Source organism: Sceloporus occidentalis, unplaced genomic scaffold (assembly GCF_023333645.1).
Source record: "Sceloporus occidentalis isolate IW3139 unplaced genomic scaffold, rSceOcc1.0.p SCAF_109, whole genome shotgun sequence".
NCBI lineage: Eukaryota > Metazoa > Chordata > Lepidosauria > Squamata > Phrynosomatidae > Sceloporus > Sceloporus occidentalis.
In genome coordinates this window covers 2,308,002-2,452,180 of record NW_028317089.1, presented here as the reverse complement: position 1 = coordinate 2,452,180, position 144,179 = coordinate 2,308,002, and the positions used below count along the sequence as shown (strand labels likewise).

The 144,179-nt window shown below is 43.0% G+C and overlaps 5 protein-coding genes across 6 annotated transcripts; 3 read left to right on the top strand and 2 right to left on the bottom strand.

Moving 5' to 3' along the window:
• Window positions 1–1,156: 1,156 nt before the first annotated feature.
• Window positions 1,157–9,420, top strand: LOC149283196 (zinc finger FYVE domain-containing protein 21-like). Of its 2 annotated transcripts, XM_089497850.1 has the most exons (8): window positions 1,157–1,282; window positions 5,987–6,037; window positions 6,129–6,297; window positions 6,514–6,589; window positions 6,975–7,066; window positions 7,652–7,699; window positions 9,077–9,222; window positions 9,385–9,420. In XM_089497850.1, the coding sequence occupies exons 1-8, from the start codon at window positions 1,157–1,159 to the stop codon at window positions 9,418–9,420; spliced, it is 744 nt and encodes a 247-aa protein (XP_089353976.1). The 2 variants fall into 2 exon arrangements, with proteins under 2 accessions (XP_089353976.1, XP_089353977.1); XM_089497851.1 differs by lacking the exon at window positions 7,652–7,699.
• Window positions 9,421–12,415: 2,995 nt separating this feature from the next.
• Window positions 12,416–34,638, bottom strand: LOC149283195 (apoptosis-stimulating of p53 protein 1-like). Its single transcript, XM_089497875.1, has 18 exons — window positions 34,519–34,638; window positions 32,445–32,592; window positions 30,354–30,473; window positions 29,686–29,747; window positions 23,085–23,186; window positions 21,744–21,918; window positions 20,873–21,069; window positions 19,955–20,119; window positions 19,529–19,709; window positions 18,695–18,859; window positions 16,245–16,411; window positions 15,638–16,133; window positions 14,483–15,219; window positions 13,698–13,841; window positions 13,348–13,481; window positions 13,093–13,259; window positions 12,547–12,746; window positions 12,416–12,457 (listed from the first exon to the last, which is right to left on the bottom strand). The coding sequence occupies exons 1-18, from the start codon at window positions 34,636–34,638 to the stop codon at window positions 12,416–12,418; spliced, it is 3,522 nt and encodes a 1,173-aa protein (XP_089354001.1).
• Window positions 34,639–58,995: 24,357 nt separating this feature from the next.
• Window positions 58,996–94,909, top strand: LOC149283193 (ATP-dependent RNA helicase TDRD9-like). Its single transcript, XM_089497874.1, has 35 exons — window positions 58,996–59,162; window positions 66,592–66,683; window positions 67,044–67,138; window positions 68,171–68,392; window positions 69,096–69,218; window positions 71,172–71,252; window positions 72,549–72,713; window positions 73,326–73,429; window positions 74,814–74,875; window positions 76,173–76,227; window positions 76,911–76,995; window positions 78,465–78,522; window positions 79,190–79,294; window positions 79,563–79,660; window positions 80,469–80,600; window positions 80,847–81,012; window positions 81,099–81,162; window positions 81,263–81,326; window positions 81,464–81,508; window positions 81,895–81,948; window positions 82,196–82,309; window positions 82,466–82,573; window positions 82,877–82,977; window positions 83,209–83,379; window positions 83,622–83,733; window positions 84,565–84,777; window positions 85,092–85,181; window positions 85,789–86,046; window positions 88,053–88,123; window positions 88,433–88,542; window positions 89,178–89,274; window positions 90,070–90,208; window positions 90,306–90,424; window positions 91,071–91,143; window positions 94,838–94,909. Exons 1-35 carry the CDS (start codon window positions 58,996–58,998, stop codon window positions 94,907–94,909), a joined length of 3,885 nt encoding a protein of 1,294 aa, XP_089354000.1.
• Window positions 62,036–63,339, bottom strand: LOC149283194 (protein RD3-like). Its single transcript, XM_089497848.1, has 2 exons — window positions 63,041–63,339; window positions 62,036–62,330 (listed from the first exon to the last, which is right to left on the bottom strand). The coding sequence occupies exons 1-2, from the start codon at window positions 63,337–63,339 to the stop codon at window positions 62,036–62,038; spliced, it is 594 nt and encodes a 197-aa protein (XP_089353974.1).
• Window positions 94,910–95,401: 492 nt separating the features above from the next.
• Window positions 95,402–124,938, top strand: LOC149283192 (60 kDa lysophospholipase-like). Its single transcript, XM_089497873.1, has 18 exons — window positions 95,402–95,687; window positions 100,467–100,596; window positions 102,287–102,398; window positions 103,526–103,651; window positions 104,358–104,441; window positions 106,209–106,335; window positions 108,518–108,630; window positions 109,142–109,327; window positions 110,345–110,458; window positions 111,082–111,201; window positions 111,472–111,567; window positions 111,680–111,843; window positions 113,237–113,323; window positions 117,092–117,191; window positions 117,466–117,522; window positions 118,472–118,493; window positions 123,243–123,343; window positions 124,663–124,938. Exons 1-18 carry the CDS (start codon window positions 95,402–95,404, stop codon window positions 124,936–124,938), a joined length of 2,301 nt encoding a protein of 766 aa, XP_089353999.1.
• Window positions 124,939–144,179: the final 19,241 nt, after the last annotated feature.

The window sequence follows — 144,179 nt, the reverse complement described above, 5'->3', positions numbered from 1 at the left end:
AGCACTGGGGTATTATATTACTGTATACAGGGCTGGGGGTGTTATATTACTGTATACAGCGCTGGGGGGGTTATATTACTGTATACAGCGCTGGGGGGTTATATTACTGTATGCAGTGCTGGGGGTTATATTACTGTATACAGCGCTGGGGGGGTTATATTACTGTATGCAGTGCTGGGGGTTATATTACTGTATACAGCGCTGGGGGGTTATATTACTGTATGCAGTGCTGGGGGTTATATTACTGTATACAGCACTGGGGGGGTTATATTACTGTATACAGCACTGGGGGTGTTATATTACTGTATACAGCACTGGGGGTGTTATATTACTGTATACAGCGCTGGGGGGTTATATTACTGTATGCAGTGCTGGGGGTTATATTACTGTATACAGCGCTGGGGGGTTATATTACTGTATGCAGTGCTGGGGGTTATATTACTATATACAGCGCTGGGGGTTATATTACTGTATACAGCACTGGGGGTGTTATATTACTGTATACAGCGCTGGGGGTTATATTACTGTATACAGCACTGGGGGTGTTATATTACTGTATACAGCGCTGGGGGTTATATTACTGTATACAGTGCTGGGGGTGTTATATTACTGTATACAGCACTGGGGGTGTTATATTACTGTATACAGCACTGGGGTGTTATATTACTATATACAGTGCTGGGGGGGCTTATAACTCTATACTCACTCCCAGTCCGGTAACAGACCCCGGTCTATCCGCTGTCACAGTGAGGAGCAGACCGGTTCCGACAAACCATACCGGCCTCTCATTAACAGAAAATCATATCGGCGGGTGTACGAGGCTCTGAGCGGCAGCCAATAGCAAGTGAGTTCCTTCCACTCTCTCTACCGCTATTGGCTGAAGGAATTGTCGATAAACATTACGACTTCTGCAAAGTTCCATGTTTATTGGACGCGACCAGTTCTACAGACAGTTTCTCGTAAGCGATTGGCTGGCTAATTTATCGCCTCGCGTGGATTGCTAGAATGGATCCCAGGTTGGGTGTAAACAAGCCCTGCTTTCCGTGGCCAGCAAGCACGCCGATTGGCTCGTGTTACCCGTCACTCATGTGCATGACTTGCGCTGTGATTGGTGGAAGCGTGGAGGCCGCGGCCCCGCTGGTCTGACGGGGTAAAGATGTCCACCGAGCTGGACGGGAAGAAGCTGGTGCGGTCCCCAAGCGGGCTCCGCATGCTCCCGGAGAACCGCGCCTTCAGCAGCCCCTTCTGTCTGGAGGAACCACACTGGGTGCCGGATAAAGAGGTGACGGCAGCTGCGGCCCCGCGTCCTGTCACAGGCCGGAGGCCTCGCTTAGCTGAGTTACCTTAAGCTGCGGGGGCTCCTGGGAAACGTACCGGTTATTCAGGGCTTTTTCTCTGTTTGCTCAGGAACCGGCAGCGGAGTGTGCGCTCATTACTTGGTGGTTAGCGCTAACAGGAGGCGGAGCGCAGTACAATGTGACCGACTTAGCAGGAAGGGGGAGGGTAAATAATACAGGCAGTGCTTGTATAGACAACATGATGAAGTTTAGTAAATAAACAACATGTTCTAATACAGCTAATAAATACAAATAATAAATAAAACTGATTAATAATAATAATAAATACAGCTGATAAATAATAATAATAATACAGCTGATAAATAATAATAATACAGCTGATAAATAATAATAAATACAGCTGATAAATAATGATAATAAATACAGCTGATAAATAATAATAATAAATACAGCTGATAAATAATAATAATAATAAATACAGCTGCCCCCATGGCTGTCACTGCTAGAGAGTGGAGCAAACAAGCTGCACACTTCAGCAGTAATAATAATAATAATAATACAAAGAATAATAATATTAAAAAAAACCCCAATAATAATAATAGAGATAATCCATTACTTGATATTCAGTAATAATAACAATAAAAGGACATCTGATACACCTTATACAATAATAATAATACAGCGAAGAACTTATGATATATAAAAATATATATACTAAAATATATTGTATACCATATATATTAATATATACTGAATGATATATACTGTATACTATATGTATTAATATATAATATGCTATATACTAATATAATACATACTAATATATATATACTGATTGATATATACTGTATACTATATGTATTAATATATAATACGCTATATACTAATATAATACATACTAATATATATACTGATTGATATATACTGTATACTATATGTATTAATATATAATACGCTATATACTAATATAATACATAATATATATACTGATTGATATATACTGTACTATATGTATTAATATGTAATATACTATAAAATACATACTAATATATTATATAGTGTTTACCATATATACTAACATATTATATACTGATTGATATATACTGTATACTATATGTATTAATATGTAATATACTATATACTAATATAATACATACTAATATATTATATACTGATTGATATATACTGTATACTATATGTATTAATATATAATACATACTAATATATAGTGTTTACCATATATACTAATATATACTGAATGATATATACTGTATACTATATGTATTAATATATAATATACTATATACTAATATAATATATACTAATATATAGTGTTTACCATATATACTAATATATTATATACTGATTGATATATACTGTATACCATATGTATTAATATATAATATACTAATATATTACATACTAATATATACTGATTGATATATACTGTATACTATATGTATTAGTATGTAATATACTATATACTAATATAATACATACTAATATATACTGTATACTATATGTATTAATATGTAATATACTATATACTAATATAATACATACTAATATATACTGTATACTATATGTATTAATATGTAATATACTATATACTAATATAATACATACTAATATATTGCCGTATATAGTGTTTACCATATATACTAATATATTTTATACTGATTGATATATTCTGTATACTATATGTATTAATATGTAATATACTATATACTAATATAATACATACTAATATATTATATACTGATTGATATATACTGTATACTATATGTATTACATAATATACTATATACTAAAATAATACTAATATATTATATACTGATTAATATATACTGTATACTATATGTATTAATATATAATATGCTATATATTCTAATATTATATTTCTGTGATTATTTCTGGGAGAGATTTGGATTGGTTTTATAACTAGTTTATGATTGGTCGGCTGTCGGTTTATAACGAGCTGATTGGTCGGCTGTCAGGTTTTATAACTAGTCTATGTTTGGTCGGCTGTCGGTTTATAATGAGCTGATTGGTCGGCTGTCAGGTTTTATAACTAGTCTATGATTGGTCGGCTGTCGGTTTTATAACTAGTTTATGATTGGTCGGCTGTCAGGTTTATAATGAGCTGATTGGTCGGCTGTCAGGTTTATAATGAGCTGATTGGTCGGCTGTCAGGTTTTATAACTAGTCTATGATTGGTCGGCTGTCAGGTTTATAATGAGATGATTGGTCGGCTGTCAGGTTTATAACTAGTTTATGATTGGTCGGCTGTCGGTTTTGTGAAGCTCATGAAATATAATAAATTGTTTCCGTTATTTAAAAACCCCGAGTCCTTACTACAGACTCACAGAACTAAACTCTGACCATCTGACTGTTATTATTGTTACTTTTATTATTGTCTGTTATTATTGTTACTTTTATTATTGTCTGTTATTGTTATTGTCTGTTATTATTGTTAGTGTTATTATTGTTCTGGAATTTCGGGTGCGTTTCTGTAGGAATGGGTGTTCGTAGGCTGGAAGGTTAATGGCATTTTTGTCTCTGTGATAAATGTTTCTATGATAGGCGGATACTTTATTACCGCAGCAGTGGGGCTCCTCTCCCGTGCGGTTCCGGTGTGATGCCGGAATGTCGTGTATCTCCTCGCGTTGATGTACAGAAGCTTCTGGAAGTTCTGAGCAAAGAGGATGTTATGTTCCGTTTTAAAAAAGCCTTTTCTGGCCTCTTATCCGTTCTTTCCGCCTCCTCGCTCCACATAAACACAACAGACACGGAGGCTGTAAGCGCTGACAATACACAGTCCGGGGTTCAGGGACGCCCCTTTCAGAGCGGGGGGGGGTTAACCCTTTAGTTATTCAGCAAAAAAATTCAACTCATGGAAGATGGAGCCGGCGGCTCAGGACGTATCTGCTGGAGCCGTGTCTTCTTATTGTGTCTTCCTGGCTGTAATTAAGCCGTGCTCATGGCCCTCGTCTGCCCCGCTCATGGCCCTCGTCTGCCCCGCTCATGGCCCTCGTCTGCCCCGCTCATGGCCCTCGTCTGCCCCGCTCATGGCCCTCGTCTGCCCCACTCATGGCCCTCGTCTGCCCCGCTCATGGCCCTCGTCTGCCCCGCTCATGGCCCTCGTCTGCCCTACTGGTCGTTCTGTTACTGTCAGTAAGAGGTGATAATGTTGGATGTTTTCCTTGGTGTAGCTCCCAACCTCCCCGGGATTCGCTCTCACATTCCTGGTAAACCGGAGCCGTTGCGAGGGAGAGGAAGGGGTTCAGCCATTTTATTTGGCTGCCGTTCCTCGCCCCCCCCCCCCCCCGATGCATAGACAGTTAATCGGCTCCCCTACTTATTACATCATCATGTTTATAAACACCGGCCTCTGGAAAGTGATGCGATATTACATCATATGTAATGTGGTGATGACGTTCTAATGTTATTAATGGTTGGCGGGGGGTAGGGGGTCAATTAACTTGCCGGTTTATATCGCTGGGTCTGCCAGATGTGGGTATTGACTGCTCGGTTTAATCACATTAGTCATTAATTCCCAGCACAGTGTACACTAACGGCCCCTCTAAGGGGTGGAATAAGGAGCAAGCGCCGAGAGGCCAAGGAAAGTATTCCGATTCCCCTCCGGTTTATTTGGACTCGCTGGCCTTTCTTCGGCAGTTTAGGAGCCATAGCGCCGTTTGCAACAGAGACGATTAACCCTTTCCTGTAGGAGATCAATGTCATCGGGTGTTATGATGTCACACAGAGGTTTCCGTTTGCTTGTCCTGAAGTTTGGGTTTGGCTGTCTATAGCGCTCAGACGATGTCACTGGTGTTATTCTGCATGCAGGGTATGGGGCAGGTTTTCCGCGTGGAGTGGTTTGGGCAGAGAAGTGTTAATCGGTACATTGTGCGGTGGCAGCCGGCTGTCTCTTTGGCCCTCTGGGAGCCGGCGTTCTCTGGCTGTCGTGCCAGGGGGGGGGGTTGGTGTTTGACATCACTTTTGCTGAGCTGGCGATTTCCCGCGGCCTTCGCTTTCTGCTTTATCTGCTGCTTCCAAACAACGTCATTAACCTGTTAATGCCCTGACCAGCTCTGCCCTGACCAGCGTTACCCGATGATAGATTCATAGCGCCACCATATTCAGCAGCGATGTACAACGGGGCTCAGTGTATCTGCGGGGGACGCACTTAGGTAGGCATACAGGTTCCGTGATGATTAGGCTGGCCGAGCATCATGGGAGTTGTAGTCCTCCAGTGGGCTGTGTGCTGCCAAGAATTGCCCTGTCCCTTGAGAGGTGTGTTAGCGATGGTTTTGTTACTGACGCTCTCTCTATCTCTGGTTTGGTTGCTGTCTCTCTCTATCTCTGGTTTGGTTGCTGACGCTCTCTCTATCTCTGGTTTGGTTGCTGACTCTCTCTCTCTCTATCTCTGGTTTGGTTGCTGACGCTCTCTCTATCTCTGGTTTGGTTGCTGACTCTCTCTCTCTCTATCTCTGGTTTGGTTGCTGACTCTCTCTCTCTCTATCTCTGGTTTGGTTGCTGACGCTCTCTCTATCTCTGGTTTGGTTGCTGACTCTCTCTCTCTCTATCTCTGGTTTGGTTGCTGACGCTCTCTCTATCTCTGGTTTGGTTGCTGACGCTCTCTCTTTCTCTGGTTTGGTTGCTGACTCTCTCTCTCGTGTTTTCAGTGCCCGCGGTGTATGAATTGTGACGCAAAGTTTGACTTCATCACCAGGAAGGTAAGACCCCCCCGTTTCCCGCCCTGTAGGCTCTCAGCACGGCGTTTAGAAGTGTTTAGCGCTGCTTAGGTGTTCATGCCCTTGTCCTCAGCACCACTGCCGGCGATGCGGGAAATGCTTTTGCGACAAGTGCTGCAGCAAGAAGGTGCCTCTGCCGCGCATGTGCTTCGTGGACCCAGTGCGGCAGTGCGGGGAGTGCTCGCTCGTTTCGCAGAAGGAGATGGAGTTCTACGACCGGCAGCTGAAGGTGCTGATGAACGGTACGTACCCCGGGCGTCCGCGCGAGTCCGTTATTGCTTAACGGGGCCGCGGTTCTGCGAAGGGTTAACATGACGTAACGTAATGAACGTGCAGGTGGGCACTGTCTGGGTTCTCACGGAACCCAGAACTGGGTCGAGGCTCGCTGTTGCCGCTGGCGGCCCCGGCGGTTTGGTTCTGTGCCGCTGCTAACCTCTCCTTTTCATGCTCTCTGCCAGGTGCCGCTTTCTCCATCACCCAGGGGTCTGCGGAGAAGTCAGAGGCCGTGGTCTGCCGACTTTCCAATAACCACAGGTATGGTTTGGCGTCTGTTTGCGGCTGGCTGTAGCGGCCGGGTCCCTGCAGGTCTCATCCCCACCGTGGATGCGGAGAATACCCCATGCAGCCTCTGCCCCCACGTTTGGACCCGCAAGGAAGCCGTCAGACCCGGTACCAGAGCGAGGGGAGGCGCCATTAACCAGATCGGGCCCTCCTGCCAAGTAGCACAGGCTTATTCCCGCAGCGGCCTGACCCTTCCCGCTTCCAATATAATTATTATTATGCGTTCATTTCTGTAGCGCCATCATATTCCGTACAAAAGGCAAAAGATCAGCCGGTTTATTAACCCTTGGCAGTCTGTGGGGTACGTGTGAGGTCTCCATCGGACCGGCTGGTTTATAATCGCTGTCTTCGTTCTCAGGTATCTGTTTCTGGACGGCGAAAGCCATTACGAAATCGAAGTCGCGCGGATTTCGACGGTTCAGATCCTGACGGAAGGATTTACCCCTGGAGGTAATAGGCTGATTAGAACAGGAAGACTGCCGAGTAACAATTATTTGGGTAACGTTTTAAAAATAGACGCGTTTCACGAATGTAAAGTGCCCTACGGGAATTAAAACGTCCGTTAGCGGGTTCAGGGGCAGCCGGCTTAGTGTCGCAGGCGGGGGTAAAAAGAAGCATTTATAAAGAGCAATTCCGTAATCAGTGTGTTTCTTTTGGTTTCCATGGCGATTGGTCCTCAGCACCCCGCACCCAGAACGGCTCTTTATAAAAGTGTATTGTTTCTCGGGATTTTGTAGGGTAAAAGCAATATTTTAAAGGATATTTTTTTGGATTACCTATATATACCATGGTCGCACGTGTCATGCTCAGAGCCATCTGCGTCATTCTTTTGGTTGCTATGGTGACTGCCTCATTTTTTTTGCCCCGGAATCTCTCTTTATTCATAGTCTGTCGCATTGCCATAGTTGTTAGTAAAGCCGTCATTTTACGAGCGTCGAGAGTAACCGTCTTTTCCGTGCTTTGAACCTGCGATTGTTCCGCGTTCTCAGATGTTTGTGAATGTTTCTTTTTCTCGCTTGCCGCTTTGATGTACAGACGTTCACACTTACACCAGCCTGCTGGAGAGCCAGTGCATTACTGAAGGTCAGCAGGGGTCACGCATGGGTCGCTCGCGTCAGCATGTTGTGTCAGTCTGTGGATTGATCGTTTTCACAACTAATCCAGACGGGGATTTTCTTCTCCTTTTACTTTCCTCCTTCGTTTAAATTATTTTAGCAGCGCCTTGATTATTCACCCATCATTCACTCGGTGCCCTTTAGACTTCACGTCGCCGATATGTACATGTTGCTTGTTTCTTTGCATGCCTTCTTCATCCCTTTTTAACCCCAAATTCAAGGTTTTGTAGACCGTTTATCCGCACAGCCTGACGCGCATGAATACAGAGTAGATGCAGTTACGATGCTATTAGTAGGATGTGTTTGCTCGTAGGTCAGGTAAGAGATCACAGCCTGCCTTCCATTGGCTAGTTGGGAGTGATGAGACTCGTAGTCTGCAAAGTCTTTCGTGCAAAATAACAAAGCCTCACTTTAACCCCTTCAGGCCCTATGGACGTACCGGTACGTCCTGCCCTTCTTGCAGCTCTCTCCCATCGTCCGCATCCTGCTGCGTGATCTGGTGTAACGGCGCTCAATGTGAGCACTGGTTACTCTGGAATAATGAAGAATGCCCAAACGGATGTTCAGGCTTTCTCTGCTGGATGTGCCAGTCAATATTAACTGTAAAAAGATTCCCAGAAGGTCTATCCAGACCTTATCCAAAGTGAAAAGAGGGAAGAAAACGTGTTGCTCTCTCTTCAAAAAAAGGAAATATAGTTAATATTTTTTAAAAAATCAAATAAAAAAAAAAATAAGACTTCGGTGATGTCACCATGACATCAAAAAGGGCACCATCTATTTCCAAAAGAGAGCCCAGATGTGTTTAAGGACCCCAAAATGATTTCCAGTAAACAAAAATAAACAAGGGCCCAAACACTTTTTGACTCATGGGATGTTGAACACTTATTAACCCCTTTGTGACAGTTTTACTAAAACGCATTGCACTTATTCTGCATCCGCGACGCCCTTATGTTTGAGATCACCCCCCCCCCCTCCGCACATGATGGTCAGCGTGTGTAGACGACATTTTAAGTTAAGTTCGTGGGAGTTTCAGGGAAAGGAGGAAGGACTTTTATCTTTGGTGAAAGAACTACTGCAGGGGAAATTATAATTATCGAATAGTGACACAAAAGGTTTCTCTGTTCTCTTGAGCGATACATCCTGCGGTTCTGCTGCCATGCCGTATAGATACCTCGCTGGACTCTAAATGATTCCCTATAAGCTGTGGGGGGGGGGGGGGGCTGATGGTGGAAAGCATGATTAATGTCTGTGTGTTACTATTTCTGATTCGGGGATGAAATGTATATTTGGGGTCTCCTGGCTCATAGCCCTCCTTCCCGATCAGCAGACATCTGTTTCCACGCAGGCGGGAACAGTCGGGCCGTCGGCATGCTGCTGCAGTACAAGAGCCCGGCTTCCGACGATCTGACGCAGATGAAGTTTACCACGAGCGACGACGCCAACAGCAACAAAAAGATGATAGCGGCGGCGTGGCTGGCAGCGATGCACAAGGTAACCGGGGGCGTAACTCGGTTAATAGGGAGGAGACGTCACCAAAAAGGAGGTCATGGGGCATAAACTGTGGTCGTTCCGATCGAAACGTTTAATGTCTTAATTGCCTTTGCTACAAAGTGACGCTTGAGGTTAACGTTTAAACACTCGGTGCTTCGACAGGCAGCGAAACTCCTGTACGAGTCCCGGGACCAGTGACCGAAGCCGCGTGCCGGCGGGGAGAGGCGATCGCTGCAAAGTTTTATTTGTAACTGTCCTCGGACCGCGTCTGATTCCTCCTTCCATCCGGTATCTCGAGCCACCGCTGGATTTTTTTTTTATTTTTTTTTTTATAGCCATAATTATCCTCCCGACTTGTGCAATACGTATACCGTCTAATAACGCTTTATTATTACGCTCAAGCAAAGCCACGCCGGCCCCGGTACGGTGGCTCAGATAGCACAGAATACCACAAGTTCACTTATTCCTTTTGAAGAGTTTGTATAGTAGAATCTCAGGTTCATTTTGGGGGAAATAAATTGCTAAAGCACTACGTTAAATGTTAAGCTTCTTGTTTGGGGGTGGTAGAGGGGTCAGCAATACGTTAACCCTTCGCAGGCCACAAGTAGAAATGTAATGTGACGGATTGGGTCGTCGGACCGGCAGCAGTTTAAAGAGCTAATAATGGTTGACGGGAAAGTTTTGTATAGTTAGGCAATAGGGCACATGAACCCTTTCTGTGCCAGAGGGGTGAGAAACACATTGCTAAGCTCAGTCACTTTATATAACTTTAATATATTCTTTGAGAGATTTTACGTATTGGTTCCGTAGGGAGCGCTGCTTTATTAATCTATATTATCTGGAGATTTTGTACAGTCTAATGTTTACCTAATAAAAAGACGAAGTCCTTACCTACTCTTTATCCATTCCTGTTCATATTCAATCGTCTCTCTTTCAGATTGTCAGCCGGGCGATCTGGACTTTTACAGCAGAAAACTAAACTCCTATTCCATTCTTTTCTTAGTGAATAGACCCGAAAGGCTGTCACCGGGCGTCTCACCCAACACGTGAGTCCAACATGTCCGCTTCCCGATATCACTGTGCGGTAGACAGGGGCCGGCCCTGCATAATGCATAGTGAAATCTTGGCTTTAAATGGCCAACCCTCCTGCCAGCCATTGGGTTTGGCTAATGAACCCCTTTGTGACTACCTGAAATGGGGGGGGGGGGGGGTTTGATTAGCCACTTAATGGGATTAAAACAGAGACAGGACCTGGACTCTCTAATATGCGAGATAAACCTGTGAACGGCCAAAGACAATACATCCATAGTTTAACATCTTAACACCGTATGATTGGCTCCGTCCAAGAACCAATTCTGGGGACCAGTCACCAATTTAATTGGTTGCTATGGTGACTGCTCCACATGGGGGATTAAGGGGTTAACATTGGCAATAACTCAACCAAAGTACAGGTTTCATCCCACTGGTCCAAATTAGATTTTTTTTTAACCTAAAAATACTAAGAAAAAGACCAATGCCGTTTTTAAACATGCTTCAGCAGGATTTTAATTCAATGTACAGTTTTTGTTCTGAACTCTATTTGCTAGACGATCCAGAAATGACTTCAGTAGTAGCAAATCATTTTAAACAAATACCCTTATACTTTCCACCATCACCACGATATATATACACACGTAATGCAGACATCTTTAGAGCATATTTAGCACAGCGGGAGTGAAAATGTATATATAAAATGACACGAACGCCGTGAAAGCGCAGCGCCTTCCACCTTCACAAGTCTACAAGTTTCATGAAATCAAAAGAAAAATACTTGTGGTATTAAAGCCTGAACAGCGACGTCCAGGGCCGATTCACCTTCACGATACAGTGTGTGACTTATTGCATCCCCCTCCATCCGCACACAGCAATCATCCTTTTCGTTCATTCAGTCGCATCGCCATATTTGCCACCATTCAGCCGCATCGCCATATTTGCCACCATTCAGCCGCATCGCCATATCCCCCACCATTCAGCCGCCACCTACAGAAACCTTCACAGCATCAGCCATTTGTCTTCAACTATTTTCTACGGATCTGCCAGCTATTCATTCGCTTTGTAGATGTTTCATGAGCTAAAGAAGCAAAGTGACGAGACATCATAAAGCGGGATATTTGAACCCCGCACACAGGTCTGTTTATTATATATTAACTGCTTTAACGAAGGTGCCGGTGACCGTATATAATAAACGCATATCCCTTCACAGTGACTGCTGCCTCCCCGCTTCACAGTTATAGCCCCACGTCATCTATTTGAACCATACAGAGGCTTGAGCTATGCTCAGCTTCTTAAACCGAGTGACATTTAACCCCTTGTGTGGTAACAAGGCAGGCTCCATTCTCGTACGAAAACTTTTTAAAATGTAAACTTACTGTTTGGAAAAAAAAAAAACACTTTTTCAGCTTTTGGAATATAGCGCGGGTACGTTAAACAATACCAAAAATACGCAGCGATACAAAAGAAAGCTCAAGCGGGTTGGACTGCGCGAAAAACAGTCCATTTCTCCAAATCCTCCATTCCAACAATCCCTTCCTATATTTACACGTGCTTCGTCCAAACTCCGGCAGAATAAGCTGCATTTACTAAACGTCTACTCACACCCGGCCATTCACGCTCACATACCGGTCCCTCCGACATACAAATCCCTCAAACCGCGACCCTTCGCTGTGAGAGAAGCGGGAACCCTTTTTCCAACCGCGCAGAGCATCTCAAAAGCGAAAAGAAATGAAAATCGGTTCCCTGCCTAATGGGTGTGATTGTTGGGTACCCACTCCTACTACTCACAGGCATTATGACAAGCAGGCAGAGGAATATTTGTGCCAAGCGTCCCTATTTACATGGGGGGGGGTCTCCAGTGGTACCGGGGGATTAACCCTAAACAGAATATGGGGGGGGGGCAGGGGGACGCAAGAGTCCAATTGCCTTCCGTGAAACGCGGCGCACGGAGTAGCCTTTGAGAAGAATTCGACTCGCACAGTGGAACCGCCGCAGGTTCGCCGACGATCGGGACAGACGGAGGGGAGAGACTTCAGTGATAAAGCTTTGAAATGCAGTCCTTTAAGCACCTTCAGTATCCTGATGAAATGTCTTCAGCGAGCGCGGGTCGGACGCGTACTTCCCGGCGTGACCCCCCGGGACACACGGCCCGCCGCATGTTTCAGGCAAGAGTCCTCTGCCGGGGCTTTATCCGCGGATACAGCTGAAAGGGAATATTAAAGAGTAGATTTAGTATACAGAGTAGGTGCGCCGGGGGGGGGAGGGACTCGGGAAGAAGATGAAAAGTCCTACCCCTAGTAGGTTTTTTGGAACGTAGCCTTCTTTGTCGTTGAGTCGCGCCCACCACCAGTCCGTTTCCGCGTCGTCCTTGCGTCTGAGAACGGCGACGGCATCCCCCTCGCGGAACGTCAGCTCGTCGCCGTTCTGGGCCTCGTAGTCCCACAAGCCGTACACCAGACCTTTGTTCATGACTCCGAGCTTCTCCTGAACGCCTGTCGGTGAGAATGGTTTATTACAGACAGCTTAGGAATGATGTCCCCGATTTAAAGGGACCCTCCAGCCGTCACGCACTTTGAAGCCGTGAGGTCCCCTTACATTTTAGGATTGTTTTGCCCCCAATTATCCTTTTCCCCACCAACCAAGCTAAATGCCGCGCAGGAGACGTGTTTTGGCTCAGACGGGGGTCTGTGTGTATATGTGGAAAGGGCCACCATAGATGCCAATGGAAGCACTTTCCTGCAACCGACGGACTGCTTCAAGCAGCCAATCGGTGGCAAGAATAGTCCACGGAGGAGGAGGAGGGCAGCCACGTGTGTAGCGCGTTATTTCATTGGTTACCGTATAAGAACTGCGAGCACTGGATGTATCCCTCTTCCATCTCCTCGCACTTGTCGGCTGCCGTTTCGATGTCGCTTATGGTTGTGGCGAAAATGGCCGCCCCGCACTCCACCAGCATCTTGCAGAGGTGCACGCTGTTACAAGACGCCGCGCAGTGTAAAGGGGTCCTGATAAAGAAAAGGGACAGGTCTTACGCGTTATTTACGACAACCTGGAACGTCGCCTCCGCTAGAATCACTGAAAGACGGCGCTTACCACCCGTCGCTGTCGGCTGCGTTGACGTTGACCCCAAAGTCGAGCAGGAACTTGACGATATGGTGGTGCCCGGCGCACACTGCGTTATGTAGAGGAGTGATCCCCTCATCGTTAGGTTTACTGGGGTCTTCAACCTGGTAGATACAACGTAACGGAAAATAAACATTTCCCATCCCATAGAGTGCCTCCGGGAGACACGGCTCCGGTAACGTCAGCTAACGGGCATCTTCCCCACGTTGGCCAAATATTCTTTTACCTCGTATGTTATATTTTTGGGGATATTACGTATATATTTATAACGCGCGTTCAGTAACTCCATAGGATCCCACCTGCCCCCCCCGGGGTCGTACCTCATATATGATTCTCTGGACCAGGTCGAACTCCCCTTCTAACGAGGCATCGAGCAGCAGAGCCAGCGGGTTGAACTTCACTCTCAGCCCGTGTCCGGTCCGCTCGGAATTCGGCTTCTTCAGGATCGTTCGTTTAACCTGTTGCTGGGACAGGGAATTTAAAATGTTAACGTTACCGGCACTGATGGACACAACGGAGTTAAAATGACATTATTAATATGAAATTCGGGCAAAGGCTATACAGCCACGTTAATTGGTTTTATCGAGTTAATCAAATACAAACATTTTGGGTCAAATCTCTGTAGATAAATTCGGTTACTGGCAGCTCTTTATACAGCCTAGTCCCCAAAATTACATTTATACAAATTAGCTCAATAGCAGCCAATCACATGTAAGCTACAAAAACATGAGTGTTCCCATAGCATGCATGTGATTGGCTGCTGCGACTCCATTTCATTTCAATGGAAGTTCTACTGAGCATGTGCAAGAAGTGTACTAAGGTATGCTCCCTGCTTTCAGTAGAGGCAGCCGGGGAGGACTTAAATGACAAAGAACTACAATAACTAAAGGATGTCTGGACTGTAAAACGTATCCCAATATATACCAAACATAAAAATAGGGCCGTTATAAGCAAGTCCCCCTATATTTCCCCAACGATATGCTTATCACTGAACCCAGCTGCCTGGTGAATGTGTCGGGGGCGCACGCGACCTCCATAACCCGGCAAAAACACCATTTGGAGCCGACAGCCATAAACATGTATCCCGACAGACGTCTCTACTCACAGGGGCGGGTGCCGGGGGCGCCGGGGTTTCCTCTTTCACAGGAGACGCGGCTTCCAGTACCGGGCTTGGGGTCTTGGGGTCGTTCGGAGGGATAACCGCTGGATTGTTGTTGTTGTTGTCTTCGGTGGTTTCCGATATCTGGCTCATGGTTTCACCGATCAGTTCTTCAGTGATAGGAGAGCAGAGTTTGTTATCGTTATCATCGGGTGGGATCAGGGGTTCGGGGACGGGGGGCACAACCGCCGGCTGAACCGCCTCTTCCACATTGCCGTTGGTGTTTCCGTTGCTAACGTCAGCCATAATCCCAACAAAGTCTTGGGAGCCGCCCTGCTGGTAGAACGGCGCAGTCTCTATTCCTCCGGCCAGCGTGTTGAAGCGCTGGTAGAGCAGCTTCTGGATGTTCGGCCCGCTTGGACCTTCCGGCTCGGTTATGGAGCTTCGTTTCTTTAAAGGTCTCGGAGCGTTGGCCAGTTTCCTCCTCAGAGCCTCCAGGTCGGCGTCGCTCTGATATCTCATCGGCGAGTGGACTATCGGCGTCAGCTTGGTGGGACTCAAAGGACGTGGGATGTTTTCCACGCCGCCGCTGTTTTCACCGGACGGCGGCGCCGACTCCCCTTCATGCTCTTTATCGGCGGCGTCGCCCTGAAGGGGTGAGGCGTTGGGTGGCCCTGATCCGTGCAAGAAAGGTACCGGCGAGGAATTAGACGATCCGGGCTGCACCACGGGCTTCCCGTACACTGGGGGAAAGAACACGCGGGGTATTTAGAAAAGCACCCCAAAAAAATGTAAAGTTGGGTAAAACTTTCCCTGCGTTATAAAGAAATGGCAAAAATCAGCGCTTTCCTCCCTGTAGGACTCCCGGGGCAAAACATTGTGTCGCTATTATGTCACACGCATCATGACGCGTTCATCATGACATAAGCAGCGTCAAGGGAAGTAAGAGCCGCCGGCACAATATTTTAGGGCAAAAATCTTTTTTTTTTTATGAAAAGACCAAGAGGTTTGTTAACGTAACAAAGCAGCTTCCCGTTAATTGCGCATTCGGAAGCATTTTTAACAAAACCGTTTAATAAAATAATAAAGCAAAGGTTCAGCTCACAGCTCTATGACCTCATAATGACCCGGCACGCACGGCGGGGGGGGTGGGGGTCTCACCTGCTTTCACAGACTTGTTCAGGGTGTTATAGACCGCTTGCTGGTAGCTCTTTGGAGGCGCCGATTGCTGAAGGTACATGGAGTAAATGGAGCTCGAATTCACCGTCTGCGGACCTTTCCTGGGGGACTGCGGCCTCGCGCCCTTCTCCGCTAGGAACGGTCTAATGGCCACGGTGAGCGGAGGGTCGGGCCTGCTGTCCGTCCCAGGGAAGAGGGGCGAGGACGAGGGTTGGTACGTGGGGCTGGGGGGCACGGAGATTCTTTGCTGGATCTGCTGAGAGGAGCCGGGGGGATGGACGTTGCTCGGCGTAGGAAGCGGCAGCGGCCTCGTACGTGCCGTCTGGCCCGGACCAGGTCTCGGCAAGCTTCCATCCTTCCTCCTCTCCAGAGAGTTGGTGGCACCGAGGGGCAGCGGGGGCTGGTACACACCATAGCCGTGGGGCAACGTTTTACTTAACCCTGCGGCCGCTGGTGGGAGCTTCCCGGTATCCGCTGCCTATGAACGAATATTGAAAATGAATAAAACGCTTAATATCGATAACATGCCTGAAAATCAGCCGAAAACCTGAAGCAACCCAAGGGACGTTAAAAAAAAAAAAAATCTCACCAGTTTATCAGGGGGTCCGGGGGCAGAAGGCACAGGCTGAGTGGAAATGGCTCCAGCTTTAAACGGTGGGTCCGCGGCGGGCTCCTTCCGGTCCGACGGGCTCAGATAAGGCGGCTTCGCCCCAGATCCGGCACCTTGCTTCAGTGTCGGCCAGCTGGCATCGTTAGCTTGAAATGAAGAAAGGGGGGTTTAAATATTCAACAACATAATGATGAGGGGGGGGGGGTTAAAAAAAAATATATATCAATCAAGAAAAGGAACAGTGACGGTTTCATGATAATGACTGTTATTTATTACCCAGCCTGATTATTTTCACTGAATTATCCTCAAACCCGAACCAATATTTTATATGCATGAAAACCAGAAAAAATATACTTCTTTAGAACAAAAATAAAAAGAAAAGGATTTACTCCCCTTAAGCATAAAAGAAAAGCGTTGGGAAAGAGGAACGTTAACAGAGACCGAGAGATTCATGATTTCCGAGGGCTTTTTAAATAAATGTTTTCAATTTAAAATTTTAAAAAAATCAGCGAAACAGAACACACAATAAAACAAAACAATTCAATGAGATTATTTTCAATAATAATAATAATTCAATCATTTAAAGAGCCCTAGGATCACAGGCTTTAGTATCAAACTAGAGTGTAAGCTCTTTGGAGCAGGGCCAAACCTTTTGGGGGTGTCTCTAGCACGGCAGCTGCTGTGGACTGCATATCCCATCATGCTCGGTGCCTGCTATCTTTGTTATACGTCACTTACAGCAGCCATCCAGCTGCCAAAGAACATTAACCGAGCAACGCAGCAGAGAAAATAAACTCTGATGCTATGGCAACAAAGCCTCTCAGCCTATAAGTAAAAACCAATCTGTGATTTAAACACAATTAAGGCTGGAAGATGTAAGAAATGTCCGAGTTCTATATAGTAGAACCTCAGGATTTGTTCTTTATGTCTAATATAATGATGAATATGACAGTCGGTACACGAGGTCGGCGGGCGACCAAAAACCGTTAATAGTTACGCGGGTCCGATAAAACATTCCGGATTCAGAGCGGCCGGGTCTAATTCTTTAATCTGTGACGGCCCAAAAAAAAAAAAAAATACCGCAAGGAGAAAAAGTTCATTAATCTGCCAAATAAAACGACTTGACGTGGGGATTGATTTCGAGGCATTTTAATGAGAAATAATAATTGCTTCAGTTAAACGGCAGATAATTAGAACACGTTCTAGAACTATTCTCTGCCGAGCGAGGCACGCGGGTCATAGTTTGGGTTTTTGGGATGCGGAAGGGACCGAACTTTGTTTCTGCTTTGAATAAGTTTATCTCCCGCTACAGGAAGCGGGGGCTCCTAAACAATATGGCTGCCCCTAGGCTGTCCAACTCATTGCGGGGTAATTAATGCCTCTAAGCCGGCATCCAGAGCCGCTGACGTGGGCTCCGGCGCAAGAGGTCATCATCAAGGAGTAGGGCTCCTCAACCATCATTTGGTTCCTTTAATATGTCATTATACGGTCCTACGGATGAACAGACCAGAGGGGGTCTCCTATTGTAGAGCTGTAATTGGACATGCGCAACAAAACCAGCAACGCTTAGGTGCTTCTTCTTAGGTGGATCCCGTATATGTAACCAGGGACTGGATAATACTGGAGATGTTGCCGCGTGTAGAATTATATAGCCTCGTCTATTATCACAGATCAAGATCTGCCAGAAGCGACCGACTTGTAAAACCCAAAGGTCTTCATCTTGGAATTCGAAGATAAGGCTAGTACAGGGGCGTCCAACCTGCGGCCCTCCAGCTGCGGCAGGACTACATCTCCCATCCTCCTCAGCCAGTCCCTTAGCTGAAAGAGCATTATGGGAAATGTAGTCCTGCAGCAGCTGGAGGGCCGCAGGTTGGACGCCCCTGGGCTGGTATAGAAAAGTGAAAATATGGTTGAAATTTATGGCCCATCTGCCAACAGTCTTTGCTTTTACCGACCACCGGCTTCGACCAAAACATCCGTAATAATAAACGGTTCACGAGGGAAACAATTAACGGGGCGAGCGGAATCCTTTCCAAACATTTTACTCTTAGATAGAAAACAACCCCCCCAAAATTCAATATCAGCTCTTAGTGGAAACGCTAACATTGATTGTATTTGAAGAGGTTTTTTTGCTGGATGTAGACGATTTGCTCTAGGAGTATATGAGACGGAACAACATTTTTTTAGTCTCACGGTAAAAATAGATACTTTCTGTTTTAACGCGTGAAAAGTACCCCGAAACACAACTTTCACCCCCCCCACCCCCGCCCCGGACCTCCAACTCTTTACCGAAGCCACGGAGCGAGTAACAAAGCGTCTGCGGGCGGCCCGATGTGAAACTTTCCTACAGAAGCTCTCCAGAGTTGGGTCAGAACTTTTACTACTTTATTTTCTAGGCAGGACTAATAGTTTCTCCTAAACAGACTCACGGTGCGGGGCGTCAGAGCCAGCAGGTGCCGGATGGATGAGACCGCGATGAGAAGGCCGCAGAGAAGGAGAAGAAGCGGGAGACGACAGCATAGGATCCGCTATGACGTCTAAATGGGAAATCTTCCAGGCGCCTGGAGATTTTTTCGCGCACCCACTGTCTGCCTCTACCGGAGGAGGAGGACAACATGGCGGAGCGGAAAACACCCAGAGATCGGGGAAGAGAAACAAATAAAAGGGGGAAGAACACAAAGAGGATCAAACGGACCGAGAGACACGGAGGAGCAGAAACAAAACGACAAGCATGATGATGAGAGAGAATAGTAAACGTAAGTAAACATGCTAAGGGAGGGAGCACGGATAGAAACATCATGGAGGAACATAAAACATGATGGTGGATGATGGCCGACACACTTTACACATTACAAGGGCCTCCTTTTTTGAAGCACAATGCGTTGGCTGTCAGGCCTCTACTCGTATAACCCAGTTTGGGCTACCATGACGCAGCATTTACAGGCGTGTTACCCCAGGTGTGGGCAACTACACGGCCCTCCGGGTTCACTTCCCAAAAGTGATGGAGGACGATAGGAGTTGTGGTAGGAAAACAGCGGAGGACCTGTCATCACACGAGGACGAGGTATCGGAGATCTTGGAGAGCTTCTTCAGCTTAATAAATACATACTACATCCCCAATGCCCCCCCAAAAAACACTAAGAATTGCCCAAGGAGATGAAAATACCGGCTGAACCAAATTATAGAAAAATACATTCAAATGTGGCTGTTTTAGGTGATTTGGTGCTCACTGTTTGATCCTATTTTATAAAAACTGAGCCTACCGGATTTGGAACGAGCGTGCGTCCCGCTGGCGGCCAGAGACAGGGACTGCGGCTTCACCGGATCGGCCGGTAGGGTATAATTTGCAGAGCTTGGAACCTGTATGTACGGCCCCACCGCCGCTACCCTTCCAGACGCAGATAACGTAGACTGAGGAGACGGCGTCCCGTTGATGCGATTTAACTGTAAAAGAAAGATAAACGTGACAGCGAATCGTCTTAACCGGAACTGGAGGGACGAACGCCAGCCCGTGGGACAATGATGAGTGGCCCACCAACACCAGAGGACCTCTGTTGGTCAAGGTCTATACGAAGAGGGGGCACAAGGTGGGACATCCAACGTCCCAGAGACGCGGGCAGCAGGAGGGGTAAATGATTGCACGTAAAATAAAAACTCAGGAGGCTTGGCCCCTTTCTTGATAATCTTACGGGAATGTTTTCTTTTTGACGTGCCTCAACTTTTTTCTTGTAGAGACGTTCGCGGAGCTCGTTGATCCGCTTGTCCATTATGGCGACCTCCGTGTTGCGCTTGTTCAGCAGGTCCTTCTGCTGCTGGAGCTTCGTGTTCTGCTCTTGGTTGAGACGATTTCGGATCTAAATAAACCGTAGTAAATATCGAGCGTCACTCATTTACCAAGGACAAGGTAGCTTCCGCACCGCATGGGGGCAACACTGGTAAACAACCAGGGCAAGACAACCTGAACCAACCAACAATAACCAGGATAATATAATTATTATTATTAATAATAACGCAGATCCTGGGGGCAGGGAGGTTAATACCGCGGCTCCCAAGGTTGGATCTGTTTCATCCGTTATGAATTCCTTTGCATTACGGCTCTCCGCTCTGTTGTATATAATAAACTACCCTGAAGGCGTCTCCGGTTCTCGCTGGAAGTTTAGCCTTGAAAATAGAGACTCTACGAGTTACGTTAAACATCCCGCTCTGGGGAGGCGAAAAGCTAGCTTGGGGTCATAAGAGTGCAAAACCCTGCAAACGCCACGGCTTCAGGCCACTGGCCACGGGCCACGGAACACCCAGCAGCCGGCTCTGAAAGGGTCCCAAAATGGTGAAATACGTTAAAGACGTGCGGAGCCCGATGCGAAACGGAATAATGAGTGGATTTTCATTCCCCTAAAGCTACTAAAGTATAAAAAAAAAAACTATAATTTCACTAATAACCCAGAGAATTGCAAACAAACGAACCCCTTAAGGGGGATAACTCAACGTTTCTTTATTTTAATTGCCTGCCAGCAGCTTCTGTAAAATGCCGGGGGCGGTCAGCCGTTTAGCGAGGGGAGCCCTTCCGGAGACACAACCCCCCCCCCCCCCGCTCAGCAGGCTCTCACCTGTAGCTCCTGATACAGCTTTTTGAGCTCGAGCGCTGCCGGTCCGGTCATCTGCCCGTTGTAAGCCTGGAACCCGTTCAGCTTTCCCTTGCGGAGCTCTTCCAGCTGCTGCGTGAGCTGCTCCACCTTTAGCACGGCCGCCTGCAACTCCTGCTGCTTCTCGTGAAACATGTCGGTGATGTGCTCTATCTCAGTGGCTGGTGAATAAAACAAACAGATAACGGCTTCCTTAATAAACAGCTTTCACGGCATTTACGCTCAAAACGGTTTCATAGAGAGAGCTCTCCTGCCGTCGCTGAACTACAACTCCCGTGCCCCTCGGCAAGCCCAAAGCCAGCCGCAGGCGTACTCCCTACCTCCGCTTACATCCTAACACTTCCGGAATATTTCACGACGTTCGGGAATTTCACACGTTCCCGAAGACGCGTCGAGATTTAAAAAAGAAAAAAAAAAAAAATATTTGGAGAAAAAACAAAAACAATAGAAAACTCCCCCCAAAAAAAGGAAAAACCGTGTTCTCAAAAAAAAATAATATATATTATATTTAAAAATAATATAAAATAATAATATTTTATACATAAGAAAGTGCAGTAAAGACGAATAGAACTGAAGGAAAATAAGAACTCTGTACATAGTTTTTTTGATGCCCTTTAACTCTATTGGCTGCGACAGACGAGGATTCCTATTGGTGAAACCACCAAGGACCAGGATATATAAATATATATTAGATATATTATTAGTCGCATAAACATGTTTTTGTTAACAGCGTTTTGTGTGTTTCTTTAACACATTAAGAATAAGCGTCTCTAGCAAGGATCCGATCACGGAGGAAGACCCTCACGTGGCGCATGTTCTGGTTTCTGGAACCTACACAGGTTGCCGTTGATGACTTTGCTGTAGTCCACCTGTCCTCTCATGGCACGGATCTTCTTCAGCTTGCTCTCCTGCGTCTCCACTCGCTCCTTAAGCTTCTGAAGCTTTTCGCTCTCGGAGATCGTCTGCTGCTGGCGGCGTTCCTGCTGCTTCAGATAACGCAGCCGCTGCTCCTGCCAACCCAAGGAGAAGGCGGAAAAAAGGAGAAGAGAAGAGGAGAAAAAAAGGAGAAGAGGAGAAAAAAGAAGAAGAGGAGAAGAGGAGAAAAAAGGAGAAGAGGAGAAAAAAGGAGAAGAGGAGAAAAAAGAAGAAGAGGAGAAGAGGAGAAAAAAGGAGAAGAGGAGAAAAAAGGAGAAGAGGAGAAAAAAAGGAGAAGAGGAGAAGAGGAAAAAAAATTAGGAAGAGGAGAAAAAAGAGAAGAGGAGAAAAAAGGAGAAGAGAAGAGGAAAAAAGATTAGGAAGAGGAAGGCCATTTCCATGATTACCCCCACTGTGGGGGGGGGGGGGGTTAGGACACACGGAAGATAACAATAGCTCTGTAAACACGGATCCCCGCACATCTGTGCCGCTTATTTCCTTACAGACAGACGCCCTCTTCCTGAGACAAAACGTCTCCCTGATGTCTAATTCTAAGCCTCCAAAAGTAAACGACGAGAGGCAGATGGAGGCTGTCGGGGAGACAATGAAGAGAAGCGGCTCCAAAACAGGCGGCAAAGAAACTCTTATTCCTGATAAAAGCACCGCAGACCAGGGGGCTCCGTGTCACTTTATTCATACAAGAAATTATAATCCTACGAGGAGACGAGTCCAAAGCCGCCGGCTCGAGGTCCGGAACAAACAAGCTCTGAATAAATGATATTTTCCGGCTCTTATGGAGCTTTCGCTAAACTCTACAGACATTTAAAAGGTTCCCGGTATAATAATACTAATAATGCACAATAATAATAACACAAAAAAAAAAAAATGCTAAAGAAAAATACATAATAAAATTACTAATAAATTATAACTAAAAATACATAATAAAATAATACTAAATACTACTACTAATGCAGAATAAAAATGCTAATACTACTAATACACAATAATAATACTATAAATAAAAATGCTAAAGAAAAAAAAAAATGCTAATACATAATAAAATAAATACTAATAATAATACTAATAAATCATACTAACTTATAAAATAAATACTAATACACAATAATAATATTAATACTAATAAAAAAAATTGCTACATAAAAATACATAATAACGATAATACTAACAATAAATAAAAATGCTAAATAACGATAATAAATAATAATAAGATATGCAGAACGTCTCCGTCTCGTTATTTTACCTTTGCCACCAACATCTGCTGCTGGTTCTCGATCTGCTGCTGCTGCCGGCCGGCCATGTCCTGGAGCTCTGTGAGCGTCAGCTCCACGCGAGGGTTCCCGACCTACACGGAACAGACACACGGAACACGTAAGCAACGAGGAGCTGACCCGGGAACCACAAAGCCGCAGCACAGCGTCCCAGACACCAAGTAAACAGCGCTCTCCGTACAGACATAAATAACACGGGTATCCACGCCAAAACAGAACATCGTACGGAACCGCGTCTCCTCCCTATTGGATCCAGAGCACCGTTTACCGGGCGAGGGCCAGATTAAAGCGTTCAGCACCAGACCCCCCCATCTCCAGAAACAGATTCTGGACGGAGTCCAAACACGCGCTTCTGGGACGGAGCATTGTTTACAGGATAGAAAACACTTAAGACAAAATGATCTTAATGCGTAAAGCTTGGAGGAAAGAGGATACGACCCGTTATACTGCGCCGCACACTATGACGGCGCCATATAGATCAAACAATGAATGAATCTAAGACAAGGCCAACGAGTCTTTACAGCGTGGCTATGGATGATTAAATGTAAAATACATTGAAGGAATACACGGTAACAGGCCACCGGCGCACGGAGAGTTAAACAAAGAGATATTTATTAAAACATTAAATTATCGTATAACAAATCGATAAACAACGAGGATTTCCTTACTGTGCCAAATCCGCCAGTCGTGGCGCGAAACGCGCTTCCAAAGGCGACCAAGGACAGAAAACATGTTGGATTCCACATGACGTAGACTACAACTCCCATCATGCAGCCAAATACACACACGAGCCAAACACTGCCTATCCTGAAACATCGCGTTTTCTACAGCAGGCGGGTCGACGGCATCTTGTATTAAGGCTGCCGTGGACTACAATGCCCATCATGCAGCCAAATACACGCGAGTCAGCTGCTGAAGAACATTTATTAACAAAAACGTACCAATCCTGAAAGTCAATGAGCGGCCGAAGCGCCAGGAGATCCTTTTAACCCCTCAGGTGCTGCAGACGGGGGCGCTCGGATCCGCCCCGGGGAGCAAGAGGTTAAGATATAATAAGAGCCAAGCGGGGTAATAACCTGTAACTTGACGCAGAGCGCGCCAAACCCCGGCTAGAGAGAAACCCGGCAACGAGCGACTGCCGACGCCACGCACACCCGGCACACGGCAAACATTCATTTGTCTGGCGGAACGAGCCTCGGCTCCCAGAAATAAATATCCCGGTATAAACCCTTTCATTGCCAGAGGGCTGTGTGATCTCATGGCTCACGGTCCGCGGAGTCGCCGGCGGGGGGCGCTGTTCTCATACAGGGGGGGATCATCGGTGCTGGATTGTGGCAATCGGGGGACCGGAAGCTCTACTGGGTTTGGGGGGCTGTGCCAGTGTTCTGCCGTCAGCAGAGACTCCCCGGAGAGAAGACGCGCTAAAAAGAGCAGGAGATGGGGCTGACTGAGCAACATGGGAGTTTAACTAACATTTTGATTCAAACCAACAACTAATTGGAAAATCACACAGGGGGGTGGGGGGGATGAATTGGGAAGCCACAGAATCTGGAGACCCACAATGTGCTGCCAACACGAGAGCTCATGGGGAGAATGGGGGTCTCACGTGCCCGGGGGGGGGGGGGGGGCAGCAGTCAGGATTATACGCCTTTACAAACCATTGAAACAATGCCGTTTACAGAAAGCCGCGGATCGTTCGATCAACACGAGAGATAAAATCATCACCAATCCGCTCGCTGCGGACAGAAACTGCCGGAGCTCCGATTATTTATCTTTAAGCAAGAAAAACAAAATAATCTACATATAGAGAAAAAGTGACATCTCGGCAATCTACACGCACAGCACAAAAATTATATATATATATATATACACACACATTATACACATACATACATACACACACATTATACACATACATACATTATACACATACATACATTATACATACACACACATTATACACATACATACATATATGCACATTATACACATACATACATTATACACATACATACATTATACATACACACACATTATACACATACATACATTATACACATACATACATTATACATACACACACATACACATACATACATATATGCACATTATACACATACATACATTATACACATACATACATTATACATACACACACATTATACACATACATACATATATGCACATTATACACATACATACATATATGCACATTATACACATACATACATTATACACATACATACATTATACATACACACACATTATACACATACATACATACACACACATTATACACATACATACATATATGCACATTATACACATACATACATTATACACATACATACATTATACATACACACACATTATACACATACATACATATATGCACATTATACACATACATACATATATGCACATTATACACATACATACATTATACACATACATACATTATACATACACACACATTATACACATACATACATATATGCACATTATACACATACATACATTATACACATACATACATTATACATACATATATGCACATTATACACACGGCTGGTCCACGGTTTGGGGTCACAGGACTGTTTTTCATGGAAAATTAGAAAATTTATGTCTGTAACATAATCTCAAAAGGGTTTTCTGACGATCAATCGGCCTTTTAAACTTAAACTTGGATCAGCGAACACAACGTGCCGTTGGAACCCAGGAGTGATGGGAGTGATAAAGGGCCGTTGGAACCCAGGAGTGATGGGAGTGATAAAGGGCCATTGGAACACAGGAGTGATGGGAGTGATAAAGGGCCGTTGGAACCCAGGAGTGATGGGAGTGATAAAGGGCCATTGGAACACAGGAGTGATGGGAGTGATAACGGGCTGTTAGAACCCAGGAGTGATGGGAGTGATAAAGGGACATTGGAACACAGGAGTGATGGGAGTGATAAAGGGACATTGGGACACGGGAGTGATGGGAGTGATAAAGGGACATTGGGACACGGGAGTGATAAAGGGACATTGGGACCTGGGAGTGATGGGAGTGTCACATGACAAAAATTATTAAACCAAGGCAAAATATGACATGAGTAAATCAAATCATTTTGGGGGGAACGGTTTGGGCCGTTAGTAGAATTGAGGTCTCTGAAGCTGAATATCGCTACAAAAAGGTTCACTTCTACAGGAGGTGGAACGGCACCTTTAATCGGCACGTCTGCCGCCCGAGAAGCTGCCCACAGGGTTTGTCTTTGGCCGTTTATGTCCAAATACTTTATTTAACCTTAAAACAAAAACACGCCGAGAAGTGTAATTTGGCGAGTGCGGCCGCGAAGGTCTGGAGATTGCTGTGCAGACGGGAAATTGTAGGATGTCGGAGAGTTTTGCTGAACGTGCGGATTTACCGCGGCGAACAAAACCGTCAACAAGTTAACAAAACAACAACACGGAGAGGAGAAGAGCTTAAAAACTAGAGGGGCGGAGACTTGGATGGAACGTAAGGGGGCTTTACTTTACTGAGAGGGTGGTAGATACGTGGAACAGCCTCCCAGCAGAAGTGGCAGAGGTTTATTCACTGAGGGAATTTAAACATGCTCCTCACCCTGGAAATCCACAATAAAAAAACCAAACTCTCTTTTAATCCCTATTTATATATATTATTATTATATATATATACACACAAAGGAATACTTTATCAACAGCGGCCCCGGCGACCGCACACCCGACAAAAAAAAAATAAAAAATAGTGATCATTAATAAATGTCTTTAGTACCTCAGCGCCGCTCTCCCAGGTGACCGCGCATGCACACACTCTCACCCGGCTGCCGTCACACGCGAACTCCTCAACCGTTTCCAAGCGCGTTACCTCCATATCCATACGCTATGTATACCCGACCGACAAATCACATCGCGCTCGGCCGAGGGACTATTATCTCCGCAGCTCCAACTCTCAGCCGACGAGGGAACTAAAGTTCTGTTTTCCGGGACGCGGTTCTGTCGGATGCCGTATTTGAATGCCGCCTGTCCCCAGATCCGCAGCCAGCGAATGGAAAAGGCTAGTGGATTTTGCCAGGGGGCAAATAACTAATCATAGCCAGATCGGCCCGGCTGTCAACTACCATCAGCGTGATGCCTCGAGACTCCCACATTCACAGAGGAACCATAGAGACAGATAATCGACGGCACATCGGCCCCCATCCGGCCCCCGTCTAGTCTGCCCGTTTCTCCTGCTGTAAAGACTCAGACCTTAATCAGTCGTTGGTCTCGTCTTAGATTCAGGAGCCGTATGTCTACCCCGTGCATGTTTAAAATCCTCTCACTGTATTATCCTCTACCACTTCTGCTGGGAGGCTGTTCCACTTATCTACCACTCTCAGTAAACGGAATGGCACCCCAGGAGTTAATAACTCTACAGGGGGTCTGACACGGTGAAACGGGGTACCTCGTTAACCCACCGAAGGTACTATCTGCAATCCCCCCCGGCATCCGCTGAAAGGGTTCCGGCCCCAGGGGCCACCGTTCCCAAGAACATCCAAAAATAAAAGATTGATCACTTGTCTGTAAATAAACAGAAACTCTTCAGTAACCGATAGACGCGGCCCCCGTTTCCACGACCTTGGTGTGTCCTTCAGGACTCGGCTACAATCTAGAATGAAAGGACGGAGCCGAGGCGGAATAAATCCTGTAACGCAAACGATTGGGTCGGAGGAAAGACAGTTTATTGTCTGCCAGGCTGTGGCAGGTGACGGCAGGTCCTGAGTGGGATTACGGCGAGTGGAAGCGGAGGGCTCAGCTGCGATGGAGCCTCATCGGTTATAATACCTCCTCCTAGATTCCATGCGTCGGACGACACAAGGACGTCCCGCGCAGCTACGTTCTCAGCTACTTTTACTATTTCTTAACATTACAAAGAATTACGTTTATTTCAAAGGAGGAGAAATCTTAGAAGAAGAGGTCATAAACTAAGTTATATGTAAGTGGAAGAACCACCCAGCAGAAGTGGTAGAGGCTTATACAGTGAGGGATTTAAACATGCATAGGATACGCCGTTTGGCCCTTTATCACTCCCATCACTCCTGTGTTCCAATGACCCTTTATCACTCTCATCGCTCCTGTGTTCCAATGGCCCTTTATCACTCCCATCGCTCCTGTGTTCCAATGGCCCTTTATCACTCCCATCACTCCTGTGTTCCAATGGGCCTTTATCACTCCCATCACTCCTGTGTTCCAATGGGCCTTTATCACTCCCATCACTCCTGGGTTCCAATGGCCCTTTATCACTCCCATCATTCCTATGTTCCAATGGCCCTTTATCACTCCCATCACTCCTGTGTTCCAGTGGCCCTTTATCACTCCCATCACTCCTGTGTTCCAATGGCCCTTTATCACTCCCATCACTCCTATGTTCCAATGGCCCTTTATCACTCCCCTCACTCCTGGGTTCTGATGGCCCTTTATCACTCCCATCACTCCTATGTTCCAATGGCCCTTTATCACTCCCCTCACTCCTGGGTTCTGATGGCCCTTTATCACTCCCATCACTCCTGTGTTCCAATGGCACATTGTGTTTGCTGATCCAAGTTTAAGTTCAAAGGCTAATATTATGTAATTATGTTACAGGGAGACATTTCTTGTGACCCCCAAAACCGTTGAAGGGTAACGTGCGTCTTTTCTGAGAAATTCTGAAGGAATTACATGCAATAAACACGCTCCGACACGCAGCTATTTTCTTTGGATAATCAGTTGCTTCGCTTCACTACGTTGGTATCAAACGGGCCATTAATTAAAAAAAATCCTGCCGACGCAAAAAAAAAAAAATAATAATAATAATAATAATTTGAGAAAACATTCCAAGCTTGTGATGAGAAGCACTCCCTGCGCTCCATCGGCGGGCGATACATTCCTGGCCGGGGGAGCGACGGATTCTCATGAAGCCGCCGCACCTTTTAACTTCAAAGATGAACTGTTCATAAACGTCTGCACTTGTGCACGTTCTTCGCTGGCTCGGGCAGGGCTGTCCATATCATTCCTCGAGGGCCGAAAAGAAAGCGATCCCGGCTGTCCTTCTAAAATAACCATCTACACAGAAGGGTGTCTTATGCCTCCGTATCACGCTAGTTACACCGCATTACTATTTATTGATTTATATAGCTCCATCATATTCCGCGGCGCTGCACAACGTGGTAAACGGGAGATTAAGTAGTTGATAATCTGATTAACAGAAACAAGAGGCAAGAAGGGCCCGGCTCAAAGAGCTTACGATCTAGAGCGGGTCACATCCACTCATGGCACGCATATAGTTTAACACGTATGTGATAAGAATATTTTGCAGGTAGATTCAGAAAACCCCCCAAAAATACCCATCAAAAAGAAAAAAGAAAAACACACACAATAAAAAAATGACTATTATCTGATGCTTTTGAAAAATGCAAAAAATGAAAAAAAAACTCATAAAAATAATCAGAAATGAATATTTCCCTTACAAGCAGGATATTCCTCTGCGCACCGAAACCTAATTATTAAATTAATGTTATTTCTAAAAAGCCATAAAAGGTTTTGTTTTTTTAAAACATACCCCGTTTTCCAGCCGTTTTTCCCCAGGGACCCCATTTCTTTGGTTTGCGGTTTGCCGGGTTCCTGGAAGGATAAAACAATAGATTTTCAGAAAAACATTTTCATTTTTAATTCATTTTATTTCTGTCACAGCTGAACGGGGGAACGAAAATCACCGATTGGTAGCATTAAAATGATTTAAGTTTAAGATGAACCAATCAGCAACGATCAGCAACTTAATGCAGCAGAGATAACGAAGAGGAACCGTCTCCATCACAGCACTTAGCAGAACGGAACCCGTTATAAAGGTTAAATAGGAGCCGGGATCGGTGGCAGCCTGTGGCAAAGCCAGCATCACCTAATCTAAAAGGGGAGGAATAATCACACGGGTTTTGAGAACAGGAGGTTACGATGACCCCTCGTACCTCGTATACGTAAGGTGGCCTTCTAGTATGAATACATATATATAATTTTCATCTATATGCGCATCATCACTATTATAAGAAAATAAGCCTCAAAATACCCCAAAAGAGTGCCGGGGCAGTCTAAAAAAACCGACAGATTCCACAGCTTTCCGGGCCAATGGGGCATTATGGCAGATTGTAGCCCCCTAGGTGAGAAACGTGAATATGGACCCTCCGTCACTATGTAACCGGCGAATTCCCACGCGGCCTCGCAGAGGTCACTCACCCGGCTCCGCGCTCTCGGCCGGGAACTCCTCGTGACGGAGGAAGAACTTCACCTCTTCTCTGCGCGGACCCCACTTCTGCAGGTGCTCAAACATCAGTTGATCCAAGGGCAGCGGGCGCTCTGAACGGACAAGAAACCAACGGCCAGGATTAGAACGGGACACGCGTTTCACCGAGACAGCGCTAAACACAAGAGACTCCAGCGGAAAATAATCATCTTAATGTTACAACGTTCTGATCCCATTCATGAGAAATAAAAATCTCTTTGTGTTAGAATTTCCATACGGGACAGAATGGGGGAGGGGGAGTGCACCCGACACCCAACGCATTTATCCACCACCTTCTCAGAAAACTAAACTCCCTTCCCTTCCGTCCGACCCTCTAGTGTTAGATCACGGCTTCTTGTTCTAACGTGTCTCCTCCTTTATAACAAACATCCCCTCCTGTACTTTGTTAAATCCCTTTAAATAATTTTTAAAAAGTTACATTTCCCCCCCCCCCAAGAGTTTCCCCGCACAACGAAGAGATTACACAGAAAACTAGACAATGAATAGAAGCCATGGAATGTTTCCACGTTTACAGCAACACTAAGTCACTAACAAGCCAAACGTGACCTTGAAAGAACGCTTCGTGATACCAGAGGAGCGGAGACGCGTTACATGCGCGGCTTCATTAAACCAGCTCGGCATGCTGGCAACTTAAAAAAATATATATATACATAAAAAAAAAAATCTAGGGAAAAATACACATATACATATTAAAAAATCTAGGGAAAAATATATAACAAATAAATCTAGGAGAAAAAATATAAAAAATATAGGGGGGGAAAAAATGTATTAAAAAATATAGGGGGGGAAATATATAATAAAAAATATAGGGAAAAAGATGTTTCTAAATATATTCAGCTGTGTGATGTTAGTTGACTGGAAAGAAAATGTCATTAATGACCTTGCGGACAGCTGCCTCGCGCAGATGTTACCAGCTGTCAGGACGAGCTCAGTGACAGAGCCGCAAACATTATTTATTAAAGAAAAAATCCCCCACGAGGATAAATCATCTGGATTCAAAAGGGGCTGAAAAAAATAGTATTATATATTTTTTTTTTATTTTTTTTTATTATTTATTTATTTTTTATTTTATTTTTATTTTTAAATGATTTATTTTTTGGTGTGTAAAGGATGCTGTCAGGAAGCAGACTAACATTCTCATAATCCATGAGTGCGTTAATTCATCCCGGCATCCGACATCTGGAAGCAGACGCCTTGAGCTTCAACAAACTTTATAAAAAAAAAAAAAAATTAAAATAAAAAAAAAATTAAAAAAACAAAACAATAAATGCCTCCAGAGAGGGTTTGGAATCTGCATTCTGCATAAAGCGTCCCCTCGTTCCAGAGCCAACAGAGCAAGGAATTCGATTCAGTTACATTATTATGCTATTTAAAACAGAAAATAAATCACCGAACTAGAAATAATGCACCCTCGCCCAAAAAATATGTTACATTTTATCTAATGGTTTAAAAATAAATACAATGTGACTAGTTCTGTTGTGTGGGGGGTTTTGTTTTTTTTCCGGGTTGTTTAGCGGCTTATCAACATTTTAATTTACCTTCTCAATTTGCCAAATACATGGAGTATATAACCAACACTTTGAACAAAAAAATAAAATAAATACAAAAGATATTATTCATATAATAAAAAATACAAAACAAAAATTATAATTTATTATACATTTAATAAAAAACAGTAAAATACAAAACTATTATTCATATAATAAATTCTTAAAATTATAATTATTCATTTAACGCAAAAAAATATATAATTTATTATACCTTTAATAAAAAAAATAGAGTGTTATTCATATAATAAATTCTTAACAATTCAAATATAATTATTAATGAAAAAATATGCAAATAACTATTTTTTTTTTTTAACAGAGGCATCATATTCCGTAAAAAAAGACGACGCCAGATGCATGCTGGATTTTATGTTATAAGCAAAAGAAAATGTTATCTGCGCAAGAATTAATGCAATTTTTTTTTTTCTGAAACTTAAAAACTCTAAAGCATTAACCTTTGGTGTGCCGAGTCCTTACCGTTCCCACGCCAAACTTCGGCGAGGTGACACGCTCCTTCGCCCGGCTCTTTGCAAAATTCCACCACGTCCCTGCATGTCGTCTCCGGGCTGATCGGGACCTCCGTCAGGATCTGCTCGTTGTTACTCAGGAACACGGTTAATATAGTCTGCCAAAAAAAAGCGACACCAAAAAAAAAAAGTATTATTAAAATTCCATTTTATTAGCATTAATATCCAAAATGTTTTGGTTTTAGGAATCCCGGGTTAAGCGCATCGAAACACACGCAAGCATCACTTTTAAAAGGCTTCTTTCTGCTGCTATGGCAACAAAACAAATAAACCTATCAACATGACTGTTGGTTGGTATTCAGCATTTCCCTTAGAAACTGTGCTTAATGATGTCATATCGTCATAATGATTCCTCATCAGGCTTTGGACATTTAAACATAGAATCTGCCGGCAGATCAGCCCCATTTGGCCCCTTCTAGTCTGCCTGTTTTTCCTGCCTTCTCATCCTAAAGCGGTTTATAAAAAAGGTGGAACAGCCCCTTTACTAAGGACGGTAGAGCAATAAGCTATAAGACGTCTAATAAACACATTATATCACGTGTGAATATATCACGCGTCCGTTTGGACGGTTCGTTCTTGATGAAAGTGGAAACGCAAGCCGTAACGGTGCGAGTCCGCCGGCGCGGGGATAATTCGGGATGGAGAAGTAGGTCACCGGCGATGCCTTTTCATGCGTCGGGAATCCGCACGTAGCTCTAACATGCCGTTCGGCACTCAGTAACTCTTTCAGCGCCAGAGGCGGATGAGCGCAGTCCCGCAGGGGTTAAGAAAATCCGTACGGAATTCACAAGCCGGGGAGAAGTCTTCCTAATCAGAAAGTGTTTTACCGGCAGCCGGGAAGGAGATAAGGAGGAGAGAGACCCCCATGGAACAGATACTTTGTCTCCTTTCAACTCAATGACACATTTCAAGCTTCGGAAGTAGATACATTGAATCTGCCGGCAGATCGGCCCTATCCGGCCCACCTTCCAGTCGCCCGTTTCTCCTGCTGTAAAGACTCAGACCTTAATCAGTCGTTGGTCTCGTCTCAGATTCAGGAGCCGTATGTCCAACCCATACATATTTAATACCCTCACTGTATTACCCCCTAGCACTTCTGCTGGGAGGCTGTTCCACTTATCTACCACTCAGTAAAGTAAAACTTCCTTACATTCCATCTAAGCCTCTGTTCTCTGGCCTCTAAAATGTTTTTCTCCTTTGAAACAAACCCCCCTTCTGTTCTTTGTCAAATCCTTTTATGTATTTAAATGTTTCCGGTACACGCGTTCTCTCCTCCGAGCCGTATGTACCGAGACCCCCGTTTCCGGACACGCCCAACAGTCATCACCCCCGGGATGAATAAACTAAACGAGTCCCTAACAGTCTCCGCGCCGTTAAAGAGATCAGCCGTTCCAGAAAAGGTAAAGCATCCCGGCGTGTCCGGGGTATAGGATTCCTAAACAATACTAGCACACCCCAACTGGGAGGTTACTCCAAGCATCCACTACTTCAGAAAAACAACTCCAGCCACGATACATCACACAGAGCAAAAAGATAGAAAACAAAAAAAAAATAAAAAAATATTGTATAAGATATATATTTGTGTATTTTATTCCCCCCCCCCCCCCCAACATTCGAAAATACGAAAATAGAACCGGGACATATTTCAGAAACTCTCCGGTTCGTTCTTCCTTTCAAAAGATAATTTTTTTAAATTGAAATAAATCAGAAAATGTGCTGAAAAATCCAAAAAGCTGCAACCCAAAAAACCCACAAACTTGAGATTATTGCTTCTGTATTTTCTTCGTCCCGACAAACTGCCGATAAGTCGATTTATTTATTCCCGCAGAAAAACGATAAATGATTAAACAAATTCATAAAATAATAAAAATACATTTAAAAAAAAAATTAATAAAAAAATACATTAAAAAAATACATTTAAAAATGTTTTTAAAAAAAATGTAAAAAAAAATAAAATAAAAAGCAGGGACGTTGTCATTGGCCATCGTAGAACGCAGCGGTTCTCTTAGCCTGTAGCTCCCTACCTTCTTCCGAGTCGTCTTCTCCTTCTTCCGGTTAAAGGGCTTTGATCCGACTCCCGGCAGGGGTTTGTCTTTGGGTTTATTGAGAAGACTTTTCAGGATCATTGAGAAAAAATTCTTCATGTAGCCGAATAAATTGGGAAGTTCATGGCAGGGAATCGGGGAGGAAAAAAAAATAAAATCGTAGCTTCGGAAAAGGGACCCTCAGAGTGGAGGAGGCATGAAGGCCGCTGGGCAGGCTGACTGCTGGCGTGTGGAGAAGGGGCCGAGCGGTGATAAGAAGCAGCAGGGACGTTAAACAGGCCCGGGACGTGACAGCTACTAGATACTGAGCATCACCGCTCGCCTAATTAGGCAAAGAAGAACGAGGAGGAAAAAATACTGCCAGACCTGCTCCCTGATTCGCTACTGAAGCCATCTAACACAGAACCCGCCAGCAGATCGGCCCCATTCGGCCCCCGTCTAATCTGCCCTGCCGGAAAAACTCAGACCTTAATCAGTCGTTGGTCTCGTCTTAGATTCAGGAGCCGTATGCCTGCCCCATACATGATTAATACCCTCACTGTATTACCCTCTACCACCTCTGCTGGGAGGCTGTTCCACTTAGCGCCTTTCAATAAATTGAGCATTAGAAACATCAGAAATAGTACTAACAATTTCTACAAGTGACTCAGTAACGGGGCATTTTTACGTAAATAGTTTTCTCGAGGACGCGTTCAGCTTTATTCTTAAAACTCACACAAGCCTTTAATTAAATTAAATTAACTAAAACTCCACGTAGTTTGTAAAATTCATGGAGCGATTTGCTGTTGACAGACAGAGGGGGGAGATAACAATGGGGAGGAATAACCTTGGAGCTCATGAAAACAGGAAGTCTTATAATGGAGCGAATATGGTAAATCCCATTGGTGTAAGGAGATCCTGACAGATCCCCCCCCCGCAGGCGGCAGCTCTGTAGGGCGGAGGAGGGGATCGTACGGTGGGAGAAGCGTATAGCGGCGGATAAGCCCAACTCTCCAGGCAGCGCGGGACAAATAACGAACGCAAAAAACAAACGCGTTAACGTGAGAAGAAAACGGGAAAAGTCTGCAAACGGGAGATACTGCGTGCAAATGTAAAGATCAAACGGTCCTGTCCCAGGATAAAAAATTCACGGCTACCGGACTGTATCCCTGAGGACAGGGAAATTAAAAAATATATATATATCTAATACATCTATATAATCTATCTACAGTATGTAATATCTATTATATCTCTCTAATATCTATAATATCTATCTACAGTATCTAATATCTATTATATCTATCTACAGTATCTAATATATCTATTATATCTATCTACATTATCTAATATCTATTATATCTATCAACAGTATCTAATATATCTATCTATTAATACCCATCATGTATCTATCTACAGTATCTAATATATCTATTCTATCTACAGTATCTAATATCTATCTATTTCTATTATATCTATCTACATTATCTATCTAATATCTATTCTATCTAATATCTATGATATCTATCTACAGTATCTAATATCTATTCTATCTATCTAATATCTATGATATCTATCTACAGTATCTAATATCTATTATATCGATCTACAGTATCTAATATCTATTATATCTATCTACAGTATCTAATATATCTATTATATCTATCTACACTATCTAATATCTATCTATTATATCTATCTACATTATCTAATATCTATTATATCTATCAACAGTATCTAATATATCTATCTATTAATACCCATCATGTATCTATCTACAGTATCTAATATATCTATTCTATCTACAGTATCTAATATCTATCTATTTCTATTATATCTATCTACATTATCTATCTAATATCTATTCTATCTAATATCTATGATATCTATCTACAGTATCTAATATCTATTCTATCTATCTAATATCTATGATATCTATCTACAGTATCTAATATCTATTATATCGATCTACAGTATCTAATATCTATTATATCTATCTACAGTATCTAATATATCTATTATATCTATCTACACTATCTAATATCTATCTATTATATCTATCTACATTATCTAATATCTATTATATCTATCAACAGTATCTAATATATCTATCTATTAATACCCATCATGTATCTATCTACAGTATCTAATATATCTATTCTATCTACAGTATCTAATATCTATCTATTTCTATTATATCTATCTACATTATCTATCTAATATCTATTCTATCTAATATCTATGATATCTATCTACAGTATCTAATATCTATTATATCTATCTAATATCTATTATATCTATCTAATATCTATAATATCTATCTACAGTATCTAATATCTATAATATCTATCTACAGTATCTAATATCTATTCTATCTATCTAATATCTATGATATCTATCTACAGTATCTAATATCTATTATATCGATCTACAGTATCTAATATCTATTATATCTATCTACAGTATCTAATATCTATTATATCTATCTAATATCTATTATATCTATCTAATATCTATAATATCTATCTACAGTATCTAATATCTATAATATCTATCTACAGTATCTAATATCTATTATATCTATCTAATATCTATTATATCTATCTACAGTATCTAATATCTATTATATCTATCTAATATCTATAATATCGATCTACAGTATCTAATATCTATTATATCTATCTACAGTATCTAATATCTATTATATCTATCTAATATCTATTATATCTATCTAATATCTATTATATCTATCTACAGTATCTAATATCTATTATATCTATCTAATATCTATAATATCTATCTACAGTATCTAATATCTATAATATCGATCTACAGTATCTAATATCTATTATATCTATCTACAGTATCTAATATCTATTATATCTATCTAATATCTATAATATCTATCTACAGTATCTAATATCTATTATATCTATAATATCGATCTACAGTATCTAATATCTATTATATCTATCTACAGTATCTAATATCTATTATATCTATCTAATATCTATTATATCTATCTAATATCTATAATATCTATCTACAGTATCTAATATCTATAATATCTATCTACAGTATCTAATATCTATTATATCTATCTAATATCTATTATATCTATCTAATATCTATTATATCTATCTACAGTATCTAATATCTATTATATCTATCTAATATCTATAATATCTATCTACAGTATCTAATATCTATTATATCGATCTACAGTATCTAATATCTATTATATCTATCTACAGTATCTAATATCTATTATATCTATCTAATATCTATTATATCTATCTAATATCTATTATATCTATCTACAGTATCTAATATCTATTATATCTATCTAATATCTATTATATCTATCTACAGTATCTAATATCTATTATATCTATCTAATATCTATTATATCTATCTAATATCTATAATATCTATCTACAGTATCTAATATCTATAATATCGATCTACAGTATCTAATATCTATTATATCTATCTACAGTATCTAATATCTATTATATCTATCTAATATCTATTATATCTATCTAATATCTAATATCTATCTACAGTATCTAATATCTATTATATCTATAATATCGATCTACAGTATCTAATATCTATTATATCTATCTAATATCTATTATATCTATCTACAGTATCTAATAGGTATTAGAGAGATATAATAGATATCATGTATCTATCTACAGTATCTTATATATATATATATATATATACACACACACACACACACACACACACACACACAATGGTGAGAAAAATATTTAGAATAGAAACATAGTTAGCCCAAGACAAAAAGATTTGAAAACAATACTATTCTTTAGAAAAACACAGCAATACAGCGATTTCACTAACGAGCAAAGATTAATATTCGGTGGTCTTGGTATAAATTATACAGCGTCTCATGCGGGTGGGAGCGGTGATGCTGCCCGTTGTCCTCGCACTCCCCCCCCCCCGAGCCGAGTGTCCGATACAATGACTGCATTCGACAATAATGTGATGAGGCAGCTTTAGGAAGGAAGGGGGGGTGAGCCGAAAACAATACTCAGCCTGCGCGAAAAGTCTATATTATAGAGCGAGAGAACCCACCGCCCCCCCACCCCTGTGTAACCCAACAAACCTCATTCCAAACGCAGAGAATTAAATATATATATATATATATATATATATATATATATATAAATAATGTATGAGATCTAACAGAATATAGGAATTAAATCCTATATATTATATAAACTAAATACAGGAATTAAATCCTATATATTATATAAACTAAATACAGGAATTAAATCCTATATATTATATAAACTAAATACAGGAATTAAATCCTATATATTATATAAACTAAATACAGGATTTAAATCCTATATATTATATAAACTAAATACAGGAATTAAATCCTATATATTATATAAACTAAATACAGGAATTAAATCCTATATATTATATAAACTAAATACAGGAATTAAATCCTATATATTATATAAACTAAATACAGGAATTAAATCCTATATATTATATAAACTAAATACAGGATTTAAATCCTATATATTATATAAACTAAATACAGGAATTAAATCCTATATATTATATAAACTAAATACAGGAATTAAATCCTATATATTATATAAACTAAATACAGGAATTAAATCCTATATATTATATAAACTAAATACAGGAATGAAATTTCACATATATTAAATATTAACTAAAACTCCAGAAAGACCCTTTTCGTGATCATCACCCGGAAAGCCATTATTATTAGTTAGGGACGTGCTCAATGTTTGTCTGGAGCAACCTGGGACTTTGTGTTCTACCTTCTTATCACGCTGCCCTGTGGTAAACAATAGAACGGCTCAGTCTTAATCACCCAGTTGGATGCTCTGACTAATGAAAGTCTATGGAAAATGAAGCCGTAGCTTTTTATCCACGTGTTTTGTTTCCAATACAATCTAGAAGGTGTTTATGATCAACAGCAGAAGGATGTGAAAGGCATGCGAAGTGCGGAACAGATAAGGAGGAGCAGCACAGACTGTCCGATCCCGACGCGTAAAAATAATCCAGACGAGTGGAACCGCGCCGGTGACACGCCAGCGACACGTCTGTGAGCTCGCAATGTTTGTCTGCAGCAGCCCGAGGCAAACGCAGCCGTCTGTGTTCTGCCTTCTTATCATCCTGTCTGTGGTAAACAATAGAACGGCTCGGTCTTAATCACCCAGATGGATGCTCTGACTAATGAAAGTCTATGGAGGAACGGACTTCATTAGCATAAAGCATCAGCTCAGTGTGGTGTTTGAGCTGGGAAAGTCACCCAAAATATCACATGACTGAAAACAATGGTGCCTCCAGGTCTGCAGACAAAGGGAGTTTATTGGGGCAAAATGAGATAAAAACAGGTTTTTGTCACCGACCAACATTGTCGTATAGGGCGCTGGGGAGGGGCTATTGTTGTATAGGGCGCTGGGGAGGGGCTATTGCTGTATAGGGCGCTGGGGAGGGGCTATTGCCGTATAGGGCGCTGGGGAGGGGCTATTGTTGTATAGGGCGCTGGGGAGGGGCTATTGCTGTATAGGGCGCTGGGGAGGGGCTATTGTTGTATAGGGCGCTGGGGAGGGGCTATTGCTGTATAGGGCGCTGGGGAGGGGCTATTGCCGTATAGGGCGCTGGGGAGGGGCTATTGTTGTATAGGGCGCTGGGGAGGGGCTATTGCTGTATAGGGCGCTGGGGAGGGGCTATTGCTGTATAGGGCGCTGGGGAGGGGCTATTGCCGTATAGGGCGCTGGGGAGGGGCTATTGCCGTATAGGGCGCTGGGGAGGGGCTATTGCCGCATAGGGCACTGGGGAGGGGCTATTGCCGCATAGGGCGCTGGGGAGGGGCTATTGCCGTATAGGGCGCTGGAGAGGGGCTATTGCCGTATAGGGTGCTGGGGAGGGGCTATTGCTGTATACGGCGCTGGGGAGGGGCTATTGCTGTATAGGGAGCTGGGGAGGGGCTATTGCTGTATAGGGCGCTGGGGAGGGGCTATTGCTGTATACGGCGCTGGGGAGGGGCTATTGCTGTATACGGCGCTGGGGAGGGGCTATTGCTGTATACGGCGCTGGGGAGGGGCTATTGCTGTATACGGCGCTGGGGAGGGGCTATTGCTGTATACGGCGCTGGGGAGGGGCTATTGCTGTATACGGTATCATATTCCGCAGAGCAGTACAAAGAGTAAACAAGACATAAGTAGTGCATCGTATAACAATTTGAACTTATAGAAACAGGACTTGTTTATTCATCCCGGCATCAGCCAGGCAGCCCTGCCGGCCATCTGCGCAGGCACAGGCGGCACGTACGAATCCGTCCCCAAACTAGTCCTTCCCCAGAAGCCGGGATAAGAAGTGAACCCATGCGGTACCCCGGGGCAAGGCAGCGCATCTCAGAAAGAGAAGGTGACGGGGAGTCCTGCAGAGCGTTTCACACGGGAGCGCTCGGCGGGGACGCTCTGCTCTTGTCTGGGGTAATAGCGAGTAAAACGCGTTCCGCCAGTGCGATCGCCCAGCGACTGCGCATGATCTCTAATCAACATCCCAGGCAGGATCCTTAATCCTAAACATTTAGAATCTGGGGCATTAAGAGCAGATATGCCACCGGCAAAAAAATTATTTCATAACACGAGTACAATTACCCCAAAAAAGGGGGGATACCGGGGGGGGTAAAGATGTCACTTTTGTGACAGCATTTCACGTGGAATGTATACTTGTCCTGCCTCTACCACTTAAGCTGAGAGACAGTTCTGCTTATCTACTACCCTCTCAGTAAAGTACATTGCAACTAAGCATCAGGTGAATATAACCTGACACAAAGAGAAGACAAAGCAAAGAGGAGACAAAGGAGGCTTTCATCATTTCAATCCCAAGAAAAACATGTATGAGGAGCAGGATCTCCAGCGGACGCGCGGCTCCTAATTAAGCCGTGATAAATGTTACGTTCCAGTACAGACTTGTGCCAGAGGGGATGTATTAAAGTGTCAGGACTGGTAATCATAGTAGTTGGTAATGGAGTGAAGCACTTTCATCATGTCGGTGTTTGACTCCCGGTTCATAGGACTGGGCGAGACGCCTATGGGCACCTTCTCCAGCTTCCTTCCTGCCCCGTACGGGGAAACGGCTCACGCGCCGCCAGGACTGCGGGTTATAACGTCCTGCAGAAATTCAATCCCATCAGCCCTGAGGAATCGAGGGAGAAAACCTTACACTATTGCCCTCTCTGAACGCCGTCACAATGTCCGCATTACGTACAGAACATAAAATAATACCGGCCATAAAACAATGGGCTACATTCTTCTACTTCTGACGGTTCCCATTTACATTCATGATCTTCACAGCGCTGAGCGGCCGAAGAGAGCGTCTTCCTCACGTTAATCCCGCTTCACACACTAACCCTTTCTGAAAACATTTCCAAGAAAGAACATAGGGAACAAAACCAAAGACCACCCCGGCGCCCAACCGGAGACCACCCCGGCGCCCAACCGGAGACCACCCCGGCGCCCAACCGGAGACCACCCCGGCTCCCAACCGGAGACCACCCCGGCGCCCAACCGGAGACCATCCCGGCGCCCAACCGGAGACCACCCCGGCGCCCAAGCGGAGACCACCCCGGCGCCCAAGCGGAGACCATCCCGGCGCCCAACCGGAGACCACCCCGGTGCCATCCTTCTGTTCAGTGGAAAGGCTATTCTGAACGCTGTATTTAGAACGTGGACAATATAAATTCTTTTTATAGCTTATTCAACAGCGTACAACACCCGGCAATCTTATCTCACGCTCGTCAACTTGTTTAACGAGACGAAAACGGCACAGAGATGTTTTTTTTGCTTGCCAGAGACTCGTGCCGATAGATGCCCTTCACGGGTATCCGAACGGGAACATCCGACGGAGCCTTCTTGAGATAGACCTGGGGAGATCCTGATACAAGATCCGGTATCAAGAGCGAGTCCACAACACAAATTCAGAATTCTCTGATCGCTTTCAAGCTTCTACAGGCTGTCCCAATTCAGGAGCTCAGTCCTGATAAATCCAAGTATACCCCGACTCGCTCGATGGCACCCAGGAAGAAGATGACACATCCACAGGACGGGGCAGGTCGTACCCTAAAAATTATTGGGGTATCACATATTTGTGCTCTTCAAGAGGGACCTAGACAGATGCCAACGTTTCCCCATCGGGTATCGAGACCCCGGAGAAGAGGGATGCTGAAGTTCTACGAAACAATTAGGAGGTACCAGGAAAAAAAATCAGCGATCAGAGGAATGAAGAACAATAACAAAGCCTACACAGCACCGAGTACACTCAGCCAAACCGGCTTCTACCTTAAATATAGACTAATTGTGTAAACGTGGCGGAACGGGGTGGGAATCCCAGAAGCGGAAGAGAATTACTGACAATCTGAGAAGAATAACGGCCGCCTTTGTTTCGTTAATCGTTAATGAGCAGGAATTATTAACGGGATGCAGATCGGGCACCGTCTACGAGATGGCACGGGGAGGGGGGGGGTGCGCCATATATACCAGACGTAAATATTGCACCCCCAGCATCCAGAGACACGCGGCAGGCGAGGGACTTGTCATAAGCCCCGGGAGTCTGAGGTTTAACAGACGGCGACGTACGAAAGAGCTGTTTATATACAAAGAAATATTACCGACTGTTTCGCTCCAACAAATTCTTGCCATCTCGACATTTTTTTTTTTATACCACCCCGGTCGCTTTGTAAATAAAGAGGATCTCGTGTATTCCTCTATAGATCTGGATAACCAAAGGTGGTACTCAGCAGTCATGTATTTGAGGGCTGGGGCGTCCCTTTAACGGGGTGGAAAAATCAAGCAGATGTAGCATTTGGGAAAGCGACCGATCTGATTAAAAGTCCTCGGAGTTATACGGTGGGTACGGGGTCTCTGCTGCCCCTCCAACGTCGCAGCTTCCTTCGTTGTTTGCCAAATAGACCGCAATCAAAATCTTGACCTGATTTCCGCTGACGCTACGACCACGAGGCCACGGACACGAGCAGAAAGGAAGACGCGAGATGGAAGAGCGGGGGCCACCGATCCCTGCCGCCTCCGATCCCTGCCGCCACCGATCCCCTCGCCCCAGCCCGACGGCTCCAAACAATAAGTAACGCACGCCTGACACATCCATCTTTTCCTATATAACAGACGGAAAAATCTGAAACTCTGTTCGGTCTGCGCCTGCTCGCTGATCACAGCCCCCCCAAGCGCAGGCTCGGCAAACACAACAGCATACAAAAAGCTTCCATACCGATGATTCCGGTTTTCTGTTTTGGGGGGTTTTCTAAAGGCGACTCGTTCTCAGTAACTACAAACAACCATTTTCCTGTAATCCGAATCCAGCCGAGCCGCAATCCCGACAGCATGATGTAAAAGGCATGACTGCGGATCTTACAGGTTTGGCAGCGGCCGCCCGTACAAATAAAGCTAGTTTTGTTTTGATAAAAAGACAGCGGGGAAGACGGCGTCACACAACGGGGTCACCGCGTCGAGGGCCAGCTGCTGCCCTTCAGGGCTTTCCAATGAGATTTCCATAATCTTCATTCCGCCGTCATTATCCCGGACGTCCGACACACGCAGATTATTACACTCCTCCCGATCCGCTATATCCCGGGTAGCGATGTACAGACACATGGAGAAAAAAAACATTTAAAGCCACCGCAGACAAGACAGGGTTAAAATGGGACATTTTCAATTACAAAGAGCCCTAGGTGACCTCATTTTCTGTACACTGCGTACATAGCCGGACCGCACGTCCATCACGTGTACGCTAGTCTCATATACCGACGGCCACAAACGGACCCTAAAGGGACAGGGTAATGCCCCCGACACCCCTACTATAAAACAATGTATATTAAAGAAGCCCTGACCCTCTGCGGGTCGTTTCATCTGCATTAGAACAAAACGAGAAAAAAAAAAAAGAATTAAAGCCGACATGAAGAAGCAACCCTGCTGCAGCAGCTGCCCTCCTTTTCCATGGCGTGGCTATTCTTGATACTGATTGGCTACATGAAGAAGTCTATTGGTGGCAAGAAAGTGCTTCCACAACAACCACACATGCGCCGGGGGCTGAACAGACCCCTGCCCGACGGCGTGCTTGGAGATGTGGACGGTGAGGAGAGGGACAAATGCGTATGGGGGGGGGGGTGCTGCTGCAGTAGGGGAAGACAAACAAGTCAACAGCAATCAACAGGTTAATGTCCCGATACAAGTCCCGCAGAGTCAGAGGACCGAGGACAGGCAACGGTTAACCCAAAGGGTCAAAGCAATCCGAATACAGCCACAGCCGCGGAGCTCCCCATTGGCTTCCGGCGATGCAGATGCAGTGATGTCATCAACAAATATTACATGAAGAAAAGAAAAAAAAAAAACCTCAAGACTCCATGGTACTTGGTTACCATAGAAACAGAAAAATTGAAGGGATATACCTCAAAAACAGTTCTAAGATTTTTCTAGAAGAAAATAACAAAAAAATAGCAGGACAGATATAAAAATAAGAAACCATCTAGGGCGTATATATATATATATATACACACATATATTTATATTTAGCAGTCGTCACGGAAACCATGAACAATCCGGCCCAGCACGGGCATTCTGGATACAAAAAACTTTTGACGTAAATGTATTAATCATAAGTGTACAAAATAAAAAAAGAGTACTAAACTTTTATATGTATGTAAAACAATCAGGGAATGTAATCCCGCCAATGAGTAAACGGCATGACGGCCCGGCGACGTCCCCCTCGGCCAATCCCCGCCGGTGACCGATGTGTGAAGCGGCCATGGGCGGAATCCATGCGGGTTTTATGACTGTTTGTGGAGTTTAAGCAGAGCACAGGAGCAGCCGGTTACCATTACTAAACGTATTTTATTATTTGGATTAAACAGCCAATGGGAGACGAGCAGGATACCAGCTCCAGCTCTGATTGGACGAGGCACAGTAAATCCGTAACCATCTTTTTATACTTAAAAGCAACACGTCAAGCCTGTAATATCACATACGGCCGAACATATGCTAAACACGTGGGGTTAGGCGCAGACTGGCTGTAGCCAGGGGTGGTAACGCCTCCCAGCAGAAGTGGTAGAGGGTAATACAGTGAGGGGATTAAACATGCATGGGATAAGCATACGGCTCCTGAATATAAGACGAGACCAACGACGGATTAAGGTTTGAGTCTTATCTGCCATCAGAAAACGGGAAAGACTTAATGTTGCTCTCCTTGCCACAGACAACACTTCCTGTTAATAAAAAGGAGATGGAAAATGTGTTTTTGGGACATCCAAAAAGCATTGTTAGCGCGATCGCCTATAGATGAGCTGCTTTAGGTGTCCTGCGGATTATGGTTAGAGCTGGCATTTAAAGATACAGTCCCAACATTACGATGGTAAATTCCACCATACACATTGGGGGGGGGGGTTATGTTATCACCATAGCAACCAGCAAAATCTTTCCACGGGCTGGATCTAGCGATAAGCTCACTTTTCCAGCCGAGTCGCCCCTTACCGATTACCCCCTATGGATGCTACATATAAAAAGTGCTTCTGATGCAAGGCTTAAAGCGTGATCTTGTCACCATAGCAACCAATTAATGCTCTTTTTGAATGGGCCATTGATCACAATAAGACCCCTTTCCAAAGTCTCCATCGGGATCTTTTTTTTTTAACCCAATCCACGCCTGTTACCGAGCGGTAAATCCCTAAGTGCACGGCAACGTACTACTAAACTTTACCGGGAGACCCCCGAGACCTCCCCAGATGCCAAGGTCATTGTGCTGTAACAGTAGAATGCCAGCCCCGCATGTAGCGTACGTGGCCAGCGGCACATTCGGAGCACTGCAGTGTGGCACAACACGGGCTGCAGTGCCGTTACGGTGCCAGCGGGAGAGAAGTACACCGGCATCGCAAAATCTTTCAGAAATCTCGCACAGAGACAGCGGGGCGAAAAAAAGTCACCGTCTGCATCACAGCAGAGACGATGCGCTCCTTATCCCCCTCCAGCGTGCAAACAGTTAAGTACTTCTGTACTGCATTAAAAAAAGGAAAGCCCTGCTTGAAAACGTGTGGATTTCTCATTCTGACAGCTCGGCCTAAGCAAAGATATCCAGAACCCGGGGAGAAAAAACAACCATCATCATCATCTCGAAGAACCAGCGCCTGCTTGCAAAGGGTTAAAAGGAATCCAGAGAATGACAGGAAAAGCTTCATTCATCCCTCATGCCACGGCCTCGGCAGGAACAGCCCCGAGCGAGGGGGACCGGCAGCCGCCACCGCACAGCCCTGCCTGCCGGACACCCCTCCTGGGGGTGAGCCGCACCACAAGCAGCCCACCCTGAGAGCAGGGGCCCCTGGATGCAAACACGGCACCTGCAAGCAGTCCCTGCACGGCAATGCCACCTATATACATGGCCTATAGGCATAGGCTCTGCCCCTTATATATATATATATATATATATATATATATACACACACATACACATATACATAAATACACTATAATACTGAAACCATATGCATACAGAAGTACATTTTAATTTATATACATCAGATAAGATCCATATATATATATATATATGTATATATATATACACACACACATACATTAGATATACATATATATCCATCCCTGTCAGTGCTGTCACACAGTAATGAGCACAGGGTGCGCTCCAGTCCGTGTCTTACCGGCATCATGTCTGCGGTGGGCCCGGTCCCGGTGACAGCTGAGAGAGCCCGGTGTGTAGGCTGCTGCTGTTGTCCCCCCGCCCCTCTCCTCTCCTGACAGACCTGCGCTTAGCTCTGGGAATGAGAGCGCGAAATGGCTGCGGGTCCGCAGGGCAGGCCTCTCCAGCTTCCTCTCTCCCTCCTCCTCCTCCTCCTGCTGCTGCTGCTGCTGCTCCTCCCGCCCTTCCTTCCTTCCTGAGGCCGGCGGATAGGTGCACAGGCGCCGTAACAGGTTGGGAGCGGACAGGGATGCGGGAGAATGGGAGGCGGGGCCCAGGGATGACATAAGGGGCGGAGACTGAGAGAATAACACAGGCCTGGAGTCCGGGAGGCGTGGCGTCTGCCAGGTGCTAGTCACCGCCCCTCCGGCTGTCCGCGGCACACGCAACACCTTCCGCAGGCTGTCAATCTCGGCGCCGTCACACCAGTGGAATGCCAGGAACGCGGGCTGAGTGGGCGTGGTCCAGACAAGCCCCGCTCACAACAGTCCCTTTAAATGGCTCAGGTGGATATTTGGTGCAGACATGTGCCGGACGTGAGACCGGAGCCGGTGACTCACCGGTGACAGTCGGGACTGCAATGTGTGCCCGCTGTCACCGTGCAGGAAGCATGAGTGTGACAATGTGAACTTAACCCCTGTGTAGCCGGAAAGCACCTGCTATACAAACAGCTAGTACACAAATACTGTGCCTATGTTTGAGCTATCAGTGTATTTATTATGCAAATGTCATTATACTGAAGTTATTCCTCCTCATCATTCCAGACTAAGCCCTTTCCAGAAATAATCCTCCCACTGACTTTTTATATTTTACGTCGGGAACGCTTACTTGTGGTGTCACACAAACACAAGGCTGTTGCCATATAAGCGGAAAAATGGTGTTGTGAAAGGAGGAGCCCCGCAGAAGGGTGTCACGCGTACCAAACGTAGCAAACTGGGACCTTTCCCTGGGTATTTGGGCAACAAGCGCACATGTGCCCCCTAACTAAATGCCCCAAATATTAACCCTTTAATAGCCCACCGTGAAGAGTCCATGTAGCAACTTGCCAAATGTGTTACCCAAATTACTCTAATACCCATCCTAATGGAATACTGTGGTTACTTAAAGATACACTTAATTGAGTCACCTGAATTCAAGCAGGGATATCAACCATAACACACTGGGAGCAAAAGCACCAACTGGGAATCTTATAAGTAATCACGGTGGGTAGAATAGGAAAAGAAGTCGGCTCCGGACTGTGTGACTCCGGATTGGGGCAACAATCAGGAGTCACGAATGAAGCATGATATCCGAGGGGGCCCCTTTAGACAAACGGTGGCCCTAAACAGCTGCTGAAGGCATTTTAAGCTGATGATGGGGGATTCCTGCCGCTGAAGGGCTGGCTGAGTGTCTTTAGAGTTGTAACTATTATAATATTATCAGCTTTATGAACATCCCAGTGACCTCCTTACACAGAGCTTGAATCGTGGTGTGTCGATGCACGCATTTCTGGAGGCTGATTGGACTTAATAAGGATGTAAATTTGTTATTGCGTAATAGTCGTAGCAATTAGTAATCATTTACTATGCATTCTTCTGATGGATTAATAGGAAACAAATTCTATTTTTAGCTTTAATATTTAGAAGCTCTTCCTCGGTGCCAGACAGTAAATCTGCGCACGTTAAACACATTCTGGTCACCGTATATTTCATATTTATTCGTTTAACGAAGATCTGATATGAAACTATAATTAATTTATTTATTTATTTTTTACTAACCGGGGATGGATTCTTGGTTTGCCGTCAAAAGAACTCGGGTTTCTCCGGGTCTCCGGGTAAAGAGGGGTTTCTCTGGGTAAAGAGGGGTTTCTCTGGGTAAAGAGGGGTTTCTCTGGGTAAAGAGGGGTTTCTCTGGGTCGCCGGGAAAAGAGGGTTTTTTTCCGGGTAAAGAGGGGTTTCTCCGGGTCGCCGGGTATAGAGGGGTTTCTCTGGGTCGCCGAGTAAAGAGGGGTTTCTCTGGGTAAAGAGGGGTTTCTCCGGGTAAAGAGGGGTTTCTCCGGGTCGCTGGGTATAGAGGGGTTTCTCTGGGTCGCCGAGTAAAGAGGGGTTTCTCTGGGTAAAGAGGGGTTTCTCCGGGTAAAGAGGGGTTTCTCCGGGTAAAGAGGGGTTTCTCCGGGTCGCTGGGTATAGAGGGGTTTCTCTGGGTCGCTGAGTAAAGAGGGTTTTTTTCCAGGTAAAGAGGGGTTTCTCCGGGTAAAGAGGGGTTTCTCCGGGTCACCGGGTAAAGAGGGGTTTCTCCGGGTCTCTGTGTAAAGAGGGGTTTCTCCGGGTCGCCGGGTAAAGAGAGGTTTCTCCGGGTCGCCGGGTATAGAGGGGTTTCTCTGGGTAAAGAGGGGTTTCTCTGGGTAAAGAGGGGTTAATCCGGGTAAAGAGGGGTTTCTCTGGGTAAAGAGGGGTTTCTCTGGGTGAAGAGGGGTTTCCCTGGGTCGCCGGGTAAAGAGAGGTTTCTCCGGGTCGCCGGGTATAGAGGGGTTTTTCTGGGTAAAGAGGGGTTAATCTGGATAAAGAGAGGTTTCTCTGGGTAAAGAGGGGTTTCTCTGGGTAAAGAGGGGTTAATCCGGGTAAAGAGAGGTTTCTCTGGGTAAAGAGGGGTTTCTCTGGGTAAAGAGGGGTTAATCCGGGTAAAGAGGGGTTTCTCTGGGTAAAGAGGGGTTTCTCTGGGTAAAGAGGGGTTAATCCGGGTAAAGAGAGGTTTCTCTGGGTAAAGAGGGGTTTCTCTGGGTAAAGAGGGGTTAATCCGGGTAAAGAGAGGTTTCTCCGGGTAAAGAGGGGTTAATCCGGGTAAAGAGGGGTTTCTCTGGGTGAAGAGGGGTTTCTCCGGGTCGTCGGGTAAAGAGGGGTTTTGCTGGGTTGCTAAGGGAAACTCCGGGTTGCGGGATGAGCAGGTATAGTCATTATAATGTTACGTTCCTCCCATTTCTTTCTACACGTATGTATTGTATGTAAATATATATATTTGTCTTTGCACCATCATTGTAGCCACGCCAAGAATGAGAAAGAAGAAAGGCGCTCCGGATTATCTTTATTTTGGGAGAGTCAATCCGTATTTATAAATATCGGTGGGAAGAATCTGTGCCTTTCTTCTTTCTTTACATAATGCAGGCGGGCAGCGGGTGACGCCAGACAGAGCGCCAGGAGATTATTCGCTGAGACCCAGCTGATTCAGAGATAGACACCCCGTCCTCCTCGCCATCAAGAGCCCCGTCACTGACCTCTGACCTCTCCACATCACTCTCGCTACAATCAAATCATCGTTACCCAAGCAGTCCCTCTCTTTCCGTCTCACCCCCCCCCGAACCTCCTAATCAGGCCCGGAATTACTTGCCATCTGACACACCGGCGGCCCGTACTCACCAGATCTGCCGTGTGGCCCCCCGCTGGACATGCCCGGCCGCACAATATGCCAGCATAAAAACCTAACGTACGGCGGCGCATATCCATATCCATATAGCGCTGCACAATCCCCCCCTATCGTTATAGCGCTGCACAATCCCCCCTATCATTATAGCGCTTCACAATCCCCCTATCGTTATAGCGCTGCACAACCCCCCCTATCGTTATAGCGCTGCACAACCCCCCCTATCGTTATAGCGCTGCACAATCCCCCCCTATCGTTATAGCGCTGCACAACCCCCCCTATCGTTATAGCGCTGCACAATCCCCCCCTATCGTTATAGCGCTGCACAACCCCCCCTATCGTTATAGCGCTGCACAATCCCCCCCTATCGTTATAGCGCTGCACAATCCCCCCCTATCGTTATAGCGCTGCACAATCCCCCCCTATCGTTATAGCGCTGCACAATCCCCCCCTATCAACCATACTGAGCATCATTTGGGGTGATGTCTCTTACCGTGGACCCCAATCTTACCACAAACCCAAGTTAGCCCAACTTTAGGTTCTTTTACCCCTGTTCCAGTTTTGGACACGGTGCAGAAAGAGCAAAAAACTCCTACTGTGACGCGCTCTTTGCCCTTTAAAGCCCCCCCATGTCTCACGATTTACCTGAATAGAATTTAACAGCGGGAGCAGCGAGCCCCCCCCCTCGCGGGATGTGGGTAGGAGTTCCCGTTAAATGGGAAGTGGGCGGGGAGTGGGGTGTGCCAAGACCACTGAAATTGGCAGAAACGCCCACTGACATTAGTGGGCGGTCCCGGCCACATCCCGCAAGGGTAGACCCCCGAGTAGCTGGAGCCCACAGGTTAGTGGATATAACACGAGCCTCGCCCTCCTGGCATTGAGGGGTTAACACGGCCACTTCCCCCATAATGCGCTCTTCATTAGTTTCTAATGGCCTCCCGCCGTCAGCCGACGGTCTGCAGTATCCGCCACTTGCCGCCGGCCACTATATTTAGCCCGGCAGGCCGATCCGCACAAGGACTGCGAGCGTCGCCTCTGCTTAGAAGAGCAATTAGTGAGGAATGTTAAACGATTCTAAAATAACGTCTTAGTCACGTCTTTACCCCAAAATCCAGGCGTCGGCCGTGTCATCCCACGACTCACGGGTCACAGGGCCGCAAAACACCAACAACAGCCCAATTAATACGACGATTCATTATTTTACACAAATTTTAAGTATTGTTTTTATTACGTCGGTCGATGATGTTTTTGGCTAAATATAAATAAATAAAAAAATGATCATTTTAATTTTCTTTTCTTTTTATTATTCATCTTCAAAAGTAGTAAAAATTTAATAAAATAATATATATAGATAGATAATAATGGTATTTTTTTTTTTTCTCTGCAAAGAATGCTAAAAAATAAACGCTGTCCCCAATATTATTAGGACTTTATTTTATTTTCTATTTTTTTTTTTACTTTGCAATATTTACATAAAATACTTAAGATACAAGATTTAATAATAAGATGTAAAGCGGCGCTCTATCCGTGCTGATTAACCCTTCGTAGCTTCACAGGGCCACATGCGGTCAGCCTATTGCTTTTTGCTTGACTGCGATGACAGGTATTTTGGTTGCGTTTTTTATTTTTTTTTACGAAGGGGCAATTAACACCCGACATCCCGTGGATCGATGGCTCATAGACACGGGTGACGACGGCTGTAAAGCTGCGTCATTCCCCAGAATCCTCCAGCGCTGCGTCATTCCCCAGAATCCTCCAGCGCTGCATCATGCGGTTTCTAAGCGGGCTGTGAACGGGCCGGGGACACGTAACGCTGATTGATTTATATCGGTGTCACCGTCACAGTCCTGGACGTCGCCTACGGGGTTCTTCCTTCAACAAAAGAACTGGACGAGCCTGCGATTTCAACACACGGGAAGAACCAGAATAACGGGGCTCGGTGCGAGTGACGGATTCTTACGGTGCGGATATGGCATATCTGCGTCACGTGTAATAGTTCTACCCACAAAGTATACTGGTGCAGAGTACTTTACAGGGTAAGATAAACAATGAACTTTCTTGGCACACTTGGGCCCCTTAGTACAGATTGAGCATCGTTTAAATCTTTGGGATGCGGTGGGACGGGAGATTCGCATCATGGATGCGCAGTCGACAAATCCGCAGCGACCGCGTGATGCCATCGTGTCCATATGGACCAAAATCTCTGAGGAATGCTTCCAGCACCTTGTAGAAAATCTGCCACGAAGAATGAAGACAGCTCTGAAGGCAAAAGGGGGTCCACAGCGGTACTAGAAGGATGTACCTAATAAAGTAGTCAGTATGTAGCATGTGCGTATGTACATATATGTATATAAAAACTTAAGTAACCCAACTTTTCCCATATAGATTTGCTAAAATATACGTGACCGGCGCTAGCTATATATATATATATATATATATATATATATATATATATATATATATATATATATAAGCATTTAACGTACACAGGAGTGGTGAGCGACCGGTTGCTTTACTTGCATACAATGCTTCCCCCTAGAGGCCGTATTTAGCACTGCATGTGCTCTTGTGAATGTATATTTCAATTGCTTGGATAACGCACACCTGTATAGACACTGAAATACAAAAAATATATCGGCAGAAACAACTCAGACGGAATGCAGACTTGGGAATGCGTGAGTTTAACACCATTTATCATGGCTCTAGAGATGCATCTCACTCAGTTGGGATCCCCAGACTTGCCCCCCCCTGCTCCAGACTCGCTGGTGTCTAGCGGGGGCAGCCGGTGGACATCTGCACAATGCGCATAGACAATCTCTGCTGCTGCCCGGCCTTTCCGCCGGGGCTTCTATGACAGAGAGCCAGAAGGTCATGTGACGCAGATGTCCACCAGCTGTCAGAGAGGAGGATCTAGGACCCCTGCAGCGCTGTGGGGGATCTGGATCTTAGTCTCATAATCAGACCTCTATTTGAGGTCAGATTATAATACGACCTTGAATATAAGACGAGGGGTATTTTTCAGAGCAACTGGTTCCTTTATCAGATCCAGTAGCAAAACCCAACAGTACCTGATTTTGTCTCATAGGACAGGTGTTCCCTGTAATGGAACGATCTCAAACTTAACATTATTAACTTATTTCGGTGAAGGGTTTGGCAATTCAACAGTTCTAGGAACGATGTTTCAAATGCTGCATTTAGTTGCAAAAATAATAAGTTCAGATGGATGCGTTGACCTTTAAAACTAACTTTTGCTTCTCATAGAGCAGCTGCATTAGACTGAATTGGGGCCAAAAAAAGTACTCAAAGTACACCTGAGATTCAGTGAAAGGGTAACTGTTGAGGCATCTAGGCTTGTATCGCCTAGTAAGAGAGGCTGCCTAAGATCTTAAGGACACTTTAAGGAAATTATATGGAACTAAAGGGTAATTGTGCAGAACTTAAACTCACCACCATCCATCCCTCACAGTCTAGGGGACAAGCCATACGATACTCAGACCGATCAACTCGTAGGTGCTTAAAATATAAGTGTTATGCCTTTAGATGTTTCTGTATATCATCTTGTTAGGTCCTGTCTACACCTTGTACAGCGCTGTGGAATCTGATGGCTCTATATAAAATAATATCAGCAACATATAAGATACCCCCACATAGGTGCAGCATCTTCAAAGATGAGCTGGAAGAACATGAAGATAAAGCTTTGCGCACAATGTGAAAATTTGTCTTTATTAAACATCTTTGTCTGTTACAATGAATAATGGTGAATCTTAACACGTTTCAGGATTGATGTATTAGCTCTACGCAGGGAAAGATGGTCCGTGAACTAGTAGATAAAGTAGAAGCCTTTTAGTGACCATGACCAGAGGGCTCTGAGACAAAAAAATAAATAAAAAATATTAGAGATTTAGAAATAGTAGCGTTAAATCATTTTCAGAAGTTGCCCCTGGACAGCGGTTACCCTTCCCCTGTATGTTTGGGGGCATTACATCCATCCAAAAGGCTTTCGAGTCGCGGGTACTAGCTACTGAAACAGCAGGGGATCAGGATCAGGCGAAACAAACGATAGCGTCTACTTGAGAGGTTGTGACACAATCCATAATAACCCCTACAACAATAGGACTATAACTAAAAGTATATAGAGAGCGCCCCTTTAAGTTCTAAAATCATCACATATGCTGATGTCATGTGGACTGTTTTCCCCACATGTGGTACAGGGGGACACTTAAGGACAGTCATTGGAAAAATACTATAAGTTGCTATGATATGTAAATATAAAGATACTTACTGTCTTTCACTGCTTTCTTGCCTGTAAATAAGGCAGAAACAAACGATTAATATTTCTTTGTTCCACAAAATTCATGCAAAGCTAAAGTTTAGTTAAATACGTCCTGAGAAATAAGAAAAAAAACTAAAACAAGTAAACCCATATAAGTCGCACCCTAAATCTTATCCAAGGCTGTGCCCTACCCAGACAAGCCAGTGAAGGGGTATCGGTTACGCTTACGACCCCCCCCCCAAAAAAGAGATTCTTTGGGTGGGATTAACGTGAATGACCCGCAATGGCTTTTCTATGTACAGATGGATAGCTACGCGTTGCAGTCCTGTTGCCAGTAGACGTATGCTTTCACGTCTCAGTCTAAGCGTATTTTAAGTAAGGTTAATTGTCTTTTCTATTCCCCCAAAAAACGGAAGCAGCCCAAACCCTACAAATATTAACATTTAAATATACGGTGATGAATGCGTCGTTACGGACACAAAAGCATGCAATTCGAACCGGCCGATAACATTCTTACCTCCATAAGATAGCTTGTAATAGAGGTAACTCATGATACCAACGCCAACCCACATCTCTTGGTAAGCTTTACTGTAGTACGGCCTCATCAACGTCCACCATGCTGTAAACGCCTTTCCTGCCATCTGGAAGAGAAATTGTGTTTTTATGATCCAAAAATGTATGTATTCAAAAAGGACATAAAATGAATGGGAAACAAACTTTGCATATAAACTCAAAAGTCAGCATATTTAACAAGACACTAAAATCTGAGTATATTTGACAGTAAGATAATGCTTGAAAAAAATAATAGATGACATAAGTCTAGGAAAAAAAAATAATATATATATATATATCTCAATATTTTCCTCTAACAAAGAGGCACTTGAGTTTGAACTTAACTTCAGTCATTGGGCATTAGATTGTGACCTTGGGGGAGAGAAAAATGACATTTAAACTAAACCTAATTCTGTGAAAAAAAATAAATAAAGTAAAATAACTCAGGAATACATAAAACAAAAAAATACATTAAATGATATCAAAAAATATCAAATCATTGTGATACATTTTAGACATCAATCATACCCGAGAACTTTCTAAACCCTTTAATAGCCCAGCGTGCAGATTCCGCACAGGGACCGGGTTAACCAAACGGCTCTAATACCGTTCCTCATGAAAATTCTGACTCATTATTTTAAGATACATCTAAGAACGTTACCCGCATTCAAGCAGGGATGTCAACCATAAAATACTGGTAGCCAAAGCACCAATTGGGGGGGATTGATGCAGGTTAAGAATGCGACACCTTCAGACTGTGTGACCCTGAGATTTTGCCCCCATCACCCTGAGAATAGAGCAAAGACTCAGAGACAACACATGAAGCATTTAGTACCTAGAATAAGAGACGCGAGGACATATTGGGCATACAATAATCACAAGTCACTGCAGCCAAATATACACACTATATATATATATATATATATATATATATATATATATATTACATACATATTACACACATGTATGTATGTATGTATGTATGTATAGACATATACATGATGGTGTATGGGATCACCCAGGCGATATTAGGTTTAGTTGTAATTATTTATTTAAAGCAAAGCGCTGCAAATACATAAGGAAAGGCCTGCGATCTTTATGCCCTTCCACTTACCCTTTTTCATCACACACCCGCCGTTAAGCAGTTCGTTACTTATTGCTACGATAATCAGCTTATTTGCTGTTAACCAGCCGGCCCCGGACACCTGTCACCTACCTTCTAATCAGATCCCAGCGACTTCGGTCCGCAGCACAGGAAGGTCACCGGTACTGAGCCTTACACAGGAAGCTGCCGGAAGGATCAGCGAGAACGCGGACAGAGCGTCTCACTGCAAATAACTGAGCCGAACCGCACCGCAGCGCCACCTGCCGCTGGAAGCCAGGGGGAACATGTAACGGAATCCACTCACTTCTGCATCTCTTTTACTTATTATGTCTATTTCATTGTGAAATTGCCCCAAAACGCAAATATTCACCAAATAACAGAAAATATTAAACATCAAAAAAGGGTTTTTAGGGCTTTTTAATGCAGAAGTTTGTTTTCAGAAATAGCGTTATTCTATATTTAAAAACAATGCATTGTAAAGATCAGGTTTAAAGGTCCCGGAGGAACGGACTAAATGGTTTATTAGTACGACGCGTTTAGATCCGCTGCCCGATTCCCTTCTTATGGGATAAAAACCTGGCCCAGATTTTCATTGAAACATCTAGAAGTCTATGGCATTAGTACCGACCGCCCTGTTTTGTTCTGTGCAGTCCTGGCAATAGGTAATATATGTTGACACAAATACTACACGCAGCGTTCTTATTTGGTAACTGTCACTGGAGAAGGCCATGGAGCATGGATAAAAGCTACACGGTATGGCGGGGCTACCTGAAGACCACGATAGCCCTAGAGTAATAAACACGGGTGTAAAAGGTCATGTATTTTAGGCAACATCATAAATTTGGATGAATTTGAAAACTACATTCATGTCATATTATTACACATAATCATGGAGGAGGGGCCAGATTTGATCTCATTGGAGGGTGCTTAAGCCCCACCCACAACACATTTTCCCGGGTTCTGCCCACTTTTGGTCTCATCTCACTTCAAAAATCTTCTTGTAATTTAAACAAATGTAAGAATTTTAATTTAATGTCATTTTATTGCATGATCTGTATATTAGATTTTAGTTGTGGGGATTTAACCCCTTCCACTGATCACCGTACCCACTGAGAAGGGAAGAAACCTTCAGACCCAAAAACTGACCTACAGCCTGATCCTAATCTCCCCGCCTGGTGATCCAGAGGAAGGCGAAAAAACCTGGGGGGACAAAACAGTGGATTCCAGGAAAAGAATTCCTTCCTGACCCCTTTGAATAGGCGATCGGCTACTTTTCCCAGGATCGGGGAGGGATCACAGAGATGTGCCGCCTGAGAGCGAGACGGACCGATCCCCCAAACCCCCGACTAACGACGGCGATCGTCTAAATAACTCAAGATGCTTTATCTACCTCTGAGCTCACATGATGTAATGTGGGTGTGGCTAACAAGCCATCTAGGCGCGGCTTTAACATGTCTTACTTAGGGAATAACAGTATGAATGTGCTATTGTTTTAACCCATTGTTGTCCAGTTAATTGCCCATACGTTGGATCGGGCTCTCCATAGATCTGTGTGGCCCCAGGAGGGTATTGTCTGACAGTTATGTGACACACCGTCAGTTTTCCCCGTACTATTTGTGTAATATGTTCATGAGTATTTCTTCCCAAACCTTAATACTATACTTACATGTTTAGATTATTATAAACATTAATATTGTTGTTAGCCTACACAAGACCGGACACCTGGGTTTAGAGCCCGGATGCCAGCCGCGCCGGTGATTACCCAATTTGTTGAGGGCATTGGGTGTTTAGACTGGGCAGAGACCCCGTCCTGTATCTGTGACCCCGCGAATCTGCCCTTTCACCCCTGGGGCAAAACCCTAGGGATTGGAGATCAAATCTTTATATTTTCCTAATATGACAACTTTATTACATTAAAGCTTCTGCATACTACAACACCCATCAGGCCCAGCTAGCCACAGCTTAAATGAATAGTGACAACACCCATCAGGCCCAGCTAGCCACAGCTTAAATGAATAGTACATTTTAATGCACCTCGTTATTGTACTGGTGGGAGGCCTGTAACCCGGGCTATATTAATACCCCTCCCGGGTCAGAATGCATTAACCATGAAACTGCCATTCACAGCACTACACATTTCCACATAATACCCGCACCCTCCGCGCTGACATCACCCAGAACATTTATCATTATTAATATTTTTCGTATTATTAATAAAGCGGCTAAATCTGCTCTTAGGCCGCAAAAGCTCTTATCACGTGACGCGAATTCCCGCCAGCACAGATTTCCTTGGTTACCCGGATTCTCCTACCTAGCAACAGGTCTCGTGACAGGCGCAGAGATTGCCGCGGCGGCTCCGAGCGGGACGGCCGACACGATGCTGCGCAAGCTGACGGTAGAGCAGATTAACGACTGGTTTACTATCGGTAAAACTGTGTCGGATGTGAAGCTTATGGGCTCGTGGTTCGGGCATGCCGACAGCGTGTCTCCGGGGGACCACCTACCGACCGACAGCAGTGAGGGCCCGTCTGCACCGGCCCAGGGGTAAGTGGATCAAACTGAAACCGTGCTGCCTGGTTATATATATATATATCTCCTTACAAAATTATATAACTTTATTAAACAAATTAAAGGTAAATAGCAGACCATTGCCAGCAAATGACGTTTCCTAACATTTCTGCATACATTACAAAAATCCCACATTGGACCAATATATTATATAATATCATAAAGGCGGGGGGGGGGCGGTATATGTGACTTCAGTACCAGAGCACTCTGATGTCCCTTGTTTTTAGGATGTTTGCTGGGCATGAGGGGATCGCAGGGCTCTACAGACCTAAAAGCCCCAATAATGTGTATAGAAACAGCAGGAAATGGGTTTAAAATGTAAATAAAATGCACTATTCTAATTCTGGTCAAACAGCACCCAAGTGTCTCTCTTCAGAAGGGACAGTCCCTCCTTGGGCCCCCTATCCCTCTGTCCTCCCCTGGTCAGTGGTGGTAGTCACCCTTGTACAAAATTGGGGAGGCAGATCGGCCTCTCGGATGATCAAGCCCCCCCCAGTCTCCCGCTGTACAAGGGAGATCAGATCTCCCCGATTGGCTTATTTATGCCGAGGAGGCTTCATTAAAAGCCCTTAAGACGCGGCAGGCTGGGATATGAATTCATATCCGACAGGTGGTGCGGACGGCTGTCTGCGCTGCCCAGTATCGGGTCAAGGTCGGCCCCAAAAGGTAAATCCGTAACTGCCTCTGATGCCTCCTCATTCCTCCCCTGATGCCCCCCTTTTCTAGGAGCTCAGAATGTTGGCTGGGTATGAGGGTATCACAGGGTTCTGCAGCCCTAAAAGCCCCAATTCTTAATAGAGCTCCACCCCTTGCATACCTCTAGCCACACCCCCACATCTCTAGCCACACCTACATCTAACCACGCCCCTTTACAGACAAGTGTCCCCCCCTGTCCTTTGGTGACCCAGTGGTTCCATTAACTGGTCGCGTATAGAAAAAGTACAGCATACAGTGTGGGTTTCTGCTCCCCATCATCTGTAAATAATGAGAATAAAAGGAAAGGGGTCCTATTTGAGTCGTCATTTTACTACTAACAAGGCTACTTCAGCCAACAGACCTGCAGAAAAACCAAGTATTACGCAAAGTGTGGAGTATTTTATTAACCGCGCATTCAATTCAATTTTAAAAGGAAAATATATTTTCTAAAACTACATTGCTGGCATCGGTAACACGTTCAGCGGAAACAAAACCACGATCTACACGGTCTATTGCAGGATCTACTCCGGGAACTGTAAAGATGTAATCACCGGCTACTAACGCTCTGAAAACTATAGACTATATTTCAGAATGCAGATTATTCCCCCCCATGACATGCAGCCACCCTTCCTACTGGCAGCTGACTTTGTTATGAAGGGGACACTCCAGCCATCATGTGCACTTTAAAGCATATGATAGCTGTGTGATCCCTTTACATTTTTTTGGGTATCCCCCTTGCGAATGTTTGGCGTTTTTGCACGATACCCCTGCCCATATACATTATTATTGTTATTTATTATATTTTTGAGTACTTTAAAATGCACTGCTGTTTGGTAAACTGTCCCTTTAACTGCATTTTATGTTCTTCCTGTCGGCCGATAACTCCTTGATTTCCTTGGGCTGCTGATTCCTACAGCGGTTGGCAGCCGGGGGCTCTCCAGCTACTACAACCAGCAGCTTCATGATGTTCTGACCCTGTTCCTTACCATAGCGGAGGCTTCACTTATAGCTATATACCTGTTCCCCAGATTTTATTTTACTAAAACTTAAGCCTGTTCTACAGTCACCTGTAAAGGGCCATTGGAACCCAGGAGTGATGGGAGTGATAAAGGGCCATTGGAACCCAGAAGTGATGGGAGTGATAAAGGGCCATTGGAACCCAGGAGTGATGGGAGTGATAAAGGGCCATTGGGACACAGGAGTGATGGGAGTGATAAAGGGCCATTGGAACCCAGGAGTGATGGGAGTGATAAAGGGCCATTGGAACCCAGGAGTGATGGGAGTGATAAAGGGCCATTGGAACCCAGGAGTGATGGGAGTGATAAAGGGCCATTGGGACACAGGAGTGATGGGAGTGATAAAGGGCCATTGGAACCCAGGAGTGATGGGAGTGATAAAGGGCCATTGGAACCCAGGAGTGATGGGAGTGATAAAGGGCCATTGGAACCCAGGAGTGATGGGAGTGATAATTAGCCATTGGAACACAGGAGTGATGGGAGTGCTAATTAGCCATTGGAACCCAGGAGTGATAAAGGGCCATTGGAACCCAGGAGTGATGGGAGTGATAAAGGGCCATTGGAACCCAGGAGTGATGGGAGTGATAATTAGCCATTGGAACACAGGAGTGATGGGAGTGCTAATTAGCCATTGGAACCCAGGAGTGATAAAGGGCCATTGGAACCCAGGAGTGATGGGAGTTGATAAAGGGCCTCTGTACGCCTATGAAGAGGTTCTGTTAAAAAATCAGCCGTTTTCCAGCTACAATAATCATTAACAACATTAACCCCGTCTGCGCTGGATTTCTGATCAATTTCATGGGATCTAAGTGGACGGAATTTGCTGTTCTTTCAAAAACATGGAAATTTCTAAGTGACCCCCAAACTTTTGAATGGTAATGTATATACTTTGTTTAGATAACACATACAAAAATTATATATATATATCTATCGATACAAATAGTTATTCACTTTCTTATGCAAAAATAGCTACGCTGGCTAAAAAGAATATTGCTCTTTTTTTTTTTTTTTTTTTTTTGTACATATGGACAATGCATAGAATCCTTCTTTTTATTCCTCGTGGCGTTTGCTTGTTGAAGAAAGCCCGTGTCGTCTCGTTGAAGCATTAGGACGACCCCAGCGTCTTTCTTTGATGGTTTATGTGGACGGATAGTAGTAAGGAAGGTTCCATATTCTGTTTGAGAACGTCGGGAATAGACTTTGGGTATGCCTGTCCACGTAGCTGGAGACGGTCGGGATCTCCTCTCTGTGCGATCCCAGGTTCTCCCCGGGCAGCGCGAAGTCCGCCGAGTCGTTGGTGTTCCACATGTCCATGAGCTTCACCTGCTGATTCTCTTTCTCCAAGGAGCTCAGGAAGTCCTTTAAAACCTGCTTGAATATGTATACGATTTCCCAAGGAAGGACGTCGTTTTCTGCCAGAACCTCCCGAAATCTGCAAAGCACAAAAAGATAAAATATTTATTATTTTAAATCAAAGAATCTGTTATTACCTTTTTAAGTTTTTACCTTCGCTAGATATTTCTGCGTCGCTTTCCATACCGTTTTTTATTTTTATTATATATATATATATATATATATATAAATTTTTTTTTTTTTTTCTTCCCAAGTTGGTTTTTAAACTTTGCAGCAGGGATCACGGAATATGTGGGAAGCGGAGGGATTCGTCACTAAGCTAAAGTTGTGCAGCTGAATACCTAACGTTGACCGGTCCAGAATTAAAGAAATGAAAACGCTCTTTAATTATTAAAGTACAGAAGGGGAGTTTATTTCAAAGCAAGAAAAATGTTAGATCAAGAGACAATAAACTAAAACTAGAGGGTCAGAGGCTAAGATGGAATGAAAGGAAGTTTTTACTCTACTGAGTGGGTGGTGGATACGAGGAACAGCCTCCCAGCAGAAGTGGTAGAGGGTAATACAGTGAGAGGATTTAAACATGCATGGGGTAGGCATACGGCTCCTGAATCTAAGACGAGACCAACGACTGATTAAGGTTTAAGTCTTTACAGCAGACTAGATGGGGGGCCGGATGGGGGCCGATCTGCCGGCAGGTTTTATGTTGATTCTAGGTGTTTTGGTGCATAGCGTTTAAGTTTATAAAAGTTTTAGGTGTGCTCTTTAAGCGGGACCTGGCTAAACGCGTACCTGCTAAGCACGGTCCCCGCGTGAGCCGGCTGGATCCGAGCGCACAGGACTTCCAGCTGCCGCTGTTCGGTGACCGGGATGCTCGGCTTCAGGCCGTGCTCGTTCCGTAGCCAGTTGTAGTCCGCGCCTGTCTTCTGGACCTTCTGCTCGCTTTCGATCTCGTGTAGCAGTCGCTCGCGCTCCCCCATGTGCCACTGCAATTCCCCCAGCAGAGTCTTGGTGACGGCGTCCGATCCGGAGCCCTGCGCCGCCTTGTCGGACTCGTTCCTCGGCCATCTCATCCACCCAAAGAACGGCATCGTCGGCTTAGCGACCGGACGGAAACGGGACTGCCCGCTTCGCTTTTATAAACGCGAACGATCCGAAGTCGCTCCCAATCAACGCCGGTGCTTTTTAATGTCTGCATGTAGAAAATTTATGTTAGAAAAACAGCGGTTTTAATAAACATTAAAAAGGAGCGACGTCAGTATTTTGATTTCAAATACATTTCAGGCAATTTAAGAAGAAAAAAAAAATAGACAAACATTACCTGTTACCCTTCGCTGCTTATATCAGAAGAATTCCTAAAATGTTAATGGGACGGCCGACAGTATGCATTTGAGCTCGTCGGTTCGCTCTGTCGGCATTAAGAACGTCGTGTTTTATGTCCGTAGAGAAAGAGATCGCTCCGCGCGCCCCCGTCGCTGGCGTCTGTAAATATTGTCCGTGTCCGTGTAGCGACTGAGTGGATGTATCTGCTGATGATGGGCTTGCATCCAAAGTTAAAGAGGTCACGAGTCACGTGGCTCTGCCGTGCCAATCCCGGGGTCACTTCACAGACCTATTTCAGTCTCTCTTACCCGACTTTAACTCAACAATACACCGCCGGTCAAAAGTTTGGGGTCACCTCACCGTTTTCATGGAAAACGAGGATATTTCTGGCTGTAACGTAATCGCAAAAGGGTTTCCTAACGATCAAATAGCCTTTTAAACTTGGATCAACGAAGACAACGTGCCATTGGAACACAGGAGTGATGGGAGTGATAAGGGGCCATTGGAACACAGGAGTGATGGGAGTGATAAAGGGCCATTGGAACACAGGAGTGATGGGAGTGATAAAGGACCATTGGAACCCAGGAGTGATGGGAGTGATAAAGGGCCTCTGTACGCCTATGAACAGATTCCAGCTGCAATAGTAATTTACAACATTAACCCCGTCTGTGCTGGATTTCTGATCCATTTCATGTTATTTAAATGGCCAATTTGCTTTTCTTTAAAAAAAAACAAAAAAAAACCGAGGACGCTTCTAAGTGACCCCAAACTTTTGAACGGCGGTGTATATCAAACCAATACTAAAATAAAGGTGCGGGTTTTAAATATATGGGGAAAATGTAAGATCTACATACATGCGTGCAATCTGTGAACAGAATGTTAACTGTTTCAGTGCATTGTTGTTGTTGTTTGTTTATTTCTTTTATTTCTTTTGCCCGCCGCCAAGGGCAGAAACGTCCAGCCAAAAATAAAGCGAGCCAAGACCGCAGTTTAAACCAAGCAACGGGCATTAAAACGAAGATTCAAGACAGGAGAGGCTTACCGTTACCGAGTCATCGCCGTGCCGATCTAACGATCCGACAATTGCTGCTTTTGTCCCGCTTCGGATTCTATGTAGAACGCGGCTCTGTTCTATTCATAAGACGGTATTGTGTGCGCTAAAGGTCGCCAAAGCCGCCCCCCCTGCTTTCCTCTTCCGTTTCAGTTATCTAGTCGCTTTTTATTAGTTTGAACCCCGGGCGCGAGTAGACAGCTCTCTCCTTTACTTTCTCGCCGAGATTAGTGGGTTTTTTTGTTGTAAGCGTTGGCGCTTATTTTATATTTATGTATTTTGCCTTCTCCAGGCGCCCGGGCTGCTTGGCTAGCAGAAGCCCTCGCTAATGTGCCCTCGATGCCGCGGCTCGGAACCAACGAGGGTCTCGGCCGTTATTAAAGCAGATATTATACGCTGGAAACATTCAGATGTCAGGATTAATAACGCTCAGCTGGGAGGTTTTCACATCGCATTGTATACGGCGCCACGATAATCCGGAGGAGCCGGCCACGTAACGACGCGACTGTCTACACGGATTTCAAGGCAGATCGGACTCGTGGCTTCTCCCCGCCGATACTTAAATATGTCACTGCGAGCCGAGCCCTAATTAAAGTTACGGCGATTAATAATCGTTCTAAGAAGCAGCTACGGTAAAAATCTACGGGGTAGGCATATGGCTCCCGAACGACACCAACAAGGGGCTGAGGTCTGAGTCTTTAGAGCAGGAAAAACGTGCTGAATGGGGCCGATCGGCCGGCAGATATGGTTGTTTTTTTTTTTTTGTTTGATGCAATATAGTGAATCCGATTTGTCATCGGACGCCTTAATGTGTTGAAAACCCGAGTAACTGCTCGATTCGAACGCTTTTCCGTGTTCCATCGTGGTAAAACCGTATGAAATAAGGAGGTTCGCAACCCCTCCGAGCGACGTAGATGCTGAGGCTGTCCGGTCTTAATCTCTATAATTGTCTGTACGTTGCCCATCGGCATAACCCCCCGACGTCTTGTGCTCTCCCTAATAAGAATAATATTAATAAGGAATAATAATGATGATAAACGACGAAGGGGATAAAAAGAGTTCAGAATTCTTTGCGCATGGTCTCAAGTGACCCAGGTTGGGCGAGTTCACATCCCTTATGGTATTATCAATTACACTCCAGCTATATGTACTTTGATGTATATGACAGCTGGTTGCCCCTTTTTACATTTAAAAGGGACAACCAGCCCCCCCAGCTCCTTGGCTTGCAAGCTATCGCCGCGCATGCACACTATACTCGCTGCCAGCCAGCGCTGGCTCGCATGAGATTCCCGGGGGGGGGGGTGTCTAATGAGACCTTCCGCATGCATGTGTAGAAAGCGCCCTCATCGTTTTCGATCGGAGTGCTTTCCTGCCAAAACGCGGACAGCGGCCGAGGCGGTGCCCTACAGCTCTGGAGCTGCAGCTTCTGGTAACGGGAATCTACATACAGGTAAAAAAGAACGCAAAATTCTCTGTATAGGAGATTGAATCGTCCAATCCTGTCGCTGCGAATGAATGTGCCCCGTTCCCACGATACATTGCGCTGTCCTGAATTGGCGTCTCGTGCCACGCTTTGGGTCAGTGTTCATCTGGTGCCATAGCAGCTTTTTTTTTTGTGTCAATAAATGCAAATGAATGAGAAGGCCGGCGGTTATTAACTGACAGTTTGACATTCACAGAACAGGCGATTTAATTCTATTAGTAACAACGTGGGCTTTTGATGAAGAAGCGGGACATCTTAACTCACGGCGTGCGATGATCGGTGCGAGCAGCCAATTTAAGCGTCTTTTCAATTATTTTCCGCATTTTATTTCTTTATGCGTTTCTTTTTCTAAATATATATATATATATATATATATATATATATATATATATATATATATATATATATATATATATAATATATTTTTATTTTTTTTTAACTTGCGCATTGGGTTACCCAGCAAAATGTCTCGTTTCTTCTTCCTAGAAGGCAGCCCGAAAATGCGTACGTCAAGGAGTTTAGGGCGATGGAGGAAAAAGAACTCAGCCTGTACAGGGGAATGGTTGCGAAGCCGCCAGGTACGCGTCGAATCCGGCTCGTTTTATAACTTGTACCGTTTGGATGGAAATCTTCTCCCGTCGTAGATGGCTGTGTCTCCGTTAAACAGAAGATGTCGTTTCCTGACTCCTCAGTTAAAGAAGAATGCATATTAAAAGTACTTTTTATGTGCAGTCTTCAAAAACAACAAAAAAGGGAGAATAATAATAATAAAGTACTTATGTGAGGTAGAAGCTGCAGCTCTGCAGTGGTCTGATGATTCTTCCCACTGATTGGCTGCTTGACGCAGCCAGTCGCTGTCCGGGAAAAAGTGCTTCCATTTGAGATCAGTTACATTATTACGATATCACGTATAGCTTTTGCTTTTATTTTCTTATCAGGATTCATTCTCAAACTTTCCGAAATGGACAAACTGCTGGAGCCGATATCCGAGCGGAGCTACCCGGACTTACCGATCTCAAAGAGCAGGGAAGAGGTAAGTCTGTCGCCCGCCTGAATGCTGCGCGCGCCCTGCGGGTAATCAGAGGTGATCGGACGTTTAATGAACCGATGAACCCCTTCTGTTCGGCACGGGGAATATTTGAGAATCAATTATCGAAACACTCGACTGAAACTAATTTATTACTCTGACGGTCCCATCAAGAAGCATACTAGAAATATAAAAAGTATGAAAAGGATGTCTTGTATCCAGCGCACTCCAAAATAAGATCCAACTTAAACTTGGATCAGCGAACACAGCGTGCCATTGGAACACAGGAGTGATGGGAGTGATAAAGGGCCATTGGAACACAGGAGTGATGGGAGTGATAAAGGGCCATTGGAACACAGGAGTGATGGGAGTGATAAAGGGCCATTGGAACCCAGGAGTGATGGGAGTGATAAAGGGCCGTTGGAACCCAGGAGTGGTGGGAGTGATAAAGGGCCATTGGAACACAGGAGTGATGGGAGTGATAAAGGGCCATTGGAACACAGGAGTGATGGGAGTGATAAAGGGCCATTGGAACACAGGAGTGATGGGAGTGATAAAGGGCCATTGGAACACAGGAGTGATGGGAGTGATAAAGGGCCATTGGAACACAGGAGTGATGGGAGTGATAAAGGGCCATTGGAACACAGGACCCTGCTGACTCTTTAATGCCTTTGATGCCACTATGGCTGAGGGTGCTCAGAGTTTTCTCTACTTACCAGACACTTCTCAGTTTGATGCCTGTCAGCAGGGTCAGTGCTGCCGGACGTTCCTTGTAATACTTATATTTCTGGCCAGAATCAAACCTTTGCCCCGCTTGGGGATCTCGTAATAAAAAAACCCCTATAAATATTCTTTGTTTTTAGGGGCAGGAGCTCATAATAGCAATCTTTAGCCTAAAAAGATCACGTATATTGGCGATAGACTTGCAACACCCTTCTGCAATTTAACGATGACTGTTTTATATGCGTCTTTTTTTTTTTATTTGCAAATGATGTAATATTGGCTTTAATAACTTTTATGTTTGTTTTCCTTTCGCAGTTAATAACCTTGATTGAGAACAATTCAGTCACGATTATTCACGGGGCAACCGGCAGTGGCAAAAGTACCCAGCTGCCGCAGTTCATCTTGGATTGCCACATGCAGAAGTCGTCGTTCTGTAACATTGTCGTAACCCAGCCTCGGAAGATAGCGGCTCGTAGCATCGCGACTTGGATAAGCAGCGAGCGGAAGTGCGCGCTCGGTGGCTTGGTGGGGTATCAGGTATAGCGTTTAGTTGCTGGTTTTATAAATTGCGCTCGCAACTGGTGTCCAAGACCTAAATCCGACGGTAAGACATCTAATCCACAGGGATAAGCTTTAAGCTCGTTAAAGGGGAAGATATTAATCGTCGCACCTCATATCGCAACATATTATGTGTTTTGCCCGTTTCTCCTAAATGATCTAAAATGGCCTTCGCAGTGGTGTTTCACCCTAAGATATTTGTGATCCCAGCGTTAAACCATTCTCCTCGGGTGGATAACACCACGCAAATAGAGTGGCGGAGAGATCATGGGAATTAAAAGTACCGTCGGCTCGTAATGCTCTTGCTTTGTGTTTGTTTGGGTTTGGGAGACACTCGGCTTCTGGTTTTATCTCCATTTGGACCGTTTTTTTTTTGTTTTTTTTTGTTTTTTTTTTTAAACACGATGGTTTTGTTCCATAGACTTTTTTTTTTAATAGTATTCGTTATTGACCGCCCTGATGATTCCTTGGTAAGTCCTCAGTTTCCATGCGGCCCGGAGAATAAAGAATTTGACGATCCGTTTACTATTCATAGAGATCATACCCTATAGACACCTGATATTTCTGTTTTCTCCATGCCTGCTAATATATATATATATATATATATATATATATATATATATATATATATATATATATATATATATATATATATTTATTTTTTTTATTATTCCCTCTAAAGGTGGGATTGGAAAAAAAGACAACTATGGACACCCGATTGACTTACATGACTACGGGGGTCTTGCTGCAGAAGATAGTCGAAGCAAAAAGCTTGACTGAGTTCACCCACATTTTTATAGACGAAGTAAGTGACGTCTCACACCACAAACATTTTAAAAGTCCCTCTTTTTTTTTTATTTGCGGCAAACCCATTGAAACAGCAGCCCGGAAATCAACCTTCGGCATGATTTGATACGCCATAAAAGTGAAAATCCCCCAACCCACGATAAATTGGTTGCTATAGAGATGACCGATAACATAAGGGGGGGGTTTATTGCTTCTAAAGAGGATAAACTGGAGATCAGATTTTAACCGCATGTAATTCTTGTAAATTGCACATGTCCCAAAAACCTGCTACATACAATCATCATATAAATGTTGTTTTTGGGGCGAAATTCAAAGCTTTCTTGCATAGACTGATTGATTTATTTATATATATATATATATATATATAATATATTTGAGATCAGCAGCATCGGTAGAGCGTTCTGCTAATTGCACCATGTGTCCCGTGCGTTCTTTGTACTGTTCCTTCTATATTTCTAGGCTCCGTGGTGGCCACGAGTTTGTAGACACATCTGGTAAATATTTTTAAAGAAACAAAAACTGTCCGCGCTTCTCACCCTAATAAAGTTGGCAACAAATATATAAACATAATATAAATGAGAGGTTTTGGTTATATGAATTGGCCAAAGCATAATTAAGCTCACCCGCCACTCTCAATAGGGTGAGAACCTACTCTCACCTCCTACATAGTGGGCACACAAAGCAGTTTATACGGCTACCAAAACCTTATTAATGTGTTGGGGGAGGTGCAATTAAACCTCCTCCCTATTAACCCTTGACAGCAAGCTGCAACCAGACTGATGAGGAGCCAACAACCTCAAATATGTGCAAACAGGGAAAAGAAAAAATGTCGGTGCGCTAAGCTAGTCTCAGGCTCAAATAATACAAATGTATAATACGAGGCCTACCAAACAGTGTGAGCATGCTGCAAATACAGTGTGTTGGCTGTACAATGTATACAAAAAACAAAAACTGTCTGCGCTTCTCACCCTAATAAAGTTGGCAACAAATATATAAACATAATATAAATGAGAGGTGTATATATTTGTTGCAGCATGCTTACACCTGTCTGGTAGGCCTCGTATTATACATTTGTATTATTTGAGCCTGTGACTAGCTTAGCGCACCGACATTTTTTCTTTTCCCTGTTTGCAAATATTTTTAAAGCACAGAAGCCGTTCCGCTCTTCCCTTTATCTTTTACGCTCTCCTCCCTCTTCCTTCCGGCGCTTCTTCGGATTGTTCTTGCTGAAATGTCACTAATGGCTGACCTTTTTTGTTGTACGGGGGAACAGGTCTTTTTCCAGTGTTCGGTTCCCCTCCGAGAACAAACTGACGTTCCCGATTTGTCTGAAGCTCCAGGTCTATACGTAGAACGCAAACTTTGGATTGTCTCGGACGTCGGCTTAATCCATCGCATATGGGATTCTAGGACTGAAATGTTCCATCCTGTTTGCTTGGATGAAAATGATAAATCTTGAGTATTATTTGTGCTGATAAAAAAAATAAAAAAGTCTAGAAACTCCAAGAAATTTTCCAAAAAAAAAGGTGTGGAAAGTGTTTTCCCGCCATCCTGTTTACCACAGCATTAAATGCGCTCGTAGGCTCCAATTTGGAAACGGTGCGATTGGCTCTTAATGCTTGATATTGAGTAAAAAGGTACAATTACTAGTCAATTACTTCATTCACTTACAGCTGCTTCATTTGTTGCGCCGTTCAGCGAACCAGGCTCTTTTTGCATGGGAGCCTGCGTGTAAGCCAATGTCCGACGAGGCTCTCGGTATACGAGCGCTGGGATGTGCACCGGTGTGGCTCTAGCAAGCCAAAAATGTTCATTTTTCATTAAAACACAAAACGTAAGAGTTTTCTAAAGCTGTTTGTAAGTCGTCGTAATGGCTTCCGTTTACTGTAGCAGAGATATAAATACTGATACCGACGTAACATTTGTTAATTCTCCCCTTGTTTATTTTCAGGTTCACGAACGTACGGAAGAGATGGACTTCCTATTGCTGATCGTCCGTAAACTTCTACGTACCAACTCCCGATCCGTCAAGGTCAGTGAATGCGGCGATCCACGAATCCACTACTTTTTTAAATATCGGAAACGCCAAATTGCGGTGAATTTTTGCAATATCTTTTCGCTCTGTTTTCAGTACAAAGATGTCCAAAGATCTTTTTATTTCAGAACATGACATGAAGGACTCTAGTAATACATAAAGAAAAGGTTGTTAAATCCCGCTATCCCTACTTTTTTTTTAATTTTTTTATTTTATTTCTAATGTATTTTGGGGGCAATTTGAAGGTTTTACCAATTTTTCAAGCGTGTTTAGCTGCACCTTTTTTTTTTTTTTTTTCTTTTTCCCCGTAGAAAACAAAAATCCACTAAACTCCTGCGTATTTCCCATAAAACGTTTATTTCGCTTTTATTTTTATTTTGTAGTAGCAGGAAGTCCTAAGGAATGGCAGCAACTGGGTTAACATTATTCCCGAAGTCTTTGTGAATCCAACTTTTCCTCCCCGAGGCCAGCTGGCATTCATCTGTGACCGGCGTAATGTGTTTTGATTAAGATTTTTCTCATGTTCGGTTGCATTAATTTCCAAAGAGTGCTGCAGGCTAATGGAAGCATAAATGCGTTTGCATTGAATCCGAGCCCTGCTATAACAATATTTAATCCCCGGAGATCGCGCATTACTTTCTCTTTTATGGAAGGCGAGTTAAAAATAACTAAAACCTGTAAGGACTCTATTTCTACATACCAAAAATACTCATTATTTTTACATATGCCCGATGCAGTTTTTTTCGGGGGGTAATTGGCTTTATTGGGACTCCCGTCATACCTTTTTTTTATATGCCTTGTGGGTAAGAGGATAATTGTGTAATATTTGTCGTAAATAATAACTTTATCGCCTATTTCTGTTTCGCTTGAGTTCTCGCCTACGATCCTCTTGCCACCTGGAAGCGTCTCTGGAGATCAGGACGTGGCACCTGTAGCGTCCTACGCGCCAAAGCTTGCAAAATAATTGTGTAAATATATACGTCCCAAATAGCATCATCCACGTGCAAGCCACGTATTGCGTCACGGGGGGGGGGGTGTTTGCGGAGCTCACCGATGACATCACCAGCGCGGGTGACGCCGGAAGCAGTTCGAGAAACATCGGTTTAGTTCTTAAGCTTGCGGTATTTAAAAAAAAATGTAACGTTTTTTAAAACCCCAAAAAACAAGTAAAGCTGCCGCAGGCCTTTTATCAGCTAGACCCCAAAACTGTCTTCCAAGCTCTTTAACGCCCTAATGTGTGGTTTTTTTTTTTTTTTTTGTTTTTTTTTTTTTTCTCTATTTGTTGATTTCCAGGTAGTTCTGATGTCGGCCACTATAAACTGTAAAGAGTTTGCGGAGTACTTCGCGACCACGGTGTGTAACAGACTCATGCCAGCCTATGTGTTTGAGGTTGAAGGCAAACCACACGACATTGAAGTATTTTATCTCGACGACTTGAAGGAACTACCCCAGCACATGGTGAGTTCTGTTTAAAGCTTCCCGTGGAAGCTATCGCCTTAGTGAAGTAGAGATCGTTCAATTCAAGTAGATTTGTCATTTACCCCAAACATCATAATTCCTTCCTTGCTGCTAAAAAACAAAAAAAAGAAGCGGCTTCCAAAGGTTTTTTATTTTTATTTTTATTTTTTATTTTTTATGGCTAATTGAACAGAGATTTGTCAGCCCGCCAAATATTTGTACGCAATTAGTTCTTGTTTTTAACCCCATACCCTCCAGAATTAAGATTCCTTGCTTACCAAGCCCTTAACCAAGTTCTTATTCTGTCCTCTACTTATTCCAACTGTAAACAGTCACTTAAACCAAACTGTTCATAGAAGCTGACAATCTATCCCCGTAATACCTGTGGTCTCCCATCAGTCCTCCCCGTCTTTGAGATCTTCCATGGCAGTCACTTCTCCGTATTGCCCTCGTTCCTCCTCACCCTCCCCATAGGCCGTGAGGGCCGGCCGTGCTCTTAACGCATCTTAAAGGTTGTAGTATTGTGGAACCCGCTGGCGCTCTATACGTAACACCTAATAATATTGTAAAATTATGCAAAATAATAATAACCGGCTGCGTTCCTCTTTCTAGACATCAGCTCGGTGTTCCGAAGAAACCGTCATAAGTAAAGAAATGTACGAAGTTGCAACATATCTGATCCAGCTGTTTGACGACATGGAGAAGACGGAACAAAAGTACGATTTTGTTTGTGCTTTATTGCTTAAAAGTAGGGCTGCAAAATCTACAATAATCGATAATGAAAATCGTTGCCAATAAATTTCATTATCGGTTACTTGAATCGATTTTATCGAATATAAGATGAGGGGTTTTTCAGAGCAAATAAGATCCAGTTCCTCCGCAGCGCTGCAGGGGACCTGCATCCTCCTCTCTGGCAGCCGGTGAACCTCCGCTTCTGCCCTCCACTTCCGCTGGGGCTTCTGTGATGGAGCACCGGTGTCACATGACCTTCTGGCGCTCAGTCGTAGAAGCTCCAGCGAAAGTGCCAGCCTACAGCAGAGGTTTATCTATGCACATCGCGCAGACCACCACTGGCTGCCCCCACTAGACACCAGGGAGTCTGGAGCACCGGGGGTAAGTCTTGGGGGACCAGAGTGGCATATCAGGGGGTATAAGGCAGGTTGGGGGTAAAAGGCAGGTTGGGAAACAAAAACAAGAAATGCATTTTTTTTTATTATTCTGTTTTTAATATCCAGTTTGTTCATTAAATTATTTGAAATAAACAAAAAATTTACATTGTTTTTAATCCGATGAAAAAATAATCGTTAGTTGCAGCCCTACTTAAAAGGGTTTTAAATATAGTGCCGCGTGCTTGACGTTTATGTATCGGTGTATATAGGTCGTGTACTAGTATCTAGATAATCCCTACCTTCCGATTGGCTGCTATTTGGCTGTGCATTAAACCAGTAAATCATTTTGGGGAGAATATGGGATAAATGCAGGCTATCAGGGGCGCCTGGCGCTGGGTATTTCCCTTTCGTTAAACTTCCGGATGTTCATATTAAGCCGCGCTGGGCTGGGGGGGGGGGCGCGCTGGGCTGGGGGCCGCAGGTCGCAGTACAGCAGCTGTGTGTTAAATCAGAGCCGGTCTGCGGAGACCACTGAGCCCGACCTCCGCTGTTACATAACCGCCACGTGTCCGTGTCTGCCGGCCAAACTGGCGAGGCTTCCGCGTCCTCTTCTGTGGGTCAAGAAAACAGAATAATAATAAAAAAATAAAATAAAAAAAAGCCATTGTGTTCTTGCAGATTTACACCAATTGTGTTTGTCCGTTTTAAGACAAGTCAAAGAAAGAGAAGCGTGATTAATGTTTGCTGGAATAGATAATGCGATTGGACATCTTGTTAGTCTACAGCCCGGACCTAATCGTTGTTGGCGTTGCGCATGTTCGATCGGCGTGTGCATTATAATCACTTCTGGCACGCAGCAGTTACACAGTAGATAGCGATTTTTTTTTTTTTTTTTTCTTGCATCTGTAAAAAGGCAAATCACAGCCTTTCTAGCACGAAGCGATGGTTTTTTTTATTCTACGTGTTTAATATGAACTACTTTCCTCTATAGGCAAAAGAAAACGCATTCCATGTCCTTCACTCAGCCAAACAGTGTCTTGGTATTTTTGCCAGGTAATGAAGTTTTCACCATTTGAAAAATTACATTTTAATAAATAAGTCTCTTTACACCGATTGTTTATATATTCTGTGTGTGTGTGTATATGTGCATATGTGTGTTATATATATATATATATATATATATATATATATATATATAATGTGTATATGTATTTGTGTGTGTGTGTGTGTGTGTATGTATGTATATATATGTGTGTGTGTATATATATATGTATATATGTGTGTATATATATATATATATATGTGTGTGTGTGTGTATGTATATATATATATATATATATATATATCTGTGTGTGCATGTGATAACTGCAGGGCCCCTTTAAATGTTAATTTTGTCTTTTTTGCATGGGGGTATTATTCTGCCCGTATGTATTTGCCCCTTCTATCGCACCCCCCCCCCAGCTATGTTTGTGAGGATGAGATGTACTGGCGTATGTTGCTGGCGCCAGGGCTGTTCAGAGACCCCTGTGTGCATGTGCAGGAAGCCCCCCCCCCCCTATTGATTTCAATGGGAGATCAGCCAATATCTGACTGCAGAGGGGGAGGGCAGCTCCTGCAGCAGGGCTGCATCTTCTCAGGTAAGTGATTTGTGGGGGGGGGTTTGTTCGGAGGCATGTTAAAGTACTCACATTGGGTTAGGGTTACTCACAGAGTACTTTAATATGTATTCTTCCTTCGATGGGGTGTCGGGGACATTAAGCTGTCCCTTTAACAGTGTCATTAAATGACTAACGTTTTCTCACCGCTCCCAAGTGCCGTTTCGCCTCGTTGATCCGGTCAGAAAGCCCGGGAGAAAGAGGAAGGTTTTTTGGCTGCATCTGCTGCGCGTGTTTCTGGGTGCGTTGAATCGTACCCTAATTGAGCGTTATTCAGGACACCGAGCGGGCTTTAAGGATAGAAACAAAGTAGTTGAGTGTAACGAGTTGGCGGATCGGGGGGGGATTGAAGATATAGGGCATTTTTCAGCGACAAATTTATTCCTGGCCCCAAGAAGAATAAAATGTCCTTCCCGTCATTCATTTCATTTATCAGAGAGTCTTGGCCTGAGGTTCATCCCTGTCACAATCCATTTGTAGCAGAGAATGTACATATTTTTCATTCGCGTAACACAGTTAGTGGGATTTTGGGGTTTATTTACTAAAAACGGGAGTTGGCAGGAGCATCAGCCCTCTCTTCACCATGTGAGCCGCCCGGGGGTAGTTTAAAACCGAGGATTTCCACTTTAACGTACCTTTTTAAGGCTAATTAATGAATTGAGGTTATATAAATATATATTTGCGTATCTTTTCAGGTTTGTTTGAAATAAACTACATGCACGAGATTTTTACAAATATGGTCCAGAAAAGGTACGTTTCTTTATCTGGTTTAAAGCCGGCAGATTATCGTACAGAACAATTGAAGTTTTGAACAATTTATCGTTTTTTTAGGGTAAAACATATTGACTCCTTCGGTGCCGAGTGACATCGTGTAGTGATGTCAGTGTTGTAGAAAGCACTTAATCTTTGTTCTTATTGGCCAACGCTTTTTATTCTTCACTCCATATGTTATATGCACCTTAGCGCATATGAGAGCTGCGGGGTCCTTTTAATGTTTTGTGGTGTCTGTTTTGCAAATGCATGCGAGGGTACTGCAGAACCCCCCCTATATGCATTTGCCCCCCCCCAGTTGCATGCAATGCGCTCAATCACCGGAAGCTGCAGGCAGGCGGTCTATTCCTCCCCACGTGCGCATTCCGGGCAAGCGTTCCTATTGATTTCACCAGGAGTGCTTTCCTGCTACTGATTGGCTGCTTCATCCATCACCTGACCATGGAGGAGGAGGGCAGGGCTGCAGCATATATATACATTAGGTAATTGATCCCCCCCCCCTTCTTTAGAGGGGCTGTCAAGGACGTTTCTTGTATTTAAATACTTTTTAGGTGTGTTTTTATTCATTTTTTTTACTTCTCAGCATTCAGTAGATATGGATTGAGAGGGAGAATCGGAAAATGAATCCATCAATGGATTTTCTTTATGTTTTTGTTTTTTAGGTTGCATGTTTTTCCTCTGCACTCGAGCATCACTCTGGATGAGCAGAATGCGGTGTTCATGAGTCCGGTTTTAGGCTATAGAAAGGTACATACAGGTTGTTGCCGTATATTGATCGGAAGTCCGCAAATAAACAGGTTCTATAAATGAAGGCGAGAGGGAACGTTTAGCCTGAAAGATTTGATCGTTTATTCTGCTCGGCCAGCTCGTGGAGCGAGGAAAGCTTGCTGCGGTCGGGCCCTCACTTGGTAACATGAAGTCATGAGATAAAACGTTTAAACCTCCTGCTTCCTTTACTCGTATCATTATATGCCGTAATACGTACACACCCGGCAGATGCAACTGACCCGTCTCGCCGTTATACTACTATCCAAAAGTTTGGTGTCACTTCGAAATTTCCCTGTTTTTTTGGGGGGGGGGGGGTTGAAAGAAAAGCAAATTTTGGCCATTAAAATAACATGAAATGGATCAGAAATCCAGCGCAAACGGGGTTAATGTAGTAAATGAATATTGTAGCTGGAAACTGCTGTTTTTTGTTTTTTTTTATGTAATATCTTCATAGGCGTACAGATGCCCTTTATCACTCCCATCACTCCTGGGTTCCAGTGGCCCTTTATCACTCCCATCACTCCTGGGTTCCAATGGCCCTTTATCACTCCCATCACTCCTGGGTTCCAATGCCCCTTTATCACTCCTGGGTTCCAATGGCCCTTTATCACTCCCATCACTACTGTGCTCCAATGGCCCTTTATCACTCCTGTGCTCCAATGGCCCTTTATCACTCCTGTGCTCCAATGGCCCTTTATCACTCCCATCACTCCTGTGCTCCAATGGCCCTTTATCACTCCCATCGCTCTTGGATTCCAATGGCCCTTTATCACTCCCATCACTCCTGTGCTCCAATGGCCCTTTATCACTCCCATCACTCCTGTGCTCCAATGGCCCTTTATCACTCCCATCGCTCTTGGATTCCAATGGCCCTTTATCACTCCCATCACTCCTGTGCTCCAATGGCCCTTTATCACTCCTGTGCTCCAATGGCCCTTTATCACTCCTGTGCTCCAATGGCCCTTTATCACTCCCATCACTCCTGTGCTCCAATGGCCCTTTATCACTCCCATCACTCCTGTGCTCCAATGGCCCTTTATCACTCCCATCGCTCTTGGATTCCAATGGCACGTTGTGTTTGCTGATCCAAGTTTAAAAGGCCAACTGATGGTTAGAAAACCCTTTTGCAAATTATGTTACAGCCGGAAATGTTTGTTTTCCATGGAAACAGCTCTGCGACCCCAAACTTTTGAAGGGTATGGCATGTCTAGATTATTAGAATAAGGTGTGTGGCGGGATGAGGGCCGTATTAAATGTTCTTTTAGATGTGACATTTGCGTTTAAGGTCCACTAGCAGACATTTAAATTGGAAATGAAATCACGTCATCCGTAGGAGGCAGAGGCTCTATAAAGTTTTACTAACCTTGGAAATAATGAAACGTCTTTAATTCCCATGTTTTTTTTTCTTGACGCTTCCTCCCCCTGAATAATTCTTTGTTTCCGTACAGATCATTCTGTCGACAAACATTGCTGAGAGTTCCATAACCGTTCCGGATGTGAAATATGGTAGAATTCTTTTATTTTTAGTTGTGGTTTTGATTTGCAATTTTATTTTTTTGGGGGGGGGGGGTGGAATAATTGGAAATAATTCATAATTATCTCGTTCTTTGCGTTTTGCTCAGTATACCATGTAGAGGGAGGTTTGGGGTAAATGTGTGTGTTTTCGGTATTGCTTACACGTTTTTAGTTTCGTTTTCATTCCCAGACAGCGAATTTCGTTTCCCGTCCCTTTTAGTTCGGACGAAATTCCGAAGGCCTTTTTACCGTTTGGAAATGAAGTTCGTTTTTTTTTTTTTTTTTTTATCCTTTTTCCCCCTAAACAGCTCAAAATCCCCTCCTAGCCGTCCGTTTCTATTCTCGGACAGGCACGACATTTCGCGGTAGGCACGTCTGTCCGTTAAAATCCCCGCTGCAGTGGGTGTTATAGGTTGCTTATTCTTAAGTAATAATAATATATATATTTTTATTTGATTTTTAAGGATTGCTTTTACGATAAGATATTTTTTTTGTATTTTCCAGTTTTCCTCCTCGTTTGCTGTAAAAGTCGTCCAATGTTCTGGGATTCTGTTAAACGTATCCCCGGTTTACAAAGCCATACAAATACGGACGAAGCGCTATACGGCGGCGTTCTAATGCGTTATACACCGACCCGTCTTTGCGTTTTTATTTCTAGTCATTGACTTCTGCTTGACGAAAACCCTCGTTTGCGATGAAGAGACGAACTACCAGAGTTTAAGGCTCAGCTGGGCTTCGAAGACCAATTGCGATCAGAGAAAAGGTACCGACTGATCTAAACTCCCGGCGTTTTGGGGCCGGCTCGCAATAAAAAGCGGCCCGCGTCTTCCCGTTTTTTTAGATCTTTCTATACGTTTTTCGGAAAAAATATTTTCGTTCTTTGCAATGTGTACGTTAAGCACATCTTAAGTCGTCTGGGCCCCGATTTTTGTTGGGAAAACTTTTCTTTTTAAGATAAATATATACAGATTTCCAACAATGGAATCCAGTTTATGTACATTGATGTAAAAGCGTATTTTCTATTCATGTAGGACGCGCCGGCCGGGTTTCCAAAGGCTATTGTTACCGACTGGTACTGAGAGACTTCTGGAAGCACGTTATCCCGGAAAACGTTATTCCCGAAATGCTGGTAAATATAAACTGCAAAAAGACGGCCGAATTTCATCCCAATCTGAGAGGGCAGGGAACGAAATCCGCTGCACGAGGACGAAAGGACCAAAAACAAAACCTGAGATCTGTCTGAATTGTTTTTGGTCCGTTTAGTCTTAATTCTTGAAATATTGAGAAAGAAAATGTGATGCGTTATCTGTTATCTGTGTGTAGATCTGACAGTGTACTTTATGGGGGTTTCCCTCTTTAAAGAGAATAAATTTAGGTGATAAATAGCCTGATGATTTGCTAGCCCAATTGACTTTATTATTATTATTATTTTTTTCCTGCACTTCTGTCGTTTTGTGTTGCTGGTTCGATTCATCAGAACCTTATACAATGATTGTTTGGGGTCCCGTTAATTGCATTGCGTTTGGGGGTCCCGTTAATTGCATTGCGTTTGGGGGTCCCGTTAATTGCATTGCGTTTGGGGGTCCCGTTAATTGCATTGCGTTTGGGGTCCCGTTAATTGCATTGCGTTTGGGGGCCCGTTAATGTTGGGGCATATAAGGAGCCAGGCACTGAAGTTCCATTATATAGATCTTATGGGTCGGGCTGCTTTGAAGGACCCGGCCACTCGCCTGACCCGATTTTTTTATTTTTTTGTACATAACGTCTATTTTGTACGTCTTTCTCTCTCTCTGCACCGGAACATCTAGATTGATGCAGCCCGAGGTTTTTACGTACGTTAATGTTAGCGACGTTAGGACGCCTCGAGATGAATGCTGACGCGTCTCCCGCCTGTTACGTCGGTTACTTACCCTCTTCTGTTTTCTCTGACCCTTCAGCGAAGCCCCTTGGGAAGTACGATTTTGAAGGTGAAGCTCCTTGACATGGGAGAGCCGAGAGCGCTGCTCGCCACAGCCCTATCCCCTCCTAGCATTTCCGACATCGAGCGCACAATACTTTTGCTTAAGGAGGTAACGGGTTCCGGGTTCCGGGTGGGTGCGGACCGCCGCGTTCAGACGGCGTCGCGTATCCGCTTTATTTTCTGCGGCTACTATGTATGTGAATTGGATTCACATGTAGAGCGTAAAATGTCTTTTATACATCTGCTCGCCAACTGACTCAGTGTATGGATGCAAGCATATAAAACATACATTATCGGTCTGTCTTGACGTGTCCGCAGAGTCATGTTAGTAATGGTATGCTTTGTACCCGCGTAGGTCGGGGCGCTGGCGGTAAATGCCACCGGGGATAAAGAAAATCCCTACGACGGGGAACTCACGTTTCTGGGCCGAGTCCTCGCCCAGTTGCCCGTTCAGTTGCAGCTGGGGAAGCTCATCGTTCTCGGCCACGTGTTCGGATGCCTGGACGAATGCCTTATCATAGGTGGGCACTCTATTCAAGTAAAAGGGGCTTTCGTTTAGAACGCGGTTCCTCGAGCGTCCTAAACGTTACTTTTCCCCTCTGTCCAGCTGCGGCTCTCTCGCTGAAGAACTTTTTTGCGATGCCGTTTCGGCAGTACCTTGACGGTTACAGGTAAATCCTTTTGTTTTGAAGTTTCTTCCCCAAAAAGGATGCCATCCTGCGGCGATTGGCGTGCAAAGCTCGCGTTTCTAACCTACTGTGTTGCTTGTAGGAATAAGCTGAGCTTCTCTGCCAGCAGTCAGAGTGATTGCATTGCACTTGTGGATGCGTTCAAGGTAACGTTCGTTCTCCTCCGTGTTGCTCGACGTTCCGTATCTTCTGCTATTCCGGGGAGGGGGGATTTCATGTTTTTCTAATAATAAATGTTCATATATTATATAATATAGATTTATTTTTTTTGTCTTGTCTTTAGTCATGGCAGGCATGCAAGGAACGAGGAGAGCTGAGACTCCCGAAGGTTTGTAAATCTCCCAGTGCCTACCTTGGACAGGGTAGTTTTCCATACGATAAATGAGCTTGTAGGTGATGAAGGAAGGTTCGTTTCTTATTGCGCGTTTCAGGGTTTTACATTGTTTTGGGTTTAATGGTTACATTTTTGGTCATTTTTTTTTCTCGCTGGTGTTTTTTGTAATAATCTAAATATTGAGTTTTTGATGGAACAATTTTAACATTTTGATTTATTATCGTATGGTATTTTATTCTGTATTTATTATTATTATACACAGTTGCATATTAAATATGCCGTAGACGTATGAAGGTATTCGCCCCTATAAAGGTTCTGTATGTGTGTTTACTGTGTATTTATTCAATCTTGTTTTATTATTTTATTTTTTTTTTACCCAGGACGAGTTGGAATGGGGGGAATCGAACTATTTGCAAATCAAAAGAATGAGGGAGGTGAGAAAGAAGTATACTGGCCATATATGATCTGTAATGACCTCATAAGGCCTAATGTTTGAAAGAAAGGGGGGGGGGGAAAGTCGAACCAAACTTTAGCTCCAAGTTGATTTTTCTCCTAGTAGAAATGAAAATGTGGTCCGAATGGAGGGTAAACCTACAAACACCATCTCCTTCCATATCTCGCCACAAAGCCGCCATATTATCGTCCCTTATGATGGCGCTCGGTCCCGTCTTCTCGCCGCAGGTGTCTGCTTTGTACGAGGAACTGAAACAGAGGATCGCCCGTTTCAATATGCACGTGACCCCGAGGCCAGCCATGGACCCGCAGTACAGCTACAAGCAACGCTTTATCCTCCAGGTACCCCATTTACCTGTCTGTCCGGCCCATTCCTAACTCACGTCCCGCGTCCTCCTCTTACGCAGGGGTTCCTGGACCAACCTTAGTGAATGAGCTGGGAACTTGTGTGACCTTTTAGCATCGCCTGTCCTGTAAACTCACACTTATTTTCTTTAGGTTGTCATGGCCGGTGCGTTTTACCCCAATTATTTCACGTTTGGTCCAGCGGACGAAGAGTCCGCGGTCAGACAGCTGAACGGCAAGGATCCCAAAACCACAGTCATGGTACGCACCCTATCGCTGCGCCAATTCCGGCTATACGCAAGTAATGCTTTCTCGGGTTCCTCTTGGCTTGATAGCTGATAGAGCCAGATCCGCTTTCTTCCACACAAGGAGGGAGATCGGGGATCAATCTTCTTGTACTTGTCACTAAAAGTCTATGGCGGATCCACAAATACCTGGGAATTCAGCGTGAGAACCGCTGGCTGATAGACTTGTACTTGGAAAGATTGTCGGCTGTCTTATTTTTCAGTGACTATGTATTTACATCATATTCTTTTTTTTCTTCTATAAACTCATCATTTCCAGCTAAATAACATCCCGCATTACGGATTCCTCTACCACAAGCAGATGCAGTCCCTTTTCAGGCAGTGCGGTCAAGTGAAGTCGGTTTTATTCGACGGCTCCAAGTAAGAACGTCTTCTACTTCTACTTGTAGATAATAAATGTTTTTTGTTTTTTTTTAATTGGGGTCATTTGTATATCTTCTGCTATCGTATTTATTGCTTGCTGATTGTGTTCATATAATTTCCGGGCGTCCTGACTGATCTGATTTTACCAATTATAATTGAGAGGAAAAAAAAAAGTTTTTATTTATTTATTTTTTTTTAAAACGAATTATTTACCTTTTCTCTCGACAGAGCTTTTGTGGAGTTCTCGCGCAATCCCACCGAGAGGTTTAAGACCCTGCCGGCTGTGTACTTGGCGCTTAAAATGTCTCAGCTAAAAGTTCCACTAGCACTCAATGTCCACTCTACGGGAGCCATCGAGGAGAGGAGCGAGAGATCCGTCACTATGTTAAAGCAAACGCGGTATTATTTCCGCACTCGCATATACATTTTAAAATGAGATCTATATGCCGTGTTAACGGTGCTGTGCAGAAGTAGTACGTACGGTGGGGGTAAAACCAGCGGTGTAAGATCAGATGTTGTTTATTTGTGCTCACGGCTTCTCAGTGTCCTGTATAATCAGGACTGGTTTTAAATGCATTTTATAATCCCGGTGAGGCAGAGCTGCCGCTTTTTAACGGGGTCTTCTTTCCTCTCTGTCGCAGGGTAAACGTGGACTTCCACAAGCAGACTGTAGAACCAGTGCACATGTCTCAGACCGTCACCAAGCAGGCAGAGACTATGAAAGGCCTCGTTTTATCCATTAATGTGACCGAGGTACGCTCTAAAAACCAGTATTTCCTTATTAGAGTCATCGCCGTGTGACCGTGAAAAAGCGCATCTTCAAACGACCTGCCCGCTACTCGTACGGCGAACTTTGGTGATACCAGTCAAAGTTGGGCCGACATAGAAAAAAGAGATGAAAGGTTGCCAAACAAGCGTTCCGGACCTCGCTGGTCTCTTATTCAGATGGAATGACAAACGCTGTGTTCTATATGCATCTTCTTCTTATTAGGTGACCGATTGGTCGTCATCAATCCCAAACCCTGCAGTATTTTGGGCATTTAAGAGACATTGCTGCCTTTGGTAATGTAAATTATTATTATTATTATTATTATTTATTGTAAATAAAAGATGATGATGATAATAATAACAGCCATAGGGCAACCAAGGTAACATAGTAACATAGTTCATAAGGTTGAAAAAAGACCAAAGTCCATCAAGTTCAACCTATATACATATTGTGTCCCTACTGTGTTGATCCAGAGGAAGGCAAAAACCCTTATGAAGCAGATGCCAATTGCCCCATCCCAGGGGGAAAATTCCTTCCCGAATCAGAATAAATCCCTGGATCAACGTTCTGTCCCTATTAATCTAATCTGTGTCCGCCCGGAGAAGTTAATAATAATGAAATAAATGCGAGTATCGAGCACCACGTGGACAGGAGGGTGACCGGCAGCACTGTTCTTGGACGGTAGCTTCGTAGACTCGTTCTTTCCGGTGGTGTCCCTTCGGAAGCCGCCGTTGGATGGACAGCCTGCCTCGGCGACGTGGATATAACCCCGAGCGCAGCGTTTCTCACGTTATCCTTTTCATTTTTTTTTTTAGGTGGTGGAAGTTGGCCATTTCTGGGGTTTCAGGATTGACGAGCGAAACACCCATGTCCTGGAAAAGCTTGTCACGGAAATCAATCGCAGTACGCTGAGCCCTCTTTCGGGAACGCCGCATCCAGACCTCATCTGCTTGGCGCCATTTACGAACATGGGGATCCGAGCATACTACCGAGCCCAAGTATTGTACATTTCCGGAAACTCTGCAGTGGTAGGGTTTTTTTTATTTTTTGTTTTTTTTTTTATCGCTCCACGTCTTTTCAATGTGTTTCTTCACATTATTGTGCGTGAAAAATAGCATATTTCACTAATTGATCGTTAGAAAATCTTTTCCCAACGTCAGCCCTCGCTTTCCATAACACCAGCTGCGACCCCAAACTTTTGAACGGGAGTGTAAGTAATGATATGATAAAAGCTCGTTTCTAAAGACGCAGGGTGACACTAATGGCAGCGACCTCGTTATACTGACTCTGTACTTAATTACCACGATTATGACTTATTTTTTTTTTTCTTCTTCTGCCGTAGGTCTTTTTTGTCGATTACGGCAACCAATCGAAAGTGGAACTGGGCCTTTTAAGAGAAATGCCAAGTCACCTTCCAGACGTACCTTTCCAGGTAGGAAATCTTTGGACGCTGGGTCTGTATAGGGCGCTTCTGTGCTTTCAGTTAAAATTGTGTTCTTTGACCAATTTCCTTTTTTTTTATTTTACGGTCATGTGACGTAAAGTGAGAAGGGAAAAGGTCTGCTATAAAGTATTCCTCGTGGAGGCATCCATGTTTAATTCTTCGTTTTGTCCTGGGTATTTAACCCCTTCATGACAAAGCCCGTACATGTATGGGCTCACAATGCATCGTTTTATAACGTGTTTAAGGCCAACCCATTGTCCTTAAGGGGTTAATATTTCTATTATGGGAAAATAGGTCACTGTTCCAATAGTTTCAGTGGGAATCATAGGTGTAGATCGGCTTACATCGAGACGGCGCGGGGATATGACGTCGTATCCCAGCGCTGCGTTTCGCAAAGGTGCGCAAGGCCAATATTCTACCCGGACGCCGGCCACGAAGGAGGAGGCCGCTGCTTGGAGTCCTGCCCCAGGTCGCTAGTAAAATAGTAACGCAACAATGCGCTAAACCTGGTACAAAACTGTACAATAACTTGTATTATATTGCCTGAAATCCAAACGATGTTCGTTAATTTGCCGTACGGCCGATTGCTTTCCAGGCCCTGGAATTCAAGATCTGTAAGATGCGTCCGTCTGCCAAGTCCATGATACGCGGCGAGCGGTGGAGCAGGGAGGCCAGCGAGAGATTCGACTCCTTAGTGAATGGCTGCGCCCTCATGGTGAAGGTTTTTTCCATCGTTCACAGCGTGGTGCACGTCGACGTATACAGACATTTCGGAAACCTAGAAGCCAGCGTTAGGGACTTGCTGATCGCCGAGGGTTACGCCGAGCCCGCCGAGGAGTCGCATGAATCAAAAGTATGCGTTTCTTCTCATCCTTATTATAATATCTCAATTTAAATAAAAATGCATGCTTTTAATTAGGCTCGCCAATGGACAATGCGTAATTTATATTGGCCTCGATAAATTAGCTGCTAACAAAACGTTAATATATTCTATCGCGACGTTGAGATTGGGTGTCATTTCAGAGTTTAGTAAAACATCCACTTTTTGAAATTGTGCATTCGTGTCCGTAAGAATTTGACAGACTGGCGACAGCAAAGCGAAAATTCCTGTGGCATTGCTAAATTTACCCACGTTTTCTTTTGACATCTGTTGTCTATTCAGATCGTTAAAGGACATATCAGCTCTGATAAATAATCTTTGTAAATGTTTGCAATCTTCATGCGACCTAAGACACTGTCAAGAAAAGTATGTGTCATTTTATTTAAGTTTTTAAGCACTCATTTTTGTGAACTAGTTTTTAAATCCTTTAAATTCTGCATTTATATTTTTATATTATATATTTATATTTTTATATTATATATTTATATTTTTATATTATATATATATATTTATATATATTTATATTTTTATATTTATATATATTTATATTTTTATATTATGTTTATTTTTTATATTATATATTTATATTTTTATATTATATAGTTATATATATATTATTTATATTTTTATATTATATATTTATTTTTATTATTATTATTATTGGGGGGGGGGGGCCTGTACAAAAGCACCAGTCACACAAACCATTATAACTCACAGCTATTTCTGCTCGCAGTTATCACAGTTACACATATTTTGTGTGTTTTTTTGTTTGTTTGTTTTGTTTGCTTTTTACTCCCCCGGTTTTCCCGTCCAGTGTAAGTTGGGATCCCCAAAGCAAACGCCGTCTCGTCTTGGCATTTACGTCTCGCTAATCGTAACGCGGATCCCTGGAAGTTAAAGCGGACTCTCTGTTTCAGCAAAGTAACGAGATACTGAAGGAAATGTATCGCGTGCCGTCGGACCGTAGGATGCTGCCCGCTCGCGGCTTCGACAAGACGGAAGAGAAATATTTGATCAACGCGTTGCTGGAAAGCTGTGCGAGAAATTCATTTGGCAATCCGAGGAAAAAGGTAAAGTACCCTGTACTAAAAATATTGATACCTTCCCAAAAAGAAGCTGATCGGGGTCTCGCTTATCCATCCCAATGAGTTTGAGGGAACTCTTCTGCTCCTTAGTGGGATTTCGTCGGTAAGCCGTATTCATCGGGGGCCACTTCTGGCCGGCCTTAAAGAGGCTCCACCATATGGCATACAGCCGTTCCAGATCTGGAATAATAAATCACTTTATGTTCAGAGTTTTATAAATACAAATCCAGCTGAGAAAATGAAGCTTGTCGTGTGATTTTTTTTTTTAATTTTAATTTATTTTTTATACTCCCCATCACGTTACTGTTCCTGAAGCATTGCCAATTCACCCCTTATCTGCCAAATAAAAATCGAAGAACTCTATGGGAGTTCTAAATGAACTAAATGTCCAAGTATTCCGAAATGGTAGAAAAAGAAGTGGCCCCCTCCTACGAAGCGGAGAGCCCGGTCGCGCCGGGAAGCATTTTCTAAGCGCCCGAAAACGTTGACGTTGGTGCAAAACGTTATTAAAAACGTCTGAACCCGCTGAACCGTATAAAAAGAAATGTTAGTGCATATTGGGCGTTTTTATGCTCTATTAAGTAATGTAAAGTTCTCCTAGGCAACAGATCCGTTTCGGAGACCTCAACATTTTCTGTTCTTTTTTTTTTTCTTCGTTACGCGTCTTTTAATGATCGTATCTTGAGAAATGTACGGTTTGAACCTCTGATCCCAAATCTCCGCGTGTCTCAATTCTCCTGACGTAGAGTCAGTTTTGTATCTGTTGTTAATTAACGTTGACTTTAAGTTTTGATGACCAGGGCGCAGTAACAAACGTTGTACTCTGTGTGAGATGATGAAGCGTTCTATGCACGCCGATCTCTTTTTTTTTTTTTTTTTTTTTTTGTCTTTTAGGTGCTTCTCCAAGGTCCGTTTCATCCTTTTGAAGTTCGTTTTCATAGCCTGATGCGCGTCTCCCGTTTCAGGTAGACAGGGTTTACGTTTGTAACGTGGAAATATTCCTTTTTTTGTAAAATTCAGTTCCTTCTTTAATGTCTCGGCCCAGACAGCGATCATTCATTTCAGGGGGAATTTCCCTTCGATGAATCTTGTTGTAACCGTAATTTATAAGTGATCAACGCTTACAAAAGATATATCCCTAATAAAAGGTTTGTGCCGTGCAATACTCCCAAGTAACGGACTCTGGAGGGGATTCTGTTGGATTTTAGAATTTACTTTTCTAGCCCCCATTGAGTCTGATGCCTATTTTGTTCTTTATTTTTTTCCCTCTCTAGAGCAATCCTGATAGAGAAAGAAAGCAGTAACTCGGTGGTGATTAATGACGCCCCAGAAGAAACCCACCAGAGAATGTTTGTGGCTGCGTCGGTGTCTGTGAACGCCTCCGGTGTGTATCAACCTACTGTTAAAGAAATGCGGGCTTCACTGCCATTGCAAACAGGGGTCCGTCCCCACTCCCTTCCACACCCCCCCACATAGAAACGTCCGTACGATGAGTCTGCACCAACTACATGTTAATGTTAGGAATTTAATGGGGGTTTCTGCTCTTTTGTAACAGTGTAGCTCAATGGGGTATATTTTTTTTTTGTGGTGGTGTCCAAGGAGACTGGCCCTCAGGCCCCTCCAGGAGCCCACCGCACCGAGGCAGGTGGTGTTAGCTGAGATAAAACATTTCTTTTCATGCTTTTCTCTATGTGTTATACATGGTTAACTAGGCAACGATTTTCCCCTTATTATTATTTTATTTATGCAGCACTTCTTACAGTCAGTCCGTACATCCAAAGGGTATAAAGGTGACGAGGGCTCGGCTTTTAAGCTTACAATCTATATTAATGAGTGATTTTTCATGTCAACTCGGCTCCTGCTCAATGAGTGAGCCCCACAGAGTTCACTGCATATCGTTTTGTGATTCCTTTTCTAGCGCGTCGTAATTAAACGACCGATTTCTTTGCCTGATCCCATTTCTCTTTAGACTGTACGACTTTGAATGAAGTTTGATTTGGGTTTATTTCTTCTATTTAGGTTCTGTGATAATGTTACGGGACACGTCTCTGCTTCCTTCCATTCCCGGGCTTCCCGCTCTCATCAGCATGCTGTTTTCTCCGGTAATAGAGCTAAGGTACTCATTTATTATTATTATTATTAATTTTCTTTATTATCTTTATATAGTGCCAGCAATTTACACTTCTTCAGCAAATTAGCACTTCTTACAATACATAGATTCAAGAGTCTAACAAAACCAGAACCGATACGTCGTGTAACGCGGACCCGGCTTGAGAGCTTACAGTTCAGACGGTGATCTGTGTCCGGCATCTGTAAGGTTAAACATTTTTATTGAAGTTCACAAATTAACACTTCCAGATCGGAGTATCTGTTACAGGACACAACTTGGCTGCTTCCGAATTTAACACCAAATGGAGAAAAAAATACATTATGCTGCTCGTCGTGGGAATAGAGAATAGGGTTAATGACGCAGGGCCCCCCCTCCTGCCTCCTCCGCCCCATTGACCCCATGGGTTTCTCCAAACATATGCCGTATACAATGCAAACTTAATCCATTGAGGGAATTTAAACATGTTTGGGATGGGCGTAAAGATATCCTGAATATTTGGACGAGACCAACGAATGGTTCATCTGCCTTCAAACTCTACGTGTTTTTTTATTTTATTTATTTATCTTTTATTTTTGTTTTATTTTTTTTCAGCATAACCATAAAGATAGATTTATATATGTAGCGCATGGAAACCAAGTAAAAAAAATAAAAGCAACGCCAAACCGGCCTCGTCAGAAAGATTTCATAATATTTTAACGCATTTTATGAAGCATACACTGTAGAGACCTCCTTAATTAATTCGGACTGATTGCCCCCCTGTTTGTAACGTCTTTTTTTTATTTTTTTTAACTTTTTTTTCAGGGTTGATCGGGACGGAAGAGACTATACCGGCGTTCTGTGCGGTTTGGGTTGTCACTACGACAGCGGGGTTGCCATATGGCCCGAACATGACATCGAGCTGGCATTTGATGCCGCCTTCGCTTTCGATGATCTGTTGAAGGCAAGCAACTAAGTCTATGGAAAGCATTTTGTCTTCTGTTGTCATCTACAATTTTTTTTAGTTTATTTTATTAAATATTCATAGTTTCTCTTTACAGATCAACTTAATACGATCGACAATCAATAAACTGGTTTCCTACCACCACGGGGATGACATTAATATGAGTCGGAACAGGACAGAGCGGCTCCAGGGGGACGTGCGCGAGAAGCTCCTCGAGTAAGCGGTTCCCCTGCTAAATTCTTAACCCATTGTACAGCGCTACGGAATTTGATGGCGCTATATAAAACAATAAATAATAATAATAAACGCTAGGGCTGTTATTGTACACGGGGACCCGTTTTTATTATGGAGCCCGGCTAGTTTCAGTCTAGCCTTTCGGCCACGCGCCTTTTTGAATGATTTCATCTCTTTTACCCCTTCCACACTTTTAGATGGAGATATTATTACACTGACCTTGTAGGGTAGGATGTTGGGGTACCAGGGTAGCTTTCTGGCCCCAAATGTAACCGCTCTGTTGAACATATACCTTAAAAATAAAAGAATGAATCGGTTAATGTTACGTAATATACATGGCTATGTTTTTTTTTTTTTAAATTTAATTATGGTTATGATCTATCAGCTGAGACTAACTAGACTAAAAATAAAACCCCCTAATGAATTCCCTGCACCGCGGAACATTCGGGAGCCTCGGGGCAGATTAAATAATCTATAGTAATTAAGTGTTGTGCAATCATTAAAATTAGGATTTATTGTAGTTTTATCTTGGTAAAATATTAAATTGGTTGTTTGTTTTTGACGTACTGAATCTTACCCGCGCTGAGGTTTCTAATACATTTTGGTACTTTTTCTTCCTCTATTTCAGTTTATTTCAGAAAGACAAGCCACGGGAAACTGTGACGGCCAAATGGCACCCAAAACAATACCAGTGGAACCAGGTAAAGTTTAACTTTCTGAAAATAGTCATCTTTCTGATTAAAGGATCAGACTGGTCCCCATAAGGGTTTTTTTAATTTTTTTTTAATGTATTTTGGGGTTGTTTTTTTTGTATCAATGCGCGCAAGTCTATTGGTTAATACACTATTATAACTGCTAATGCTCCTGAGGTTCAATTAAGTGTTACTTTTCCCCATAGGGCTGTCTTATAGGCATTTCTTTTAATAGGATCTAACATTGGGGGGTCATCTTATAATTAGAATTTCGATTCCAGACTGTATTCCATCTTGGAGTGTGTGTGTGTGTGGGGGGGGGGGGCATATAAAAACCGCTGTCTTTTCAGTGGAGGAAAGACAATTATTTCGCATTTCATTATTCACATAAAACATGTTATTTTCTGAGGTCCTTTCCTCTAACATTTGAGGCGAAATCAGGTCGTCCGACGGGATAATATTCGGATCTGGCATGATGTTTTTTGTTTTAATCTCGCTCGCTGCCTGGAGATACCATTATCAGCATTCATTCAATTTCATAACCTAATCCCCGTGCTTGGCTTTGGAGGATTATTAATGCCCTTGCAGTTCCTAGTAAAGTCAGGATTGATTTAAAACCCAAAAACCTGCACTTTCATAGCAACAAAATACGCAAGACTTATTGCCGGCCCAGTAATGCTTTAGAACGTGTGTAGAAGACGATTAGAAAACCATTACAGCAGCTAAAGTATCAAAATGAATTAGAGACAGATCTTTATATTGGGTCAAACTCGTGAGGATACAGGCGGCGTTATAAAATGGTCCCCATTCTGCAGTCACCGCCCCCCCCCCCCTGAATTTGTCCCTTTCCTCACCAGCATGTATTCAGCCGACCAAATAGCCTGACAAGCGGTATACTGACCACCAGTCAGCTCCAGCTTTTTCACTCTCATTCACGCTCTCTCTCTCGCCATGTCTCCCTACCTTCTCTGCTGATTGCTTCCATGTCCCTGTCGCCTTTCCTACAGCCATGCAGATACAGTGAGTGAGGGTGTGAATGAGGGTGTGAGAGAGTGTGAATGAGGGTGTGAGAGTGAATGAGAGTGTGAATGAGGGTGTGAGTGGCAGTGAATTTATTTTCCGAATTTCAATCGAACGGATGCAGCAGGAAACAAAATTTGTTGTCCAAAAATGTTTTTTTTTGGTCGATGTGCACTGTTAGGGATATTAATGAGACAAAATAGGCAAAACCAATATTTCGTCACACACACAAAATAACGACGCTACCAAATATTGTAGGACCACATCCACAATATTAATTTAAGGAGATACCCTATATTTTATCTCCGATCCTAAATTCTTTCAGATTGCCGAAAATTATAATTCAAATTACATAGATATCACCACGATAGTCAATAAAAATATTATTTATTGTAAACACAATTTATAAAATATCTATGAGTCACACAGTGCATGATATAAAACACAAAATTCTTAAAACATGTCAAAAATAAATCAATTCAAATACAGTATATTATCGATAGTTATCAATATGAATAGTTATTTAATGAGTCTAACACACTATTACTTTCCAGTCCACTCAGCAACCTGATTTGTTTGTGTCTAAGAGTATTAGTGAAGTTCCTAATAGATGCAAATAATGTCAAACTTCGTCTACAGGTAAAAATACCTTTTCATTATTGTTATTATCACGGGTTATAAGCTGCAGTCTCACAAGCCGTCATATACAATAATGCAATATACTATTTCCCGGAAACAGGGAATTCTATACGAAGAAGACAAAATTCACCTCTATTCAGAATAATAAAACAATTATATTTACCACCACTTGTTGCTGTTGTCCAACTGGTCCTTGTAGAAATTAATCCAGGTTCAGTGGCAAGAAATTAAGTGGGTAAGAATATAACTTTCTACAAATTATATAGGTTAGAACTCCAAGTAACTCCAAGAGTGAAATATGGTGCCAGGATCTTAAGATTCCAATTCTCTGGGGTAAATTTGGTGAATAAGTCCGTCCGGGTCTGTCTGTTTCAGGGTGCCATCTTTTTCTTTCCTTTTTTATTAAAGACATAAGCTTTTAAAAACAGAGCTTATTATCATAGCCTCCACCTCTTGATTGGAATCCTCCAATCATAACGGTGGGTTTTACCCATTAAAATTAGAATTTCTACTCATATTTACACCGTTGTCATTTCTTAATTTACCTGTGAGAGACGCTCTGGTCTAAGAATTAACTTAAAACCATTACATATGTGTTTGGAATTTATCCTTGGTCACCCTAATCGCCAAATGTTACTTCCTAGATCTCAGGCCTTGGTAGTCTTCCCATGTACCCCCCCCATTCCAAGTTACATTTCTAAAGATATGCAGCGTCTACTCCTTAACTTTCTCACGGAAGATAACATTAATTATGTCATACATACTGAAACATCTATATACATGAATACTTCTTTGTTCTCAATTATAGAGGGAACAAAGACAAAAAGAAATGATCACTATATGATTAAGTAAAATAAAATGGCTCTGACTTGATTTTGTGCTCATGTAAAATACAGAATATATAGAATACATGTTTTCCATCATAAAATATCTGACAGCACAAGTCTATTGTTTAATAAACTATTATAACTGTGGTTAATTTATCGATAAGAACATATATTGACCGTCTCTTTAAAAATGAATCCCCATTATGGTTTCTTTTATTTTTCTTTAGGTCGATCCCAGATTTCTCGTCGATCAGTCCTCAGGACCGGAGGAAGAGAGAAAGTCTTCTATTTACCAGTTGCATAAACTTGTTTTGTTGAACGTTTAAGTTGCCGCAGTGAAAATCTGAGAAAATAGCTTTAAACGGCAACGTTTTCTTTGTCTTTAGCATTCTGTATCCGAAGATTATTTTTTTTTTCTTCTGCATATTCGGAAAACAAACAAACAAAAACCCTTTTTTTTTTTTTTTTTTGTCTTGAGAGTATTCTGCCAGGAGAAGATCCCTCCTCGCACTCGCACACGCGTTTCACACGTTGGGAATATTCTTGGTGTCTGTTAATTTTTAAAATTTCCATTAAAAGTTTTGATGCATATTTGACTTTCCTATTTTTTGGGCTGTAAGAATAACATCGCTTTCATTACTTTGTTGACCAAAAAAATTTTTTTCCGTTTCTGCTGGGATTTAAAGTGTTTTATCTCTACTTATCCCTATTTTTTTATGATTGTTTTAGGACTGTTGGAATTATCTATTTAATCTCTTGGTCTAACCCCCCCCCCCCCCCCCAGGCTACCTGAGACAACGTAATGGGGAATAGTCCCAAGAACATGACGAGATGGGGCATATGCCCCACAATGTACCCCGGAGCATGGCTCCTTCATACTCTATACCCATCAGATATACAACGAAAGCAAATTGAACGAAACGTAAGATTGTGGCAAACCGTCAACAACTTGGACATGTTCTTGCCCTTGACCATCACAGGAGGGGCAATTCCGCACCCAGCCATACCCCAGGCTGATCTCTGGCTGGCTGATCTGCCCCTACGTGTTGGGACCTGGTCTGAGCGTCTTTAATGTGTTTCATGATGGGTTTGGGTTTGCTGCCATCTGTTGGGGTGAAGCATCTATAACGGAAACAATGCTGTTATGTTTTATTTATATCGTGTCCCGATACTTCTGTCCACATATTGTATCTACTGCTCGTCTCTTAACCTTGTAGATGCTGATTGGCCGGAGTGAAAAAAGCCCACAGGTTGTTGGACTCATCACTCACAGCCATAACCATCCATGAGCCCTACCGATCTCTGTTATCCATTTAATACATACGCCCTGCGCACGCTGCTTCCCGCAACACGGCTCAAATATTCATAATTAAAAATATATATTGAATCACCCGGAGAATTGGGGGAAAAAGACTCGAGAAACGACTCAATGGATTCTGCGTCACGACTCGTAGTCTACGCACGCTCGGTAAATGTCCTTGTGCTTGTAGTGTTTGTGGTGAGGTAAATGCCCCTGTGCTTGTAGCGGGGGGGTGGTGAGGTAAATGCCCCTGTGCTTGTAGCGGGGGGGGGTGAGGTAAATGCCCCTGTGCTTGTAGCGGGGGGGTGAGGTTAGGTAAATTCCCCTGCCCTCCTTATCTGTTTCAGCAGTTACTGAATGTTATTGCCCTGAGCTGTAGACGCGCGAGAGGGGGCGGGCGTGTGTTGGTCACGTGGTGAGAGGGGCGTGTCACGCTGCCATTCATCTCTTCCTCAGTCCTAGCGGCACGGCTGAAGCAGGCATGGCGGAGGAGGACATCGGCGGCATCCCCCGGGCCGTCTCCGTGACCCGGCTCTCCAAGGCCCTGTCCCACACCCACCTGGACCTGCTGGGGCAGGAGCCCCTTCCGGCTGCCCCCCTGCCAAGCACCCCCAGGGTATCTGCTGCGCAATCCACCCGCAAGAGGAGACTCTCCAAGAGCCAGAGTCTGTCCGGGTCCCTGGAGAGTCTGAATGGGGTGGCCAACGAGGCCAGGGTCCTTGTCATCAACACGGGGGGGACCATAGGCATGATGTACCAGAATGACGGTGAGTGCCCTTTCTGTATGTCACCTAAAACAGCCCCCTCTGTATCTGACTGGGGAATGGATTGTCAGCTCTTAGGGTCACACATGATCTGCATGTAGTAGTTCTAAGGGATATTATTAAATTTGTAAATAGGCGCCCATTTGCCCCACAAACTGTTTGCTAGGCATTGGCTGCAGTATAGATTATATCCTGTTATCTGATTCCCTATTTTACCAAGTTACCCTTGGTGGTAGAAAAGTGGAGCAGCCTCCCAGCAGAAGTGGTAGAGGTTAATACAGTGAGGGGATTTAAACATGCTTGGGCTCCTGAATCTAAGCAGGAAAACATTCAGAATAGCCGGGGCCGACCTGCCGGCAGATTCCGGTTTTGTTGTTATAATTTGCATTTAGATGTTATCAGCGCCGCCCCCGGGGAGCGCTCCTCGGCCCCTTCTCTGCTGATTGGCTCGGCTGCCGTTTGGAAGTACTTATCGCGGTTTATGTCTTCTGGTTCAGACAGATGCCCTGTGGGCTGGGGGCCGGTACCCCGTACTTGCTGCCCCTCCGGTGGGGCGATTGGTTTCACGGTGTGCGGGGGGGACGTCACTCAGGAGCCGCTGGCTTTAAAGCCGCAGTGTGGGGCCCTCCTAAATCTTTTCACTTAGGGCCCCTAAAACCCTAGAGCCAATCCGAGTGCCGATTTGGCTTTACGCTCTGTCCGGGTGGGTTGGGGACCCTCTATGTTCCAACGTCCGGTATTTTATTATTTATCCCCAAAGCCTCTCGATCCATGCGATTCCCGGTGTTTCTGTGCAGGGTTTTAAAAAAGTGATCTTATCGCTATGGCAACCCATTAAAGACCAGTCATCAGGAACATCCCGTGGGCCGCTACAGCCAAAATAACTATACGTTTGTACTGGAATGAATATATATATATATAATATAATATAGCCACAGCTTTATTTTATTTTTTTGGGGGGGGGGGCTCAGGACCCCTTTAATACCCCGCACATGGCCGATCAGTTTCGCTGCTATGGCTGTAAGGGTTAAAATGTTTAAAGTTTTTTTCTGGTGTGTTTTAGATTTTCGATAAATGTGTTACCAGCGGGTGAAGGGCAGCGACCCCCCCCTCCCCGGATTACGCAATGCGAGGCTTCCGACAGATAAGATCCGTGTTTACATTTTATTATGTGCATTATCGTGTATTTTTTTATGGAGCTGGAATTGGGGGTTATTTAGACCAGAATCTGCTGCTGGAACGAAACGCTTTGTTTCTGCATTAAACGTAAATATTTAGAATTTTAGAATATTTATGTTTATAAACGTTTTTCGCGTGTTGACAAATTCTGTGTTTCTATGACCGATCTCACGTGTGGAAAGCTGCCTGCTCTCTCACTAGGCTACCTTTTGGAGAAGCTGCAGCTCACGGTCCATTTTCTTGCAGCTGATTGGCTGAAGTGAAGCAGCCAATGAGTGTCGCGAAAGGACTCCCATTGAAATCAGTGGAAGTACTTTCTGCACAGCTGCATTGGGGGCTTGTGTGACCCCCCCCCCCCCCCCGGGACTCTCACTGAGCCCTGTGATGTTTTCTGTTATGTGGGGGGGTAAATTCAGGGGTATGATGTCATAACCTGGCGCTCCTTTTCTTAAAGACACGCAGCTCCCTTTATTGTATTTTGGATGCCAGCCGAAGTGGGGTCTGGAGATGCTGCCCGAGGTCGCCCCCCCCCCCCCAGCTAAAAGTGTCGCCGGTCCCAACAAAAAATGCAGGAGAGACCGCTTTATAATTGTAATTGTTTGTTTATTAAATAAAGGGGCTTCCCTTTTTTAAGTCTGAATGTTCGTTTTTTATTGTTTTATTTCCCACGCGATTTCCACGGCCACAAAATCCGAGCCAAAATATTCTCTTATCTAACAGCGGTGCAAACATTGAGCGAAATCTAATCTCCCGACTGATAACGATGTGACAAACACGATACCGGCAGCACATCGCGTTAAAGGCACCGTCCGGCCATTGTACACGCTGCCCCCCCCCCCAAATTAATGGAGGGATTCAGCAGACCCCCCCCCATATACGTCTGTCCCCAGCGCGCGCCGTGCAGCGGATGTGCTCCTAATAACCAGACCACGGATGGGCCGTGCACTGCAGCTTCTCCCAAAAATTTTTTGTTTGTTTTTTTCTCATGTCTGCCACATGCTTATTTACTTTTTTTTATTATCATTTTTTTTAAATCATGCAGTTTTTTTCTTCTTCTAAAAATGGTAAATTTTATAGTAGATCACTAATTTGTGGGCACAGCTGGAGTCACGTGCTGCTTTTTTGGGGGGGGGGTCTATACAATATAAGTAAAAATGCCACCAAATTAAGCATTTTTTTTAAATACAAAAACTCCTCAAAAGTTTTTTTGAGCAAAGTTATTTTTGGTGTCCCCCGCCCCCAACCCCCCCGGGTCTTGGGTGTGTTTCAGGTTTCTTCACAGCATGCAGTTTGTAATTGGATTAAAAACATAACTTGGGGGCAGAACAAAGGGTCAGAAAAACAGCACCGGAACACGCGCGGAAAATAACCACCACCGCACAATAGCACGGAAAGAGACAAAAATATTATCGCTCCAGATCAGTAAATAGGGGAGTAACAAGCGTTGGGTAATAGGACATCCTGCTGCAGAGAGACATGGGTGCCATTAGGGGGCGCTGTTCTAACAGCTTAACATTTTAGTTCCTATAGAGTTTTTATATATATATATATATATATATATATATATATATATATATATATATATATATATATATATATTTAAAGGGGCAGGACATTTTTTTTTTTTCTTGGTACATCATATTTAACATGATTGGGGTTGTTTTGTATTGGTGGCAGAACGGATACCCCCCAAAGCCCACCATCTGCCCAGCTCCTAGGAAGGAGGCACTGGCTTATTTACTCAAAGTATCTTCTCTCTCTGTCCGAGGGTCATCACTTGGGCTATCGAGCCTGCGCTGGCCCTTTAAGGCCAGTGGCTGCCCAATGACGTAAATGGCTGTGCCAGGTGGCCGGTCCCAGCCTGCGCTGGCCCGTCGTTATCGTAAACCCGCTCTGGATTTACTACGGCTCTCCTTTTAGTGATTTGGTGTTTGTTCTGATCCGTATTATTGCAGTGCGCTGGGGAGATAAGAATTTTATAAGCCCTGACGCTGAACCGTCCCAAAATGAAATAATAAAACAAAGTACTCGTGTCATTCGTGGATAAAAAAAACAAACATATTCACTTAAATTATAATAAAAAAATAATAATATATTATGGTGTAAGCGTATATCAAAAATATGTAGCTTGTGAGCCCCCGTTGGCTAATGTATCGGTTCGTCTTAGTCGGTCTATTTTTGGTTTGTGAGACCCTTTGACTGTAGGGACTGTAAGAAGCGCCGCAGGAATTGTTGGCGCTATATAAATAAAGGATAATGAAATATATTATTATTAATAATTAATAAATATATCTATAGGCAGACAGCAGGCGTCTTGCGTGTGTTGAGCCGTTCTGTTCCGTGATTTCCAGGGATCCGTAGAAGTGTTTACATGCTGTAAATAACCGACGGCTTGAGAGCATGCGCAGCTCTTTATATTTTTAGATGTTAGGAGATGAGCTGGAGGCTGGGTGCCGTCGGTATTTATAGCTGTTCAGTATGTGGTCGTCATTCAGCCGCTCTCATTCCTTATCACGCTCTCATTCCTTATCACGTTAAGATCCCTGTTATCTCGCTACATTCCAACAACGAGGAGGCACGAAGCTATGGGACAGAATAACGAGGTTAAAATCAATATCGCATCAAAAGACTGACCACATATGAATATTAAACTCCAGAAAACTATTATTTATGTATTTCTTTTCTTTATTTCTCACCAACTTGGTCTGACTTCAGTAACATTCCAGAAATTCTCTCCAGTTGGAACTTAATGTAAGTTAGGTTTCCGTGGTGATTATGTAGAGATGCCGGGATGATTCGCCGTGACTTGCATCGGGTTGGGTTATTCTGGGTCTATGATGACGTTCAGGAATCGTTGGGTTTGTAGATATGGGAAAGTCCAAAGTATCATGACATTCTATCTTCTGTAGTAGACGGAGTACAGATAACCGGCAGCTGGGAATACCGCGCTTCACAATGGCGCCTCACACCGTTGAAGTGGTCCTAAGTCTACCTTCTAGAATGGCGGACAGATTAAGAACCCGTCTGATCCCGTGGGAGGGATGGAATGTAGGGAGGGACGAGGATGAAGGAGCTTTCAACTTCTTAGGCACAGAAATTAGAAATTCAATGTTCAAGGTGCTGTTCCACCTACTCGGTGGAATTTAACACTTTTATAACCAAATGCAGAGGTAGCGGTTGAAGGACACCCTTCTCATTCCAAGCTGGAGACTCACGTGGACCTTTTTAGATTGCATTGGGGTACACGGGGACACGCTGGTTGTATAAGCCAAGAACAGAGGTTGGCCTAGGTTTACATACAAGGGCTCCTAAAAACATAAAGTTTACCAGGAATAAAACTCCTCCACCTTCCACCCTTATAACATTCCTCGGTCCTTGTCTTAGATTGTTGGGTTATGGTGGAAAGACATGTCCTAGGATACATCTTCCCTGTGTTTGTCTGTTAATGTGGAGCCAGCGTTTGGTTATATGACTTGTTATTTTATGATCACACTTTTGAGGACCCAGCCCATCGCGTGGCTGGTACGTCCTGCTTAGATCTGATGGCTGTTTTTGGTTGATCGCTGAGTAAAGGTCCACGTTCTGTCTTCTTCTGTGTTTCAGTGCTGGCTCCTCAGGCCAACTCCTTTGCAAAGGCTTTGAAGAAGCTCCCGATCCTCCACGATGAGGCGTACGCCCAGCAAACCAAACTTTACGAATTCCTCGAATTCCCCGAAGACACCTTGGTGCTCCCGTAAGTGACCGCTTTCCATTCTATTCCTGATGCCCAAGATCTGGTTCATGGAAACCACTACACCTAATTATTACCTGTCCTTCTTTACGGTGGATGTGAAAAACATTCCAGAGTCTCTAAATTACATTTATCCTATAGAACAATAACACAAATCCAAACACACAGGTTAACCTCATAGCCTGAGGGACACGTGACCACCAAGGCTTGGGTTTCGTAGACTTCTTCTCAAATTATCATTTTAATCAATCCCTTGGACTCAATTCTTTAATGATGTATCCGTTTGACCTGCGGGGTTCCTCAAGGCTCCTCGGGTTGGAAATAGAATGCATTCTAACGAGGAGCTCAATTCATTAAGCGCAATTCATATGAGACTGAATTTGGTTCAGGTCCACATTGTTACCAATTCATGTTTTTTTTTCCCCTTTAACAATCAAAATGATTTGCCTGAATGGATTGCTTGTAAACAGATTCCAATTAGTGAAATTCCATCATTATACGTTCTGCTGATGCTTTGCTGAAAAAAACAAAAACAGCTGTAAAGATCGACCTGTATATAAAATGTATTTTTTTTTCCGACAGAAAACCCACTTGGGTCCCGTAGCAAAACCTTCAGTGTTTGCGGTTCCGTGTATCGACTGTATGCCCCGGGAAACCGTAGTGTGAATAATATTTACAACATCTGCTGTTTTTGTAACACTGGGAATCTATTTTTTTAATTACTTGATGCCTATGTATTTATTTTTTTTTTACAATTTTAAACATAGAAACCTAAATTAAAAAATCCAGCAAAGATTTTTTTTTTATTTTTTTTTTTCCCCCCTGACAGTTTACCTGGATTCCTCCTTAAAGCGTCCCCATCCTCACGTTTTATGCATCATCGATTTCAGACAAATTATGATAAAATGAATAAATACGAGCAATAATGGCTTTTTAGAAGCATTTTATTTAAATTCGAACATAGAATTTATTCAGAAGTTGAACCCGATTATTGACCTAAAATCAAGTACTTTCCTACCATTTCTCTTATGGTCAATATTTTATTTATACATATATTTTCTGCTGTGCTCCAGAATAAAATGTTTGTGTGTTTTGAGTGACACTATTATAGACAGGATACTTTGTAAAACTATTATAAAACTTTTTATCAGTATAACTTTTTTTGTTTTGTTGTATAGTAGTAGGTTGAAAATAAGACTTCAGTCCTTTCAACCTTTCACACATACCTTCTAAAGTTGATCCAAAAAAGGCAAAAAAACCCTCTACTTGGGCAATTAACGATTTATGCCACAACAGGGAATAAAATCCTTTTTGATTGCAAAGCGAATATCAGATTAACCCTGGATCAACTTTCTAATACGACAGTCCTTTTAACAGTTGTAGCCATTTGTGTTATGCTGAACCAGAAAAGCATCCAGACCTTTATTAAAAAAGAGTTCCATATTCTTATTGTTCTTACTGTGAATAACCCTTTCCTCTGCCGGTGCTGAAATCTCCTTTCCTCTGCCGGTGCTGAAATCTCCTTTCCTCTGCCGGTGCTGAAATCTCCTTTCCTCTGCCGGTGCTGAAATCTCCTTTCCTCTGCCGGTGCTGAAATCTCTTTTCCTCGTGTCTTTTGTAGAGACCTCTTGGTGAACAGGTCACTAGTGAGCTGTTTATACTGACCTTGTACGTAAAAAATTGTTTCTTATAGACTTTCCAAACAGAAAAAAAGAATCGTGTACACCATACTGGAGTATTCTCCGCTGCTGGATTCCTGTAACATGACTACCGATGACTGGGCCAAAATCGCAAAAGATATCCAGGTGAAGTTCTTAAATATTTTACTACGTGACAAAAAGACACACGTGGAATATTTTTCATGCCTGAGCTCTGGTTTTTGTTTAAAAAAAAAAAAACAATTAAAAAAAATGATAATAAATTTAAATATATAAACAAAAACAATTAATGTTTCTTTTCCCACATTCCTGTGACTGCAAATGAAATAATACAAAGCATTTGTAGATACCTGAGAGAATTAACCCTTTGCCTTTCCTAATTGCTTCTGCTTTGTTTATTCTGGGGATCTGTTCTTTTTACGAGAGCATCAGTGCAGGAGAAAACCCCCCCCCCCACAAATCCTTACCGACCATGTATCCGTCCCAAAAGTATTCCCCTTTTTCTCGTTCCTCTAATTTAATTAAAAGCCTTAATTTCCCAGGGATTGCACTACTACACTCTTACACTAGAGGGCGCTGCATCGTAGGAAAAACCTTCCGACTCTGCGATGTGCCGTTTGTTCTCACCAGATGGTCGTCTCTTATTTATTGTTTTGAGTAACTCCGTTGACGTATGGAGTGTTTATTTGCCAGTAATATATAAAATAATTCTATAATACTTAATTTTATGGTTTAATTACGATCTGGGGCCGGTGTAGCGTTACACAACGACCCAGTAATAATTTCTATTAATCCTAATTTAGGCTTCCAAGAAATCTTTTATGAAATTTAGTTGGGTTTTTTGTGGTTTTTTTTTTTAATTATTTATTTACTAAAAATGAATATGTATTTTAACTGATAAAAACACATGATTCGGTCTCATTTCAGTCTCTGAGATTGCACTACTGTATAAACATAAGAAAATTGTTGCTTTCACAGCAGCCCGCTATCTCCCAGAAATCCTATTTCAGTTTCATTTGCTGGAGAACAATTCTAGTATTGTTCAGAAAGCCAGAGGTGCTGCACGTTGGGGAGATATTAGGAAGATGGACATTTTGTATCAAGAAACTGTAGGCGAGATGATGTTGAGCCAGCATATGGATGATAGAAAACTGGGTTCTGGCTGTAAAAACTTTGAGGAATCGGCCTAATTCTATGCGTGTGATCGGGACAGATTTATTGAGAATTAAGAACATTATCTGTTGACTCACCGTCACTCGCTCTGCTCCCCTTAGAAACACTATGAGCATTTTGATGGCTTTGTCATTCTTCATGGAACAGACACAATGGCCTACACTGCGTCAGCGCTGTCCTTTATGTGCGAACATCTGGGGAAACCCATCGTATTGACCGGCTCCCAGGTATGTAAAATGACATGGTGGAGAACACTTTTATGTATTTCATCATTATGGGAATATTCACTCAACTTCAGTTCCCGGTGGCCAGCCGATGATACCTAGTGGTACGTTTGTGCTGCCGCGCCAACTGTTGCAACCAGCCGCTTAGACGAGGCCAGTAGGTATTTTTTGGGATCCACATGAAAAATTGATGGCTAATTTGGAGTGTTTGGGCATTTGCCTAAAGTATTTCAGATCGGTCAGAGCTTGTAATAGTTCTTCGGGTGGCAACCAAAGTGAATTTTCCTTAACCAAATCACATAGCAGCATATAAGTAAAAAAAAAAAAAAAAAAACAACCTTTTTTTTTTCTCCTTTTTTAATTCTATTTTTCCCCCTTTAAAAATCTGCACAATTCCATATCTTCTACCTAAGCTGGGCTCGTTTCTTATCTCGCTTAGGTAAGTCATAGAAGACATGAGCTCCGATAATACTGATGTAAGTCCCTCTCTGGCCACCTTTTTTCTGCTTTAAGCTGCGTTTGGATCCCTAACAAGTCAGATGCTGATGATACGTACGTTTTTAAATGGTTTACAGATGCTACTGAGACTCAAAAGAAGTCCTACTACAGATCCACCGCAGCTTCATCCATTTCCACCCAGCGAGCCAAGTGGTTCCTGATATCAAAGTGGAAATCTAGATCTTATCTTGAACCTTTTTTCCCCCACCAGGTTCCAATATATGAGATGAGGAATGATGGTCGAGACAACTTGCTGGGGGCTCTTCTGATCGCCGGACAGTTTGTCATACCAGAGGTGAGTAGACCACCAACTTGCAGACCATTATGTTTTCTGCCGCACCCCATGAACGGCTTGCCCCGTGTCCCAAAATCCCCTCCTTGCTCCAAAATGGAACAAGAGTCCCCTGAACCCTTTACCTACCCATTAACGCAGGTTGGAAATATATATATTAGCCCTGTTGCCTGCATCCGCCAATAAAATCTAGCCGATGAGCGAAACTTAGAAATTTTAAATTAACTTTTTTTTGCCGGACCTCCGTGACATTTCGATAGACAAATGGCCAAATGAACGCGTAGATTTGTGAATCATGACATTGTTAAACGCGTGATTTATACGCTACACGATTTATAAGCGATACCAGTCGTAATTGGGATTTTTAAAAACCATTCAAGCCAAATCTAATTGTCGGCACAAAGCAGATGCTTTTGGCTTCGCTTGGGCTAATATCTCCCCGGACGTGGCTCTCGCCGAGCGTCCGTGTGCGTTCGCTGTTTAAACGGATTAGCGATGCACACGGCTGCCCAGAAAAGAAAACCTTCTGATTCTTGTTTTATTATCTGTTCGATCTGAGTGCTCCGTCTGGAATAAAGTGATTCAGCGAGCCATGTGTTCTGTTTCTAGCACGACGCGTGTTCGCGATTAGATGTGCCGCCTGCCGAGCCTAAATATTTAAAAATTTAATTTAACATTTGTGGGTACTTTTTTTTTTTATTTATAAGGAAGCCAAATTTTAAATTGGAAGCCTCTGGGGTCCGTTAGCTGGCCGCGATTCTCCAGCTGACTTAGGGTCCGCAAACCCTGCTTAGCTGCGGCAAATCTAAATTACTGATGATGCCGCATTAAATATTAACGTGCCCGTGGCTCGTAAAGAAAATATTGAATTTGACCGTGGATTAGAAATATATTAGTCTACTGAGAATAGTCGTTTCGCACTCCCTGTAAATGTATTTAGTCCAAAAAAAAAATGTCACGATGTACAAGTCTTCTGCCGGGCTGGCAAAGAATTTGGGAGCCGGACTCGGAATTTTTTATAAAAAAAAAAGTGTATATTTTTAAGGGGATCTTGAAGTTTAGAAAAAAAATGTAAAATTTTAGGAGCTACAGATACCTTTCATTTGAGGGGTCGGTGAGCTAATGAAAGGAGCTTATTGGGGGAGAGACAGAACCATAAGGTCCAAACAGCATTCCATATGATCCATAAAGAACCCAAACAGGGACCTCCGTGTTAAAAATTGAAATTCAAAGGGTTTCGTTGGTCGCCGTGCATCAAAAGTCCCATTTTCTGCCGTTTTGTAGAATATGGATGAAAGCTTCTGCACAGTTCTACTAAATACCCCCCCCCCCCTCCGCATACATGCTCATCGTATGTGGGACACGCGCTTGGGCTCAAAACACCGGAAGAGGTTAATTGCTTGCGTTCAGTATGGACAACAGGCTCATCGCAAAAGATTATTTTCCCAAAAACTCCTACATTTATCCCCAAAATGTAGCCACCTAAAATATTTAAAGGTTCTACCTATATCTGCAGTAAAATTTTCATGTTATGGCCATGCTTCTTTTTGCCTTTTTTATTTTTTTAAATAAATTTATATAGGCGACTATATGGTTCCCACCTGGCTCATAAAGTGTTTTTCCATGTGGTTTTTCTTATTTTTTAACCCTTTTTCTTCTTCCTTCGGAGGACGCTTTATCTTGAGTTTATTATCGTGCTTCAAAGGGTTGGCCCTTTTAATGTCGTAACGCCGGCTTTGTACACAGACGTGTTTCTCTGCTTCGTTACAGGTGTGCTTGTATTTCCACCACAAGCTCTACAGGGGCAATCGGGTGACTAAGGTAGATGCTGGAAGTTTCAATGCCTTTACATCTCCCAACTTGCCTCCACTTGCCAACGCCGAAGTCGATATTACAAGTAAGATGCCCTGCCGTGTCATCCCTGTCATTTATGGCACCCAGCAGAGTCTCTCTTGCGTTTTTTTTTTTTTTTTTTTGGGCTTAGGATAAATCCTGTGCTAATCACCTTCAAGGGACACAGACGGCTTTCTTCACGCGATTAAAAAGTTATCTCGCCCCATTGAAGAACGAGCTTTGTCTTGTTTGTACGTACTGTTTTTTCTTATATCAGCATTTTCAACCGAAATCATCCTGGTTTCAATGCTTTCTACCCAAAACTGGCTGCCAGAAAACTAAACATATAAAAAAAAATAATAATAATAAAACAAAAAAAAAAAACCCAGAAATTTATAATGGGTATTAAAGCAGATCTGCCCTTTTCCCCCTAATTTTGTATCCATGAAATCCCTGAAGAATCGCATATACTGGTTTATTTACCAAGTTCTGAGGAGCCATGATACATTACGCATCACCAGGTCAGCCCATCGTGCTGTAGGAAATCTCCGGGATTGTTCTTCATAATACAGAGGGAAGTAGATGCAATGAAGTTTTGCACCTTAACGAGAAATTCCTGCAACTCATTCTCATTCATGACTGTGTGAGAAAGTTTTCGGAAAATCTACTTTTTTTTTTTTTTTCTTGTCGCACTTACCTATTTATTTATTTATATTTTTTTATTATTATTATTTATTATTATTTTATTTATTTATTTTTTAGATTTCCACTAACCTAAAATTAAATGTAAATATTGATAACAATAGGCCTATTATGGCCAAATTAAGTACTAAATTAACCCAATTTATTTTTTTTTTTTATTTTTATATTTTTTTAATTTATAATCCAAAAACTAAAAAGCAACAGATCGGATATACATTTCATATATTCCTTTTCTAACCAGAACTCCTGGTGGAAAGATGGTTATAACCAAATTTATTATTTTTTTTATGTATTTTTAGAGTTTTTTTTTTTTTTTAACCCTGTACCTCCCCTGTGTACTAATGTTATACATGTTCTAAGTGTCATCGCTATGTATTAAGTTATTTATTGCGCAAAGGGTGGCATACGCTGGCTGTAAATAGTTATTTTCTGACCTCCCAGAGCCTCGTGAAGGTGAGCCCTCGGCTTGTTGACCTGATTGTCGCTGTGATGTGTTTTGTGTAGTCGGCAAAACGCTCTCCTCAAAGCTTGCCATTCTTGTTTGATTTCATAACTTTGAGTGAATCCGCCACTCCTTAGGGAGGTGCCATGTTTGAAAGTTCTTTTACTTTTTTAATTTTGCAAGTCCTGCCCTGTGGAAATTTTGTTTGCCCGGTAAACATTTGCCCCTCTCCTGAAACCCCAAAAATTCTTAGAACCCCTACGTTCGGGGGGAAATTAATATTTTGATACATTTTATTACAGCTTACGGGTTTTGGATTTGAGAATTAAGTTTACAATCTAACGGAAAGGGAATGGTCACAATAATTTAGCCAACTTAATTTAATAAAATTGGCTTTTTGGTTCTATGCCACAGTAATTGTTTTGGAAAAGTGACAGATCTGCTGTAATTTTTATATTATTTCAAATCGTAAAGGGAATTAATAAATAAAATATTATATATATTACGTAATACGATACAGGTTCCTCCTATATGAAGGATCATATTATTAACAATATAAATCAAACCAAATGACTAGATGCCAAACTATGAAGTACCAAGGTACGCATTTTAATATTATTATATTATTATTATATATTTGTTGACGTAATGAACTGGAATTAAAATGTTGAAATCGGTATCAGGTACGTTGGGAATGACTGGTCTGGGGACTGGTAAAAGCTCTCCCCATAAGCCGTGTTATTTGAAGTTGATGTGTTTTGGTTGAGCACAGGGATGATATTTTCCGTCGCGCATTGATCACCAGGCACAGATGTGGAAGAACTTCCTGTAAGCGTGCAGCACAAAATGGCTTCCCCCTCATAGCTTGCTTAAAACCATTATTCACAGTTTCTGGTATTTCATATCTTGCCTTAATAATGGGAAAGTCTTGGAGTGCCGCCATTTTGTCTCACGTTATGTAGATTTGGCCATTACAGGGACCTAGAAAATTAGGTACAGCTTTGGAGAATTCTCCTTTTTTTAATTGTGATTTATCATCCCCTTACTCCTGTTTCCTGCTTCTTGTACCTTGGCTGATAAGGGTTTGCTTGTATTCCTGCAGTTAACTGGGACACCGTTTGGAGAGCAAACACCACCAAGAAGTTCATTGTCCATACGGATATGAACAGGAACGTGGGCCTTCTCCGGATATTTCCTGGGATCACCGCAGCCACCGTACGTTCGCAAACTCTCCTTTATCTCGGCTTGAAAACCACTAACGTTGCGGCTGTTTAAGAAATAGGCCTATCATTGAGTCCAAATTGGTTGGAACGTTTTGGAATGTCTCGGCTCCTTTATGGAGGGATCAGAGTCGCATCTGATTCTGTGAATATGTTGGTCCATCAAGACGGTGCCACCAGCTTTTTAAGGCTCCGTCTCGTTTGGTTCCAGCAGGGAAACCTCAGCGTTCATCGCATCTAACAGAAGATGCTCTAGGAGCATTAAATCTCACTTGACCCGGTTCCGAGCCGTAGTTTTATATTTATTGCTATTATGAAACAGTGTTGCGTGAGCGAATGAATGGGCAGACTATGGCATTCCGCTGTCAAATTCTAGTTTACCGACAAAATAATGGCAAGCATATCTGTGAGAAGGCACACAGTGGTCTCTCCATCATGTCGTTAATACGAGTGCCGGTGTTTTTACAATGTATACCTTTTTTTTTTTTTTTTTTTTTTCTCTAAAGGTAAAGGCTTTCCTGCAGCCACCGATGGAAGGCATCGTGCTCGAGACGTACGGGTCTGGTAATGCGCCGGATTGCCGCCTCGACCTACTTCATGAGCTGAAGGCCGCTACGGAGCGAGGGGTGGCCATTGTTAACTGCACCCAGTGCCTGCGAGGGTCCGTCACCGAGTCGTACGCAACGGGAAAGGTCTGTACTCTATTAAGAGACGTATACGGTGAACTGGACCGACCCTAAACCTCCCGAGCCCCGTATAGAACCGGCCGTAAAATCCGAAACACAATGAATCCAAAGAATGGCGATGTCACAGCACGAGCGTTCTCTGTCATCAAAAAGGGCAGAACAAATATAATTACTGCCGTGGAATGCATTGTAGATTCACACCCTCGGTGAGATGCCACGTGCCTCCACCTCAAACAGCAGCTTCCACGCCGAAGAGTGATTTATCCTTTAAAAAACCAGGAGATTTATCATAAATCTTCCGAAATACTCCGTTTTTAATTTAGCGATGCCATAAATGTGCCGTGTTTTTCGGAGCTCCTTTTCTGCCCTATTTGACGGCAAAAGAAATCCCAACAAGAGTAGGGGTTTGGTCGAATAACTACTGAGGGGTTTTAAATAGCGGCCGTCACTGGATAAAAAAATGTATAAAAAAATTCATAATAATAATAATAATAAAAAAAAAACAAAAAAAAAAACAACGTTCTGCGTACCAGAACTCTGGATAGATGGACTTCGTTATATTATTTGGAGGCGTCTCTTCCATCCTCCTGATAAGCTGGGTGGAATAAATTGTGTAAAGGATCTGAAATCCAGATCCGCGTTGGGCATAAAATACAGAAGATAACAGCGGCTTAGTAAAAATATCAGCGTTGTGACTACAAAGCGCGCGTCTGTCAGCGGGTAAAGGAAAAGCGTGTAATACCCCGGCTTTATACATCGTATCTAAGCGTGACGTTTAATGACACGTGTGTTCAAACACAAGCATGCCCTTCAAACCTGGCTGTGAACCCATTAAACGATATCCCGTAGTTTCGGCCTTTTTAGAAAAGTTTTTAGTGTGTTCTTGATTCGGAATATAACATCGTATCTGGAGAACTTTTACTTGGTTTAATAATATGGCGGCTTGGATTCCGACGTTTAAGGAATGTGACGTTTGATGTTGGACGGTGCGATTTGTTGACATGTTGTGTGTATTTTTGTCAGGCTCTCTCCGAGGTTGGGGTCATACCGGGATGTGACTTGACTCCAGAAGCTGCTCTGGCCAAGTTGTCCTATGTTCTGGGCAAAACCCACTTAACCCAGGAGGTGAAGAGGAAGGTAAGCGTTGAGGGCCTTGGGTTCCCATGATTATACCGCCTGATCGTTTCAATCGCACATACCGCACCATCACGTCTACACATCAACCCCCCCGTTATTCTTCCAACGCCTTTGGTAAATCGGTGCTTTAACCGACCCTGACCAGTGAACCCAACCGCACGGCAAGAACCCAACGGGTCACCATACCAATATCTGGAAGTATGTATAAATGTTACTGCTCGAGGGGGAAAAATAGCCAAATTCAGACGACGTTATAGCCAACTCCGCGTTACAGAGGGGTTTTAATAACCGTGATACATATTTAATGCTTGCAATTTATTTGACTTCTTTTGTGATGATAAATTAAAGGAGCTTATTGTCATTTTATTATGAGTGTTAAATATTAATGTGTCAGGCGAGGCGATATATAACATTTGATATGAATGCGCACAAAGTTTGATTAGCCGGATGAGGGAAAGGAAGAATTTAACTCCGGAGGGTTGGTGTCCATGGCTCCTGACTTCATGTTTCACACAACGAGTCCAAAACGCTAAAGGTGGACAATCCAGCGGTAGAACGCGGAGGGGCCAAGTCGTTCCGTCTGCCGGTGCTTCCGTCGTAATTTTCTTTCCCCCCCCCCGTAGATGCTGTTTGTCAATCTCAGGGGAGAAATGACAGTCAGTGCCACTGGAGCCAAGATTTCCCTTCGAGACAGCAGATTTATTCAAGTCGTTGCCAAGTCTGTTGGTGTGAGCTGCAAAGAGGTGCGCTTCCCCGGGACGCCCGCGTTTCATATGTGTACCTGTTCTAAAGTATTTGAGTAAATGCGTTACATTGTCCTACAGTCAAGTAGCCGTCCGTCATCCTCTCCCAATTCCACGCCGACCCGTCTCCGTTAATAAGGCCCATGGCCCAAGAAGAGACCTTTGCGCTCCTTATCTTCTCTTTCTATGTTGGCCCAACTTCAACTAAAGACTCTATTGTCTCTTTGGCTGATCCATCTCCTTATCAAACATACTTTTCCGATGTTTTAGGAGCTCGAAGCCGTCCGAGATGCCCTCACGCCAGCTTTAGCCTGCGCAGCCGCTAAGACTGGAGACATCAACGCCTTGGAAGCCATACGCGACATGGTAATCTCGGGACGGGGGCAGATCCTCTGACGTATCGGGGGCGCGTTGGGTATTTTTATGATGCTGCTTCGTCTCTGGCCCCTCCGTGACCTGTTGTTTATTTACACACCAGGGAGGAAACTTTAGCAACGAGGACTATGACGGCCGGACCCCGTTGCACGTGGCTTCCTGCGAGGGTCATTACAACGTGGTCCAGTACCTTTTGAGTCACGGCGCCACCGTTTACGCCAAGGATCGCTACGGTGACACGCCGCTGATGAATGCCGTGAAATTCCGGTAACTGACTCCTTATAACTTTTTTCAATAATTAAAAAAAAAAAAACAGGATTAAATACTAAAGATAATTGGGGGGGGGGGGGGCAGGGGACTACCGGCAGTCTTCATTGTGTCACCAGATGACCCTCCGCTGGCTTCTGATTAGCTGCAAAGGCTTTTTTGCGTAGATTAACATGGAGAATGATTCCTTTTCCAAGCGTGGGTGGTGGTTTTTGGCTGTGGTTGGGGTTTCATTAAGAAATCACGAGGGGAGGAGACGTGGGAGAATGTGGAAAAGAAGAGATTTCTGCCACTCCTGGGTGCTGCCCCGGGTGTTTCACAAAATAGGTTTCTTAAGATGTGTTTTTCAGTGCCGCGCCTTTAAAACGAGGCTGCCGCGGCACGCTGCTGTCAGTACAGATTCAGACGGGGTGGCTGCGCTTCTACACTTTAGCTCGCTTTTTGATAATGCTTGAAAAAAGGTGTTTTTTTGTCTCCCGAATGCCAGCCTGCAAATACTCATCTCAAGTCCAAGTATTCAAGGAATGTATTTGTTTTAGAGTCAAAATACCGGAAATAAAACTGATTTCTGGAACTGGATAGGTGACAGAATTCTGATGCTGTTGCTGTAGCAACCAGATCGTTTGCGTATGCATGTCTTAAAATAAATACATTCTTTGCCTTCTTGACTATTTCAAAGGTTATAGATATTTGTCAACTTTAATGGGAAAGTAAAAAATTTCCAGTTGTGGATGTTTCATTTAAAAGGTATGCTATGAACCACCTCTACCCGGGCTCCATGCATATCAACTACTAATCAAAATGCCCCTTGAGTGTCTGTTAGCGCCCCAGGCTACTCTAGGCTTCCGTAATTTGAACGAGAATGCCTGACCGAGCCAACTGGGAGGGAAAAAATCCATGTTAGGCATGTTCTGGAGCTGATTGTGAGACTCCAAGTCCATGGATAAACCCCAGAGCATGCGCAGGGACTGGCTGATAGAGCATGAAGATACTTCAGCAGACATAACTTCAAATCTAGGGTCATAAAGGAGAAAGAGACTTTAAGATAACAAAGTGCTTTCGATTAAGACAAAAAATAAAACCATAGTAGATGAAGAGCGGCTGACATAGGATGCAAAAAACTTTTGACCTATACATTAGCTATAACTTGGCTTTCACAATGTTTCTGCATAAATCAAATGATTTTAACTTTAAAATGCCCTCTTTGGCTTTTTTTTGGACAGATACCCTTTAAAAATATCCATGTTTTCCGGATATCATTTCCAAGCAGTGGATTGGGGGGGGGGGGGGGGCGCGACGATTCTCCCGGGGAAATCTTAGTAATAATTTGTATAGGTTTGCGGTTTTTCTTTTTATGACATCATGTTCCGTGTTTTTATATCTCTTGGTGAAGGCGATTGGAAGTCATCAAGCTGCTCCGTCAGACGGGGGCGCATCTTTCGTGGGAAGAGTTGGAACACAGCGGAACGGAACTTTGCAGGTAATTGGAAAAAAAACCCAGAAACGGCAGTCTGATTATAAAAAAAAAAAATAAAAAAATAAAAATAAAAAATTAAATAAAATGTACCGAACGGCACAAATGCACACGTTTACATAAAAATATATAGAATATCTCAAAAAGATGGATAGTCAGTTTATTTAGTGTAAAACTAGTGGATAAAATTGACTTTCAGCACTCTGCTCTGGTCTTGCCTGATGGACAGTTCTAGATGCAGCACCTATTGCGTGGCTCTAGATCCGGTGGGCGCACGTTCCTATTGGCTGGGGTGACGACAGGAAAAATTATTTTGGACTAAAAAAATTTTGAGATTTGAGGTGCTGGGGTTTTTTTTTTTCCACTGGGGGGGGGCAGAGCCTTTTTTGGGAAATAAATTGCATTATTTTAGACACCCAACCCCCCCCCCGTGCGTAAATTCCCTTTCTTAGAATATTTTTGCAGATTTTATGACAGACGGTATTTTCTGCCTTTTTCTCCCCGTTTTGTGGAAAGCGTAACCTTAGCGACGTGGTTGCATCATATCCCCACGCGGGTGCGAGAGATCGGTGCGAACGAAGGACTTGTGAACGCAGGCGAAGCGTTTATTACACCTGCAGAAACCTGCTAAAGCGGCGTGTTTACCGCGGACGGAGGGCGCGGTCTGCGTGTAACCCGTCTCACCAACCCTAGGGGTCCGCGTCATCGTACACAGGGACCGCTCCGTGTGCCCAGAAAACGGCGTTCATTTTATTTGGCATTCATTACAATCTGTTCCCACATATACATGTAGAATCTGCCGGCAGATCGGCCCCATCCGGCCCCCGTCCAGTCGCCCGTTTCTCCTGCGGTAAAGACTCAAACCTTAATCAGTCGTTGGCCTCGCCTTAGATTCAGGAGCCGTATGCATATCTCGATTCCCTCACTGTATTACCCTCTACCACTTCTGCTTGGAGGCTGTTCCACCTATCTACTACCTTCTCAGTAAAGTAGAACTTTAAATGGTCATAGGATGACATAAACAGATTACGGGAATGGTATATATTACAGACTCTGTTCCAAACCGGTCCATCTGGCAGGAAACGGTTAACAATGGTGTTAGTGATAGTAACCCTTCTAAAGATGCTGTTCCACTTAGACAGATCTTTAACTCTCTATTATCCTAAACAACCTTTGCAGGTCTGTCTTTTTCTATTAACCCAATTTCAGGTTTTTTCCCGGCAAGAGCCTGTCGGTGCCTGCTTTAGTGTCACCTGACAATACAAATGAGTCAAAGTTTGGGGCATTCAACAATACTAGGAATGCACCACAAAAGCGTAGAGCAGGTGGAACAGCACCTTTAATTGTCCGAAGGCTAACCGGCTGGGGGTTGCAAGAATAATTAACTCTTTAGCAACTGGAGATATGTTTTAACCTAAAGTGTGCCAGAAGAGCGGCAATCCAAAGGGGTTAACCGTACATTCAGTGGCACTAGAAGGGTTAACAATTTTTTTTATGATGAAGCAAGAAATCCTGAAGCCATTTAAGACCGGATTCGCAACCAGGCGCCTCCCCACCCAATTCTTCATTAAAATAGTAGCGATTCTATATTTAGTGGTGTGAACAGTTTAAATACCCCAGTATGATTTTTTTTATTTTTTTTTTAGTTAAATCCTTTTGGAATCTTTTTTTTTTTTTTTTTTTGTTTAAAAAAAAAAAATTTAAGAATCTTTTTTGTTTCGTGTCTTTACATTTTTTTCGCTGCAATGTCGGCAGCGTTTCTGGGGAGCGGTGACATTCCACGTGCGAGAAGCGGCTTCGTTTTTTTTTTTTTTTTTTGTTCTCCCCGTCTTTAGTTGGCTTTTCCTGTGTAACAGGTTTACGTATGTCTGATATTCCAGTAATGAAGGAATGTGTCCAGAGACATGTCAACGAGCCCCGGGTGCAATTATCGGGGTTAAAGTCATCCGATATATATCAATGGCAACTTCTGTGATTTTTTATTTTTTTATTCTATTTTATTATAATTTTTTTGCACTCCTTTGTATCTTTCTGTTGGTATTTACTCTTGTCTAATATTAGAATAAATATATTCAGATAATATGTTAAAAAGCTGGCCGTTGTAATTGTGTGTGTGTATGTATATATGTATATATATATATATATATATATATATATATATGTGTGTATATATATATATATATATATATATATATATAATGTGTATATAATCATTTTTTTTTTTTTTGGGTGGTGGGAATTGACAGCGTCCGTGCAAGGTTTGTGAAGGTCCATGGAACATTATTAACTTGTCCTCCACAGTAAATGTTCACCTTGACCCCTGGAAATTGGTCTGTTTTATTCGTCTTTATATGTGATGATCATGTTATCCCAGGTTCCTCAACCTGTTCTGAGTCAACAAACCCAGCTTGGGCAGAGACTTGTCTATTCACTAAGAATTGAGATAGAAGTTGATAGACAAATAGTTATGAGTAGTTACTCAAGTGAACTTAGTTTGAGTGGGCGCATGAGCGGAGTCTTCAGGAACGGGGAGACATTCCATTGGCTGAGTGAAGTTTTGGCAACTTTACCTGGCTTCCGGCTTCATTCAGCTCCAACGTTTCGGAACAGAACCCTCTTTTTTCACACGAATTGCGAGAACTTTGATGTTGTGGCTTTTACTAAAAATAACTGCTATTAGCGGTGCAAAGGACATTCTGTAACGTTCTTCTTCCCAGAAGTTGCTGTTTTTAGCAGCGAGAAGGAATATGAGGGGATCCCGATCCTTTTTGTTTATACGTCTATATCTGTATTCCTTGTCTTTTAAAGGACGTTGTTAATTAGACATTTCTAGTTTGTCAAATTAAGTCTAATGGTATGGAAAAAAAAAAAAGACATCAGTGTCGGCAAACACTTTCATTCCGTCCTCGGGCCATCTCCATAAATCAATCGGGTATTGACGTCCTGCAGACAGTCGCCGTCGCCGGGATCCTCTCATTTCCTCCTGCTTTGTAGCACGGCTCCGAAGGATAACGCTCGGCTTATTGCACCCTTATCTTTATCTTATTTTTTTTTTTTCTTCAATTTTTGTAACATTGGCAACACAGGAGTTGGTAATTACGTGTTGGCGAAGAAAGACAAAGTGTCGTAGCCAATATAGCAGGTTTAACACGTGACTTTAACTCTACGGCACCCGGAGAGTCCATCAAATCTCATGCTTCTTAATGTGGCCAAGAACGACCTTAGTTTTTACTGGCGATCGACGATAAAAATGTAAAGGAACATTAAAAAAAATAAAATAAATAAATAATTGGATTTACTGAATCAAAGATTACTGTCCTGTGTGTGGAATCCATTGAATTTAGAATATCGTTCTGTTCCGTATTATGTTTGTTTGTTCCGTAAGGTCTTAGTTGGTCCAACATCAATAATCCATCATCATGTGATCTTCATTTAGATCAATCAGGATCCATTTTTACATTTGGAAAATACATGCTGCAGGGCTGGATTTTTTTTTTTCCAGTGCCCGATTCTGTTATCTGTTGCCCATAATCTGGACCTTGAGTTTAGATGCAGAATTAAACTAGCATTTGAGTGAATTTAGTGAATAAGGCATTATGAGTAGACTACATTATGTTTTTGTCCTTTCATCGCTTTGAAGGATACCGCATGCTGACCATGGTGGTCTCCAGGACAAATTCTGGATCAGAAATTATGTTGACTGACATGTTGAGTAGGGAATGAGTGAATTATAATCACCCCCCCCCCCCCAAATCCTCCCTCCTGTCTTTCCAGTTTAGCTGCCAATGGTGACGTGGAAGGGCTGACTGCTTGGGAATTGGCAGGAGTCGATATGGACCAGGTCGGATATAATGGGCAAACTCCTTACCAGGTGGTAAGTGCAACATGTTACCAAGGCGAACCTTCTACTGCTCCATATCCACTAAACGGCGCGGCGATGCACTGTTCAGCTTGAATGCATTCAGGTCTTAAAAATGGAGAATGCTATTTACAGTTTGGGTAATGCACCCAGCTCCGTCTTGAAGATGGACTTCTTAAATGTCCTTTGGAACTTTGTCGTCCAACATGAACTTTTTTTAATTTGCTGTCATTCTTTTTTTTTTTTTTTCCCCCCCAGTAATGTTTCACTTGTATTTTTTTATGATCAGGCAGAAGATGCTGGAAATGAAGAGGTTATGGAGTTTTTCAGTGCTAGGAAGGCTCAGGTGAGAATTTCTTATACCCGTTCTTGGTAGAGTGATAGGACGGTACGTGCAAGATGGGGACCCCTAGAAGCTTATTAGAAACCCATGAAGTACAATAACGAATGCAGAGGCATATTCTGGCCTCGACCCATTCAACCAAGGTGGGAAGGGATGGTAGCTCCTGGGCTTCTGCTTTCAACGACCCAGTTTGGGAGCGTCGGTTTGGGGTATCTTCCAGCCTGGGGCAACAACCCCTATAAATAAATCACTGGCTGTCGCTAGAGTTGATTAGCCAAGTCAAAAACCTTATGGTAACCATCTTTATTATTTATTATTACCCACAGGTCTTTCTCAATGGAAGCTCGAGTGATAAGGACAGCTACTTAAGCAGCTAAAGGGGTGGCCATCGAAACCTCTGCTGGTGTCTGAGAAGACAAACTCGCGTGCTGGTTCCTCGTAGTAACATATCATCTGTTTTCTTAAAGTCTAGACGCAGGGGTCTCGTTATCGCAGGGACCCTATAGCTGTATGTCTGGATTTTCTTGTAGAGATACACATGGATTTATCGTTTTGACGTAATATTGTAAGATGCACACATCACTTTTGGAAATGTCGTCTGCTAACTTAAAAAAAATGTTCATGAATGATGGAGAAATGTGACGGAACTTCTCAATGTGTTTATGATATGAAAACGTCATGGAAGGCTGCTAGCGTGTTACATTTCAACATGTATGTTAGTATTTTATCCCAGATGCCCCTAGGGTAGGTGGATCAGCAATTGGTTAAAATGGTCTGGGCATGGGCAAAATGTGGGTGGGGCTATGATCAAGCCACACCCATTGGCTTCATTCAGTTTCCCTTTTATAATGAAACATTCCTAGTCTGCGTCACGGGAATTCTAGCCCTGATACTTTGTTATTCTGGATCTGTTACACCCCCAATGGGTGTGATTTGCTGCTTTTTCATGTAGGAACGGCTGTGTGAGTATGAGTGTACGTTGTGGGGAGTATTTACTGACCTGTGAGTTTAGAGCTGTATTCATTCGCTAATTCTGTATGAGCCAGAAGCAGTGCAAGAATTCTTCAGACATCTCATTGATTTAACTATTTATTATACAGGGTCAGCTCAGGCATTTTGGCTGGAGAAGCTGTCTAGACTCTATCGTAACGCATAGCGATGTCAGGGAGTTGGTCTGCACTCATTGCAGATTCCTAATTTAGCGAATGTACCCCTATCTGTCGGGATTTTAAAGAAAAGCACAATTTTCCCAGGTTCTGTATAGCGCTGATGGCACAAATATAACATTGTTCGGTATTGCAGTTTCAATTGATTGGCCAGGTTGTGTGTTTAAATCTTCTAGAAAACCCAATGGCTTCAACTTTTAATATGTTAACCACAGTGCTGTATAAAACAAAAAAATATTTAAACACCTTTTGGTTGCCTACTGTTGTTTTTTTATTATTAAAATGAAAAATGATCATATTCTTTGCTCTCCCCATCCTTCCCTTTCTCCTCCATCATGCCGCATTGGCTGTATCATCGGTAAAATGTGCCACTGGATACATTTGATTTGTTTTTGTTTTTCCTACTGTATTTTATTTAATGAAAGTTTTAGTATGCAACAGTCATAGATATTGAAATTAGCCGATGTCCAATACAAATTTAAAGGGACAGACGCACACTCATTTCTAGATCTAACGTACCTTCTACCTTGTACTGCATTTATACATCTCAGAGGGAAACTCCATGCGCATTATGAATGATACAATTCAACACAAGAAGCAAACATAGACATACTTCCCAATATTTTACTTGTGGGGGGAAGCGGTGTGTGTAACATGCTCAAACTATTGGCACTGAAAAGGTTAACATAGAATTCATTGGGTGGTTTCCGCCCGGGTAACTTCATGATTGGCTTTATAGATTAGAACGCTGAGTGCATCGGTCATTGCAGTCTCTTTAATTACCAGGCAATGTTTCCTACATCTTCTTCAAAAGAAAATCATCGGGGGTATCCCTTGTCTCCTAAAGGTCCGCTCCAGCCCTATTTTAACACTAAATACATTTTGCCTGGGCTCCGGTACAATTTACTGCATGCAAATCGCTGCAGGCGTTTTTTAGTTATTGGCGTTAGAAAATCAAGCTTATATCTCATTTAACTCCTCCCACTGCTGCCTCCACTGAAAGCAGGAAGCATTCCTAGGTACACTTCTTGCACATGCTCAGTAGCAATCCGCATGATTTTCTAGCAGGAATGTGATTGGGTGATGCTACTCGCTCTGATTTCCATTGGACCTCAACCCCAGTAGAGGAAACAATAGAAGACAGAAGTCTTTATATTCAAACTCCAGTAAATAAAGAACGCCTGCACCCATCTGCATGCAGCGTAATAAACTTCAGTCCTCTAAATATTTGACCCCAGTATGTATTAAAAATGGGAATTGGTTACATGGATGAACCTTCTCCAATATGTAGCTATCTTGGAACATGATATTCATGTTGAATCTCCCACTTATCTCAAGACCACTCGCTATATCTGCCCCATCTGTGGTGTGTTTCCAGGATATTGCCCTGTCAATGCTTCAGGATTAAGGAAATAAAAGATTGGATGGCAATTTACACATTTCCAGGAACCGACACTTTCTGGGGCGACTGTATCTGCGTTCTACTTGAGATATTTTTTTGTACTCTCTTGCGTGTAATCCAGATCAATAGATTTGATTTGTTACAGAACCGCTCATCCATCTCCCTGCTTATCAAGGTGTATTTGTTTAGCTGTAAAAAGACTTAAACCTTTTTTCATTATTATAAAAAATGACCATTTTCAGTTCCTTTGTTTCTTATATTTTTATTTTTGGTAATCTAAGGTAATCGGCGCCAGCACCGACCTCCGTTGACTTTACATGAGAGCGACTCCCGGGCCGACCCGTTGGGAGCAGAAGGACCCTGGGACTGCGTGCCCAAAAATTAGGACTGTCCCATGAAAACAGGGGTGCTGGTGTGTAAGAGACCCCCCCCTGAACCAAATCCAGCTCCTTTATTCCACTGCCAACTGCCCCATCGAGCTCCACGATCCAGATCCGTTGCCATGGCGTTTAAACTGGATACTTATGAAACGTCTCCTCGTTTTACTTCCTTTGGGTTCCTTGTCTGTTAAACTCCGTGACACGAGGACGGGCTGGGTGGGGAGCCGCAGACATAACCGCATGTGTTTGGCGGGTCCTGCTGCTTGAATGCTTGGCCTGTTTCATCACCTGGTTGGGCGTGTGAGCATAAACCCAGGGCGTGTGTGTAATACACCCACCGAGACGATCCGCATGCATAAACATTACGCGTCTCAAGCGGGTGCAACATAGGAACTTGCAGGTCGTGGACGACCAGCGGAGGTTTTTTAAGGTGCCTTAGCTGACCCTTCGACCAACATCCCCCCCCCCCAGGATCAAAAATAACAAATGCACGAGAAAACATGTTTAGATAATATGGCTGACTTCCAAGATCTACAGACGTCAAGTAAAGTGCAGAATGTAAAGGGGCAATTCATACAAATATTTTTCTCCTTGAGCATAACCTGTATTCATTAATTACCACCAGCGCTGTATACAGTAATACCCTCCCAGTGCTATATACACTAATAACCCCCCCGTGCTGTATACAGTAATAACCCCCAGCGCTGTATACAGTAATAACCCCCCGTACTGTATACAATAATATACCCCCCAGTGCTGTACACAGTAATAACCCCCAGCGCTGTATACAGTAATATAACCCCCAGCGCTGTATACAGTAATAACCCCCCAGCGCTGTATACAGTAATATAACCCCCCAGCGCTGTATACAGTAATAACCCCCCGTGCTATATACAATAATATACCCCCCAGTGCTGTACACAGTAATAACCCCCAGCGCTGTATACAATAATATAACCCCTAGCACTGTATACAGTAATAACCCCCCCGTGCTGTATACAATAATATACACCCCAGTGCTGTACACAGTAATAACCCCCAGCGCTGTATACAGTAATAACCCCCTCCGTGCTGTATACAATAATATACCCCCAGTGCTGTACACAGTAATAACCCCCAGCGCTGTATACAGTATTATAACCGCCAGCAGTGTATACAGTAATAACCCCCCAGTGCTGTATACAGTAATATAACCCCCAGCACTGTATACAGTAATATAACCCCCAGCGCTGTATACAGTAATATAACCCGCCAGCGCTGTATACAGTAATAACCACCAGCGCTGTATTCAGTAATATAACCCGCCAGCGCTGTATACAGTAATAACCACCAGCGCTGTTTACAGTAATACCCTCCCAGTGCTATATACAGTAACAACCCCCTGTGCTGTATACAGTAATATACCCCCTAGTGTTGTACACAGTAACAACCCCCCGTGGTGTATACAGTAATATAACCCCTAGCGCTGTATACAGTAATATAACCCCCCAGTGCTGTATACAGCAATAACCCTCAGCGCTGTATACAGTAATATAACCCCCCAGCACTGTATACAGCAATAACCCCTTAGTGCTGTATACAGTAATAACCCCCCCCCCTCAGTGCTGTACACAGTAATATAACCCCCAGTTCTGTATACAGTCGGTCGGCATTAATAAAGCCTGATTTTATCTCATTTTTTCCTAATAAACTCAGTTTATCTGCAGACCTGGAGCCGCCATTGCTGTCAGTCATGTGATATTTTGGGTGACTTTCCCAGCTCAAACACCACACTGAGATGATGCTTTATGGCAATGCTAATGAAGTCCATTCATCCATAGACTATCATTACTCAGAGAGTCCACCTGGATGATTAAGACTGAGTCATTCTATTGTTCCCCACAGGCAGTATAATAAGGAGTCGGGGTGTTTGTCTAGTAGATTGGGATTCAGATAACAGAGTGAGAACAAATGGCTGATACGCAGCTGCCTAAAAACATCATAGTTTTACAAAAATTTGGTCCATTTTAAAAAAGAAAACAGAACAATATTTCTGAAAACATATATTTAGTCTGATTTAGTTTTCTTCGACCCACCATATAAACTCCCATATTTTGGACATCCTCAGAGAAACATACCCATTCAGTGGCTTAACGGGGACACTCATGAAATTAATAAACTTTAATAAATGAAGAGGGGGGAAGCAATTTTCCTGCTGAAAATCTCAGCCACTGTCTGCAAAGCCCGGAGAACAAATGCTTCCCCCATGTGTTAAAAATGAATAAACATGCTACAAGGCCACATTTCTGCAAAAAAAATACATTTCCTGCAGGGCCACGCAGTTGATTTATCATAAAACACTATGAATTTCTGATAAAAACTGTAGTTAGGGGTTGAATGATTTTCAATATCACATATAAAGGAAGAATACAAGCTGTACCCCCCCCCCACACACACTTATAGATGTTTCCAACAAACACAGGCTTGCATCATAATATTAAAAAGAAACTCATAAGCCCTTTAGTGTGGCGTTAATAGCTACGGTGAGTTACACCTGGGTGGAGTGCCGCACTCCCATCTTGAGACACCTACAGCTTCTTCGAAACCTGTTAAGCCGTTTTTCTCGAACAGTCCTGGCTTCTTGAAACAGGTTTGTCTGTACCTGCTGACGTTTGGATCTGCCTTCAGATGATTGTTAAACACCCTAAAAAAAAAAAAAAAAAAAAAAAAAAAAAAATTAACCCGGAAAAACTGGTAATGTCAGGTGAGGTTTGCATTCCTGAATGATTGTTTTAGGTACGGCTTGCAAGCAGGTCGTTGCATATATAAGGAGCGCCCTCGTTGACAAGACGTTCACTCGAGAAGACCGCGGTGCACAAAGGACACCCAGGACTCCGGTGAGTAAAGACGCTTTCTGGAGATAGGTGCTACCTAGGCTTGAACTTGAATTGTAGTGTCCAGTGACCTCTGAATCCAGATTGTCGGGATCACCCTCGCGTCTTCTGCGCCGTATAGAAACTGGAAACACTCCAGGCGAAAATAACGTCCACGCACTAATAACCTCGTCTTTCAATTTATAGCAATTGCAGAAAAATATCCATTATGATTTTTTTTTTTTTTTTTTTTTTTTTATGTTTTGGATTGTGGGACAAATTTTCACCCCCCTCCCTTTTTTTTTAGCACACAGGGTTACTATTGAGTTACAAAACAGGTATCAGACCTGCACCTAATCTGGAATGTTTGTTATATAATAATAATGATAATGATTTGATAGATCGGGAATCCGTCCACCTTCCGGTAATTGACACGTTTGTTTTTTTAGGGGTTCTATACTGTTAGGTCTCAGATTGTGGCTCGGAAGACCTTTCGAGGTTGTCATTGGGATCCATCATGAATATGAAATTAAGCGCGTGTAGAATGCAGGAGAACACGGGATAGAAAAGGCAAAAACGCATGTTTCCTAACTAGAGAAAAGTCTTTATTTATCTTTATTGGAGATCTTTAAGGTCCAAGCTTTAGGAGCCTCTTGTTCTTCTGAGCAAAGCTTTGGAGGTCCTCATTTGATCCGTTTTTTTTATCTTAGATCATGTCTGAGGGTTCTCCTTTATCTAAAGAAAGCTTTCCAAAAAAAAACCTCTAGTAATTTCAGCTAAGTTGAAAGACACACAAATGATGATGTAAACCTTTGTGACGCTTATAATATTAAAAATATATATTTTCCCCATTAATATTTGGGGAAAGTGGTCCTCATTGTCGAAAAAAGGCTTCACAAGGCTCAATCTGTTTCTAGTTTTCTGGGCTTTAGTGGCAAAGAAAGGAGAGCTAGGAGACTACAAGTCTCAAAAGTAGCCAATGGCTGAACAATGATGGGACTTGTAGTCCGAATTGAATAGGTTGGGATTTTTTTTCCTTGGGTCACAATAATGTCAATCATGTGAAAAGGTACACTAAAAGTAATAATAATAATAATACACAGGGAGTAAGAATCATGACTATGGCTGCTGGGCATTGTAGTTAGTGTCTGCCGGGGCATTTGTTGGGTAACACTGGGTGTTTATGGGACGTTCTGCGGGATCACAATGTAACCATGCTGGGTTCTTCACTAAGAACAAACAATCCGTGGGAGAGGGAGTGACGGAAGGCGTGTAGATGCCTGGGCTTTCCGACGCTTTGTAAAAGTCAGTGTTTACGACTAACACGATCTGTTCTTCTCTAGGTGTGTCACCCATCTGAATGTTGTTGGACCAGCTTGCTGCAGGCGCTGCTGGGAATCGTCCCCGACGCTCGGATAACCTCTCCTGTCTTCCTGGTGCAGTGGTTCTTAACAGTTCAACAGTTCTCTATCGAAATTGTGAAATGTTTAGGACCACTTGACCAGGAGGACATCCGCTTCAAAGAGTGGACCTCATCTGGAGAACCAAGGGCAGGAGGACACCACCTATATACTCTCTCCAAACCCTTTATCTACTTGGAACCTAGTATATTAGCCTAAGGGTCGGAAAACCAAAATGGATCGAGTTAAATGAAAACCTATAAATGACACAATAAATATAGGATATCTAATATCTGGATATATCTGTAATATATGGAATTTTCTGACACCATCTAGACAAGCTGGAGATACCATACGGCTTCATTCCAAAATCCTTTGGAAATATAAAAATACGTGCAAAAAATTCCCACTTAAAAGCCCCGTCTAAAAAATGCACAAATCTGTATACAGGTTAAAGAAAAAAAATTCTATATATTATTTTAACCCCTGAAAAGCCTGCAAACTGCAATATTCATGAATAAGTTTGTTTTCTGCTTCACATATACATTTTTGGAAAAGAATAATTATTGCCCAAAACCTTTTATAATACGGATCTACCCTTGTTTTGATTCTAGTTACAGAATTATTCTTGCCATTGCTCTAAAAACGAATGAAACCTTTTCTAACCCTTATATATGTTTATTTATTTCCCTACTTGCGGCTTTTGGGGGTCATATGGTTGCTAAGTGCCTAAAAATGAAGTGGCCGATGGCCAGCCTATCCAGCTATTTATTTTATCCGCTTTAAAACAATGAAATTAATTTAATTTCTATCTTTATTTCTAGATTGACTATAGTCATTTGCTTATCCAAACTGTTTCTTGGTTTTCTTTACACATTTCTATTGGATGACTGCATTTTGCTTAATGCAAACATTCTGCAATATTATTATTATAATAATTATTATTATTAATATTATTATTTGTATAGCGCCACCAATTTCCGAAGCGCTTATTACATTCCATACTTTAAAAGGGTCCGACAAAACTAGAACTGACAGACTAGTACGAACCGATGCATTAGGGAAAGTAGGCCCGACCCAAAAGCTTACAATCTTATTACGTCTAACATCCTCCGTCTGCTCCTCTCGTGTCTGTATTTTCAGGAAACATCTAAAAATGTTGTTCTGAATATTTTGAGCGGAATCTTGTACAAATAAAATCTGTAACCGAATTACGTAAAGAGTGTCAGTTTTACTTCTTTATGGCGTAAGGGGAATCCAGGTGCCTGTCGGCATGTTGACCGGTACGTTAGACGGGTCTGGAGGCATTGAGGTGAGAGCAGAAGCGAAGGAGGCAGAAAGCTAGATGGTTGACAGGTCTGGTGAAACAATAGGGGGGGGGGATGGAGACCACCGAGTCTGACTTGAATTGCTTTCACACTAGGATAAGGCATTGCCTGGGTGGAAGTCCAACAATTATCTGTCTCTTGGCTAAAAAGAATTACCATCAGCACCAAGGCCGCCCTGGCACTTTAAGTCCAGTGGCCACCGGATGGTGTAGGTGCGACCAAAGGCTAGCACAGGCTGGCATGGCGGCACACCATTTTGTTTTGCTCAGTATGCCAGATGGCCAGTCCTTGGCTACCATACATGGAAATATATGTAGTCCTAACTGCTTTACTTTTCTCTTAATAAATTCTACCCAATTCTATTGCGATCATTCTGGTATGCTAGCTTATGGAATCTACAATAAAATAAACCGAGAGAAGCATTTTATTACATACAGTACCAAGGAAACTGCTTCGTTCCACGTTGAGAACGGGGACGTTCTACTCAAGAAGGAAGAAACTGTACCTAATTAGTCTTGTAGGAGCTACTAAAAACGTAAAACAAAGGTCCTCAATCACCATCTAAAGAAGGTCGAATTTGTATATAAATGCCATCAGTCTCAGACTGTATGATGTCAAGTCCTACTTTAAATTCTACAGGTATCACAAAACTTTCAAAGTAATTCATCTCTTCTCACCACCAAGGAGAACGGCTCTAAACATCAAAGAATTGTTGGAGATGACAGCAAATGTTGAAAGGTCTTCATCAGGGTTGCCATACATTTCCCGCACTCTCAGAATGCATCTGAACATCTAATAAGACCTTTGTGATCTTGAAAAAAACAATATATATATAACATAAGAAGCACTTTCATGTATAACCAATGTAGGACATCATGACCTGGTGCAGTAGCACATCGTTCAAACACATGCAAATGTGTTAAGGTCTAAGCGCTAGGAAGACGGCTGAGACATCTATAATGTATTATGGCATCTCACCAAAGCTGTCACGTTGGGACTTTCTTACAAACTATTTAAAAAATTTAACGCAAACTTCAAAAATCAGCCAAGAATTTTACGGTCAGTAGAATGTTGATTTAGTTGGCGGATTTGTACCAACTGGCCCATGAGTTTGCGGGTTTCCGATGTTTTTTTTCTGTGTAGGACAGTAATGCACATTTTACAGGGATCCTTGGATTGTTACAGGTCATACGCTGGTACCATTCCATACACCCTTAACTATTTTTGTAAAAAATAACCCCCCCCCCGCCCCAAATTTTAATGATCCAAGATCAAAATGTGGCTGTTTCTTTTCCTAAAGGAGAAAGGTGATGGCATGTGAGGCTGGACATCCCCCCAACAAAACAAATGAAATAGGAGAAAGATCTAAAATTTCATTTGAAGTTTGTCTTTTTGTGACTCTCATTGACTCGTACTCTCAGTGTCCCCCTACTTTCTCCAACAACAACTTCCGTATTTCTCCTTCTCCATCTCCTTTTTCTCCGCTTCACCTCTCGTTCTCCTCAGCTGCGTTTCTTCTTCTCTGCTTTTTCTTTTTTTACTGGTCTCTTCTGTTTTCTGCTCCATGCTCTCTGCTGCTCCATCTGCGTTATTTTAGCCTCTTCTGAGTACTTCCTATACAGGGCAGAGGCACCACGGACACCATGGGGACAACCTCTCCCCCGAAAAGAAACAGAGCCTTGGAGAAGGAGAAGAGGATACAAGGAAGTGGTTGTTGGAGAAGGTTGGGAGACACCAAGAGAGGGCAGGAGAGAGTGACAGAAACGGATTTCGTTTTCAATCAAAAAAGTCTTCCAAATTTCGTCAGAACCGAAAGGGCAAAAGAAGAAATTCATTGTCCGAGAACAAATGGACCAAAAACAAATTTGCCTTGATCCTTTTTGGTCCATGTCCTACTCCAGCCTCTATTATCTCTTTGGCCAAGGTAGGATATGAAAAAAGGTTGGACCAGCCATGGTCTGGTTAGGAGACAATCACTTCTTGGACACTGTGTTAATCTAGGTCCAAAATCAGATCTTTAAGTAACATTCTAAGCTGGTTCCCGACAACAGCACATTTTTTAACCCAACCTCACGTGAGGAGCTCTCGCTGGCGTCATGAAGCTTTATTGATCTTCGATATTGCAATTTTACTGAAGGCTTCTTTGAAAGAAAATAAGACAAAAAAACCAAGCTTAAATGTTGACCATTATACATGTGAGTTATTGAAGCTTTAAAGGAACAAGGGTCCAAAGTTAATCAATGCCAGCTAGGAGTTAAAACATTTCCCGGTGAGACAACGGGTAAATTCTAATGTCCCGTCTGTGCCACCCGGTCCGGCCATTTTTCAAAGCTTATAGTCAGCAAATATGTCACGGCGTGTCACGTCTACTGACATCTCAGTATATTACATGGTTATTTACCCATAAACACTAGGAGTTTTACTCACATCGGCTCTGCCGTGATCTCGAGCGCTGACACGCCACGGTCGTTTGAGATGCTAAGAACTATGGCGCTCAATAAATTGTATTCTTTAAGGAACAAATTTGGGTCTATGGATGGGACCCCAAGGAGTGATAAAGGGAAAAAAACCTCTTCAGTGTTTATAGATTTGTAAGGACACTAAAGAGACCGGCCGTTTAATGCCACAGATCTACGGTGAGCAGTTTCATTCCAACGAGGAGGCCACAGCGTGGAGAATATGAAATGACTTCTGCCAAACATAGAATGCGGCGTGAAAAAACCCCAAACCAAAATCCCTGATATGTACAAAGACACAGATATAATAACTGAGGAAAATGGCGTATGGAACAATTTGTATTCATTTAAGCTCTGGCTAGCTGGGCATGATGGGTGTTGTAGTCCAAGGAAACCAAAGCTGCCATACTCCAGAAAGGCCAGACTAAGAAGCTTTGTGCCCCGGAGAAATTTTACGGGAAGGACACCTTCTCTGGATTTGCTGTTTTTAGCAAGCTCCTTTTTCCCCTTTTCTCTGCCTTTTACCTCTTGCTGTCCTTTTTTCATTTTGTCATATTCTTTCCTCCCTCTTTGGCTATTTTTTTTGAATTCATAATTTTTTTTTGCTCACTTTTCCTCACCTTCTTCTGTCATCGTTTTCTTCTTTCTTTTATCTTGCTTGTCTGTCTTTTTCATCCTCTTTCTAACTTCTATTCTTCCCCTCACACACATACACATCCACACACACATACACACATTCACACACACATACACACACACATCCACATCTATCCACACACACATCCACATCCACACACACATCCACACACATACATACACACATTCACACACACATACACATGCCCCAGGTAGATGGACGGGGAGTTGATGGAGAAGGTATTTGCCCCCCTGGCAGATACCAAACCAGCAAAGTGCGATAACTGACACAATGGGTACGGTGATCAGTGGAAAGGGCTAAATCCCCACAACTAAAATCTAATATACAGATCCAGAATTGTGTGTAACTGAACATTCTATCCTTATTTTCTTTAAATTACATGAAGATTTTAGAAGTGAGATGAGACATTCCGCCCCCCCCCAAGTTCCATGGACCCCCTCCTCGATTAGCGCTTCTTGACTAGAGAGAATGAATGCAAATTATTATGGATCCGGCAGATTTGAACAGATGGGTGTTTTTGCCACCGCTATTATTCACTAAAATCAATCCTGCGACCGATTTCCATCCAATCCACCCGCCAATGACACGAAGGTTTATAGTCTTCGCCGCTCATCTTCGGACGATTAGAAATAACGACGATTTCCATTTCTCTCTTTCACAAGTTTATTAGCAATAATTTATGAGAATATAAATCCATACATTTTTATAAATTATTCAATTGTTTTGCAAACTTGTAAGTAGCAGGTTTATGTTATGTTGATGAGAATGAGAGTCAGAATCTGAGGTTTATGCAGATAATTATCTCCGTGCAGCGTACTGAATATGGAAGATCGTCTCCCCAGCCAGGCAAAGGTGCGCCCAATACAAAGATCTGGCTCCGGTAATGCGGCAGAAGAGCCGCAGCCCCCCCCGGTACCGATGGTCCAGTCCAGAATATACCACCTGGGGCAATCATAAGGTTATGAATTTGGTAAAATAATGGTTATGGTCAGGGCTGCCATCAGAAACCTTGGGGCCCGATACAAACCCGAAGATAGGGCCCACGCTCCTTCCTTTGCCCTACTCCATGCTCTTGCCACTGCCCTGTCCCATGCTTGCAACGGGGCCCATAAAGGGCTGGATTAACAGCAGCATTTGCTCAAGGGCCCATATGTGTGTGTGTATGTGTGTGTATATGTATGTGTGTATGTTTGAGTGTATATGTGTGCATATGTTTGTGTGTAGGTGTCTGTATGTGTGTGTGTATGTATATGTGTGTATGTTTGAGTGAGTGTATGTATATGTGTGTATGTTTGAGTGAGTGTATGTATATGTGTGTATGTTTGAGTGTGTGTATATGTGTGTGTGTGGAGGGCAGAATAGAAGTTATATGATGAAAAATTGAAAAGTCTGAAAAAACATTAGAAAAAAGTGAAGAAAAAAACACCTTATTTTCAGTAGCTGTAGGAGCGCCATCTGCAGGTAACTGTGAGAGAAGCCGCTCCGCAATATTCAGGGCTATTTTGGTGCAAATTGGTGAAAGCAGGACACTCAACAGGAACATTCTGTTGGTTGCTATAGTAACTGCACCCCCTTTTTAAACAATTCTTTGGCTCTTGAACCCATTTGCTAGATGTGTCTCATTTTATGAGCCTTGCTTAAAAAATACATGTCCGGCAAAACTGTTCAATACACTTCTATAACTAAATTCATCCCCGTATTATATTAAAATTAATTTCATCTCAGAGAGAATATATATATATATCTATCTATATATACATCTTGTGACATTCATGTAGGATTGGTGGTGGAAGGGAGGTATGTTTCTCCTAGATTCCTTTCCTATGTGAAGTAACACCTGAGTCTTCCACCTGATAGGTGATTAATTTAGGTGAATGAGAGGGCGGATATAAAAGGGAAGCCAGGAGGGCAGGTAGCTCTCTGGCTGAGGACACAGAAAGCCTGTCTGTGGGGGAGACGTAGGAGTAAGGTGAGTAAAGGTTGCTGGACGTATTATTGTTAAGTTGGCAGAGAGAAGCTCTCCAGCTGGTAGTGAGGGGCATCCCTTGTATAGTAAGTGCCGGACAGGCAAGGTATTTCTTTTGTTGCTGCGTTGTTATATTTCTTTTGTCTTTGCAACCTTTCTAATAAACCTGACCCTGTGTCAGATTGCACGAACTTACTGCTGTTGGCCTGGTGTGAATGAAGACGGGCACTTGTCCCTTGACCTCAGCGAGGGGCGATCCCTGACCTATCCCGCAATCTATTAACGTAAGGAAAACAGAGTCATAGAGGTGATATCATAGCATTATATAGATATAAGCGGGGCCGATATAAAGAGCTCTCTAGTAACCGCGTTGATAGAAATGTACAAAGAACGAGAGGTCGTCCTGTGAGACGGGAAGAGATTTCATTCACAACAAAGGAAGGGATTCTTGATCAAGGCACTAGATACATTTGTGGGTCATGTTAAAGCAACTTGGCCGGCCAGCAGCAACTTGTGCAGCTATATAAAGAGGTTCTGCAGCAGCCTTTATCCCTATACCCTACCCAGACATAGGGATCTAGCGAGAGTCCCATACAGATATATATATATATATATATATATATATATATATATATATATATATATATATATATATATAGACACAGTTTATCTGCTGTAATGCCTGCTTAAGAATGTAAGAATATAAATAACGACAGACACCGATTGGATTTTGAAAGGCTACAGTTTTATTTATGGTAAGTACTGTGACACGTAAAACTTTATTCAAACTTTAAAACATACATTTGTTGAAACTTGTGTAACCTCCAATCTTAATGTATAAACCGCCAGATTTAACCCTTTTAAAACCAAGGAGGTTACAACCACCGACCGTGCGACAACTAAGTACATAACATCAATACCTCATCACCGGTAACTCACACTAACATGTTGCCGCGTACACCAACCACGAGCCGTAAAACCGCACTAGCCCGTGGTGTAAACACGAAGGCCCCCCCCCCTTTCCCATGGGACCCTGCCTGTGGAACAAAGGCCCACCAGAACTCCCAATACCCACGGATTCCATACCTCGAATGAAAACCGCGACAATTTTACCACGTACCATGAATAAAGCAACCATAAACAACCTGACGGGAACCTCAGTTCCCCGCCACACCAAATACCGGCAGAAAAAACAAAAATTATTTCTGCCTCTCCTTCCTGCTTTATAAAAAAAATAAGGTAGAGGGCCATAGAAAAACGTCCCTATTTAAGGACCTCTTAACCCCACCCCACCATAACCCTGACCTATAAGGAACTGACATAGGGTGATCATGCCCCACTAGCATGATCCAGGCCTGATCATGAGGCCCCTTCTTTTATTGTTGTGTATCCGGGGCCCACTTTACAGTGAGCGCAGTAAAGGTACCGAATCCACTCCCGAGAGAGGAGGTTCTATCAGATACAACGGATGCCACCAAAAAAGGGTAAAAGCAGAACATACAGGGGTATAAATTATAGAATAAACACTCAGATTTTAGAGCTTCTTAGTCCAAGGAGAGACTTGATTGCATTTTGGAGTTACAAAGGATTTTATTTGCTGTAAGTGGCAAAATCTGGAAAATAGCTTAATTGTGTTTTTTTTGCCTTCTTTTGAATCAAAAGCAGGACAGTCCCGGTTTTAAGGCACTCTCCTGCTGTCCAGCGCAGCTGCCCCACTATCCGGCTTTTGCAGACGATGGGGATGATGGGCTGGTTTGGGAGATCCTCTGTTTGACAATTTCCGGGTGACAGCATGACCTCCTGGGATGTTCCACCCAAATTAACATTCTTCCCCCTTGTAATGCCTTTGCATTGTTTCGCACAACCTATCTGCATTAGAAAAAAAGCACTTTAACACGTAATTCATAGCAACATGCGCAGTGCAGGGTTAGAAAGTGGGGTATAATTTAGCACCAATGTTTGTGGGTAGAGTATTTCGTTTGTTATTTAGGCGTCTCTCTGCACTGTGCTACGGTGAGTTCGCAGTGGAAGCCGGCAGTGTAAGAGTTAAGGTAAATCCACTTCAATACTTGTGTTTTAGGGCTTTATTCTAGATCAGGAGGCTCGCAGACCCCTTTATTTCACATTAATGGGGAGACGCATCCTGGTTTGATTTATCCTTCTTGCTCCTTGCGGTTTTCTTCCAACCTCGTATAAAGTGCTCATTTTTGATTGGCTGTGCCAACCAACATCATACAACCCAAGTGTCCCATTCTCAGACGGATAGTCCCTCTGCCAGATCCAAATCTTACCCAAGATATTACCTTGGTGAGTCCCACTAATGCTTTACTGTTAGCGTCTGCGGCTTTAGATTAACGTTAAAGCGCCTTCATATATTTATTTAAACGGAAAAAACTGAAACATATTAAGAATGGCTGGTGGTAGATAATTCCAAATAAAGAAATCTTGCATCATCGGACAAGTGATGTAATTCTCCAAGATGACTGTAGGTGGCACCCTTGCACTTTATATCGCGTTTCATTTCTAAAGATTGGTCACTAAATTCTAAACGTGTTTCGGTAGCCGTAGAACATTTTCGGCATGTTTAGTTAAAGCAGAATATGCCAGTGCCCCATGCTTTAAATATCATATACATTGCATGATTTTTCCTCCGCTGTCAGAGAGGTGGCTACAGGGAATGTGCTGCTATGGATTGTGGCTGTAATAGATGGGCTTTGAACCATGAGGGTACATGCCGAGTGTATTCATTTACTTGTAGAATACAAAGTTACCCGACAAACGCTCACCTTTTTAATGACTTTTCCACATTTGTTTTGGAGTCACAGATGGGGCAGCACAACGGGAAGTGCAAATCACGCTTAAATCTTTTAGATAATGACATCACACCTTCTCTCCATTCCGTTATGTATGTCCTAAAGGAGAACCGTTCCTCTCGCGGCTTTTATCTAGCTATAAATCGAATTGTTAAAACTTTAGAGTTTTGGCTTTCAATCAGTTCAATCATTTTGAAGATATTTGGTTTCCAAAGCCTGCCTGAACCAACGAACAACAATCAGTAACTTAATAGCAGGGAAGAGATAAGATAATGCAGAGAACTAACGATGCCGGTTGTGAGGAAGCTTAGGTTGCCGCTTCCGTCGTAAACAAGTAAAGTGGGTCACTAATCTGTAAACTTCATTAGTGACGGATCTGCCTTAAGAGCCGGCATTATGCAAGAGAAGAGCGCGGGGGTTATGATGGATCGTGAAGCGAGTGCAAGCTCACTGTTTACTATATGACATAGTTTATAGGATTGTCGTCGTGGTGTCACGTGCTGCACATAGAGGTCTTCTTCAGCTCTGACTTGCCATTTGAGAAATTGCAAATGCCTGCAGGGCCGGTGCCAGACGGCGTGGGGCTCTTCACTTCCAGCGCTTTGCTGTGTACATCCCTAGGAACCTGGAGTTTCACCTGGAGACTCCGTGTAAGGTGCCGATTCTCCGAGTCTCCAAGTCACTACGGGGGACACTTGTAGTCGTGACACGCCCCACTCCCCGCCCACTTCCCCTCCAACAATGTCGTGTGTCCCGCAATGTCAGGGGGCGGTTCCACTGACATCAGCAGGACCTCCCACCAACGTCAGCAGGACCTCTCACCCATGTCAGCAGGCCCTCCTACACAAATCCCGCGAGGGGAGGCGCCAGTTCCCTGAACCTCTTCTCCAGGTCAATGCAGAGAATCTCTGTTGCGGGAGAGGCATCAAGGCCACGCCCCACTCCCGCCCAGACCACCTACTGACATCAGCGAGACAGCCCAGTAACAACCCACTACCCGAAGAGGGAGGCTCCGTTTGGCCAGAGCCTGGATGTTCCCAAGTATGGTGATTAGGATAATTAACCACTTTAGCTGTTCTGTTAATGAGATCCCTGAGTGTTAGTACAGCACTTAGTATACAAGGCCCTGATTTCTTTCCACCCAATGATGACGAACTGCAGGGTTTATCAGAGGCAGCATTTTGTGACGTTGATTGACGTTTTCATCTTATACATTCACCCTGCAGTGACGTCTTATTGTTTTTTTTATTCTTCCATTTCTTTTTATGATAATTGTTCTTTTCAGAACGCCCTGTTGGAAACTTTAAATAAAAAGGCAGAAGGATTTGTTTTTCTTTCTTTTTTTTTTTTTTATATTCCGCAGTCAGGCGACGGATTAAAATGCGTCCTCCAAAGGGACCGGATTAAAGTATTATCCTTACAGATCTGCCTTTAATAGAATCTCCAGTTTTCGACTTCTTCTTAAAGGAAAGATGAGCTTCATAAGTAAATTTATTAACATCAGAGTAAAGTATTCTTTCCCTTTAAATATATTTTTTTACTTTTTGGCGATTTTATCAAATTCTCTTGAGTGCAAAAAAAAAATAAAAATCTGTTTATGTTGGGGGAAAAAATGGCTCCGCCGTGTTGATTTTCAGTAGAATTTAAGGAAAAAACAGCAAAAATTAATGAACCATTTCTGTCTTAATAGCAATTACAATTTGCAATTTATGACTTTATTAATAAGGTCAAGACTGGGTAGAGTAGCTGCTTGATGAAGCACTTCTTGCTCGGTAATATTCAAGCAAGAAAAGTGAACCCTCGGGCAATGAAAAGGTACCTTTAAAAAGTAGCGTGTTCTTCCATTATTTGTGTGTGTGTGTGTATGTATATGTATATGTGTATATATATATATATATATATATATATATATATATATATATATATTCTATTATATGTCACATGGTCCATTAATGAAGAGAATCGAATGGTCCCCTCAGCCCCTGGGGAGAGCAATCGGCGTAATGGACAGAAAACGTCCCACTAAACCCAGAAGCAGAGACGTATCTTGGCCTGGTGCTGACCCAGGTCTTACCAGTTGCACCCAACCACTTACCCTCCACCATATTCATTGCCGGCGTATGATGTCATATCACGACTCGTTGCATGCGTAGCGTGGATTAAGTTCACTATGGAGGCTGCGCATGTCAGGTACAGTCCTCCTTAGCCCATATGAGCTGGTTGGAGGGTGGATGCCCTTAACCTTGGCTTGGGGGATTTGAGAGTCTTAGTGTGTTAAGGCGCAGTGCGGTCCAACTGATTCAGCTCCTTGATAAGCAATACAGCCACGTAAAATTAGGCAGGACTCGTCAAACTTGGGGTACTTTGACATCGATGTGCAATGGGAATTATTAAATGCATCGAAGCACACGTGGAGGCTGGAATGTACCTTTTAAGGACTTTATAGTAATTATTTATTATATTTTACAATCATATGTTTATTATATTTTACAATTACATATTTATTAGAATGTATTACAAGAGTTTTACAGTTTATTTAATATTTACTACTATGAACTACTTTTTTTAAATTCTTCAGTGCTAAAAAAAATATTTATTGTAAAATAATATTTCTTTTTGATAATACAATATATTCCTTGCTCTGAATCGGAGCTCAGGATATGAATGAGCCCCCCCTTACATGTAATATAAATTTCCACTTAGTTAAACCCGGAGACTAATTGATTGTTTATAGTAATGATGATGGGATTTAATTTACAGCAGGGGTAAAATAATCATTATATAATTACCCACTTCAGACGCCCACTCTGAGCTCCATATTATTTCCCCGTCTTCTAGAGCTATCCAAGGTTCTAAATATCAGATGTGTAAGGATAGGTCATCATGGATTTTTTTTTTCACTAATTTATGCAAATTAATGTTCCATAGCATGTATAAACGCAATATACAATTTGATTAATAATGAAAAATATTCAAATCTGGAAAAAAATAATAAAGTTAAACAAACATGAACTAAAGCAATTAAAAATGGGGGATTTTGATTTTTTTTTTACTATTTTTTTTCTTGCTTTCTGAAAGCTAAAAAAATATATATATTTTTACTATTAATTTGCAGAATAATGTTTTCTATTTACCCCTTTAAATTAGGGCGACAGTCTAACATTTACATTTTAAATTATATTAAATAACTACTTTGCATATGGTGGCAGAGGTGAAACAGACGGGCGAGGTAGTAAACTTTAAAGGTATTTTGTGCTAATTAAATATGGATGTGTTTGGGGATTTATCACATTATCCTAAATAAGGATTAAGAAAATATATATATATATATATATATATATATATATATATATATATATATTAATGAAGAAATGACCAGTATATTGAATATTGTAATCATGAAACAAGACGTAAGGGTCCCATGGCGTTGATTTATATATAAAGGGCAACGCCAATCAATTGTTACAAGGCCTCCGATCACGGATAGGAGGGTTAAACTGGGCTGATTAGGGTGACATGAAATTAAATGGAAAATCATGGATTACAAACTGTCCGTCTTTATGACTTGCAAATTAGAATGAGAATTAAAAGGCCTGAACAAAGTGCTCCCCACGCTTCGTAGACACAGGCAGCTGAGCAAAGTATCGGCTCTCGCTGTCTTCCATCAATAGGTGTCATTCATTCCTTCTGTGACCTTCACACCGGGACTTCTGCTGCGCTCGGAGCATTATGTCCTCACAAAAAAAGACAAAAGGCGCTGGTCTGCTAAGCAGCGCTGTGCTATGACCCGTCCTTCCGAGCTACAAAAAGTGCTTCGCTGCAATGTCAGGCTTTTGATTTACTTACTGGAATTTCTTAATGTGTCTTTTTATGATCTACTTACGCATAAGACTGTTTAGCATTGATATAGGTAACCCTTTTAGGGGAAAAAATAAAAAGAGAAAAAAGAATAAATGATCTACTGTCCACCTGCTAAGGTCACACCAATCGATTTCTATAACTTATTCACGTCTTTCCTATGGTCTCTCCAACCAGAATCTTCTTTCTTCTATTCTCTTATATATTTGTCTGCCATTATCTCATCTTACCTCTGCCCCTTCTCCCTGCCCTTCTCTCCATTCTACTCTTCCCTTTTCTCCATGCCCTCCATTACAGTCAAACCTTCCTCTTCTACCTACCCTTCTCTCCAATTGAACCTACCTTCCTTCTCCTTATCTTTTACCTTCTACCACACATCTTACTTTCTTCTCCCTGCCTTCCATGCCCTCCTTGCTTCTACTATCTGTTCGGTTCCATTCTCTGGTCTACTCCTTCTTATTAGTCTTCACTTCTATTCAAAAAACAAAACAATTTGTTTTCACAAAGAACTAATGTCTTAGACTGACTTATGGAAAGACAATGGACTTTTGAGGTCTATAGTAAAAAGTTGAATAGCTCTTCACCAAGGCCAAAAGCGCTCCAAAGAGGACACAGAGTTATAGCCCCGGAACGGCGTGTGATTCCTACTTCTCATGGAGAAAAATAATCAAATATACATTTGCTTTACCTTCTGTACTGACTTACGTCCCAAAACCAGCCCCGTGAGTCTCTGAGTCAGATCTATTCTACAATTTGAGAACTCTGGGGGGGAAAAGCTGGTAGAAAGGCACTGCGTTAACTCGCTGCATGTAACGTAGGGTGACCTTCTGCCTGCCGCTATCTCCATGTTAGATCCTGCATGAGAAGACAACTTGGAACCAAGGTCCAAGACCAACGTTTCTTTTCGCACTGATCTTTAAACCCTTACAATACCATCTCCCTATGGCCGATCCCAGTACAGTAACGTCGCTTACCAGTCACCCCAACCACGCCATCATCATTACTATGGTGCTAATCGGAAATTAAATATATATTCTTAAACATTTTACAGACAAATCCATCTCATGGTCACAACGGGCAGTTGAGTGTAACTTGGAACTTCAGCCCCCCTTTATTATGGAACCCTTGGCTTAAAGTGGTAACCGATAATAATCCCCAAAGACAGTTCTTTACTCTTCACTTGGATGATGTTATCTGCCCAACGCTTATCACCTACCTCTCCATTTTTAACCCTTGAAAGTACCAATTCTAGGTATAATGGGTGTCATTGGGAGTAGGTGATGGTGACGAGCGTAAATCGGAATGATTCAAATCGAGGGTATATTCAGGTACAGCACCCAAAAATTCTGACATGACGACAAAAAGAAACTTAATGGGAAGTTCTCTTGCTGGGTTTCAGAATGTTTTGCGTTTCCAGATGTTGTTGTCAGCAGCAAAGTTTTCAAAATAATAATAATAATAAAATTATTATTATTATAAACAATAATAATACTGACCCAGACTATTAACTCTACAAGAGCCAGGGGGAGAGTTGCCAAAAATCATTGCTCTCGTCATTGGTTTAATAGTTATATAAGGTGTGTGTGTGTGTATATGTGTATATATATATATATATATATATATATATATATATATAATATACATATATAAAATGCTAAAAAGTATAACTTTGGGTATTCCGTATCAGATATACTGTGAATGATTTTATTGCTACTAATTTATTTATAAAGGTTCCGTCTTTTTCTTCCCCGGCGATGGGATTCCGGCCGGGCGCTGTTGCAATAATTGATTTTTTACGTAGCGGTCTCCTATTTGTCATGTAAAGCAAGCAATGTGTAAACGATAAACGCATATCTGATAGGTGACGCTGTACCATCATTTATCTTCCTAATCAAAGCGTTTGGAAGGTGCCTAATTTCCAGCTTCGCTCCGATCGCTGTGAAAAGTAACCATGCGTGTAATATTTATTTTGCGGTACACGTCCGGACACCTTTCAGAAGACACCCCCCCCCCCCCCCCCGTCCTCTTCTAATTCATGCCTCAAGGCCACACCGAATGCCCCAACACTTTAGATCAAAAGACAATTTTCACACTCTCATCACGGACCATTAGGAGACAAAAACCATGTATAATTCATGCATGGGGAGGAAAAAAAAATGGAAGCATTCCACCCAAAATGCACAACCCCCCCCCCCCCTATTTAAAATATTCCTCGTAACAACTGTCTTTAATAGGAATAGAGCAGAAAAATGTTAAAAGCTGCCAAAACCCCCACTTTTTTTATTTTGCAGGGCTATTAATGAGAAGCTTGATTTTCCCCCCCCCCCCCCGGGCTATATTCCCATCTCGGAGGGCAGCAGATGTGAAGAGTCCATCGGGAACAAGCGTTTGGAATTTCATCAGCATTGGTGGGTGACCCACGGACACCGATAGACAAGATAAATCATCTTTACCACGAAGTCTAATTATCGTTTGTGTGGCCCGGCTGCCTCTTAACCCCTTAATGACAAAGCCCATACATGTACGGGCTCAAAATGCATTGTTTTCAATGGGTTTAGGGACTGCCCATTGTCCTTAAGGGGTTAAAAAAACCAGTCTTTACACTTATTACTTGGAGATTTCTGTCTCGAGTGATCTGTCCTCGCCCCGGCCCCCAGGGTCCCCGCTACATAATGTAACGCTTAAATTAGTGTGAATTCTATACCTTTCGAGCACTCTATTAAGTTATAGCTCAGTCTATACCGGCTTAAACTTAATTTTAGCCAAGGCAACACAAAATAAAATTAAATTACTTTGGGGCGAAGACGGAACCCCCCCCCCCCCCGACGTGATAGAGCCGTATCAATTAATATTGTAATCGTTTAATGATTACCGGCCTCATTGGAAATGTCATGGATTTTTAACCCCAAATTTCCCCCGGGGTCTATTATCCCGGACAATGCTGTTTTTTTAGTTATTTCAAATGGAAAAATCATTGGGAAAATGCTCAGCAAATGCATTTAAACTTCAGGAAAGGGGAATTTGGCAAAAAAAAATAAAATTAATTAATAAATGCGTTCCATAATTTTGTGGATAATGCGGAGTTCTAGAGGGACAGACGACGCGTTATTTGGTCGGTGGGTTTTTGACTATTTGATTTAGATGACACTAGAGGGAAGGGTTAATTTTTACAAGTATTTATTGATTTAAATTGCCCGTGAACCAACCATAAACCGTGCAAATGGTTCTGGGAACCGGTTCGCTAAGCGAGCCATGACCAGTCTGAGCTGATCTTTCTTGACTGTTGACCTTCTAAACACACGCGCCGCTCCGTCCTGTAATAAAACGCGGTTTATCGTTAGCAATTCTTAAACCCAGCTCTGCTTTGGGAAAAAAAATCATATTATGGCAAATCAATTGGTAAGAATAGGAAGGTCTTTCCTTCGCTTTCTTTCGCTTTCCTTTCTTTCTTTCGCTTTCCTTTCTTTCTTTCGCTTTCCTTTCTTTCTTTCGCTTTCCTTCTTTCTTTCGCTTTCCTTCTTTCTTTCGCTTTCCTTCTTTCTTTCGCTTTCCTTCTTTCTTTCGCTTTCCTTCTTTCCTTCGCTTTCCTTCTTTCTTTCGCTTTCCTTCTTTCTTTCTTTCTTTCGCTTTCCTTCTTTCTTTCTTTCGCTTTATATTAAAAGGGTTTGCTTTGTGATTGTAAAGTAGTTTTCTCAATATACAATATACATTGAAGGATTTCCATTCCATGGGGGGGGGGGTATGCCAGATACATAATGGATTTTGTAATACAGGGAAGAATATTAAAAAGGAAGAGAAATGCTAGAAGAGGATACTTGTCAGAGGGACAAACATAAATTAAGGAAACATTTCTTTGCTGAGAGGGTAGTGGGTAAGTACAGTAGCCTCCCAGCAGAGATGGTAGAGTTGAGGGAATTTAAAGGTTAATGACCATCACGAATATGCGATAAGACCATAGACTACCAGGTCTGAATCTAGTAGGAAATTCTATGGTTCCTGGGCTGTCTGGAATATGTGATGTCATTGTCTGTAAGCTTCTGGTTTCAGAGGACTATATGATGATGTCATCGTCTGTACATGTCAGAAGGATATGAGATGTATATTGTTAAAGGCTGTTATCACACCAATGTACCATGGCTAGAACCCCCATATTCTGCATTAGATCGGTTTGTGAGTACTCTTACTCCAGCGGACTGGTTGTAGGACACTGAGTGTCATTGTGGCCACTATGGGGAGTACTCCGGTCACACAACACTTTGATCAAACATCTGGCGTCCCCCATTACGAGTCCCCCTAGACCATATCAAGCTGGTGGCCGCTCTTCAGAATGTTGGAGATCTTGTTCTCTGATGAGAGCCACTTGTCAGGTCACGACCAACCATTGGCGCTCCAGAAACTTTGTCCTTAGGGACCCATGACAGTCAAAAACCAGAACCGGGGTGGACATCATGGAAGACGCAAGCGAACACACAGAAGGGGGTGATTCAAGATCTAAGCATCACGGGGGGGGGGGGTCTTTTTAGGTCTCCAGTAGAACAACAAAAATCAGTTAAAGTGCATCTGCTAGAATGATGCTCCTCAGAAGTAATGGCCGTCTGGTTATCTGTGACGGGCTCCTGAGGATACGAGATAACATATTTATTGAGAGACATGCATTAAATGCTGAGATCACTTTCAGCCAACACACGAAAAAAACCCAGCTTTATCTAGTCTATTAGTTTTTGTGTCAGTTAATGTTTTACTTTATTTTTGACGTTTCCGACAGATAACGCCGATGTTCTTTGGTCTGTACGTTCCCGGTTCTCAGCAGGACGGGATTTATCCCATTAGGGAATTAGGAGAAATGCTAATCCCCCTCCTGCGCTGGATGCTAATGTCAGTCCTTGTTTAAACAGACAAAGATAAAAGTTATCGCGTATAACGTTATTAATTGTACTTGTTGGAGAAATGAATCTACGCTTTGAGTCGCGAGACGCAAGCTGAGTATCTCTGATAACGCAAAGCGATTGCCACAGATCGCCACTAAGAGAGGGCGGCAACCAGTTGGCAACGAGACAGCGCAGCGTGGTGGTTCCGGACGGGTCCTTTTGCTTTTCTAGATAGCGGCACAAAAAGTGGTCTTTCATCTAATAACAGAAGAGCAAGGAGTTCTTTTTCACTCTTTAATGCTATGAAAAGTTACATTTTAGTATACAATGTATTCATTTTAAAAAAAAAAAAAAAAAAAAAAAGTGTCTAGGGAATTTAAATGTTAAATTAAAATTTAGGATTTATAAAAAAAAATTGCACCAGCCTCGTGGACTTGTGCTCTGTAGGTCTTGGGGTCATTCTTGGCCATTATGTATTAACCCCTTAAGGGCAGTGGGCAGTCCCAAAACCCATTGAAAGCAATGCAATTTGTCATTAAGGGGTTAATAAGAGAGAACGCAATCATAATTTGTGCTAATGTACTATAACGGAAATATCCTATATCATTAGTACCGAGCAAGGGTTGGGAGGACATCATTCTGTGATGCTTTCCAGAAGCATTTATCAGGTTAAGGGTTAAATGAAACTGCGAAAAAAGTGGACAATGTACCAATATATAAGAAGGACCTCCGGTCTGGAGCCTGTGGAGTACTCGCGCTATCAATCATTGACATGTTTCTTTGTCCTTTACAATCCTGTTCTGCTGATGTTGAAAATTCATTATTTTGAACTCTTGTCTCTAGAAAAGAAGAAAAAAAAAAAAAAGAAGGCTAGATATCGCCAGTCGTTTGCAGTGATATTTAAGAAGGGTTAATGAATGACTTGGTGGGGGAAAGGGCAATTTTTGACACTTAGAGTGAATGGTGAGAATCAATCAAGCAGAGGTAATCGTGCCTTCCGGGTGACTAAACTTTCTTCCGTTTTCTAGAGCAGGAAAGGTGATATTTATTATTATTATTATTTATAAAACAATAAATAATAATAACTAATATTCAAGAACCGGGCAAGATGAATCCATGACTATTCACAAGAAAGGTCTTCTTTCCAAAATGTTGAAGATGATTATTTAACTCTTTATTGTCCCGGGGCTATCCGGTGAGGAGTAACACAATTCAAGGCTCAATTAAGTCTAATGGACCAGAAGAACGTGTGGTTCAGAAACCGATTTGGCTTAAAGGCAGGGGAAGAAGCCCAACGGCTTCACACTGGGTTGTCCTCTTCCTCCAGAAGCCATTTCTTGTAAGCTTTTTGTGGATCTTCCAGAAGGGTCCAATTGGTCTTGAGTACCTTGACCGGGTTTTGGACATATCAGCAGAGTCTTCTAACCCATTGTTCTCCACGTTCTCACGTTACTCATACCCTAGATAAAAAGCTGTATGGTGACCTACACTAACCTTGGAGCTGGACTTGACC

Bases quoted from the DNA above. Each gene is read 5' to 3' on its own strand.
- LOC149283196 (XM_089497850.1), top strand. From the start codon at position 1,157: ATGTCCACCGAGCTGGACGGGAAGAAGCTGGTGCGGTCCCCAAGCGGG. The intron at 7,067-7,651 runs GTAATAGGCTGA...TTTGATGTACAG, and splicing joins GGAAGGATTTACCCCTGGAG to ACGTTCACACTTACACCAGC. The intron at 9,223-9,384 runs GTAACCGGGGGC...GTGCTTCGACAG, and splicing joins GGCTGGCAGCGATGCACAAG to GCAGCGAAACTCCTGTACGA.
- LOC149283195 (XM_089497875.1), bottom strand. From the start codon at position 34,638: ATGAAGAATTTTTTCTCAATGATCCTGAAAAGTCTTCTCAATAAACCC. The intron at 16,134-16,244 runs GTGAGATTTTTT...ATTCGTTCATAG, and splicing joins CCGGACCCCCTGATAAACTG to GCAGCGGATACCGGGAAGCT. The intron at 13,260-13,347 runs GTAAGCGCCGTC...TTTCTTTATCAG, and splicing joins GCAGCCGACAGCGACGGGTG to GACCCCTTTACACTGCGCGG.
- LOC149283193 (XM_089497874.1), top strand. From the start codon at position 58,996: ATGCTGCGCAAGCTGACGGTAGAGCAGATTAACGACTGGTTTACTATC. The intron at 69,219-71,171 runs GTAAGTGACGTC...GTTTATTTTCAG, and splicing joins CCCACATTTTTATAGACGAA to GTTCACGAACGTACGGAAGA. The intron at 90,209-90,305 runs GCAAGCAACTAA...TTCTCTTTACAG, and splicing joins CTTTCGATGATCTGTTGAAG to ATCAACTTAATACGATCGAC.
- LOC149283194 (XM_089497848.1), bottom strand. From the start codon at position 63,339: ATGCCGTTCTTTGGGTGGATGAGATGGCCGAGGAACGAGTCCGACAAG. The intron at 62,331-63,040 runs GTACGCGTTTAG...TGTGCTTTGCAG, and splicing joins GCGGGGACCGTGCTTAGCAG to ATTTCGGGAGGTTCTGGCAG.
- LOC149283192 (XM_089497873.1), top strand. From the start codon at position 95,402: ATGGCGGAGGAGGACATCGGCGGCATCCCCCGGGCCGTCTCCGTGACC. The intron at 104,442-106,208 runs GTGAGTAGACCA...GCTTCGTTACAG, and splicing joins GACAGTTTGTCATACCAGAG to GTGTGCTTGTATTTCCACCA. The intron at 123,344-124,662 runs GTGAGTAAAGAC...GTTCTTCTCTAG, and splicing joins AAAGGACACCCAGGACTCCG to GTGTGTCACCCATCTGAATG.